Below are 117,729 nucleotides of genomic sequence, written 5' to 3' on the forward strand. Positions count from 1 at the left end.
AGGTGCATTGGTGATATAATAGTGTCAACCCTTTACCTTTGGTGGATAAGCTCACCACAGGTTTGGGTTGAAAATGTTGTGATCTGTTCATGTTATTGGAAATACTGAATATATTTGCTTATTTAACATATGTTTCCAACAACAGATTTCAGGGGGTTCATTTATGTTTACAGTATGGAGAGTTTCATACCAAATAACAATTCTGTAATGGGCCACTGTGTGGACAGTGCATCTTCTATACTGAAAGAAACAGTGGTTATACTGTAGAATGAATGCATAGTTTGCTTGCTGCCTTGGGATAACAGACAAAACATATATTATATAAATAGTCAGAATTGTTACTTTCTCGTGTGCAACAACTGTGTTGAATCTCTCTTAACTGTCCCCTTTTGTGCACGTGTGCATTTGTGCAGATAAATAACATTCTTGCTCAAACCCTTCAAGAAAAATAACATTGCAGTGAACTGTAAATGTTCTGTTACTCAAAGAGTTAAATCACTGTTGATTTTTCATTAATGTCTAATTTCTGAAACATCTCATACACAGTTTAATGCTAATAAAGTTTATGAATACATTTTCTAAAGCTTGCACCTTGACAATGCAGCCAGGTATACGTCTGCCTAATTATCATATGAACTAAACATGTTCCCTCCTTCTCCAGATGACAGAGATAAAGTATGAGAACAAGAGAAAACTCAGAACAAAAGAAACCAAAACTACAGTGTAAAAATGGAAATCATTGTCTCCTCTTGACAATCAGAGATAAGCTCTGCATAAAAAAAAAGCCCATGACAAAGCAAAGAACATTCATATCATTTACAATAAAAGAATATCTTAATTACAAAGAAAATAATTATGGCTTCCATTGGGGTGAATCAATTTTTTTCCCATTGCAATTATTCTGACAAAGCCTTATTGCCAAGTGGTAATTTAGTACAAATGCTAAATGACAGTTTGCGGCACTGTGTGAAATGGCCTTTATACAGCAAGCTCTATCCAGCTTGTATGTTCCACCTGCAAAGATCTTTGAGGTCTGGATAGAACGATTGCATTACAGTATTTAAGTGCATGCTACCAACGCCTGATAAATTCATTTACAGATTTATACAGATAAAGGCAGATGTAGAAAATCAGAACGTAATACTTAATACATTTTAAAAGCACCTTCGTTAGATTTTCTTTAACCATAAAGGTTTGTAGTGCAGCAATTCCGTTCCATTGTTCTGTTTTAGAGGTGTCTATACAGTACTTCTTCTGAATCCTATAAAATGATTATTACCACCTTTGCCTTAACTTAACTGCCTAGGAACAATTACAGAAGATCATTATTATAGCCTACAAAATGAATGAAGCACCTCTCCATTCCCACTCTTCATCCACACTCCCTTCTCTTTCCCTCATGATTATCTGGCTCATTAAAGGGGTGGTTCACCTTTAAGCTGACTTTTAATATGTTATAGAATTGCTCATTCTAAGCAACTTTTAAATTGGCCTTTGTTTATCTTTTATAGTTTTTAATTATGTTCCTTTTTCTGAATCTTTCCAGATTTCAAATGGGGATCATTGACCACATCTAAAAAACAAATGGTATGTAAGGCTACAAATTTATTGTATCAGAGCCTCACCTATTCATATCCCGGTCTCTTATTCAAATCAGTGCATGGTTTCTAGGGTAAATGTTGTAACTACAAACTGGAAAACTGCTGAATAAAAGGCTATATAACTCAAAAACCACAAATAATAAAAAATGAAAGTAGCTACATTATACTAAAAGTCAGATTAATGACTTAACCTAATTCCTATATCATCTTTCCATGGTGCCAGTTGCCTTTCTCTTGCTGCCCTTGTTTGTGAGCACTTGCTTCTTGCTGAAATACAGAAACAATATATTGGCTAGAAAAGGAGTTGGCACATATTCATGCAAATTTCCTCGAGATGATATAATGTGTTTCAGAGTTATTTCGTTGTGGACTGAAGCAGAACTTGTGCCATGGTTCCATCTACAATACACAAGGATCTATATAGTAAACTAAATGTGACTCAAGCGTCACACTTGAGACCCTATAGTGATGAAACACATATACGCTACTGACACGCCTTAGTGGAGCTCCAGTTGGTCTGTTCAATAGCCTGATAATATTTCCCTCCTAAAAGGACCATAAGAACAAAAGAGCCAGCATACCTTGCTTGGGACTTTTCCTACAAATGAGGGGCTACCGTTTACCTTATCTGACTTAGCTGTATGCTGTGAAACTCACCACCACCACAGGGCACAGGTTATGCCTACAGCTGGAAGGGGCTACACCTATTCCCAACCACACCTACTTCAGATCAGCCTTATTATATAGGGCTTAAGCCATACTCCAATACATGTAGTTTAGCTAAAATGACAAGATTTTAAACTTATTTCTCTAGCACTGATAGTTGGGTCAGGAACTGACAGGTTAGTGCCATATCTATCATAAAACTGGACATTTAATAGACCCAAGAAGAAACAGTGAGACATTATATACAGACAGTGCCCTGAATTATATACATGTTTTTCTCTACAGACATGAGAACAAAACTTAAGAAGATTCTGTTGCCTTCCAGGGATCTTTTAATTTAATCAATAAAACTGTTGTTGTGTTTGCTTTATGTGGAATGGAAAAATCCCTAAATATTCTTAGAGCTGTGTGACTGGCAATACCTATGCATGCTGGATGGGATAACCTTCTTGGAATCGATCTAGTGAGACTTAAGCATCTCATTTTTCTAGTGGTTTTCAAATATGTTACAAAAAAAAAAGAAAATGAAGTTGGCCCTTCCAGACAATCCAATTCACTCGTGAGCCCTCTGTAAATGTTTAGAGGATGGGGCTGACTAAATTAACCCACCCGACTAGCACATACAATTTGGCCTTGGATATTGTACATTTCTCTGGGGCTCAGATGGAAGCTGCCTGCACCACTAGTGACCTTTTGAAATTGCATTTGTTAGGAAATCAACTGTTTCTTGAAAGAGATCTGGATTTAAATTGGTAAACCGGTGTGACTGAATACAGCTCGTTTTCTGTCTCATGAGATGCAGCAGCAATTGTTTTTCCTGAATCACCTTGCAAGTAATCGGTTAATATATAACTTTTTTGCCCAGTATTCTTTTTTTTTAACCCTTTTTTTAAGTAAACATTATGCACACATGGAACATGAAATGTAGCAATAATTACTAATAGGTCACATACACTTTGCAGAATTAGCGACTATTCTTTATTAAATGGAAGGTTAATATGATAACTGATGCAATGGGTAGTGCACCACTTCAGTGATTATTAATGGTGATAGCCTGTAACATATTCATCCCACAGCAGACAAGGCATGTTATAACTAACTTGATGAACAGCTGTTTCTAGTGTACGGTACTTTGACTGGCAAGGCTGATTGAAGTAGTTAAGTTACATGAACTAACTTACCATTATCTGCTAGTGTTCCGCCCTCTGCCTGTTCAGGCATCAAGGCAAGTTATTCTATGGTAGCATCAGTGTAGTGAAGATCCACAGAACAGTAAGTACAGCATTTATTAAACAAAACTTTTGTTCTGTTTTAAGCCAACAGTTTATAAGTGCTTATTTCGATTTGACAAAATGGACTGTGTCTCACATACTGTACATGTACTGTAGTGCCTGTAATGTAATCTGTGTAGTGCCTGTAATGCGGAATGGTGTACACTTTCACAGTGTCAAATAGAATTCACGGCCTTAAACCTACTATGATTTTATTAACATGAGCAAATTGTCCTTAATAAAACTCCAAACACATACACCAACTTCAATATGTCTAGTTATTGTTGACAGATTTGTCACTAGAATTTAACTTCTATAAAATTTTGTGGGAATTGTGCCAGAAGTCTTCAGAAAAGAGGAATTATGGAGAATAATGTTAACAATTAATGTATACTTTTGTGCAAACAGATTTTCCTTTGGGCAAATTTAATATAGCTTTTGCAAACCCGAAAACTGTTTAACAACCACTTCTGGCATTGGAAGAAAGGTAACAAATTTTATAATTTGTACCAGTGTGTAGTTTATGTAATGAAACTTCTTACTGAAAAAGTTGTTATGTTTGCTCCAAAAGATAATGGCACCTTTAAGAACTCAATAAAAGTGTGCAATTAAAATTGTCAATGCTAGATCGATCTAATGAAAAATATTACACTGTGAAATGCAAATTTTTATTCTCATTTGTATAATTGTGCAATCAATTGTTTTTATCTTTGCAACTTTTATTGTATTGTCCCCTTAATGTTTAATTCTGCACTGGTATCATTGGCATTAGCTTCAGTGTAAGGAATAAACTTTACCCTGGTGGTCCAGTGGCTCTCCGTTGTGGTCTAGTGGGCGGCGGGGTCCCCCCGCCATGTATCCTTATGGTGCGCATGGCTGTGCGCTTCCGGGTTTATGCGAAAATACGAAATTCAAACTGTTTAAAGGGGCTTTGTAGTTAAACACATTGCCCATTGATAGGTTCAATTAGCTTGTTCCTGGGTGTGTTTCTTCGTGAATTCTATTGATCTTCTGTGTTTTGACCCTTGCCTGCCTGTTACTACTCTGTTCTCTCCTATCCTGACCATTTGCCTGTCCGCAAACTATTCTTCACTCTCAAATCCTGATTCCAGCCTGTTTGACTACTCTCGGCTTGTGCCGGCCCAGCCTGTCTGTTTCCAAGCAGTGTTCCTTCCAGTATCCTGGTGAGACGATCGTGCCCCTTTGCTCGTCCAGAACCGTTAGCTTTGCTCCTCTCTCAAATAAGACCTGGCGGCATCCAATTAGCCAAGGGCTCCTCCCGAGGTGAAAGGCGGCGATTATAGGCAGAAGTGAGAGCCAAGACCAGGGAGCTTAGCTTGGGTTCTGGATTAAGGGTGCCGTTCGTGACATTCAGTCTATTCCTTCAGTCTATTCAGTTATCCAGAAAGTTCCGAATTACGGAAAGGTTGTCTCCCATAGACTCCATTATAATCAAATAATCTAAATTTTTAAAAATGATCTCCTTCTTCTCTGTAATAATATAACAGTAGCTTGTACTTGATCCCAACTAAGATATAATTAATCCTTATTGGAAGCAAACCCAGGCTATTCAGTTTATTTAATGTTTACATGATTTTCTTGTAGACTTAAGGTGTGAAGATCCAAATTACGGAAAGACCCATATCCAGAAAGGCCCAGGTCCCGAGCACTCTGGATAATATGTCCCATACCTGTGTGTGTGTGTGTGTGTGTGTGTGTATGTATATATATATATATATATGTATATATATATATATATATGTATATATATATAGATATATATATATATAGATATATAATATATATATATATATATATATATAGATATATATATATCTATATATATATATCTATATATATATATCTATATATATATATATATATATATATATATATATATATATATATATATATATATAAACACACACACACATAAGGAAACAGAGCATCACACTTTCCTGTTTGTATTCCCTTGAAAAAGGTCAGACAGTGACCAAAACTTTGGGCTTGAAATAAACATTTTTTTTTTACTTGACTATTCACTATATTACTTGACTATTCACTATTTTCACTGACTATTCACTGGCACCCAGGCACCTGATTTCTAGTGGTGTGTGTTCCTTCCAGGAATATATATACATGCACTACACATACATGCAAGCATGCTTTCTCACTTTCAAACACAGATACAAGCAGATTCCGTTTCTCTCTCTCTCCCACACTCAAGCTCTTTCTGTCTCTCAAACACTTTCCATCACACACCATTATGTGACCGAGTTGTGAAAAAAATTTACAAAAATCAGGAAGGAGAGCCTGCTACGTTTACGTTACCAAGACAAAGACAGACAATCAGCAATGAATGTTTCTCTATGCCAGGCATGACAAACTTAAATAACATGACGGACTGGACTGCTTTTTATGATGAAGCTGTGTTACCACCGGGGAAAGGTGGCAACCCTTATGGGCATGGTGTATATTGGGTGTGGCTACAAATGGGCATGAAAAAAAATGTCTGCTGTGCTACGCGCCCCAGATGTTTTTGTCTCTCTTTCTGTTTTTATAATGTTGGGAGGTATGTAACCAGTAATGGCTACCTTCTGATTTATTTCTATAGGTGATTAGGCCTGTAGGGAACTATTCAAAAACAACCTAAAGGTCATGCTAATGCTGTTTCTACATCGATAAAGGATTGTGGGGTTTTGGCAATGGTAAATTGAATAGGGTTGTTAGCAGGAAGCCATATGGTTCAGTATTCTGTTCACTTTTATGCAATTTTTCATTATTTGACTTGGAAGGGGCACTGTAAGCAATACATCAGTGTTTGTCATTGACATGAAATGATGCAAGATAATCAGTTACATCTAGGATGAGATCTGAAATGTCTAGCAATCTGGGCAACTAATTGGCGGATGACATTGGATGCTGGTGTTTAACATTTTTTTTCCATTTGTTTATCAATGTATTATTAAAAGTTATTATGGAATTAATAACAGTAATCAGTTATGTTCATTTTATATTAGTTTTTATCAGTTAATTCACTAATACTCTACTGGACTCACTGATTTTTGCTGGTTGAGTTAAAAACTGTGACAGCTTACCCATTATACAATTCATGGTATTATTTTACATACTGCATCTCTGGAAGGTGATAGAAATTGACATCAATATTGACATGATTTGAAGGAACAATGGATGTTATGAAAGACAATAACGTATATGTGCATATAATTACAATTAATGGACCCTCCATTATTATTATTGCAGGACAATACCGGCTTATCAGAGCAAGAACATTTCGAGTGCTAGAGGACAGAACCATCTTTCTCTAACTGGGTATTGGAATCTCATAAGTTCACAAATCATAGACTGATAAAACACTGCACACTAATAAGCAAAACAATATTCCAGGGTGATATAGTGAAAACAAGTGTTGCTTTCACTTACATCACAAATTATTAAAGATACAGTAAAATACATAAATCAGATAGCAGATGCATTTGGACAAATAATAATCACCCCATACTGTAACTTTATCAAGGGGAATTCTAGTAGATTATGTATAGTAAAAAGATATGTACAATGTTATATATAAAACTCAGCAGGGAACTGAATTCGCAAATATACATAGTGACGTCACTTCCGTTGATATTACTTTTGCCGAATGTCACATCAGTGATTTGTCATGAAAGTTTATTGCACATGTTTTTTTTTTATCTCAAACACTAACTTATTTAAAGGGATTGTGTCATGATTTTTATGGTGCCGTATTTATTTCTAAATCACACAGTTTACACTGCAAATAATTCACCCTACAATGTGAAATTTAATTGCTGAACCGACAAGTGTATTTTTTTTGTATTGTAATATTGGTGTGTAGCCATCTCAGGTCACTTTGCTTGGTCATGTGAAAGGGGTCTCAGTGGGACATGGATTTTAACAATTGAGTGCTTTTCTCATATGTACCAGGAAGCTGTTATCTGGTTACCTTTCCATTGTTCTGCTGATGGGCTTCTGGGGGGGAGGAGGAGAGAGATATCACTACAACTTGCAGTGTAGTAGTAAAGAGTGACTGAAATTTATCAGAGCACAAGTTACATGACTTGGGACACCTGGGACACTGACAATATGTCTAGCCAGATTTCAAAAATAGATATTAGAAAAACAGTTTGCTCCTTTAAAAAACAGTTTACAGTGTAGATGTCTGCTGGAGCAGCACTATTAACAAGTGCGTTTTAAAAAACATGTTTTCCCATGGCAGCATCCCTTTAAGAAGAAAGCAAAAAAGTAGTTTTTTATTATTATATTTCTACTGACTTCTAGAGAAACTTGCTAGCTTTTTCTTGTTGTTTTGCTCTTTTTTCTTTGATAAATAAAGGTTTTTAAAAATATATATATATTTTATATATCAAAAAAAAATGCAGACTAGCATTTTAATGCATCGGCCCCATGCTGACTGCAAAATAAATAATGTATTCACACTAACTACCATCATCAAAATAATCACAATATAAAGGGCAAGTTCTCAATGATCATATATCACACATGGAATTATAATGAAATATTATTATATTTAATAGTGTGGTACCTCCCCAGCTAATAGTTATTTAACACAGTCATAAAAAGAAGTGGCTATATATAAATACAGTTAATTAAATCTTACCAAAAAAAACATCTCTACAGTGATAATCAATGCTAAAAATAATTGCTAAAATTCAAGTTGTTTATTACTTAATGTGACTTCTTTTGTCAGATATACTCAGGTGTATTGTATGCTAAACTCTGCATCAAGATGAACTAATTTAAAGTTTGTTTAGCATAGTCAGAAGCCAAGAAAAAATACATGAATATGCTAAAAACCAGATTAAAAAAAACAGGTTCCAGACCCTACTTGGAAGTCCACTATGGACACCAATTATTTTTGTGTAGCCATAAAAGTCAATTTTATCAAAAGTGTTGAGGATGAGGAGGTATATAAACCAATTGAGTGAAGAGACATATAAACCAATTGTTTACAATTACTGAACAACATTACTAATTCATGTACAGGTATGGGACCTGTTATCCAGAATGCTTGGGACCTGGCGGTTGCCAGTCTTTCTGTAATTTGGATCTCCATACATTGTCTACTAAAAAATCGTTTAAACATTAAATAAACCCAATAGGATTGTTTTGCCTCAAATAAGGATTCATTATATCTTAGTTTGGATCAAGTACAAGGAACTGTTATTATTACAGTGAAAAAGGAAATATGTTCTAAAATATTGAATTATTTGATTAAAATAAGGTCTATGGGAGATTAACTTCCCGTAATTCAGAGCTTTCTGGATAACGGGTTTCCGATAACAGATCCTATACCTGTATTGCTTATACATTCTGTCTATTGAAGGCATGGCTTTGTGATTAATTTACGATAAAGTGGCAAAAACTTTAAATTGGCTGTAGATGTGATTCGTGTACCCACTGGGATCATACACAACAGCAGCAAATAAAAATGATGTTTGCAGTGGAATCCCTCCCTGCCAAAAACAGCACTGGCTTCTTAATAAACGTGAAGGCAGTGGATAAAAGCTTACATCCTGCTTTTGATCTGGGAACAAGAGAGACTGTTTTTCTTATCCCCAGCAGATCAATACTAATCATGCAATATAACCAGAGCAGGGAGCTGTTAACAGCCAGGAAGTGTTGCTATATTCAATTCTATTTCTCCTTGATTGTGTTCTGTGTCAATATACTCTGCTGGCACTAAGCAGTTCACTGAGGCTGATTAAGTTTGTACATAGCTTCTATAAGATATTCGCCTTGTTACTGATCCTAGCTTGTTTTCACATAGAGCCTTAGCTCTCTAAATTCTAAGGGGATTGTCGTACAAAAAACATGTTAAAGGTCTGCTAATACGCCTAATGAGTTACTTGCTTTTTCATTGTATTGTTTTTTCTCTTCTTTCCTTGTACATTAACTTAGTATTTCCACCATAATATATTGCTTATTTGGAACAAGTAAAAAGCAATATGGCTCATTTAGTATTGTGGGATAAGGTACAGAGTAAAAATATAGAAGCAAAGTGTGCCCTTTTTTGCACTTTGCATCCCACCCATATGCAATTTTCACACTGAGAACCAAATTCAGCACAAAGGGGCAAATTTACTAAAGGCGAAGTGACTAACGTTAGCAAAATTCGCCAGCGTGACGTCCTTTTGTTACTTCGCTGATTTACTAACAGGCGCTGGCGTAACTTCACTAGCAAAGGAGATAGACTCAAGCGATACTTCCCAGGTGAAGTTTTGCTCTGGCGAAAGAGTGTTACTTCACAAATTCACTAAGATGCGCATTTTACTGAATGTTACCTATTCTGCCAGACTTGCCTTAACCAGCTCAGACCAGGAGAAGTGCAATGGAATGTATAGGGCTTCTTCAATTTTTAGTTGAAAAAAAAACACTGGCGTATTTTACTTTTTCCAGGGTGATAGGCTGCAAAAGTCTGTAAATTTTTTTTGGGTACCCGGGCTCCCCCATACATTTCCTACCATATGGCACATAAACTATACACTGGGCACATGTGTAGGTTGTAGTTGTTTCACTACAGAACACAGGCACCCCCTATATGAGGTCCCTTATCCAGAAACCCCTTATCCAGAAAATTCTGAATTATGGGAAGGCCATCTCCCATAGAGTGGACTGAAAGAAAATAATTCAATTTTTGGTAATGATTTCCTTTGTAATATGAAATCCGTATAGTACCTTGTACTTGATGGTAACTAATGTGCATGTATTGTGATTAGTGGGAAAACACTCCTACTGAGTTTATTTAATGTTTAAATGATTTTAGCAGACTAAGATCCCTTACCTGGAAAACTCCAGGTCCCAAGCATTCCGTATAATAGATCCTATACCTGTACAGGAAACCTCTGTACTTGCCTCCTTTCCATAGCAACCATTAAGTATAGGAATCCCTTTAGCCCAACACAATTGATCTCTAATTCTGGGATGCTATTCCCAGCTCAGACCTTTACCTTCAACTGTTTTCTTTCTGCTGGCTAGTGGAACAGCCTCTTATTTGCTGTTCTATAATTAATGTCCCTAGTGCATTTATACTGGTAGTATAAACTTTGTGCTCTGTACTCTGGAAGGCACCAAGTCTGAGAAGGAGAGGACTGTCCTATTTACATTATAGTTTAGCAAAAATGTCTCTTATCGGTTGCAGATGATTCACTGTTAGAATGACAGATGCCAGAACTTGCTATGACTGAAAAAGATGGATTGCTTTATAAAAAAGATGTGAGTCATCCGGTAGCAGAAGGGTGTCAGGTCTGGAACTAAGCTGACTGCCTAATATTTTCTTGCCACAAAGATCTGACTCCTTGAGAGATGCTTTCCTTGATGATGGTGTAAATGTGAAATGGAAACAATGAACTTGCTGTTTACATACTGTATATGACATATCATGTTCTGCATATGTTTCTATGTGCCATTAATACTAGCCAGTATACTGTAACTGCTAGGGGCCCATTCACTAAGCTCGAGTGAAGGATTCGAATGAAAAATACTTCGAATTTCGAAGTATTTTTTGGGTACTTCGACCATCGAATTGGTTAAATTCGTTTGAATTCGAACGAAATCGAACGAATCGAAGTAAAAATCGTTCGACTATTCGACCATTCGATAGTCGAAGTACTTTCCCTTTAAAAAAAACTTCGACCCCCTACTTCGGCAGGTAAAACCTACCGAAGTCAATGTTAGCCTATGGGGAAGGTCCCCATAGGCTTGCCTGTGATTTTTTGATCGAAGGATTTTCCTTCGATCGTTGGATTAAAATCCTTCGATCGATCGATTGCAGGATTAGCGCTAAATCCTTCGACTTCGATATTCGAAGTCGAAGGATTTCAATTCGAGGGTCGAATTTCAAAGTATTTTTAACTTCGAAATTCGACCCTTAATGAATCTGCCCCCTAGTGTTTGATAAAGGAGGCCTGCCATTCAAAGGAACATGCTTCAAAAGTTATTAAAAAATAAAACTCATTGGAGCTAATATTAATTGCGACACCACTTATTACCAATTTTCCATTCAATTGCAACAGAACAGTGCCAGAGCTGGTTTGTTCAAACGGTAACGCAATCTGGCTGGCGGTAAATCTGGCTACTTTATTTGTAGAGGATCATGTACAGAGGGGGTGGTTGTCAATGGTAAAATTTCTACATGGATTAAAGCTGGCCATAAATGTTGAGATTTTTAAAAGATCCGATCCTCATCGTGAGACCACGATTTTCTCGGAACGATCGTACGATCATACGAATTGACCATCAACTAAAAAGACCAATTTGCCAGGAAAACAAAGGGTAGATGCCTGCTTGGCCCTGCAAACATAGATATATTGCACTGGGGCCGACAAAGATTTTTAGACCTGGCCGATCAATTTCCTGACAGATGTCGGCCGAAAAATCGTAAGATGTACAATCGTTAGAATCCCACTAAATGCACGTTCATTTCGAAGGATTGGTCGGACTTCGCTAAAATCGGTCGTTCAGCAAGAAGAACTGTCGCATCTATGGGGAGCCAGATTGTGACATCCTTGCAGCAGGATTTTGACAAACTGGCAATCTGGGCAGCTAAGTGGCAGATGAGATTCAATGTTGGTAAATGTAAGGTCATGCACCTGGGATGTAAAACTATGCAAGCCACGTATACCCTTAATGGAAAAGGACCTTGAAATCCTTGTAGATAATAAACGTGGCTGTAGCAAGCAATGCCAGTCAGCAGCTTCAAGGGCAAACAAGGTTTTGAGATATATTAAAAGGGGCATAGATTGTCATTCTCCCACTTTACAGAGTACTGGTAAGGTCCCAAGAGCTGAAACGGGATAATATTAAATTAGAGAGAGACCAAAGAAGGGAAGCTAAGCTGGTAAACAGTATATAAAATCTAAGTTATGAAGAAAAACTGGTCAAGTTGGGGTTCTTTACACTAGAGAAGAAGCACTTAAGGGGGATATAACTATGTATAATAATACTCTTTAATGCTTTATTTACCAGTGGATCCTTCCAGTAGACACAAGTACATACATTGCAATTAGAATAAAGGGTGTTGCATCTTAATATTCAGAAAAATGTTTTTTTACAGTTAGAGCTGTAAAATTGTGGAATTCTCTCCCTATAAAACTGGTAGATAAATTAGCTAGCTTCAAGAAGGGGTTGGATTGCTTCTTAGCAAGTGAGCAAATACAGGGTTATTGAAAAGCTCAGTACAAAGTTGATCCAGGGACTGGTCCGATTGCCATCTTGGAGTCAGAATGGAATTTTTTCCCCCACTTAGGCAAACTGGAGAGGCTTTAAAAGTTTTTTTTGCCTTCCTCTGGACCAGTTGGCAGTAGGCAGGTTTTATAGAGACATTAAAGGTTGAACTTGATGGACAGGTGTCTTTTTTCGACCTAAGTTAAAATGTATGTTACCAATCAGTTCGATTTTTTTCTACGAATTTAGATCTGCACTTCTCAGGAATTAGGCTCAGGAATCACAGCTTACTCTTGCTGAGCTTGGTAAATTATAATATTAAAAACAGTAGGTAACTTGATTTAAATAAATATCACAGAATACATAAATTATCTAATCAGCACAATGTCCCTAAAAATAGCAAAGAATATAGTTCAACAGTATTCATATGTTTGTTAGGAGCAAATGCAGCCTTCAAATCTGAGATGGAGTGTATTCCAAAAAGCTCCGCTTGTTGACATGCCCATCGTTACAAACAATTTTTTATAGAGCACCAGCAATTTATACTGTGCTTTACAATGGTACTGCCAGTCAGGATGCATAGAACTAACAAACCAATATTATACTTAGGAGGAGATTTATTAACAATCGTGAATGTAATTTTGCAAAATCCCTGCAAATAAAAACACAATCATGGATGTGATTATATATCAATTTGTAAAACCTGAAAATTACATTTAATTTGCTTAAAAAATTGGTAAGATACCATAGCATTCACACAGAAGTGTATTTTCAACAGGGAATAAAATTGATAATGCAGTTTTTTTCCCCATGATTTTATGTCAGTCGTGATTTTTCAGCTTGCCTGAAAATTAATTTTAAAAAGTTGTTCAAGTTTTTTTTTACCACACTTAACAAGATTGTAATGAATCTGTCCCAGATTTTACTCAGAATAACAGAAAAAAACTGTTTTAGATAAATATGTGCCTTAATCTTTCCTTAATGTCTATGGTTTCTAATGATTTTTTTCCCATTCTGCAGCTCTAAGTTTGGAATTTAGTTTTGGCTGCTTGACATACTACTGAATTCCAACTGAAATCCAACTGTTCCACTGGATTTATAAAAAGTAAATAACTTTCTGGTCTGACTGTTCTACAATATCTAGGAGATTGTTCTTCAAAAGTTTTTGAAATAGGTTAAAAATATTACTTATAGTACAACTTGTTTATTAGATTATGAAGCCCATAAGGATACGAGAGAACTGGGCTCTGGAAAAGAAGTTGAGGTTTCAGATAAAACACTGTTCGCAGGTCCGAATTTGTGGAGAGGCCACCAAGGCCTAGGGTGGCAGGACTTTAGGGGGTGGCATGATGCCCAAACACACACACTGGGGATGCACAGGAGATACAATAGTTTTTTAAATTTCCCATGCACCAATCTTCATTGTTCCGGTCCTGATGATGAAAATTTGAGCAAATAAATCCGGCCTGACTGTTCGCAGGAGGCATTTCTCACAGATGCCAGAACCTTCTTGTTAATGAGCTAGAACTTTTCCTGAACATAATGAAGCTGAATTACTAATCTAAGTGCTAGATTGCTTAATATAGCAACCAATTTGTTTATGTATTCTGCAAATCAGAACATGAAAATTAATCCAGTTGGTTACCTCTGGCAACTGCACTTGTGCATGTGTTAGCAAGTAAATGTGCCCTATTGTTTCTCCTTAGAGGTAATGCAATATTTTTAACTAGGTAACGGGCAGCATACATGTCTAAAAGTTACATTAAACTGAGTGATGGATTGGAAAGATATTAAAATTAGCCAACTGCTTCACATTCAAGCACCTCATACATGGGTCCTAATGAGCATAATTTTGTACCCCTTTGCACTCAGGCTTTTGGGCCTGTGGCAGTAATATATGAGCTCAAAACTACCAACAACTACAACAACAACTACCAACAACAACATATGCCAGAATATAATATTAACCTCTAGCAAGACTGTCTATTCCTCATACAACAACTAACAGGAAGCCCAAGAACAGAATCACTGGGAGGTTGATGTGTGCAGGAAATTAATTACATTTGTATGCATTCTGTAAGCCAAACAGAAGCTGAAACACCCACATGAAATTCTGTGAGTAGAAACTCGTAAACATGTCTTTCTTCAGCCCTATCAGAGAAACCTACTACTGTTATTAGTCTGTCTCTGTTATTTACATTCCAATGAGCAGTTATTGTAAACATATGCAATGCTTTTCCAAACACAACAACAAAATGTACATTATTTATCATTTATGTTGCATTTAACGGCAAAAGAGATAAAGTGCTGAGCCCAATAAAAAGTGTCAGCACAAAATTATTCTTTATATAGCATGCAATATTCCTTATGCAAGAGCTTAACATATACCAGAAAGCAGAATCACATTTTAAGACAATCTACATAATGTATAAATGCATGTTTATATAATACATTGTTATGTTATAAAAAAAATGAAATGTCTCTTCTTTCTGTTTATGGCTACTCTGCATTATCACTTACCCCTACATCTCTATTTCTCTTGTCCTCTATTGCTCTTTTTTGACATAGTAAAAACTCACATATACAGTGTACCGTCACTTTTATTATCATCACATATTTATGAAGCACTAACATATTCTACAGAATATATATATATATATATATATATATAATGACTCCTTTCTACCCATAGATTTCTACAGATTCACAGTTGTCATGAAGTACGACTGTAGTACACTTTGATCGAACTTGATAACACTTAACTGAGTTGCACAGCCTTCAATGGATAATGTTGATTATGTACTTTGTTAATAGATATGGTGATCGGCCAAAAAATGGATTTCCACCCCTAGAGTTGATACATGTTTAAAAAAACTTATACTGTTGCTATTCAGCCTAGAGTGGATACATGTTTAAGTGACTCACACTGTGGCTATTCAGCTAACAAGTGTACAAGGCTGACAAGTCAAGTTTATTCAAAGATATATGATTGATTGAATTTCCCTGGTGATCAAATAACTTATGAACTGTTTTTCAGGTGTCTTTCTCTCTATACCCCAGAGGAAAAGGAAGGGTGGCGATTGAAGGTCGGCCGTAAGTAGTGGGACATACCTTTGTGCATAAGTTAGCAAATCTTGACTGCCCGACCCATGGAAAGGATGAGCCCGATGTGGTGATATGGTTAATACTCTGTAACATAATAACGCTCCTGTGTCCAAATCTAGCAATATAAACAACATAATTCTCTATTGGAGTTGAATGTCTGCTACGAGACTCCCCTCTGACTGACTGGTCGGCGTGAGCACCGGCGTCCTTTGGACTACCAGTGCCGCGCGCTGACTGCCTCGGCCAGGAGGAATAGGCCCTTTAAATAAATAAACACTGTTGAATGCTGGAGCGACGCTCAGGGAGGCAGATCCCTGGACACTTAGTGGGCAAGTCGATGTGACATATTGTCCTGAAATGAGGAAGAAACAGTAGACCATGGTGCCATTGGAAAAGCCTGATGTCAGCCTGAGGGATGTCAGCACGGTGCGCAGATTTGCGTGAACACGGGCGCTCACTGGGAGCCTGGGTCACACGCAGATTGGCTGTCAGGGAGCCGGGAGCTCCCTCCAGGGAGGTTGTCTGGATCAAGGAGGAAGCCCTCTTGAGGGAACAAGGTCGCGGTATCCAAAGGGTTAAACGGAGAATAGTCAGGATCAGGCAAGAGTTCACAGGCAGGCAGAATACAATCAAAGTCCAAAGTCCAGGCAAAGGGTCAGGATACAAAGCAGGAACAATATTAGGCAATAAGGCACACAGGAAACCCAGGATATGCTTCAGGAAAGTAATCCTATTCTTGGGCGCCATTCTGGCGTCTAGTTGGAGTTTTTATATTCAAATTTGGCGCCATTCTGACGTCATTGACGCTCTTGCGCCGACGTCGGCGCGCTGACGTCATCGCCCGGCGCCGCTACCCACGTGGCGGCCATGGGCGCCGCCATTTTGGGAGCGACGCCGGCGAAGATGGACGCGCCGCCCGGAGCTCCTGGGCCTGCTCCGGGCGGCGATCGTTACAGTACCCCCCCCCTCACGGGGGCCTCTGGACCACCAGGACTTGGCTTCTGGGGAAACTTGGAATGGAACTCCCTCACCAGACGAGGAGCGTGAACATCACGGTGTCCTTCCCAGGAGCATTCTTCAGGGCCAAAGCCCTTCCACTGAATGAGGTACTGAAGGGACCCTCTGGAGATTCTGGAGTCTAGGATTTTCTCCACCTCGTACTCGAGTTGACCCTCCACTGAGATGGCAGGAGGAGGAGACTGACCGCCAGAGAACCGGTTGGTGATGGCGGGTTTCACCAGAGACACGTGGAACACGTTGGGGATTCTCATCTCTGGTGGAAGCTGGAGTCTGACAGCCACAGGGTTGATTATCTCCAAGATGGGAAATGGTCCCACGAATTTTGGACCCAACTTGGGAGATGGTATCTTCAACCGGATATTCCTGGAAGAGAGCCAGACATTATCACCCACCTTGTAGAGAGGAGAGGATCTTCGACGACGATCCGCGAAAGTCTTATGAACAAGAGCACTCTTCTCTAGGTTCAACTTGGTCGCAGCCCAAATAGCAGACATATGGGCTGCGGAGTCGTCAGCAGCCGGGACGTCAGATAGCACAAAGTCTTGGGGAAAAGCTTGAGGATGCTGACCATACACCGACATGAACGGAGACCTTCCTGTAGAGGAATGACAAGCATTATTATGAGCGAATTCCGCCCATGGGAGGAGATCAGACCAGTCATCCTGGCAGAGGGATACGTGGTTCCTCAGGAACTGCTCCAGGGCTTGGTTGACACGTTCAGCTGCCCCATTCGTTTGCGGGTGGTATGCAGATGAAAACTGAAGAACAATTCCCAGGTCTTTGCATAAGGAACGCCAGAACTTGGCAGTAAACTGGGTGCCTCTATCGGAGACGATCTCCACCGGGAAACCATGCAGGCGGAAGATGTACTGGATAAAAAGCTGGGACAACTCCACCGCAGAGGGCAACTTCTTCAGAGGGATGAAATGGGCCATTTTGGAGAAGCGATCAATAACAACCCAGATCACAGTATTCCCACCGGAGGGAGGAAGTTCGACAATAAAGTCCATAGAGAGGTGCGTCCATGGACGAGAGGGTACCGGCAAAGGCTGTAACAACCCACTGGGGCGGGAATGGCTAGGCTTAGAAGTGGCGCAGACATTACAAGCAGCCACAAAGTCCTTTACATCCTTGCGGATATCAGGCCACCAGACTAGGCGCCTCAAGAGTTCAAGGGTCTTAGCCGAACCAGGATGTCCAGCTTGCCTGGAGCAGTGGGTTTGTTGCAGGATGGCCAGGCGAAGTTCTGGAGGGACGAAGGCCATGCCAATCGGAGTATCTTGAGGAGCCGAGGACTGCCCAGCCAGAATCTGGTCGGCAAATTGGGGATACAGAGAGGCAATGATCTTGACTGGTGGAATGATTGGTTCCTGTCTCTCAGGGTCACGGTCCACCGGAGTGAAGCTACGAGACAAGGCGTCGGCCTTCAGATTTTTGGAACCTGGGCGATAAGTCAAAACAAAGTTAAATCGGGAAAAGAAAAGGGCCCACCTGGCTTGTCTGGGATTTAGCCTCTTGAGGGACTGTATGAACTCCAGATTCTTGTGATCAGTGAAAATCTGGACAGGAATTTCAGAACCCTCCAGGAGGTGACGCCATTCTTCAAGGGCAAGCTTGACTGCCAAGAGTTCTCGATTCCCGACGTCATAGTTCTGCTCTGCGGATGAGAACTTCTTGGAGAAAAACGCACAGGGGTGCAATTTTCCATCAGAGGAATGTCTCTGAGACAGGATAGCTCCGGCTCCGACTTCAGAAGCATCAACTTCGATGCAGAAGGGTAGTGCAGGATTGGGATGTCGAAGAACCGGAGCGGACGTGAAGGCCTCTTTCAAGGACTGAAAGGCTTCTATAGCAGATGGAGGCCACAGGCTGGGTTTACCCCCTTTTCGGATGAGGGCCAGGATAGGTGCAATGCGGGAAGAGAACCCCCGGATGAACTGTCGATAATAATTAGCAAATCCGATGAATCTCTGGATTGCTTTGGTACTCAGTGGGAGAGGCCACTCCTGGATGGCCGACACTTTCACGGGGTCCATCTCAAATCCCTCTGGAGAGATAATGTATCCTAGGAAGGGGATCTTGGATACCTCGAAAACACACTTCTCCAACTTGGCGAAGAGAGAGTTCTTCCTCAGACGAGAGAGTACCTCCTTCACCTGGGAGCGATGACTTTCAAGGTCCTTGGAAAAGATCAGGATGTCGTCCAAGTATACGACTACGAACCTTCCTAGGAGATCTCGGAACACATCATTCACAAACTCCTGGAAGACGGCAGGGGCATTGCATAGGCCGAAGGGCATAACGAGATATTCATAGTGCCCATCCCGAGTGTTGAATGCCGTCTTCCATTCGTCACCCTCCCGGATGCGAATGAGGTTGTAGGCAAAATAAACTCCAACGAGAGATCTGCCCAGTGGACCAGTCTATGGTGGGGTTATGCAGACGTAACCATGGAAGACCCAATATCACTGGAGTAGAAGGACAGGGGATGATGAAGAATGAAAGTTTTTCTTGATGCAGCGCCCCAACTTGTACAGATAGTTCCGCCGTGAACTTTGTGACGAATTCAAACTCCAGGGGTTTGTCATCTATGGCAGTAATTCGCAGGGGAGAAGACAATGGAAGCAGAGGAATCTTCATGCGTTCGGCAAAAAAGGCATCCATGAAATTGCCATCCGCTCCGGAGTCGAGGAAGGCCCTTTCGAAGATAGACTTACTTGCCAGGTGAATCTGCAAAGGAAGGAGAAGCCTGCGTGAATTTTCTTGATACTTCTCCAGAGAACCTCGAGTGATGCCCCCTACATAAGAAACCTGAGACATACCTCGGGGTACAAAACTCTTGGCTTTGGCAGGACAGGCGTTGGCAAAATGGGAATGCCCACCACAGTATAAACAGAGACCTGCCATACGTCTTCGGAGTCTTTCCTGCTCGGAGAGGCGAGTCTTTCCTACTTGCATGGGTTCCTCCAAGGGAGACGTCGACACATGGGTCACAGGAACAGCGGGTGTTTGCAGAATCGGCCTTTGAAAGCGAGGGGCCAACATGGGAGAAAATCGTCTACTGCGCTCTCTCTCCACCTGGTGCTCTCTGAGACGAGTGTCCACCTTAATGGATAGAGCGATCAACCCTTCCAGGGTGTCAGGAGTCTCTCTGGAGACGAGATCATCTTTGATGCGGATGGATAGGCCTTGGTAGTATACAGCCTTGTAAGCGTCATCACACCAGGAAGTCTCCGCCATCAGTGTTCGGAAGTCTATAGCATACTCATTGACACTGCGGCTTCCTTGCCGGAGCTGCAAGAGACGGGCAGGGGCGTTCGTAACCCGACCTGGAGCATCAAAGACTATACGAAAAGCTTGGAGAAAGTCTTTAACATCGAAAGTCAGCGGGGAATTCTTCTCCCAAAGAGACGTTGCCCACTCCAGTGGCTTGCCTTCCAATCGAGACATCACATACCCCACCTTGGAACGCTCGCTTGGAAACTGTGTGGGTTGGAACTCAAATTGAATTTGGCATTGCGTGGCAAATCCCCTGCAGGCTTGTGGGTCCCCACTGAAACGAGGGGGAGGAGGAATGCGAGGCTCACCTGTCGGGTAGCTTGTGTTCGTGGGGGCTGCCGCCATGGGGGGATCCCCAGTAGGTGGAGCAGTGGAGGACGCAGAAGGCACTTGAGCCAGCAGGACATCGAGTGCTTGCCCAATGCGAACCTGCTGGTTTTCGTAGTCCTCCATGCGGGATGCCAGTCCGCGGAGCGCTCGTCCGACATGAGGTGTGGCTTCCTCAGAAGGATCCATGGCCCAAGAATAATGTCAGGGAGCCGGGAGCTCCCTCCAGGGAGGTTGTCTGGATCAAGGAGGAAGCCCTCTTGAGGGAACAAGGTCGCGGTATCCAAAGGGTTAAACGGAGAATAGTCAGGATCAGGCAAGAGTTCACAGGCAGGCAGAATACAATCAAAGTCCAAAGTCCAGGCAAAGGGTCAGGATACAAAGCAGGAACAATATTAGGCAATAAGGCACACAGGAAACCCAGGATATGCTTCAGGAAAGTAATCCTATTCTTGGGCGCCATTCTGGCGTCTAGTTGGAGTTTTTATATTCAAATTTGGCGCCATTCTGACGTCATTGACGCTCTTGCGCCGACGTCGGCGCGCTGACGTCATCGCCCGGCGCCGCTACCCACGTGGCGGCCATGGGCGCCGCCATTTTGGGAGCGACGCCGGCGAAGATGGACGCGCCGCCCGGAGCTCCTGGGCCTGCTCCGGGCGGCGATCGTTACATTGGCGCTCCTGAGAGGGATCGGTGCTTCAGAACCGCTGCAGAAGGACGAATACACAGAGGGCCATAATTGAAACGGATCGGCGCTCACGCACGCTGCAAACCTCGGTGATCTGGGATTAACCCGCTCTGAACACGGACTGATGGGCTTCGGATTCGGTGTACACACTACGGCAGTACAGAGCTTTCGGTTGCAAATTATCAGAGGTATGTGCACTACAGATACGGCGATAAGGCAAATGTAAGCGCGGTGACTAATTTCCTTGGGGTATGAGAATAATAGCACATCTAGTATGTGCTATGGTAAGTTTTCTTTAATTCACACTGATACACCGGATATGAGCACGATAGTTCATTCGTTGTCACTCTATATATACACTATAATTATGCTCCATATAAAGTTCCAGATGGGACTTGACTATGTATTTTATGCCTTGTTTTCTTACATCCCAGTCATTATAGGGTTTTACACGTTGTATGCACGTTCACCAATGGAAACACTATGGTGTGATGACGTCATTACCTCATGGTTGGCGCCATTTTAGTCTTTAAATATGTGTGTTGTGTGTAATCTTTTCACCTCCTGAAGACGGCTTAAGTTGGGATCCGAAACGTTGAAATAAAAAATTTCTTTGTTTTTCACACTTTATGGAAGTCCTGGCAGTGCGGTTTATTTGCCGATTTGATTATTCATAATTTAACCAGCACCCAGGCAGTGACCATTACTTGGGAGTGCTCCAGATTGGGATTGTGTGTGTATATATATATATATATATATATATATATATATATATATTATTTTTTAAATAGAATATTTTATTGTTCTCAGCCAAGAAAACGCCTTTCTTCATTTCAGTATGAGATCCAAATAACTAAAAGGGTAATGACACGGGAGAGTTCTGATCTAGATCTTTAATGCTTTACAAGTTAGGTAAATGTAATTCATGCAGAATCAAATGTTTGTGTGGAAAGTTGGAATGCCTCCCATGAGTAATGTCATCCCCTTTGAAGTTTAATATAGAAGCTCAGTCAACACTGCGAGGGCTTAGGCCGAGGTAGACTTTAAATATCAGTTGTGACTGCTAAATTATATGCTCATTTTTACTTTGATAATGTGAATATAAATCATATCAGTACAAAAATACAGCACAAATTATTTTTCCATCAGAAAAATTTAAAAGTAGGTCTAAAGAAGAGGGTATTGTAAGGCCAAAATGAAAACAATATTTTAGTTATTTTCAGAAAAAAATTAAGATGCATTTAACTTTTCCAAAAATAGGCTTAACACAGACACAACTTTTTATCTATCTATCTATCTATCTATCCATCTATCTATCTATCATCTATCTATCATCTATCTATCTATCTATCTATCTATCATCTATCTATCATCTATCTATCTATCTACCTACCTATCTATTTATCTATCATCTATCTATCTACCTACCTATCTGTCTATTTATCTACTGACCTACCCATCTATCTATCTATCTATCTATCTATCTATCTATCTATCTATCTATCTATCTATCTATCTATCTGTCTGTCTGTCTGTCTGTCTGTCTGTCTATTTATCTACCCATCTATCTATCTATCTATCTATCTATCTATCTATCTATCTATCTATCTAGTCATGCCAATATCTCTGTGGATAGATGCGTTTGACCAAGGTTACATGGTAAGTATTGTGTTTAGATACCAGCAAAGACTTGATAATAATATAGCTAATAATTTATTCAACAATAGTGCCTCCTTTTACAGGAAACCATGGGTTAAATGAGTATAAAGTTGGCCAAAGACAATGATTAGTGGAGAACAAACTAAACATTGCAGAAATATCATTTATAGTGATGCTAAGTAAATACATGTATGTTGATCCGTTAAGTATACATTGAAAGTTTGTGGAGTGTTCCCCTAATAGTTATGATAGGATATATTGATTTCTCAGGGAGAGTTAAAACTGGGACACAATATCATTTAAAAAACCATATCAGTGAAAAATTGATGCATGTGAGAGGTCCGTGGTCATTAGGAAATTGTAGAGGTTGCACATACTGTGCATAATCTGATTTTACAATTATTATTTTTACCATGTATTTATAAAGTGCCAAAATATTCAACAGTACAGTACAACAGATAAGTGTATACTGTACATTGGACATACACATTACATACAGGATTATAACCAGTAACAAATACAAGAGGTTAGGAGGGCCCTGCTCAATAGAGTTTGTTAATCTAAAAGGAGAAAGGGGTATGAGACCCAAGGTGTGTGCTGGGCAGGATCAGTGAGAAATGTTAAATTCAGCATTGCACTAAGCAGGTGGTATTAGCATATAAAGAGAATGTTAGGTGAGATGAGAGTACATTTCTCTGAAGAAATGTTTTTAAAGGCAGAGAGATTGGGAAAATTCAGATGGTAAATCGGAGGAAATTCCAGTGAAAGGTTTCAGCTCCAGCAATATGTGCAAATAAAGAAGTAGTGAGTGAGGTGTTGAGAATTGGATCTGTAGAAGAGTGTAATGAGGTGTATGAAGCTGGCAGCAGCATTAATTATAGATTGGAAAAGTGAATTTCTCTGGAGAAGAAGGCCAAGTAACAGAAAGTTACAATAGTCAATATGGGATATGATGAAAGAGTAAATCAGAATTCTGATGGCATCTTAGGTGATTAATGATCATATTTTAGAAACATCCCTTAGATGAAAGTGCCATCATCTTTTGTAAAAAGACATAAATATAAACAGGTATACAGCCTATTACCAAGAATTCTTTGGGCCTGGGGTTTTCCAAATCAAGGAACTTCCTACCTTAAATCTGATGAAAATCATTTAAACCCAACAGGAATTGGTCCAATTGGGTCACAAAGGACTTTTTTTTTATCTCTGTTGAAGCAAATTGGAGACAGCTTCAGTTGGCACTTTTCACCTTCCTCTGGAGCCGCTTAGAAATTAGGTAGGATTTACAAGGCCAAAAAAGTTGAACTTTTTTAAGGTTTCAAGAAAAATTATCCTGTTGTTTTATGATAGCGATCATTTTTACTTTATAAAGAGCTGTAAATACTTATGCAATACAAACTTTTCATCTAAGAAACATATTTATTTTGAATTGTATCTCCTGTTTACATCATTGCTGACCTTACATGTCTGGGCCTACTTATAGGCTGTTGTGTTTTTCCCTGCCCTTAAGTTATTCAAGCACTAACTGCATCTAAATATGGACTGAACTCTTTTAAATTACTTGCATGCTGGAAATTTACTGGAATAAGATGAAAATTGGAGTGCTGTATAATCTAACAAGTTATATTAAACAGTAGAGACTGTTATATGTCTACAGTTATTTTAAGACAAGTCATTAATCAGAGCCATGAACAGATAGAGCAGATATATAAAACATTTCTCCATAAACTGTAGGCTGTAAAACAAACTTTATGAAAGTAACGTGCACTTGAAATATCAAAATGATCAATATTTTCCTTTAATCCACAATGGTTGGATAAATGGATGTTTGGTATAGAGGGAGGCCCAAGGCCAAGGGTGGTATGGGGGGCGGCCCAAGGCCAAATTCTGCACACTGGGTTATGGGTTCTATATTTGACTGTTACGTTAATGTTCCACTAGGCAGGAAATCTGCTGAAATTATGTCACATTTGTGAAACATTTTACAGTAGCTCTGCAGTTTTTAAGTTCCAAAAATATAAAGAAATATGGTGAGATCTGAAACAGTTTGAAATAGTTGCATTCATTTGTTCTCAATTGAGTTTGCTATACATGAATTAATATGGGGCTCAGTACTGTTCTGGGAGAATACATTTTTAAAGGTGTTCTAGTAAACACTGTATTAATAATACCTAGCTTTAACAGAATGGAACCTTCTACTGACTATTAATTTCTAAAGCAATTTCAAGGGAAATCTACATAGGAAACTTCAAGGCTTTCTGCTGCCGCTTGCTCTTGATGTCTCCGAAATGAATATTTTATTTCTCTAAAGAAAGCTTTAAAAGAAAGCTGCAGGCCTGCTGTGATCGGAGTGCTGCCTATGCGAGAGAAAGACAACAACTATAGAAACAGTGTAATTGTTCTCTGCTTTGTTTGACATATTAGAGATAGACCATGAATAGCTGCTAAACTCCTTGACAGGTGTTTCAGGCACTATCACAGATCCAAGCAGACATGGAAGGAGACTGGAAAATCAATAAGGATTTAATCCTAATGCTGTCAAGCTCCTCATCGGATGCTTTATGCTGTAAAATATAAATATAATGTATAGGAAACATTTTGGTGGAATGAAAAAAAATGGGTGCTTCATGTAGGCACATGTTTATTGGCACATGGGCACATCATTATTTACAGCACAATAGGTTCAGCCTGGATCACTATCAAGGCAGATTTAAAGGCAATACGGTGAATTAATAGGTGCATGGAGACAATGAAAGAAGAATACAGCTAATTAACTTTTTGGGACATATTTATTAACTTTTGAGCCTAAAGGTCCAAGAGACTCAGGTCAACTTAAAGAAGTAACTTGTCTTTTCTAACACTAGATCTCCCAAACCTGACTCTATGAACTATGTAGTGTAGAATACACTGTAAACTTTTTTGTAAGCTTACAATTACAGCAATACAGCACATATAAGTTATATGGATATATTTGGAATAAGATGACAATGGTTACAGACGGTAGTGTGCAATGTGCATGAAGACAGTAATCGCCTTTTTTTTTTTTTTTTAATTTTCACAATGCCTTCTGGTGTTTTTGCAGTTACTTTCCCCCATAAATTCAATGCCAACTACATTAGTCAGTGCTGTATTTGTGCTGGATTTACCATAAAAGCGTATACTTTAATACCTCTTAGTGCTCTAAACTTGCTTACCAGGAAAAAGTAAATGATCCCTAATATTTCCTTATGCGGAGAGGTACAAAGCAAAAAGACTTTGGAGCTGTGAATCTTACCAACTGGAGTCTTTTTTTTTATTGTGCTCAAAATACAATCTGTAATCATTGCTGTCTAAACATTTCCTTAGCTAGGTTTTCAGTATTGATTTTTTTTTCTTGGACAAATAGTCCATCAGGGTCTCCTTTCTAATTTGTACTCTGTGAAGATCCATAGCTATATTTTAACGAACAATAAAAATGTTGGTTTGTTAATTGAAGTGCTAGCTTCTGTGTACTCATTTCTTACCAATGCTATCTTGCCCTGTACATTTATTTTCATTGTGTGTACCTAGATGTACTGTACCCTGTAGTAGCTACAGTAGTACACAAAGATTTGGTGCATATTATGTTAAGTCAGTTGGTTGGATATATTGTCTTATATTGTGTACGTATGATACATATGTCATTTGAGTTGTGTACTAAAATTACACTGTGCTTCACACAAAACAAACTGCCTTTTATGTTTGCTTCAGATATGTCTGCAGGTAGAGAAATTATTCAGTCTTTCATTCCAAATGGTCTGCAACATCTTTGACTGCTATCTATGTTTAAAAATAAATGTATATGCTAGTAGTGGCTTGCATCCATGGATCCCAGTCAAAAGGGCATGTTTATCAAAGTCAGAAAAGCAGTGTTGGACTGGGATGCCCCTAGAAGACCATAGGCCCAATCCCCATATTTTTCTCTTCTTCTCACCCAGCTTCCTTATTCTCCACCTATCTTCTGTTTACATACTATATTTTGAACTTCTCGCAATTCTTCTGTTTGTTCTCTTAAAGAAATGATTAGTGACCCAGATAAGTTAAAATGGCTGGGTGAGCAGGAGGACCTACTGCACCTGGGCCCACCAGGAGTTTTCCTACTACCCTGGTGGGCCAGTTCAACAATGAAAATAAAATACCTTTAAATTAGGAGATTAGAGTCAGTCTATAGTTTATTTTGTTGGAGTAGTTTTGGAGAATATTGTGGTTAATTTACTAAAGATAAGCCCTTTATAGAGTTGCTGTTGCTCCCCAAACCTAGGCCAGTCTTGAACACTCAATAATGGTGCTGATGAAGAGCATGGATTTGGCTCACTCATGCAGGAGTGTGGAAAAAAATGTGCTTTAAATATGTAATGTTTTGGGAATGAGGGATATCCTCCAAGTACATATAATTACCCTGAACCAGGATAGCTAAAACGTGAACTGGATTTATTTATGCTAGAGAAAGCTAGTATCTCCTGCATTCTTACTCAAGTCTACTGTCCCAGACCAGCTGACACACACTTGTCACACACTTGTTTCCTGCTCCCCTAGGATATAAATATTATCCCATCAAGAAGGCATTCTACAATGATATGTGCATAGTGATAGAGAGAGTCTATGACTGTAATCCACTCGTTTATTAAGAAAACAAGTACAGTACAAATATCTTACCCAACCACTGTGCCTTTTACCTTTATAGCTTTCAGCGGTGTGTGTGGTTGTGCTCTTATTCCTCTCTGATCAACATTTTCATATGCAGTGAAGGCCACTTTCGCCTCTTGGATGTCAGCAAAGCTATCAAAGAGAATGGAACCTTTAGAGACGGTGACTCTGCAGTAACTATAAAGTAATTTGTAATAACGCATTTTACCGAGTCTCTGTGTTTGTATTAAATACCACAGTAAAGCACTCCTCTGAAACCCATTTCTAAGGACTTTTCATGTCCATTCTTGCAGCCACAGCAGGTTGAAGAGAGGTTTCCTTACAATATGTATAATCAAGCATTAAAAGTTTCTTTCAAGCAGAGTTGTATGACACAGAAGTGCTGCTAAGCTTTTATCCTGTTGTGCTGCAATAATTCTATCATGGACGAATTAACCTAGGAGGAAAATTACGATTTATGGTGACATTTGAATAATGTCTTTAAAGTTGCTTTGACGTGAAGAGCTTGTATTTTGTTCCTTAAATGTTCGAAAAAAGGATAGCGGTTTGACTATATTTAAACGGGAACTAAATACACTAAGAGAAGTAGACTAGAAACGACAGTAGACTAGGAATACATTCCAGCTTGCTGTATCAGCCCATAGATACAGCACTCAGTGACAACCTCCCCAGTGGCTCCCCATATTTAATCTCTGCTCAAGCACAGCACAAGCTTTTCTTTTTTATCTATAAACTGTACCCCTAAATTTGCTCAAAAGTGGGTGAGGGGATCTAGGGCCTATACAGGGAAAGGGTCTGCCATTATTTGCCCAAGAGTACATTTTTTATTTAAAGTCTATTTCTGCTAGACCTTTATAAGGTTATTGATTGAGTTTCCAGAGCAATGCCTGCTTACTATTGACTTTTGTTTAGAAAAAGGTCTCCCATTTATCTGCTGACTAGAACAATGCCTGCTTAGCTGTGTCTTAGCTAAATAATATACTGAGTAGAACATGGGGTTACATCTGTCTTCATCTAGCAAATGGGATATTTGTTTTATGCCCATGGTATCATAGCTTGTGCAGGGTTTATAACCGAACGACTCTAAGGCAGAATATTGGTTGCACTAATTCCTATGCAGTCATGCAATATAGTCAGGGCCACTCCTGCATATATTGCATGGTGAGAACCTTGGGCAGTTACCTGGGCTGGCAAAAAGCCGCCTCTGGTAACTTTAGGAGCAAAATTTCCATTTAAATGGTGTGCAAAAAGTAAAGGGCATTCAGGACAAAGGGACACTTACATGCAAGGCAGGTTGCCAATTGCAAAAAAGTGGCAAAAGCCACTATGCACTTTGAACCTTGCCCTGTATCATAAAAAATGCTCCAGTATTAATAGAATCTGCACTCTATGTGTTTTCTATCTTGCTCTGCATTCAGATGCACAAGTACCCCTGTACTAAAGTCTAAGAACAGTGTTTCCTTGCACCCATTTGCTGTGGGCTCCACACATTGGATTTCCACTTTGGTGCTAAGCACAGAGCCCTTCCAGAAAAACGTGCATGTCCGTGTCCCAGACTTTCCCCTTAATTAGGCATACTCTTGCTTAAGCTGGCACTTCCACTATTGGTCTCCAATCCAGTTGAATCATACTTCCAATACCACAAAAGTTGGGAAAGTGCCCAGCAAGCAACAGATTGAAATTCAAAAAATAATTTTTTTCAAACTTACCTTAAATACAACAGCGAAGTGGTACTTCCAGTGAAATTTTTCAAACTTTCTTAACTGATCACTTTGAAAATGCATGAACTTTTTCTGGGACACTAACAAACTAACCATAATCAAGGAATCAAAACGTTGCTATTAACTGGTTCATAACGGATGAATTTATTATCTAGCAATGATGAACTTTCATATTAATTGACCTCCAACTAATCATGAACTTTTACATTAATTGATTAACAGTTCCAGTTTCTAACCCATTATCAATTTACGCACTTTATTAATAATGTTTAATCGTGTTATTAATTTAAATGTGATTTTTTTTTGTATTAAAGATAATTAATTTGCATATATTTATGGAGTTCCAACTTATTGAATCAGGTGGCTGCGAGGATAATTAAAATAAATTAATATTTAATGATAGACTAAATACCGAGTGCAAGTTTGGAGATACTTTTTCGCATTTTAGTTGTATAATAAACTAAGCTGCAGCCTTTCCACCCAGATGTATTTGGTGTTAGTGTTGATTTATTGGGGAAGAAGGGGATCCACAAGCAAAGTATATCACAAATGAATTAGTACAAGGCTTTTCCTTTTTTAGTTTAGCATCTGATGCACTGTATTCTGCTTATAAGTCAAAGTTCTGATGTTTGTTATATTGCAGTTCCTTCTTCAAATAGATATGTGTTTTATATAAATGTTGTTAATCACCTACCCCATGAAGAAAAATACCCAGCATTCCTTGCCAGCCAAAAAATCCCCCTTTCTGAAGGTTTAAATTTATTTCTGCATCGCCACAAAAATAGATCTGCTGCTACTGTACAACATACTATACTGTATGTATATATTGTATACTTCCCCGTTCCCCAAAAGGGTTGTGCTAGAGTTCGCTACTGTGGGCCGTGGGAACCAGGCAAGGGCATAACTATAAGTGATGCAGATCCTGTGTCTGTTTGGGGCCCAGTAAGGTCCTGCAGATAAAGCCATTTAGCTAAAGGTATTTAGGAATTAGGTATATAGGTATTATCCAGTACATGGCTTCTGAAGCAGCCCAGACTACAGGTGCATGGCTTCATATGATTTAATGCAATGCTAAATGACATAACCATGTTCCTGTTCAGAGAACATTTTGCTGTCATTCCAATTGATTATAAGCCATGTGTAGCCCATTTTGTGACCACTCCTCCTTATTACCATGCCTATTTTACAAAATTTGTCAGGTTATGTTTTAGTGCAATGTTTTATATGTTATAACAGTTTTGCTAATGAAGGGGAAAGCTGTTCTCCTGAGAGACTTGCTTATCTTAAATAGTTACAATTGTTTCTTTGCTTGTCTTAAATTGTTCCAAAAGTATCCGAGTGCAGCTGCTGGCTGTTCTGGGCTCTCTGCCAACTTTGGAAAGTTTTCCCAAATATCACTGCTTTGACATTTCTGTAGATCTAATGTTTCAGTGACACCACAAATAGCACTAATAGCACAGTGTGCCTCTGTTTATAAATCCCTGTACTAAGCAAAAGTTTAACAAAATCAGTCAGTTATGATTCTGCTATATGAGCTTATTATGTATGGAGAATAACAAAAAGCATGTGGTACTTTGCTGAACTTTTTTTTTTTAATAGATTTTAATATAGGGCAATCGTTTCTAGAGCTTAAAGTAACTATGAAATTTAACAGAAAGGTTATGGTGAGGTAGGGTAAAAGAAGACAAAAAAACCCTAATGTGCATACCATTGACTTATATTGTGTGCTGATAAGGGCCAACGTGTTTGCAAATTTGGGTTATGCAGTTCTGAATTCATGATGGTATGTGTGGTAATAAACCTCGTTCACCATAGCTCGTTGAAGAGATAAAATAAATGAACATGACAACATATAAAATTATATGTATAATAATATATATACAGGTATGAGACCTGTTATTCAGAATGCTTAGGGCCTTGGGTTTTCCCTGATAACAGATCTGTGTGGGTCTTCATACCTAAAGTCTACTAGAAAATCTTGTAAATATTAAATAAACCCAATAGGCTTTTGCTTCCAATAAGGAAATTTAGATTATTTGGATAAAATGGAGTCTATGGAAGATGGCCTTTACTTAATTCAGAGCTTTCTGGATAACAGTTTTCAGGTTAACAGATCCCATGACAATACATAAACACACAAGACAATATATAAAAGAAATTAACATGTCTTTGTCCACAATCACTATCCAGAGAAACACAATGCAGAATCAGACTGCAGCAAAATAGTATACAGCAAAAAGCAACAATTGAAAATATTAAGATAATTTGAGCCTACAAAACTTAAGTTATTTCTGAGTGAATTTGTTCTTTAAAGATGATACTGGTTCTATAACGGAGTCAAAAACATTGACAAAAAGTAATAAAATATATGTGAAATATTTGGGGATTAATTTATTTATATATATATATATATATATATATATATATATATATATATATATATATATATATATATATATATATATATATATATATATATATATATATATATATATATATATTGGATAAATGGTGCATTTTATTCAGGCAGGAGGTCAGTTCAAGCCATTTCATTTCAACTCTTAGCTTAGGAAAGATTAATATTTCTTCATAAAATTCCAAGTTAGTCTGTAACTCAAATATGTGGCCAGTACAAGAACATTTCCACTTGAAACCAACGAGCAGTCTGCAAAATCTATTCGGGTATTAAACAACCCAAGGTCGCAGTGAATTCTGAATCTGAACAGATCCAAATAGGAAAAGGAAGATTATGGAGACCTTATGGCAGGTATTTATTTGACATATACTGTATTTTAGCTGGTATTTTATATCACTTTCTGATATTTCCTATCAGTCTGTAAGTTAGGAGTCACATGCTTTCATCTAGTTTTAGATAAGTCCTGAATCAGGAATACCATGACTAATAATAGTGGCCAAGGTTGTTCAGTCCTATTCCACAAGTCCTGTTATAATTAGTTCTTTAGATGAACGTCATAGGCTGGTCATATCACAGACATTCATAATTTGACTAATTCCTTGCCACTAGCCTCCAGTGTCACTCCCGGGAACCTGTCACCCCAGTGCTGAGCCCACAACACACATGCCTAAGTGTTTTTCTCAGAGTGCAGGGAAGCATCAAAGATTCAACTTTTGTTGTATGTCCCAGTCCTTGACCAAGCTAAACAAAAATGATCATTAAGGTTTGGGGCGTTTCACTTCGCCCAAAAATTTGCGAAATTCGTGAAACGGCAAAAAATTGCCAAAACAGCACCGGCGTCCGTTTTTGACGACAGCGTCCATTTCTTTTTGACGGCGACGAATTTTCACGGCAGGTTCGTGAATTTATTTGCTGGCAGCGAATCTTGGGAATTCGCAGCGAATTCACGCCTGGCGATTAAATTCTCCCATCACTAATTATTAGTGTAAAAACTGCAAATAACTTGAAAACCAAAAAAAAGAAAGTTTTAAAGTATTCAGATGTGCAATCTTACATTGCATCACTCAAAAGTGGCATGCATGCTACCTTAAAGGAAATGTAAACCCTCCAAAAAAATGAATGTAAAAATGCACAGAGTGCTCTTCTAAGCACTTTTCCATTTAACAGATTTACAGGTGACGCTGTTTTTTCAATTTCACGTTTGTTTACATTAGCAGTGTAAAATTTGCTAATATCTTGAAATGTAAAAAAAAATTTAAATTGCAAATGTACATAGAAAAGCACTTACATTTTTTTGGAGAAGGTTTACATTTTCTTAAAGCAATGGGTAACAACGTCGGTATATTAAGCACCATAAAACAAAGACGTGTAGCCATTAATTTAGACACGATTAGGCAGAATTTCAAACTCACTAACATCTGAACTCTGAAGCTGATATCATTTTGGGTTATGCCTTTAGCTTTTCATTTCTCTGCTGTGGTATACGTGTGTGTGTGTATTTATATATATGCAGCTACTGCTATGTTTCATGATCCAGGACTCCAGATTCACAGGCAAGCATGACAAATGAGCCTTACAGTATAAGAAACACTGCACTTGAAACTGTCATCTTCCCCTGGCATTATGATCTCTCCCTGATGTAGGGAGAAGTGCAGTAGGACTCACCGGTATAGCTTATACCACACTCAGTGTTCTTGAGTCATTTTATTAATAATATATGCAACAATAATTTATAAACAATAATTTATCCTAGTAAATGAAAGTGTTTCCAAACATTGTCTATATAATAAATGGCCCTTGCACCCTTGAAGCATTTCACGTTGCACCTTGTTTTATACATTTTTTCCACCATAGTTACTTTGGTAATTCATCGTCTGTGAGAATCATTACCTTATTCATCATTGTGACTGTTTTCACTGCACACATTATTCATCTTTATCCTGATCCAAGTGATTATTTTATATCCTAAGCAATAATGTGAAGCATATTTCATCCATGTTCGATGTGCACTCACTAATACACTTTTCACAGCCTCTTTTGCTTTAAAGCACAACCATTGATGTAGATTGTGGAGTCAGCTAGTTCTGTAGTTCTGCTCCTGTACTGATACAACATTGTAAGTATGCTTGAGATTGGGAAGTCACAGAAACAAACACTAAATCACTCCTGGGTTCATCAGCAAAACCCTTGCAATAAAGAACCCTTTTTTAATTCTTGAAAAAAGGTTTACTGTGTACATTTTTGTATCACTACCCTTTTCGGGAGGATTTGTGTATATTCTTTTATGTTTATTATAAAGGGGTATTTTAAAAGACAAACTGACATAGCAGTAATGATCTCTGATAAGTACTTGTGCTGTCTCTTGTCCCCAACTCTCATGCACCATTCCTGAGAAACATTTGGGAGGTTCTAAAGAACTACCCCATCAATGATATACAGTAAAAGTCATAAAATGCCATACTATAAGTACAGTATATACTGTGCATGTTGATAGAGCATTCTCAACAAAACTGATGACACTATTTGCTGCAGAAATTGCAAGAGGAAGACCAGAACTTCAATAAGGAGAACTTTGCTATTTGAAAACTAGTGCAGGACTGTCAACCTGGAAACAAGGGCAGATAAGAATCTCCAACTGATATTTATAAGCTCAGCCAGCCATTGACTCCTATGCATTACATTATTTTAACACAAGAAATTCCTTGGACATGTGATACAGGTTAAATTACTACTACAGTAAAATGTTGGACACCAAAGCAGAGAACTGGGCATTTTAAAGTTCTCTAATTCTTGCCATGGAGCTTTCAGATACGTTTTTATACAGCTAATGATATGCATCTCTGCAGCAAATCTCAGGGAGGAAACAGGGCACGAATGAAGACATGCCACTGAATGATTTTTACCTCTGTTATGAAGAATAGTACTGTAAAATCAAATTCATGAATATTCACATATTATAATGTTTCAGCATAAGGCTATTAGGCAGTTTGATTTGATTTGATAAACATTAATGACAAAATTATTATTAACAGCTAATAATACCTACCGTATTTTATTCTAAAGAAGAAAGAGAAGATATGTATTGGCTGTCTAATTATTATCTCCCATGTCAGAAGAACCTCATTTGGCTTCATTATATATATATATATATATATATATATATATATATATATATATATATATATATATATATATTTATAAATTGTGAAAGGCCTAAATTGTGAAAGGCCTCTCAAGTAAAGGATCTGTTTTCCATTATATTTGGGACCTGTGTTTTTTGTAATTTGGGTCACCATCTGCTAAAAATCATTTTAACATGATATAAACTCAGTCGGATTGTTTTACCAAGATGGATTCATGTAGCTTTGTTCCCATCAAGGACAAGGTAGTCTTTTATTATTACAGAGAAATATGAAATCCTTTTTAAAAGTTAGAAATATTTGATTGAAATGAAGTCTATGGGAGATGGCCATCCTGCGGTTTGAAGCTTTCTGGATAATGGCTTTCTGGAAAAAAAAAGCATTAATTTTCCTGTCATGCCACAGATTCTCAGTTGCACTGAGGTCTGGACTTTCACTGGATTGTTCTAAATGATTCAGGTTCTTGGTTTTAGACCTCTCCTTTGTTTTTATACAAAGCACTGTATGTGTTTTGGATTTTCTTTTTTCAATGGATAGCTGTTTCTCACATACAAATGAAATTCATGCTCACTGGATTAAGTACCATTTCATCGTCACTGACACCATCACCATGCCTCCAAAAATGCACATAAATATCAAGCACTAAGGCAAAGGCTACATTTACATACGACATGAATAATTTATATATATATATATATATATATATATATATATATATATGTGTGTGTGTGACCTCAGATTACTATTATTTACTTAGCAGATGTTTAGATCATCCCAACTAATATAACATTAATCACCTCTTACCACTAACATAACAACCTTCAAAACCTTCATCTGTGATATCTATAAGTAAAAATTTTCAAGGAAAACGAACATTGATATACTGTAGAATCTTTTAAATAACCATTCCTAAATGTATGAGAACAACATGACAGTTTAGAGCAGTGATCCCCAAGCAGTAGCTCGTGAGCAACATGTTGCTCTTCAAACCCTTGGATGTTGCTCCCAGTGGCCTCCAAGCAGGTGCTTCTTTTTGAATCCATGGCTTAAAGGCAAGCTTTAGTTGCATGAAAAAACATGTATACTGCCAAACACAGCCTCCGTCTAGCTGCAAGGGGCTAAAAATACCCAATCGCAGCCTTATTTGGAAGCCCTTTTTGCATGCTTGTTTTGCTCTCCAATATTATTTTATACTTGAGTGTTGCTCATGGGTGAAAAAGGTTGGGGACCCCTGGTTTAGAGTATATGATTTCTATAGTGGTGTCCATGTTGTTTTTCAGAATTATTACCTAAATAATCCACTCTAAAACCTGTGACAGCCAAGTGCTAAAGAGCAGACTAATCCCACTAAAGCTTTTGTTCCCTGTATTTGTTTAATTAAAATAATTACTTAAAACACTGACACAGCTTTGTCCTACAAAACATTTTGGAATCACCCAGAGCAGCTGGATTATGTGCACGAACATCACCAACATACAATGACTCACAAAGGAGCACAGAATATTATTTCTAGAAGCACTTATGGTGGTATGTGAAGTGTTAAAATTTCCATTTCTCTCTCCCCACATTTGCTACGCATTTTGCTCTTCCTGTAAATTGAAAAGGTGATATTATAACTAGATACAGATGGGAAAATGTTCCCTCAGTATATTAATGTGGACTAAAGGCAATTGCCTAATCAGGTCTGTCAGAATCTATTCATATGAGCAGTTAGCAATCTATTAGAAGCCAACAGGGTTCTGCAGACCTTCACAAAGAAAAAGTAATTACTTTGACTTCACAAAGAACAGATTCTTTGTGGCATTATGTATTTACATCAACTTTATTGTCACTTCAATATACAATGTGTGTACCTGCATACCTAGCTACAGAAAACTACTAAAATAAAGCTAACACTCAATTAAAATAGGGATGAAAATATTATACAACAGATTCTCTCACACTGGTACGTTGAAAGATTAACATTAAAATGCTTAGGGGTAGATTTACTTACCTTCGACCATGGTCGGCAACTGATTAAGGGAATAATGAGTTTGTTTTAGTAAAAAATCTGCTTGTTTTTTTTTTAAATTCTATTTGGCGGCAAGCCAGAGCAATCGATTGGTGAAAAACCAGGATTTATGGTGATGAGCAAAATTTTTAGCCAAGTTTCACCGTAAAAATTATGCCTATAGATCACATGACAAAAAAAATTGTCGCTGTTAGACTTCAATGCGTTTCAGCGAAAGTAAGTAAATCTGCCTCTTATTGTTAGGCAGGATATTTCTTCTTTAGAACATCTAGTACTTGTGCCACAGACCCAAATTCTCTCTCTCAATTGACCAGCACTGAATGCAGATATATAACTCTATAAACAAACTAGTAAGTCTGGCTCAATATACAGTATGAAATAATAGTAGGTTAGGATACTCTGTGGTGGACAGTGACAGTGGTGAAGACCATGACCTCAGGGAGAGAACAATAAAGAAAGTAGAATAATGACTGATATGGAAAGGTACAGTGTTTATATCAGTTAGGTCTATAGGAAATTATAGATTCAGTATATTGGGTCCCAATGAGCTAAATATTTCACCAGTTTTCACTGCAAAAAAAATTCCCATAGACACAGAAAAATTGTCACACATCAAAAAAAATTGTTGTGGTTCAAAGAAAATTTGTCGCCCATTGACTTCAATGTATTTGGTGAATAATTCGCCAGCGTGAAGTCATTTCGGTACTTCAGTGATTTACTAACGGTCGCGTAACTTCGCTATTGAAGGAGATAGCCTCTAGTGGTACTTTACTCCCTTATGCCTGGCGAATGGATGTAACTACGTAAATTTGCCAAGATGCGGATTTTACTGAACGTTACCTCTTGCGCCAGACTTGCTTTCGCCAGATCAGACCAGGCAAAGTGCAATAGAGTAGATAGGGCTTCCTCAAAATTTAGTTGAAGAATTTTCTAAGTCCCAAAAAATGCTGGAGTCTTTTTCTTTTTTCAGGGTTATAGGCTACAAAAGAGCGTTAACATTTTTTGGGGTAACCCGCTTCCCCGTACATTTCCTAACATATGGCACATAAACTATACACTGGGCTCATGGGTAGGGCAATATAACAACTCTATTTTATTTTATTAAGGTTTCCAGCCTTGTGTAGTGTAATGTATTTGCTGCAACATATACATCCATTCAACTTTCACTTCCTGATGTATGCAAATTAGGCAACGCTAGCGCAACTTTGCTTTGCTTGGTGCAGTAACGCTAGCACAACTTCGCCAGTGTTCAGTGAATTAGCATTGTCCTGGCGAAACTAGGCCTGGCGAAGTGTTGTGCTTTGAGTGAAGCCGTCGCTGGCTATTTTCGGAGGTTAGAGAGAGAGAGAGAGAGAGAGAGAGAGAGAGAGAGAGAGAGAGAGAGAGAGAGAGAGGCTTTAACTTAGTGTAAACTGAATCCTAAAGAAGTAGGTGCCAGTACGTGTCTATTGCTAACACCTTCAGCACACAGGCAGCAGTGTAGCCCAATTGGCAGATCATTTCACTAATGTGCCCAAATATTACGGCTACGCGATTCCTGATTGTACTTTGCTGGCGGGCCGCATTATTATTAATTTCATGATGGAGGCTGAGGGCCGGTGTAAATTTGAAGACAGGCCGTATTTGGCCCCCGGCCTGCACTTTGGACATGCCTGTCCTATTGCATATGTCCCTGCTATCAGTGGTTTTTCCATAGCCTTTCAGCATAACCCCTCCACTTTTCCACCAATGTCATTCTATCCTTCATTCACACAGGTATTTTATATTACAATGACTACCAGTAATCCATGTGATTTAATACTGCTGACAGAGTGGCAATTGAAAAAAAATGTATTTCCTCTGGTAGTTACATTTTGAACTAGAGAAAACTGCTTATGAGATTCTTATATTGGCCACATATGCAACGGTTTATTTAGGCACGTTCCTCTCTAGATCAACAGCCAGAAATGACTTGTTATTACACTTAGGAGAAGATTTATCAAAGTGCTTAATTAAAGCTCACCACAGAAAAACTCACTAATTTTCTCATTTCAATCATATTTATTAATGGGTGAAAGGAGTTCACCATTTGATAAATATGCTTCTAAAAATCCTATAGAAATGGGCTGATTTTGCCCTTTAGTCAGGTAAAAGTGTATGTATGGCCAAGTCAGACAGTAACCTATAACTGTCACTACTAGAGTTGCCACCTGTCCGGTTTTGACCCGGACAGCCCAGTTTTTGGAGGGGATCAAAACTGCCTGCCCGGTTTTACAGGACTCCCACTGATTGACATGGTGATTGGCCAATCTCTTATTGCCACATCATAGCCCAGCTCCCAACATCACTAGTTCCACTCCTGGTGTCAGTAGTCCTGCCCTGTGATGTCGCCCTGTGATGTCACCTCACCACCCCCTTGTCCTCCAAGAGGAAAGGTGACTCACTTTAGCTTGTGGATTAAACATTGACTCCTTTTATAAAAGGCAAAAACTACTCATCCCATATAAGCATGACCCAAAATCCAAATAATAAATCAAGTTTTGTTTGCTGTATTATATGTGATACTGTTTTATATATATATATATATATGTTTATATATTCCTTTCAAACCCTATCACTCTTAATATCCCTCTCCTATAGTGTCAAACTTTATTCATTCATCTAGCTATATTTAATTAAAGTGTACTGCTTAAAACAATGCAACTAAAGAATATATATAAGAAATAAACTGTGGTAATTCACAGCAATTAGAAGCTGGCAAAGTCCTCCTAAGGGCACTGCTGATTGCAGCATAACATTACTAAGGTCTAAAGCAATGATAAGTAATCAGAGAAAATAAAGGCATTTATACTTTTATGAATGAATGTCTGGTTATGAGGCTGATACTTACTGCTGGCCCATTGCTAGCCCTTGATACCTGTAAACATTGCACCTGCAAAATTACTTCAACTGATTTTTATTCAAGCACTACAAAGCAATAGAGAACAGACAAAATAGAAGTGAAACAAAGGTTGGAAAGGATGGAAAGTATGTATTTTCATCTGAAGAGCAAGAGCAAGAGTGCAAGGACTACCGGGAAAAAGTTAAGTAAGTAAAGAATTCCCACAGACACAGCAACGATGGGAGGAGGCGAAGCGCTTAGAAAATCAATCTCTCTAGAAAAACAGATGCGAATGCAAATTGTAAGGATAATTAGTTCGATTATCTAACATCTGGTACAGCTGACAAACGCAGAACAACCAGGAGAGGGCAGAAGAGAATTTGGTAGATGTATAAGGAAATAAATTGCATTTTTGTAAACGAAAGAGCTAAAGTCTTCATAAACGTAGCAGCATATTAATCATAGACAATATATATGTTATATCCAGGCTCCTCTACCACACTGGGGTATTGTAAGAAATTACTAATTCTTTTTAGGAATGTGTTATATTGCATTGTTGCCAGTAAATACTGCATAGTTGCCAGTAACTTACTGTATAAAAATTTAACATTTAATAAAGATAATGCAAAAATGTAAGAAGTTAAGAAAAAGAGAAAAAACCTAGAGTAACAAGATGTATCCATTGTTTTTGAAACAACAACAATAATAAAAAAAGGTAAAAATCTTTGAGCCTCAATTATAAAACCACACGTGACTTTAGGAATAGGGATGTCGCGGACTGTTCTGCGGCGAACTTGTTCGCGCGAACATCGGCTGTTCGCGTCCGCCGCAAGTTCGCGAACGTCGCGCGACGTTCGCCAATAGGCGTTCGCGTCAAAATCGTTCGACCATTCGGTCGCTAAATTCGAACGATTTTCGTTCGATTCGAACGAAAATCGTTCGATCGAACGATAAAAATCCTTCGATCGTTCGATTCGAAAGATTTTCGGATGTTCGAAGTTCGCGAACTGTTCGCGAACTGTTCGCATTTTTTGCCGGTGTTCGCGAACGGCGTTCGCGAACACATTATCGGCGGTTCGCTACATCCCTATTTAGGAACTCACGTGTGGCTTTAGAAACCGAATGCTTGAGCCTGGAGGCTTCAGAAACTTCAATTATTTTGGATCTTTCTGGATAGTGGGTTTTCGAATATAATTCCACACTCATACTTATGTACTGTATTTGTAAAAAGTATACATATATTATTATTTTGTTGGTATACAGAGATGGACAGAATTTGAATAACTGTAATAATAATAATGTTGATGGGTGGATGTAAATTGGACATCCCTGCTTTATAACATGGGAAATTGGTTGATTTAACAATTTATATTGGCTATTTAAAAAGGATTTTGCAAATATTATTCTGAGCCATGTTGCTATCTTTTTCCATTGTTTATCCCTGGGTTGTTCTGTATCAGACATTTTGAAGCTTCTGCTCCCAAAGCTCTGGAGGCTTCAGAAACTTCAATTATTTTGGATCCTTCTGGATAGTGGGTTTTCGAATAATAATGCCCATACCTGTCAGAAATAGCTATAAAATAAGCTGGCATTTCCTTTCCAAAAATGTGATGCAGTCATGTTAACCCATGTTCTACCTCTTGCTATGACCCATAGTCAGAAAAGTAGAGTAGATGCCTCTAGGCATATTGACAAAATATTTGACCATATGTTCTAAAAAAATCATTGTGATACATTCAGTTTATATGTCTTCCATTATATAACTGAATGAATGATGTATAAATATACATATTTTACTTACAGTGTGAATTCAGGCAATAAATGCCTATATTCCCAATTATTTTAGTTGCATCCTATGTTTTTAAGGTCAGCAAAACATCAACTTGACACATAGACATTTCATTATTCTCATGTAGCCTTGTAAAGAATAGACTTCTCCTGGAAGGTCCTGGAAAGGAATACTGACAGTTAACAAAAAATTTGGTTAGTTTCAGAGCAGAAGAAAAACATGCTTGGTGGAAATGAGCGGTATCGGCTATTAAAAAGATTATGCACAAGGAATCATTAGTGGCATTTAACAAAAATAGTGTCAAGCTACTGTGCTATTATAATCATAAAAAGTGTTAGAAATCTTTACTGAACTAGATGGAGCAAAAGGCATTGGCTCTGAAGTCCATGATACATAGGAAATATATTTAATTAGGATTAAAAAGATTAAGATAAAAAATACATATAGTATATTTTCATTACAATTCATTAAAGTTTTTATATGAATATCAGGCAGACGTTTCTCAGAGTGATATCTCAGGGTCAAGCCTGCATTCATTCCTTCACTGCATTTGCTAGAATTATGTATTGCTAAAAAGCATTCCAAAGGTAATGACCAAATAGCATCCATTTCAGATCTATTTGAGATTATAGTACCAACAATGTTTTAATTTCCATTTCCGCAACTACTATAGGTTTTTGTCTCTTATAATTGCCTATAAATCTCCCTTAATGTTTACCATTTATAAAAAGCAAATATTTTTTTGCCATTATAATTCTTGGCCGTCTCATCCCGTTCTGCTAAATTTTCTCCATTGAGTATCTCACTGTGCCCCTATAAATCTCCTCTACATTAAGAAATAAGGCTTTAACATTAACTCTGTGGCAACATTATTGTCACTAGAAACCATCCTATGTAATAAGAATGCCAATAAATAAACCAAAAAAGAAAGTTATGCTCACACTAAAAATCTTTAAATTGCAATGGTGTAATGAGTTTTAAAGGAGACACAGAGGCATATTTATTATGCTGTGTAAAACTAAATTCGCTGAAAAAAAATATGTAGAAAGCTGTGTAAAATATTGTATGGTGTGTGTAATTTTATTCCATGTGAACGCTAGATTTGCCACCATTATTTTACATCGCTGCCGGTTTTTACACGGCGAAGCCTGGCTCTGTGTGGTGTATTATCCCATAGTTTTCTACACACCATAATAAATATGCCCCATATAGTATAACTAAAAACCTTTCCAATCTTGTAGGCAATAATGAATCATATATGGTCCCTGATCCTTTGGTATATCAAGATGGTTGAGTGCAAGGGAATTTGTTTTTTGTATCGGAACGCTAATACCTTCTTCTCTTAAAGATATGGCAACAGGGCTGGAACTAGGGGTAGGCAGAAGAGGCACATGCCTAGGGCACAACGATAAGGGGCACTTGGCAGGTACCTATTAAGCTTCTTCTGCCTACTCCTAGTACGTGTTCACTGCCCTCTCTACCTCTCCCCTCGTCCCCTCTCCTAGCCCCACTATCCCCTTCCCCTCCCCACCGTCCCCTTCCCTCCCTAGGGCACCCAGTCGGCTTAGCCAGGCCCTGTTTGGCAATCAACACTGCATTAGTTAGAAGTGAATTCCACACTCATACATATGTACTGTATTTGTAAAAAGTATACATCTATTATTATTTTGTTGGTATACAGAGATGGACATAATTTGAATAAATGTCATAATAGTAATGTTGAAGGGTGGATGTAAATTGGACAACCCTGCTTGATAATTTATATTGGCTAGTTAAAAAGGATTTTGCAAGTATTATTCTGAGTCATGTTGCTATCTTTTTCCATTGTTTTTCCTTGAGTTGTTCTGTATCAGACTTTTCATTTTGAAACTTCTGCTCCCAAAGCACTCTTAGAGGGATGATGGCGGCACCTCCTGGTCTTCTTTGCTTTTCTACAAGGCAGTGAAATAACTATATGTGTCTCTTCCAAGCATAAGAGAGAAAAAAACCTTTGTGGCAGCATTGCTACAATGTAAGTTATGTCTTGCAGAATTTTCCTTTATGTTGCATAGAAATGTTTTCCTTCCTTTCCATTAATTCCCAGTGAGCAGTGGGATGTCAGGCATATATTACAAATACACCACTCCAGTTGACTCTACCCACAGAGGAGATTACTACACCTACAACTTTACTGTGTGTCAGTACAAAGAAGATAATTCTCAGCTTATCAAAATAATGGTGCCTATAAAAGTGTCAAGATTTATTTGGAGGCTTAAACATTGATAATAAATCACTGTGGCTGAAAGGCGGATGATATTTAAAGTTTATTGCAAGCATTATTCAGTAATCTATATGTAAGAAGACTTCACATGCAGGCTTGGAATGGTAAGGATGTAATTATAGGATCATTATTCTGTATGGATTGGAATGGGAAAGATATCCATCAATTATCAATGAAAGTTATCTTGAGCCGAGACGTCAACCAAGTTGTATTACACAGCAGATGCATCTTAGCCAGTCTTCATTGCACCAAAGCCATGATGACTGATCTGTAGTGATGGACGAATTTAATCGGCAGGCGCGAATTCACTGTGAATTTGCCCGTTTCACTGCCAGCAAATAAATTCGAAACTGCAACGTTTTTTCAATGCCGGCATCCATTTTGACGCCGATGAATTGTCTCCGTCGCCAAAATTGCCGATTTGCAAATTTTTCGCCAGTTCACCAACTCGTGGTGAGGCTTAGGGGACAAATTCGCCTATCACCACTGATCTGACCACAAAAATACCCCAGTCCTTTTAAAGCCCCATCCTGACCACATTTTAATGCTGTTTAATTGAGGCAGATAACTAAAATTAAGGTAAAAAATTCTGACAGGGGTTGACCAGGCTATTGTGTCAGGGTGAGTTGAGCTGCTTAAGTTGTGGCAAAACAAAGTCCTATCATAAAGTGTTAAAAAAGTTCAGCTTAGCCGTTGTGTAGTTTTCTTTCATTAATAATTAAAAATTACATTCATTAATAAATATAAATTACAAGTATTTTGTAAAATTTTGTAATATGTCCAGAACCACGGATATGGGATCTTTCCATAATTTGGATCCCCATACCTTAAGTCTACTAAAAAAATAATTAAAACATTAAGATTATTCTGCCTCTGAAAATAATTAATTATATCTTAGTTGGGTACTGTTTTATTATTACAGAGAAAAAGGAAATCATTTTAAAAAATGTAATTATTTGATTACAATGAAGTCTGTGAGAGACAGCCTTCCCTTAACTCAAAGCTTTCTGGATAATGGGTTTTCAGATAACGGATACCATACCTGTAATACAAATGAGGGTTGTGTATTTGGGGGAAAACAAATGCAATTCTTGTAGATATTGGTTACCAACGTTGATTTTAATTTCCATGTGCATTGTTAAATGAGCGCATGTTGAAGAAACCCTACAATGAGGGCACTCGCTGTCACATTTAATTCTGGGAAATAATGCTGTATTCAGACTAAAAAACTTCTCAAATTTCTTTTAAAACAAAGGGGAGAGCAGATACTTGCAAACGCATGTTCAAGTTAATAAAAACTAACTCGAGGCTATAATAGGTGCAATTCTTGCTTAAGTTCTAGTAAATCAATGCAACGAACTAGTATTGGATTCGCATTTAGGGCTCTGCTGTTTAAAAGCTAAATCCTGTAGTAAACCTTTCACCTATTACATCTTAACTCCACTGATGTCTTACAGTAACTAGGTGGAATTGTATATGACATACTATATAGAGTTGAGAAAAATAGAGGAAGTGGTTAGACAACATTTCCCCTGTTGGTGTTCACAGATTGGTGTTGCAGAAATTATTTTTGACTGTGTATGAAATCATGTGCCAGACAGTTTTGCCTTTTGATGAAATCAGACTATGAAAATAGCTCAAGGAGATAAAATTGTAAAAGTTCAGTGAATGATTTATGTATTTTATAAATTGGCTGCTAAGATTCAGTACAAACATTTATCCTAGTGAATTATGAACTAACATTCAAATTGTCCTTCCTTATAAGAACCAGCTTCATAAATAAGCACATTTTAATTTACATTGGCAAAAAAAAAAAAAAATGTTTTTGAAGGGCCTTAAATGTGTTCTTGTGTGGCTTATTTATTACTAGTTACACCGTTTTGTAACTCTGCGATTAATATGAGTGGTAATTTGCCATATGCGTCATTTACAAAGTGCAGGGCAAATTACAAAGAAAAAAAGGTTTATTTTCACATTTTGGCCCTGTCCTGCACTTTGCAGAATAGCCAAAAGTCTTTGAACTCTAAAATGAAGTGAGAATATGAGAAGTGAGAATGAAGTGTCTTTATCATGAATATGTGTTTGGCAGTGGTATATTTATGAGAGGTGGGTGGTGAAAGCACACAGGCATATCCCTAGTGCTGTATTCAGGTCTGGTGCCACCGCCGGTACCGGACCTAAGTGCACCTCCAGCTTGGAAGTGAAGTGACTTCAAGTATGTCTGACACCACATCTACTGAAGATGCACCTTGTAACCTCACCCCCAGCTCTACCACCAGAAGTACAAATGAAGTCTCAGGTGGCGACTGGGGAGATTTTTTTTTCTTAGAAAAAAAATCTATTATATTGGAACCCGAGGGCCCCCTTAAAGCTGCTGCCCTAGACATGGACTCTCAGGTGCCGATATATAAATACAGCCCTGTGTATTCCTTTCCTCCACTCCCTACTCATCCTGTAACTTGTACATGATTCAAGTACACATGTTAGAGAGTGAGAACCGACGCAGTCTGCAATGGGGCCCTGTATGGCAGGTGGTAAGGACAGGTCTGCCTTTTGCCCACTAGCACTCTGACCTGCACCTTGCACTGAATTGAAAATCTGGAATGAGATGCGGAGTGCTGCACTGCTGCATCTGGGGTTCCAAACTAAATAAGCACAAAGGGGTGTAATTTTGTACCCTCTAATGCGTCTGCACTTGTAAAAGAGGCAGTAGTATATGAGGTCCAATATGTAAAATCTTGCATGTTCCTAAGGCTTCCTATGGCTGTTTTAGATACTTAAATAATTGTGTGTATGGGGCCAGGGCATATCCTATTTAAGTTTCCAAGACAGAGTTAGGGTGCAGCACATCCTCCATGAATTCTGAGACTGCCCAAAGAGAGATGAGGCACCAAAGAAGATGTTAAATGCCAATTAAAATTCCAATAAAAATCATGTCTACAACTTTGTATTAGGGTATGGGGATGCTTTGCTGATTACAGCAAGTAACACTGCCTAGTAAGTTACAGACCCTAGTTTTAGCAGCACTTGCACCCCGATTCTACATAAGCAGCTCTACTTAAATGTGTGTTTTGCGACCTGCATCCCAAGAAACGAAACCCAGGATATAAAGAAGATGGGCCATACAAATGGAACCTTGAAGGTAAGTCCTAAAAAGATGCAGTAAAGTGGACTGCTGTAATGGAGTATGCTTTGTTTCATATTATTCATTGTGGAGCTGTTTGTGGTGCTGAAACCAAAGTACAGTATTTTAGTTTCGTTAAACATTTGCATTTGTCCTGCATTTGCTCTTTATGTTATGTTCATTATACTAGTGTTTCTTGACTTTGTTTTTAATTGCTGTTTTCAATTGTGTACAAATGTGTATTGTAAAAATGTAAAACTTTGTACTCTAAATAGCAGTTTGTTATAATCTTGCAATGATTCTGCTGTATACAATGCCATGCAGTGGAGAAGGCTCTATGAAGAATCTGTTTAGAATATTTCAGCTACCACTGACCCCATATAAATCATGAGTGACACAGCAAAGCTGCTGCAAGATTGGTTTGCTATAGGTCGGTAGGGACAAGGGAAGATTTAATTGTATATACAATGATCGTCCATCATATATTACATCAGTGCTGCAGGTGTTTTCTTTTCATTCCTTAGTGAATTTACAGAGGTCTCTCCTGACCAGCAGTGGGGACATTCAAACCTCATAGTTTACTGTAAATACCCAGAACTAGCTAGTTGTGATTCCATGGACTGCCAACCTAAATCTTTAAATACAGATTATAAAGAAAAATATCAATACAGGGGTATGGTTGCTGCATTACCTGCATCTATAGTTGCCCATAGCTTTATCACTTCTCAGTGGGGTTTGAGCTGCTATAGGTAAATAAAATCTAGGGTGTGCCTCGAAATATCATGCTGACTCACAAATGAGGTTATATCTGTCAACAGAATCTTTAGGAGACGGAAAGTCTTCATGCACTTGGGGGTGGCAAATGTTTGGAGAAGGAAAGTCTTCATGCACTTGGGGGTGGCAAATGTTTGGAGAAGGAAAGTCTTCATGCACTTGGGGGTGCCAAATGTTAGGCACTACCATGTGATTGTATTGACTTACCTGAAACCACTGAGCAATCCTCTTCCATCTTCCTCTTTCTTCGTGCAGCTGTGCATGCGCCGTAGAACGAAACGTTTTAACAAAAAATTTGGCTATTTCGTTCAACTGCGCATGCGTTTGCCCTGGGAAATTTGAAGAAAGAAGAATTTGGAAGAGGATCGCTCCATGGTGCTCACTGGTATAACTCTGGGCCAGTGCAGTTTTCTGTTGATAGGAGCACTGGCCCGGGGTTTCAGGTAAGTCGATACAATCACTTAGGGGTGCCTAACATTTGGCACCCCCAAGTGCACAAAGACTTTCCTTCTCCTTTAACATATATAAGTATATAAGTATATGTTTGACTAAATAATGTTTTTAAAGTTAGAAACATCACATTTCTAACAATGCCCAGAATATTATTTCCATCCTACATCTAGCTGACGAGGCAGGCAGGGGCTTGGCAAACAGCCACACCCCCAGGGGCTTTATGAGGATAGTAAGTCAGAACATTTAAAGGAACAGTAACACCAAAAAAGAAAAGCATTTTAAAAGTAATTAAAATATATTGCACCATTGCCCTGCATTAATAACAGTTATGTGTTTGCTTTAGAAAGACAACTATAGTTTATATGATTAGGCTGCTGTGTAGTCATGGGGGAAGCTATTTAAGCTGAAAAAGGAGAAAAGGCACAGGTTACTTAGCACATAACAGATAAGCTCTCTGCTATGTAACCTGAGCCTTGAACGGCTGCCTCATGGCTAAATAGCAGCTTGTTTATATAAACTATCGTAGTCTTTTTAAAGCAAACACACCAACTGTACTAGTGCAGGGAAATAGTATATTATACTTTAATTACTTTAATACACTTAAATTTTTTAGTGTTACTGTCAAAGAAATTGGCCACTTTGGTGTGGAAGAAGAGCCTTCTTGTACTAGGTGAGAGAGAAAGACTAAATGATTCCCTCCCTACCCTCAGCGACTGCAGATTTCATTGTGAGGGAGCATAAAAAGAAACCGCAGACTAAATCCAATAATAATTATTTAATTACAGGAATAGACACAAATTATATTTATCAATGACATGCCACATTTATAAGGGCATCACCCCTGTTCTAGAATTTGGTATGTATACAGTGGTTGCTTTAACACATTATCAGAATAGGTTTAATAGAAATAATATTTTTACACAAATCTGGTCCGTTTCATTGAGAACATCATATTCCACGTGTTTGTCTGGCACGAGCACAGGACAGAGAAAGCAACAGTGAGTATCTCTTTATTCTCTCCCGGTCCCTGGGTAGAAGCCATGGCTATTTGTTTGGCAGGCAGCACACGACCAGCAGGAGGGATTGCATTAGATGGATGAACTCCGTGAAACAAGAAAATTGTCCCACTTACAAAACATAATGAATAGAAAAGTGATATGGTGGAAGCAATTAATCCTAATCACTTATAAGACAATGCAATTCAATTACTGCTTCTTTGAGGAGTTAAAATCCTCCAATTAATGGTAATAGGATTTTTTTTCTCTCACGATGGCAGATAGCACTGCATACATTCAGGCTTCCATGTGGTGATAAGAGAAAATACAGTCCTGTGCTTTACTCTCGGTCTCACCGGCTCTTTTCTGATGTTTATTTGCCATATAAACTGAGGGGTTTTTTTTATTTGTAAACTGCTTCAAGGAAAAGAGGCCCTAAGAAAAACATGTTTGTTTGACTACTTTTTTAAGATTTAAACTTAGGGGTGTTGTCCAGCATGGACATTGACAGAGGGACTCCTGAATTGACCCCTCACTTTCAGTCATCCCACAGAGCCCCATTGTTACATTACTTAATAAAATACCCGGAGACAGAAATGGGGTGAAATGGCCACAGCATTTATTCCCATTCACATAGGACCTTGCCAGTTTCAAATATTCTAAGCCAGAATTCCATAAGAGATTGTTACTATGCTCTGCCGTTCCTCACTGAAGACTTGTCATTATATCCACCACTGAGTATTAGGCTGCCTTTACCTACACAGAGGATGGCCCCCAAACCTTCTACCAGAAGGAGCTGCGTCTCCCACCATGAGAGAAGTTCATCAGCCCTGCTGCCGGTCTTGAATCGTCAGTGTCTCAATAATAGGAAGTCCAAGCAGAGTCACCTAGCACAAGCAGCAGTAGCGTCTGTATAAATCGACCCACCATTCAGTCACAGGAGAGAACCTCCTTTCTCCCTCTTCTAAAATTTCCTATGTAGTACTCTGGCAAGGTCCTTCCGCTGCTGTGATAAAACTTGAAATACATTATCATATACCCACTGTTTTGATCCAGAGGAAGGCAAAAAAAACCATCCTCAAGCCAGTGCCGATTATGCCTCAAGAGGTAAAAAAAAATTTCTTTCATTCCCTGGATCAAGCCTTTGACATTAATTTAATATGAATGATACCTTGCAGCCTCTCATGTTTTTACTGTATAACGGTAGTGAAACCACGATACAGCAGTGCATACAGGAAAACATCCACATTCAGTTATTAATAGATAATATGACAACAACAAAAAAACTCCTGACATTTCACAATATATGCAAAAAGGGTGGGTGGGTGGGATGTTTCTACCTGCTCAGAAGATAAGGAAGTGAACTGCTTCTTCCCCTGACATCACATCCCTCTCTTTCTCCTCCCCAGCTCAACTTTCCTCTGCCTTAACTCATTCCTTCAATTCTCACCCATTTACAGCTACATCTGATTCTGCCAATCTTTAAACATAACCCAGTGTAATCTCGCTGCTGGTCATTCGGATCCCTTGTCATGCAGCACATGCATTTATAGCTCCAGGGCTTTCCTCTTTACCGACAACAATGGGAAGTACCACATATTTCATAGTATTCTCTATTGTAGCAGCTATTGCCATGCCCTGTGTGCCATAACCATAACGAAAAATATTTTGTTACTATGCAGACTGGGAAAACTATTATTTCTGGCATGAGTATGTACATATGTGATGTTTTGCTTCATCATAAATTACTGAAACACATTAAAGTTGATCTGCGGTTTTTACATATTTTTCATGGTGAAACCTAGCAAACAATTCTGCCCATCCCTTATTATAATGTATTGCATTTAAATTCAAAATCAGATATCAGAAAAATTCTGTTGATTTTATATCTGTTTTTGCATTTAAAGTGGACACCATGTGGGTCACATTTTCAAATAATATAATTTGAAATATGATCCATATTGTACCTAATATCTATGTATAAAAGAAGGTTAATTTATTTTCCATTTAGGGGTCAAATCTTCTTAGTCAGAAAAAGTTTATAATCCTTTGTCCCACCCCAATAACCAAGAGGGCAATTTGTTGGGACTTCATGGTGTGTGTTTTCATGATTATGTGGAAAGGGCCTATGGGATAATCAGCCAGAAGCATCACTTTAATTAGGAGACTTTTTTTCAGTTATAAGGTATTTTCTGTGGTCCATGAGGAACATGAAATCTTTGGAGAGGGAATATGAGACAATGGACTGTACCATGAAAACAATATTTAGAGAAATCCATCTCATACACCTGAATGAGAGCAGCAAATCTTATGGGAATGAAATGTGATGAAATGAGATGTGATTTTACTGACGTAACTGTTATTTTTTGTAAGTTTTTTTTTTTTTTTGCAATGACTTTCCAATAAAAATTCCCAAACTGGCTGGCTGGCCCCTCAGTTGAGGCTTGCAGCTGTGGCAGTGTTGCTCAGCCGGAAGACCAGTTAGAGTGAGAATTGAGCGGAATGGCCATTTGAAGTCCTAGGTACACCTGAAAGTCAAACCTGACATGGAATGAATATGTATTTGTTGTTCTAGATGTTCTTCAAATTATGGGGCAGATTTACTAAGTGGTGAATTTTCGCCAATGTCCATTTCGCACCAATTGCAACACTTCGACAGGCGCAAATGTGCTCAGACTACGCCAATTCACTAATATGCTGAGTTTCGTCCTGTGCGAGCATTTCATAGCCAAGAAGCGCTGGCGTTTGTGCCTAGCAAAAATTCACTAGTGATCTTGTGCTTAGGTCAATTTGCATACAGTGGGTAATTTAAAATTGTACTAGTCACTAGGGTTAGCCACTTCGCTCTTTAGTAAATCTACCCCTATGAATTCATGACTGATACACCAACATTTTCCTAAATCCTTATTCATTTTATGAGCTAAGAAGGGGTCCTGTCTTAAAGTACACTACCTGCAAATGGGGCTTTAACTAGAAAGTTTGAAAATTTGATAGGGGATGCAGCATACCCCTCAAGGTAATATAGTGCCATACACACGTGTATACACATGCAAATATGCAGAAAATAATCTATACATACATTACATGCAACTGTATACAACTGTATTCAACTATACACAGAAATGTCGTCATCTTTTTAAAGTGTCACTTTACATGTATTAATTTAATTTAGTTGTTAATTCGCTGAGCATGTAATGCAATAATGTTATTTTAGCTTTGTTTTCCTTGGTCCTGTTAGTTATTAATTGCAGAATCATTTAGAGAAACCCTCTATTGTATGTAGTTGACAGTTGAATAGAACTCAAAAAGCTTAAAATAAACCATCCACTGACTTCTATAGAAGCTTGCTAAGTTTTAGCTATATATATATATATATCATTATATTTGGTCATCCTCAATAAATGTTATGGTTTTCAACTATGTATACTACAGGAACTACAGCTGTGGGTATGGAAGGAGGATGATGTCTGGTGGGTGTTGCTTGGGTAAGCTGAAATAATTGTTTTGTCCAGAAAACTTGTGTCCGGGTAATTTATGTAAATAGTTTTAAGCAGATAATTGTTGGTGTGTGGCAGTATTAGGGAAAGAGCACTATTAGGGTTGTATGCACTAGCAGAGATGTGACAATGAGAGTTTTGTTGTATGTATTTAAGGATGCTGGGCTTGTACATTTCTCCTGCCCTGTGATTTATTTCCTAGTTAACAGCTAAACATAGTCCTGTAGTCATGCAAGATACAGTAATTACTTTTATTTAGACAATTATACGTTTTTCTTTTAATAAATATCAGATAATTTTTCTGATGGACTATTGGCAAAATATTATTTTAGCATATTTAGTTAAAATGGGCACTATCATCAGAATGAAAACAATTTATTTCTACTTTCAGTATTAAAACAATATCATGGGTTGTGAATAAGCAGCAGTTTCTGTGTGTAGTTCTAAGCAGCCATGGGGCTTTATCCTTTCCCTTTTCCATAACAGCATCAATCCTGTTTCAGCTACCTCTTTATTACAGATAATAAATCCCTACAAAGTAACAAAAAGATCAATTATTTCTGTATATAAAAGACTCAAAGATGGCATACTACTGTTAGCGGAATGGGAATAATAGTACTATAAACAAGTCCTTCAAAGGGGTAGTTCACCTTTAAATTAACTTTGATGAGATTCTGAGACAGTTTGAGTTTAGTTGTCATTTTTTATTTTTCTGTATTTTTAATTTTTTTCAGCAGCTCTCCAATTTGAAATCTCAGCAGCTATCCGCCTGGGTCCAATTTACCCCAGCAAGCAGACAGTATTTTGAATGACAGACTAAAAGATGAAGAGCAGAAGGCCTGAATATGTTAAACAGTAACAATAACAATAAAACTAGCCTCACAGAGAAATAGTTTTTTTCAGTTGTCAAGGATAGGCACAACAACGAGAGAACATTTTAAATTGCAATTGGGATCTGTTATCCAATGCTCTGGACCTGGGGCTTTCTGGATAATGGATCTTTCTGTAATTTGGATCTTCATACCTTAAGTCTACTTGAAAATCAAGTATACTTTAAATAAACACAATAGGCTGTTTTTTCTTCCAATAGGGATTAATTATATCTTAGTTTGGATCATATACAAGATATTGTTTTATTACAGAGAAAAAGGAAATCATTTTTTAAAATTTGGATTATTTGGATAAAATGGAGTCTATTGGAGACTAGGGATGTAGCGAACTGCCGATTTGGTGTTCGCGAACGCCGTTCGCGAACACTGGCAAAAAATGCGAACGTTCGCGAACAGTTCGCGAACTTCGAACACCCGCTAAAATCGTTCGATCGAACGATCGAAGGATTTTAATCGTTCGATCGAAGGATTTTCATTCGAATCGAACGATCGAAGCCATTCGATCGAATGCTTTTCATTGGATCGAATGCTTACAATCGTTCGAACGAATGGAAATCGTTCGATTTTTAGCGGTCGAAGGAATTCGAATGGTCGAATGGTCGAACGATCGAACGCGAACTCAAACTGCGAACGTTCCCAAACGTTCGCGAACATTCGGCGGACACGAACGGTCGAAGTTCGCGCGAACTAGTTCGCGGGCGAACAGTTCGCTACATCCCTATTGGAGACTGACTGTAATTTGGAACGAGTTTCCAGATAACGGATCCTATACATGTATAACTATAAATACTAAACAATGGAGACCAACTGAAAAGTTGTACTTGACGCCAACTAAGATATAATTAATTCCTATTAGAGGCAAAACAAGTCTGTTGAGTGTATTTAATGTTTACATGATTTTCTATTAGACTTGTGATATAAAGATCTGAATTATGGAAAGATCCCTTATCCAGAAAACCCAAGGTCCCAAGCATTCTGGATAACAGGTCCCATACCTGTAATTCATAAAGCTGAACGATCCCTTTAATGCTCTCTGACTGGCATTCAAGATTTTACAACTGAATCAGACCGATGGTCTCAGAAGACTAATAACTGACATCAGAAAATCCCATGGTTTATATGTATGGTCAGGACCCAAAATAGGTCACGGCTCTTTAAGTTGGGTTGTTGTTATAATAGAGTAAAGTAATTACAACGAATGTGTTGGTTGCCTGGCTTATTGTGCTATAAGGTGATGGGACAAATTCTTATTTGATGTAAGCTCACTCCAAGGATACTCGAGGAGTCAGGTACACTGGCCTGAACCTTCAGCTATAGTATTCCTGTGGATACAGACACCCCAGAGATGCATTGGGTTAATTAACTCCTGCTATTCTGAGAAGTGAAACAAACAAAAAGGTGCTACACTGCATCCTACGGGAGGTGTAAATGCCCATGGTTAAGAGCCCTTGGGTATCTGCCATCTTCTAGGCATTTGCTCTTGCCTTTAGGCTATTATCACTTTTACTATAAGGTTTAAATAATAGTAACCCTTTACATGCAAGTCCTATTGAAAATATTCTCAAACCTGAACAATGTTATTTACCCTTTATATGAAGACAGGAGGCTGCAGAGTAGGGATTACTAATGTCTCTTTACTTATAATATCTCATATAATCCACACACTTTTTATCGGTAACTCACATCCAGGTGGTAAAACCTATTTGCAGTTGAGCTGCACTCCCTGTGTGATTTGCTAAACAAAGTGGCTTTGTGTACGAGCGCAGGATACGTTCTGGCGACGCTCACAAGCAAGTGGCGAGTAGCGGAAAAAACAAAACTGAGAAACACAGAGCAAGTGATGTGAGTCAATGGCATCCCATTAGCAGAGCAGTAATGTGGGATGTAATTAGGGAGCTTAATCTGGCTGATTGTGTTAGAGCCTGGCACCTGCAGCTGTGGGTATCTGGCACAGCCTGTCGAGCGGTAGCACTTTGGGGTATAATTACTGAACATTATCTTTATTCAGAGTTGGATTGTCCTTGGTATAATATCAGCTTTCATTATCAGACAGGACTACTGTGCAGTTCAAGGGCTTACAGCAGCTGCACAGAGAAGGGAACAAGGATCCTGTCCTTTTTAATTTGGTTGGATTTGGGAAAATATGCCTGATAATTTACTGATAAATGCTTATATCTATGCAGATATTTATTTAAAACTTCTTATAATGCTGCTTACTTTGCAGAGCACAATGCACTGAGAATGCCTGCTCCTTAGAGCTTGCAATCTATATGTCAGCTCTAAAATAATTCAATCCTGTTTTCTCTGCACAATATCTAGGAGAGGAGAATAGACAGTTAGAGGTTTATTGATATTTGTGAAATAATTTAGCAAGTGCACATTTTTTAAATGTCACACAGAAATCTTACACAAGGTCAGAAAAGCAGCTTGTAAAAGAATGTGACAAAGCTGCTTGTTTACTATTCAAAGCAATTTGAATATGGAGTTGCCTAGTAAAGTACACTGAGAATATTATATTTTATTACATTGTATAATAATTCGGGAAGAGAGTGGAGTATCGGTGCATGCGCAGTTGGATCAATCTTCCGGTTTGCGACAACTGCGCATGACAGAATTAGCCGAAGCACCGAAAGAAGACCTCGAGGTTACAGAAGAGAAGAAGATGGCGCCCGTGAACTCTGCTGCACAGAATCTGCACCAAGGGGTAAGTAAAGAGGTAGGGGCATTTACTGGGGGTAACACATAGCCTGGGGGGAGCAGGGAGGGGCTCTATGTAGAGTAGGGGGTAGGGGTTTTTATAATTAAGGGTTTGGTTCTCCTTTAATTGCAACAGTTCATCCTTCACTTAAGGTATTTGTCACAGCAAACGGTGGGCCTTTGTCAGTCTGCCAGGAAAAATATTGTGCCTGTAAGAGAGGAATATCTTGGTGGGATGGTTTAACTCCTAGGGTGCGTGAACATTATTGTTGATGGATTTTAGGTAAAATACTTATTAAGTGATAGCAGGCTCCAGGTATGGTGAAGTCTCTATAATAATTGGTTGTGGTGGTGTATCCTCTGAGCCAGAATTATTTGCGGCTACTGACAGAGGCTCAGATGATCTTAATGTTACGAATGTTTCACAATGTTTTAATGGTGCTGTTATAAAATGCTATAATGAGAATTTGGATATGTTGTATATTAATATGCTATTATGTTCTGGACTGCATTGTTGTATTGAAAGTACAAGCATTTTATTAAATATTAACTGCAGCATTAATAAAGATTGGGGAAATCGAATCTGTAAGGTAAAACTCTCAGTACCCCTAACATCAACTTGCTAATCTCCTAGCAACAGGCGAGCGTTTGCATGAGTTGTACTTCGAGTTTGTCGAGTTTAAAATGAACCTGAAGTTATTAAAGACATTACTGGGTAAATTGCAAAGTAAATAACAAATTGCTATGGGTTACTGCACTGGAACAGTAATGAAAGTAAGGAAATGTAGATATATTATGAAAAGAAAGTTTGTGTGTATACATGCGTCAATGGATTGTTTTATATTTTGTCTGTGTTCATCTCTATTGGATCCAAGCTGATTATAAAGAGTATAAGCCTGCTATTTCTAAGGATGATTGCATGGTTGATTAAGTGAAACCTCTCTCCATCAAGTGTTCTTGACACAGAACCTAGAACGCTGTGGGTTTTACATGCATTTTAGAGTGATTCATAATGACCCTTAAATACAGTAAATCACTTTAATATGAAAGATCAAAACAGCAGTTAAAAGGCAATGCTGTGAATAACAAATTCCATACTCTTGGTTAAAAAAATACATCAGCTCTAAAGATTAAATATGGATCCCATACAAACGGGTTAAGAAATATTGCTGTACATTCAGCTTGTTAATTATATATGAGAATTAGCTGTGTTAGGCTAAATAAGGCATTTTGAATGCTAAGGGGCAGATTCACTAATTGGTGAAAAGTCGCCATCGACTGATTCGCATCCATCGCCACACTTTGCCAGGCAAAAATTCACTCAGACAAAGCAAATTCACTAAAAGTTTCATTGTGGGGGGTGAACGATGGTGACTTTTCGCTAGCGTTACTTCGGCAATGTGAGCAATTCAAAGCGAAGATGCACCTGAGTTCATTTCTGCCTAGCGCAAATTCGCAAGAGGTCTTGCGCTCAGGTTAATTTGCATACGGCGAGAAATCTAAAGTTGAATGGACGTCTTTATATTAAATGTTGCAGCAAATACATGACATTTCCACTGTTAATTACACATGTTCAGGGAACCTTAATAAAGAAATTAGAGTTGCCCTACACATGAGCCCACTGTATAATTCATGTTCCATATGTTAAAAACTGTATGGGGGAAACCGGTTACCCAAAAAAATTGGGACTGTCCAAAGAAAAAGGAAAAGACGCCTGGTCTGAGGTGGCGACGGCAAGTGTGGTGAAAGAGGTAACGTTCAGTAAAATCTGCATTTTAGTGAATTTGAAGAGTAAAGTCCATTCGCAAATAGTCGCCTGGCGATAGAGTGTGCATGAGCGCTAGCGCCTATCTCTTACGCTAGAGAATTGGCACCTGTAAATCCGCAATGTCCCTGCGGGCGATAACGCTGGTGAACTGTCGCCAGCGTTTGCCACTTTTGCCCTTTAGTAAAGCTGTCCCCAAGAGTTACCCATCAGTGAACTTAATTATGCCTTTTTCATCCCACTACAGACTCTACAGAATCTAAGATATAGAAGTTAACTCAGAAAGGTACACACAGTTTATTGCTTAAAAGGGCAATATAAACCCTTGCTTAACAGAAATTGAATAAACAAAACTTATGCAAAATATATTTTTGTCTATTGTTTTAATTAAGATATATCTATGGTCTGTGGGTTTGTTTGCAGAAAACAATGCAAACAACCACATTGAAATAGCATTACATTTCTAACTAAATGGTTCTTCTTTGGTAGGAATAAAATGAAATTCATCAATTTACCTTTCCTGGCTAATCTCCTGAGCAATGAACTCCCCCTTACCTGTAAATCTGAGACAAGGGGACATACAGAGCTCATTATTCTCTCCTGATTGCAATGAGAGTATGGGGGAGGCAGTAAGCTTTTTTTATACAGCACATATTTTCAGTACAGGCTCTGTTTTTGAGCTTATGTTAAATATTGGTTTGTACTGCAGCTTTAAACTTGGTGTCAGTGAGCACATAAGGGTTAATATTTATGTATTCTTGTTTTAATTAAGACACTATATGAGTACCATGCTTCCTGTACTAGTACTACCAAATCAGTAACCTGGTTTGGGAACTTGGCACTTTATATTACAGAGCTTCACATCGAATGCTTCCCAACAGTAAAAATTAAAGGGTTTTTATTTGTTATATACTTTATTTGTAAAATATTTGGGCAATCAAGTAGGGAGTTAAATGTTTCAGAAAATACTTTGCAGATCCCTTCATGGTAACAAAGTACATAACATATGAGGGGATGAAATTGAATTTGCATTTATGAAACTACATAGGTAATATAATATTACAGTCCATTAAACTGACAGGAGTGCAATGTGTTGCTTTGCTCACACTGAACATCCCCTGCCTCCTACTCACAAAGACAGAATAAATGCATGTATAAAATTAATATTTAGCCTGAAATCTGTAAAAATAAAATGATTTTACGGTACTGCACAAATAAATGGTTTAAAAATAACTATTTAAATTGTAGTTATGGGATATATCATAACATCCATATGTGAATAATCTAGTTTTAATGAGCCTCGTTGCATTATCGCTAATTTCAATTTCATTTATTTAAGCCCCTTGGTGGATTCATTAATGACTTTTTTGCACCCCGTATCCGGCATAATATGTGATCCCTTGCAATGCACATCACAGTCATGAATGTTTGCATTGATTATTTTATTTTTAGTTTTTAGAATGCATTCAATAAACAGTGCTGGTTATTCTGGATGTATTTGAATTACAATGAATTAACATCACACTGCTACACATTTCTGTTCTTTTTATATCCAGCTTGAAAAAAGTGGGTTCGGGCAGCTGGACCTCAGAACAGTGGGTAAATAACAAGACAGTTGAATTCTTCTGTAGAATCTCCAGACTAAAGTAAACAGTGGACAGTCAGAGGATGCCTGGGCTATTTGTCTCTGCTATTTGGAATTTATTTTAGTAGTCTATGTGGATTTTGTATCTCCAAACTGTCTAAAATGGAAGAGGCTCTTGGTATCCAGGTCCCCTGCGTATTTCATCGATTCAGCAAAGAGTTTAACCACCTATAAAACATGAATATTCAATCATTGTTGTGGCAGGAGTACAAGGCAGTGCATGCTTTGAGCGAATATGGAAATAACGCTATGAGCAACATAAGTCTGATTTCAGTAAGTCATGGTGGAGTACTTTTTATTGAATAAATGTTCTCTTACTAGTGATTGACAATTCTAAGCTAATGCTTTCTTTTCAAAGCTGCCTCTTTGGGATAAGAATGATTTTCTATTTTCAAAAGAATGCGATAACAGGAAAATTATAGTTAAAACGCTCCTTCATGAAAAACAAATTAATGTATGGTTTTCCATGAATAAATATGTTGTTTTGTAAGGATTAAAAGTTTGTCCTACTGACATATTGTACTCTATTCTGTATTCTGTATTTTGACACCTGGGTCCCACCAACACAGCTCTCTCTCTCTTATTCACCCTATCGCTCTCTCTCTCTCTAGCCTTTGTGGCTCTCTTACCTGAAAGTTGGTGAGAAGTGCGATACCGCAATCCGCTGCAGTCCTCCGTATCAGAAAATTATCTTGCACATACTTGGTGTTGTTGTTTGGGAGGTTAATCACCATGTCAATGTTGCCTTCCTTGATCAACCTGTGAGAGTGACAGCAGCATCAATGCATCATTGAATGAGCTTTTCAGCATTAGGATCTGGAAATGAGAACTGCATATCCCAGAGGTGACCTTGTTCTCATGATAATTTTATTGGTTTAACAAATTTATATGCCAATTATTCTTTCTCTAAGGCACATTCTTAGAGCTGTATTTACCAATCTTACCAACAGACACAAGAAACCTTTTGCTTCTACTAGAACGGTTTTTAGTTAAAGAGTATAAATATATAGTATTCAGGCACTGATTTTCTAACAATGGAGATAAATATTACTGGTGATGCTGCTTATTGCAACATGCAATTTGAACAGTCACCTAACAATTAGAAAACAAAAGTATCTGACTGGTTGCTATGGGCAGCGTGACTATTAGTAAACAGTCCCTCATTTTTAAAAAATATTTGCTTGTATCATTACGAAGTGCTGCTATTCAAAGCTCTCTTGTCTACCTGTTCCTCTATGTGTGATTGGCCAGAAGTTACAGTAGTAGAATGCCATTACATCCAGGGAGCTTCTCTTGCACTTCACCACAGAGCACTAACATAATAACCTCTATATTTAATAAATTGCACAAAGTTTGCCCAGATGCCTTAACCTATAGCAACCAATAAGATTAATTATTTTGCTAATAAAGACTACCTGCTGTTTAGTTGGTATAGGCGACTAGACATTTAGCAAACTTTGCACATTTTATTAAATAAATCCATAATTAGAAGCAGTGGAGAGAAAGTAATGGTATTGTTGAGAGCTAAATCTATGATAAGGATGGAAGAGAACAAGGTCAGAAACAATGCACAGTTGCTTTTTTGATAAGATGATAAAACGTACTTGTAGATTGAAGGAGAGCTGCTACTCTTCCCTTCTTGGGTTGGCCAAGCAACATGTGTGGCTGGTACATCATTGGCGTTGAGCCAGTCTGCAGTGGCTTCTGTAGCATACAACTGTATGGGAGAAATGAAAACAAAATCCACTTTGGTAGGGTTTACTATAATAGTGGCAACACATCCTATAATCAGTATATGCAAAATAATTTTCAATCTAGATTACAACCCTCTAGGTTAGTGGTTAGTAGAGGAATGAGTAGATCAAACAGGTTCTTCACTACAAGAAAACCAGTCAGAGTCATTGTTCCTACTTTTAGATTCCACACTTTCTACCACAAAGCAAGAATAATCTTATTACAGGAATGGGACCTGTTATCCAGAATGCTCTAGAGCTGGGGATTTCCGGATAACTCATCTTTCCATAATTTGGATGTTCATACATTAAGGGGCACATTTACTTAGCTTGAGTGAATGAATAGAAGAAAAAATATTTTGAATTTCAAAGTTTTTTTGGCTACTTCGATCATCGAATTGGCTACTTCGACCTTCGACTACGACTTCAACTTCGAATCGAACGATTCGAACTAAAAATCGTTTGACTATTCGACCATTTGATAGTCGAAGTACTGTCTCCTTAAAAAAAACTTCAACCCCCTACTTCGCCAACAAAAACCTACCGAACATCAATGTTAGCCTATGGGGAAGGTCCCCATAGGCTTTCTAACAAATTTCTGATCAAAGGAAAATCGTTCGATCGATGGATTAAAATCATTTGAATCGTTCGATTCGAAGGATTTAAACGTTCGATCGAACGATTATTCCTTTGATCATTCGATCGAACGAATTGCGCTAAATCCTTGACTTTGATATTCGAAGTCGAAGGATTTAACTTCGCCAGTCGAATATCGAGGGTTAATTAACCCTCGATATTCGACCCTAAGTAAATGTGCCCCTAAATCTACTAGAAAATCATTTAAACATGAAATAAACCCAATAGGCTGGTTTTGCCTCCAATAAGGATACATTTTATCTTAGTTTGGATCTAGTACAAGCTACTGTTTTATCATTACAGATTTGGATAAAATAGAGTCTATGGGAGGCAGCTTTTCTGTACTTCAGAGCTTTTTGGATAACAGGTTTACGGATAATGGATCCCATCCCATAGTACTGTATATGACTACAATGAGGAGCAAAAAGAAGAAGTTTACAAAAAGATTTTATTTTTAAAAGAAATTCAGCTCCACAACAAAGCCTAAGCAAGTGGGTCATGAAGCTACAATAAAAAAATACTTAATTAATTATTTTTCTACCTTAAATCCCTCTTCTTTGAGTTGCTGGGCGGTGCCAAGAAAGTGGGGACGGAATGAGTGCTAGGAGACAAAACAAAATCATAATAACCATCATGGATACAGTACGTTAGTTAAACAAAATTTCTATAATGCATTTAACTTTCCAGTAAACTGCAGAAGTACTTTTTTGTCCTATTCCATCTTTATCTTCTCATGGTTTATTTAAGTCTGTAGTCAAAACTAGGAATTCAAAAGCATAATGACTTTAATTTGCCTGCTGAGACATATTTCACAGTTTTGTTTTGATGTGAAACTCATCACACCCATCTTGACTAGGGATGTAGCGAACGGATGAAAAAATGTTCGCGAACTTGCGTCAAAAATGCGAACGGTTCGCGAACGTTTTGAACCCCATAGACTTCAATGGGAAGGCAAATTTTAAAAGCTAGAAAAGACATTTCTGGCCAGAAAAATTATTTTAAAGTTGTTTAAAGGGTGCAACGACCTGGACAGTGGCATGCCAGAGGGGGATCAAGGGCAAAAATGTATCTGAAAAATACATTGTTGACACAGCGCTGCGTTTTGTGCTGTAAAGGGCAGAAATCACACTACGTCACTCAGGTGATGTTTCTGGACACGGAATGTGAAAAAGCTCACACAGCTAGGTGGCACTTGGTTAAAGACTGGGCAAACAATGCCTGCAAGGGCAACGTATACAGTAGTGGGTACGGAATATATTATTGCTGCTGTAAAAACATCACTCAGGTGATGTTTACGGACACGGAATTATTATTGTTATTTAGACAGAATGTGAAAAAGCTCACACAGCTAGGTGGCACTTGCATACCTCCCAACTGTCCCTCTTTTGACCACTCAACCCCCTGTCCCTCTTTTGTACTGGAAAGTCCCTCTTTTCTCTGAACTGAACAGCCAGAAAAAAAACAGTTTCTAACTTAATTAGCTTTTGGCAGAGAGCTCAGAACAGCTAACAGGTGCAAATAAGATACTTTGTAACAATTTTGACTCTGGTTGGTGCTGGTAGTGGTGAACTACTAGGAGGAGCAGCACACCAGTCCCACTCCCCAACACAGCTAGACTAATAGCACTGGGCTCTTACAGTAGCAAAGTAAAAAAAAACAAAAAAGAAAATAAAAGCAGTCCTTACAAGGACTATTGGGTTACAGGCAGCAGTCAGCAGATGAGAGATCAGCAGCAGGACAGCTGCCCACAGCAGCTACATACAGAGCACTGCAGTAGAAGGTAGATTACTAGCCAGCAAAGCTACCTAACCTAAAATGTCCCTCAAATCCCTGCAGAGTTCTGTCCCTACAATACAGAGCAGTATCAAGTAGATTACTAGCCAGCAAAGTTACTATCAACTGTCCCTCAAATCACTAAACAGCTCTCTCCCTACACTAGCTCTTCCAAGCACACACAGGCAGAATGAAAAAATGCTGCAGGGCTTCAGTTTATATATGGAAGGGGAGTGGTCCAGGGGGTGTGGGGGTGGTCCAGGAGGGAGAGCTTCCTGATTGGCTGCCATGTATCTGCTGCTCTGGGGTGAGAGGGCAAAAATAAGCGCCAGCTAAGGCGAACCCAAATTGGCGAACGTCGCGGGCGAACAGTCCGCGACATCCCTAATCTTGACAGATACATCAGATAATTCGGTCTCTAACCTGGATTCCAATAAGTATTCCCTTCTGAGGCAACTTGAAACCAGTTGAGATCATGGCCTTCAGGAATGCAGAGTAAATATTCTCACCAAAGCAGGCCACCTTAAAGAGATAGAACAAACCAGCGTTAAGACATTTCCACCTACATGCATTTAAGAATCCATTTCTTAATACTTGGAGCCGTAAGTTACAAAACATTTTAGTATTTTCAGATTTGGTTTCTGTTTGTTATTGAAAAATAACTTGAACTTTGGGTTACAATAAAGCTTGCAGTGCCTATAATTTGAGTCATTTTTAACATTGGGGTTTTAATAAGCATGTGCCCAATGCAGAATAATGGCAGGACTCGTTGTTTGGGTAAAATGACCTCTGTAGCTGTGCCTATAACTAATTTGTTGCTAAAATGTGAAAGTACACTGTGTAACTGTCTCCCAGGGTTGCAAAACCAATAAAAATGGATGTTTTTCCGAATAAAGCCAATGTCCCAAGGTCAGTAAATTTACAGATTTAGAGCAGGCATATTTTTATAAATGTCCTCAGCTTCCTGAAGTGCAGCATTTTCCCTTTATATACAATGTTGGTGGAAATGTGTTTAATAACAGGAACATATTTTTAGGAAAAGGATAGCTGTAGCACTTCCAGGAATAAATCCTCTTAGTAAGATAGTGATGCATGGCAGTAACTGTATTTTAGAAAAGGCATTGATGAGGTTTAGCTTTGGTAGAAACATGGACTAGAAAACAAACTATCAATCTGTGGATCTCCAGCTGTTGTTTGCAGTAAAAGATGACTACAGTGGCATCTCCTCTTCTGTCAAAGATGAAACTCAAAATAATAAACTCAGGGTGGTATTTCTTTGTAAAGAGCAAATTTCCTCTATGAAGTTTGAGGAATGCAAAAAAAAATAATTGGATTGATATATATGCAATGTGCCTCATATAACAGCGCAACAGCAACTGGCATCAACTGTGTGTTTACCAACCAATAAATTATTAAGCATTAAGTCAAGTGTAATTATTTATTACCTAGTGTTTACCCAGTAAATAAAGAGGAGGTTTATTAATTCTGAGTCTGAATTTACAGCATCATACCTACACAAACAAAAACATTTCTGTGTACCGTTGATACATTATTATTTTAACAAATTAATTAAGTTTTGATTATACTATGCTGAGCAAAGAGATCCTTGGTTTTTTAAAACATGAACTACCTCGCCAGTAGATGCCATTTCACATCGCAATACTGGATCAGCTCCTCGGAGGCGGGGCCAGGAGAACATAGGTGCCTATTAAACAAATAGTAATATGTTATTATTATAATAAAAAATAATTTAGTTATATTGTGCGCATTTTTTTTTCTCCATTACATTATAGTTCAAAATTACCTTAATCCCAACATAATCTGAAGGGATGATAGGTCTTTCCAGTGTTGGAAGAGCAGTTTCATCTATTTTTTCTCCTGTCATAACTTTTGTAGCCACATCTATGAAGTCGACTCCAAGAGTCTTGGACACAAAAGGAAAGGATCGGGAGGCTCTCAGATTGCATTCAATCACCTAAATGAGCAAAAAAGAAATGTCTATGCAACTGGAGTTTTTTTGTTTGAAGGTTTATTTCTCCAAAAACAAATGACACTATGCATGCACAAATACCAATATCAAACTAAAATAACCTCTTACGTTTTGAGCATAAATCTTTAAGGTCCGCTAAACTTAAGAATTCAGAATAATTTATAGTAAGCTACGTGATGAATGAAGAAGTTTCTGAATGGAGTTTCCTTTTGGCAGTATATTGTCTTCCCCATCTCCATGTGTGGTTTCAAAACAGTGTAACTAGAAATTATCAGACCCCTCAGCAAAATCTTTTTGGGCCTAAACTTTGAAATTTGTATTATAAATATCAGTACTCAACTGGGCCACCCAAGAGTTGTGGTATTTTGTAGGCATTACTGTTAATGCCAACATGTCTTGGTTAAATATACAGTCTTCAATTTCAGTCTACCTTATCACCTTTCTCAACCCTTAGGTATGTCTTTGGGTATACTGAAAGTGTGGGGTTATTTACTAAAACTCAATTTAATCTCTCTTTTTTTTTTTTATTAAGTCAAAGTCGACCAAACTCCCTTCCACAAATTACACTCTTTTATCAGTTATTGTTAGTCTGACATATTGGCACAGTTGGTATGATTCATTACTATATAAATCATGTTTGCACCCCATCTGGATATGAATTTGCAGCGGTAAAGGCTACATACGTGCAGGCTAGATATCAATAAGAAACACAACTAATAAATGGCACAAAGTTTGCCCAGGTGCAGTAACCCATAACAACTAATTAGGGGGGTAATCATTTTCTGATTTCTTTCTTTCTTTTTTTCTATTTATTTAAAAAAAACGTTCAACCAAACTATAATCCACAATTTGACCTTATTTATTATTAAAAAAGCTTGATTTAATCGGATCGGGAAAAAACTTGATAAAATTGAGCGAAAAACCAAATCGTATGATTTTTCAGATTTTTTTCCCAAATCACTAGATTTTTTGTATTTTTGCCTGAAAAGACCAAAATAGTTGGATTTTCAGGCTAATGCCAGCACAGACCAAAGAAACTTCCAAATAGGATAGGGACCTCTCCCATTGACTTATATAAAACCTCGGCAGGTCTGAGATGGCGGAATTTCAGATTCAGACTTTTTGCAGCCTTGGAGTACATAATAAATTTGGAAAAAAATTCCACTAAAAATTTAGATTTTATAGTAAAAAAAACCTTGAATTTTTCAAGTTTTTAGCATTCTGACTTTAATAAATAATCCCTTAGATGTTTGATTTAAAGAATAAGCAGTAATGGCTACCTGCTGATTGGTTCTATAGGTGATGATTAGACCTGTAGCAAATGTTGCACCTTTTTAGAAATGGGTGAAAACTTTTCATGGACATTTATAGATGCAAAGTATAAGAGAAATGTATTTCAAAGGTAAGTGCACCTACATAACTATAAGAGGAAAAAGTGGGGGTAAACGGTGCTAAAAAGAAGTCGTCTAAGGTTTATGTATAGGCAGCATATTCCCAGATAATTAAAGGGTCTTAAAATTGGTGTAAGAACACTTTTATATATATATATATATATATATATATATATATATATATATATATATATATATATATATATATATATATATATATATATATATACACAAAAATCGTAGGATGCCTCCTGCACTCACTTATCTGGGTTATTGCCCTGGTGCTAACAGAGTATATGTATAAAAGTAGAATAAAGGCTGTTGCACAACAGGGTCTTGCAAAAAAAATGATTATTTATTTATTTCACAAATCGACCCTCACTGGGGCCCCAGTGAGGGTCGATTTGTGAAATAAATAAATAATCATTTTTTTGCAAGACCCTGTTGTGCAACAGCCTTTATTCTACTTTTATTTATATATATATATATATATATATATATATATATATATATATATATATATATATATATATATATATATATATATATATATATATATATATTGTATTTTTTAAACAATCAAAATGAACTCCAAGTGAATACTCCGTCTTGCAAGGACATCTGGGTAGACGAACTGTATGAAAAGGCAATACTGCATAAAAATGCCTAATGCAAATGTTTGAGTTATTAAATCTGGTAAAGCAGCCTTTTTTGCTATGTGATATTTTTTTTAGCATTCCTATGCACACTTAATAAAACTGAGCCTTTGAATAAATAAATGTATGGTAAAACAACAACCTTTAGCTTTCTGATCTATGTCTAACACCAACACGGATCCTGACAGGTGAGATGTTCTCTTTGTGACAGCAGCCTGGTATTACTGTATTATACAGGCTGATAGTGGCTCTTTTCTTATCAATGCCTTGTCAAGCAGCTTACAGAAAATGATTGACATATCAATAGTGCAGTGATGGAGCGCAGAGAGCTTCTATTATTCAGGCGGCCCACATATAGCTGTCTGTGTTTCAGAAGTAGGAAGCAACATGGAAAAACTACAAGACATTAAATTGCTTTGTAAATTGAGATGATTCCATAAAGCTTCTGTGTATAAACTGAAAGTGTTTTACCCACCTGATTCAAGCAGCATCCATTGGTTTACTTAATAAGAAATTGTGAGCAGAAAGTGCACTATTTTGATTACAGGATATTTTAAAAGGGTTTCATTACCTTATATTTTTATATTTTTTTGCTGGATATCGCTTTTTATGCTACATTTAGAGCAGTGTTGCTAGTGTTTCTACTAATGTTGTATTATTGGGTTTGCAGAATGTGTTAGAAAAGCCTATGGCAGGCGGGTGAGAACATTGCTGCAGAATGACCTGCATTGTTTTCCCAGCAGTGCAAGAGAACAATCTCCTTATAAAGATATTGGAGTTCCACAACAAAAAGAACAAGTCTACTAACCTGACTCCAAAGGCTTCAAAATTTCCTCTTCAGATTTGCAATGAGGATCAAAAGCATTAATATTAAGAGTCCTTGAATAATAATGACTAGAGCTACATTTCAGCTGTAAATGTCTAAATTCTATATTAAACTCATATTTAAAGTGGACCTGTCACCTACGCATAAAAAGCTGTAGAACAAAAGTCATTTACAAATTAAACATGGAACCCAAATAGTTTTTTTCATTAAAGCATCCACACTGTTATAAAGGCATATTAATATCTGAGCTGTCAATCAAATATTAGCTGCCCCGCCTCTATGCCTGAGGCATATAGGTGGTGCAGTAAATTACTTTTACTTTCCATTCAGCACTTCCTAGATGTCACTGCTCTCCCCACATCCCCCCTTCCCTCCTCACACTCTATAATTGTGTAGGTCAATGTGTATGTGTAATTCCAAGACTGAAGGAAACAAAATTTAAATAATAAATGAAGTGTAAGTAAGTTTTATTTTTTTGAATTATAATTTCGAATTATTTCTTAGGGTGACAGGTCCCCTTTAAGTTGATTTTAACATGTTATAGAACAGGTATCCCAACCTTTTTTAACCGTGAGCCACATTCAAATTTAAAAAGAGTTGAGGAGCAACATAGGCATGAAAAACTCCATGGGGATTGCAAAATAAGGGCTGTGATTGGCTATTTGGTAGCTCCTATGTGGACTGGCAGTCTGCAGGATGCTTTCTTTGTTTGACAGTACACCTATTTTGATGCAACTAGGAATTGAAAAATAAACACCTGCTTTGAGACCACTGAGAGCAACATAACATCTAAGGGATTGGTGAGCAGCATGTTTTTCACAAGCCACTCATTGGGGATCACTGCCATAGAATTTCCAATTATGAGTAAGGAAATAAGGGTATAAGGAATGAAATATCGAGAGCATTCTAGTCCACCTCTACGATTTCTTGTTTCTAATTGATCCAAAAATGTTCTTGGCTAATTTATCTCCTTTTTGCTGAGGGTGTCACACCTGTGTGTGATCTTCTAGGGGAACGTGTTTGGCATGCTCAGTTAGATCTTGGTATGGTAAAGAATAGACACAGTAGGGCTAGGTCTGAAGCATGGAGTGGCTGGTATAGTAAGTGAATTCTTGGTTGATTAGATACCTTATCCCAACACTAGAAGTTTTAGCACACAAGAAATGAAAAGAACATATGAAAAGAAGTGCACATTTCATGGTATCTTCTAAAATTGAAAGGCATGCCAATTGCCAAGCGCTTACCAGTACATCATTTCCTCTGACAAGGAACTGCACATTGAATGGTCCAGATATAGCGAATGCATTTGCAATTTTCTTTGTAGCAATTTTCACCTGAAAATTTGAGAAAAGGACATTAAAGTTACAGTGCCCAATACTTTCTGAAGAAACTGGTTGTGATACTGTATCTTGTCTAGCTTTTTGCTATATATCTATGGCTTTAAAGGGGATCCAAAACCAAAAATTGTTGTTTTTCATAGAATAATTAAAGATAATCTAATCATTAACACATTTTCAATATTTGTTAAAAATATACAGTGTTTTTAATGTTGTTTATATATGTAATTGCTATTAAAAGTAATATCTATGTGGCTGATTTTAGTCTCTGCACTTCTTGTTTTGACTCCTGCAAAAATGTAGCAGAAGCCTGCTGATCAACTGATCTGGAGGAGAACTGAGTTTCAAGAATGAGTGCAGAGAACAAAAAGGGATAAATAATTACATTTACAAATAGTTTCAAACCTTTTGAAAATATTTAATAAACGTATATTGGAATGTTGCTTAGAATTACAGATTAGAATTAATTGAAATGAAGTCCTTTAATAGAGTTGTCCATTGAAAAGTAATTTTAAAACACTAGAATTAGTGAATATTTATAATAATGAATGTTTTTTCTCAGCCATCTCCTCTACTTTATAGATTATATAATGTAGCATTGCAGTAACTCAGATAATTATGTGATTATAACTGATTTTTAAACACTCTGGAGAAATGATTTCCTAGCTTTTCCTTATTTCCTATCTTATTTCCTGTTATTTCAACATACATCCATTCCCTAAAAATTCAAAGTATATAAAATGGAAGCATTGTCTTTGTTACACACCAGTTATGTGTGGCATTATCAGCTTTAATTTTGTTTAATTCCATCCCAGTTATGTGCAAAATATATTAATAGCAATTAATAGAAAATATCTATTCTTTTAGCACAAATTCATAAAACAACTGGCAGTCAGGAAAAAAGAGATAATAAAGTGCTATAAAAATAAATACAATAAAGAGTCACTTTAAACACTAAAACGCGTGCTTAAGTTTTACTCTTCGTTATCCATTATCTTGATTTTTATGGGACTGCATGAGCGATCTTTAACCTAATTGCCAAATGTATTTTTATGTATTTGTTTTATTATGTATTATATATATATATATATCTATATATATTATATATAGATATATATATATATATATATATATATATATATATATATATATATATATATATATATATATAACTATTTTATATTTGGTATATTATCGGGATGGATTTTTTTAAGGAGAAGTAAAGCTGAAAAAGTGCTTTAAAAAAATAAATAAAATTATTGGGAAAGGAAGTTCAGGGGATGTGTTACACACAAATTAAATGCACACTGGTGTCCTGCTGACCATACCAAGCACCCACCCACGTGCACACAGTTTAATAACTTGAAACCTTTGACTACTAGTTATGTGACCAGCAACTGTCAGCTGGTGTCTAAATAAAATAATACAAGGACACTATGAACCACTTGTTAAAAAACATGATATATATGTGCAAAATACCCCAAATAACTGCTTTGTCCAGAATGCTCAAAAAAAGGTTCAGATTCAAAAGGAGTGTCAGTCTGACAATTGTAATTAACACTGTTGGTTTTCTTCACCCCATTGCATATTGTGAGATTATCTGACAAGTGTCAAACAACAAAAAGTCATAGGTAAAGTACAGAACAGCCGCTTTTCTTCTTAATGAGCATTTAGCTGCTAATTTTTGCTACATATAATTAACTTATTATGGCTCCTGTTATTGTCCTGTTCAACAAGTACTGTACAAATTGGCTATTGCTGTCAGAACATAATTAGAAAATAGATCAATTTTTCGAGCTGTAATCCTAGTGACATAAGAAGTCCAATAGTGATTTAAAACAAGGCTGCATGAACTTTAAGAAGTTGTATGCAGACACTGTATTACTTTAATGGACCTAACAAATGGGCTTATGTTTGGTCTGTTCCATAGATATGGTCCGTTAGGTAAAGAACTTGCTGAGATAATCAGAATCCATGGTGCATAATCCATTCATTGACCTATCAAATGGGACAAGTAACATCTGGTTAAAGTGATACTTTTTAAAATATGAATGTACATTAAGGGGCCCATTTACTTAGCTCGAGTGAAGGAATAGAATAAAAAAAACTTTGAATTTCAAATGATTTTTTTGGCTACTTCGACCATCGAATTGGCTACTTCGACCTTCGACTACGACTCAAACTAATAATTGTTCGAATATTCGACCAGTCAATAATCAAAGTACTGTCTCTTTAAAAAAAAACTTCGACCCCCTACTTCGCCACCTAAAACCTACCGAGGTGCAATGTTAGCCTATGGGGAAGGTCCTCATAGGCTTTCTAATGTTTTTTTGATCGATGGATTAAAATCCTTCGAATTTTCGTTCGATCGTACTATTTGCGGTAAATCCTTCGACTTCGATATTCGAAGTCGAAGGATTTACATTCGGCAGTCAAATATCGAGGGTTAATTAACCCTCGATATTCGATCCTATGTAAATCTGCCCCTCAAAGTTACCTATAGGTCATGTTGATCGTTTTGTGCTGAGAGGTCTGTTTCTGTAAATAATTTTTACTTGATGTTCCTAAACCTGACTGTTTTGCCAACCTGACTGTCCCATCTCAGCCTCGCTCGTTTTCTCGTCCCTGTCTTCTATAGGAGATAGCCAGGGAGGAGAAATCGAGCGCCTCACGAAGGATCATCGCCGTGTTGCCTTTTCTGAAGAGGAGCACAAGCGGAGTATCGGTAAGTTATTTCTTAATAAAGACTTCGCGAATTTAAAGTTAAATGTGCTTGGTGTTTTTTGTTCGTTATGTAGAAAGAAATTTTTAGAAAATTTGCTGCACAAATATGGCAGACCCCTCTTAGACGAGCACGGGGAGTCAGGTAATGTAAAAGCTTAGGGCAAATACTTTATGGTAAGATTATAATCAGCAAACAAAGCCAATACTTTGATAGATGTAAAAATGTTTGGTGTCATTGTCTCTTTAAGGACAGAATTGTGCGGAAGAGGAGCACTACCTCCATTTGTCAAGGCTGGCCCTGCAATACACAGATACACATTTCCACACTTTGTGACGAAATAAATTAGTTTCCTTAATTAGTTGTGTGAATGTGGTTCATTGCCTTCTCCTGAACTAAATCATACCTTTTCTAGAGCCCCTTGACTAATGGTCTGTGTGGGAATCATGAGAGTGGCATCTCCAGAGTGAACACCAGCATCTTCCACATGTTCTGATACAGCATGACATATGACCTAAAGAGACACAATAAAAATATACATTAGCAAAAAATAAAAAAAATATATAGGAATAACCCCCTCTAACAGATACTATTTAAAAGTCAAACGATTGCTTAAATACTGGCAAGACTTGCATGTACAAGATGTGTCTGTATATTGTATGATAAGGTGTCAGAATAAGGACTTTCTTACTGGGTCTGCAGTATGTATTTATTATTTTTCACTGACAACATGGGTTTGGTCGTTTCAAATATGTATTCCAGAAGAAGCATTGTTGGTGGTGGGGAATAGGGCAGGGATGATGTGCATGTTGAGAGGTAGTTTAATATTACCCTTTGACATGCATGCTCCAAATTGCTTTTCTTTCTCAATAGTATACTTTCCTTTCAATTTGTAATAATGCAACGGTCCCGTAGACCAGCTTAAAGAGGCCAGATACTTGTACTGCATGATTATACAAAAGATGATATAGTGTACTGTGACTATACACAGAGGTCTGTATAGATTAGATGAAACTGCGCTCAGCCAATTCCAATCAGTAAATGAGTGCTTCTATCCTCTAGAAGTAGATGTACCGACCATCTGTTATATCTGTAATAAATTGTAGAAGAGGAGAGCACTACAGACGCAGATTAACTGCTAGTGGCTGATGTTTATTTTAAAGCTGCTGTACACGACATGTTTCGGGCTAACAATTGCCCTTTCTCAAGGGCCACTTGAGGGCACTTTAGAAAGGGCAATTGTTAGCCCGAAACATGTCGTGTACAGCAGCTTTAAAATAAACATCAGCCACTAGCAGTTAATCTGCGTCTGTAGTGCTCTCCTCTTCTACAATTTATTACAGATATACACAGAGGTCACCTGATTACTAAAATATTCAGCAAAACATGTAGCAAGTGAATTGACAAATTTTGTGCGCTTAATCACAGAGGATTTATGTCACACAGGGCAAATGCCCTGAAAATAACCACAACTGCATGCCTTTCACTTGAATAGAAGCAGTACTCATGAGAGCATTTTTTGACTAAAAACTATAGTACAGTAACAGTGGTGTTACATATTTCTGATTTCAAGTGAAAGGTTTTGCAGCAGTGGGGGTTTCAGACACTTCTTCACTGTGTATTATTTTTAGATGTCCTTGGTATCGTCAGTGGTCACAGGATAGACTAACTCTTATTAAAAGGGTCATATATTAAGGAGATTTATGTAATTTTTCGGGAATTTATTAAACCCAGAGGATGGAAAAGTCAGAATCTGAAAATCTGGCATCTCAGACCTTTCAAGGTTGCATAAAAGTCAATTGGAGAAGTCCCAATGCTTTTTTGATCTGCGCTGGGTTTCGTGCAACACCCCCAAAGTTTTCAGGTGAAAATTCCAAAAAATCATGAAAATCAGATTTTTTTTCTGCAAAGCAAATTTTTAGGAAAATGTAATAATAAATAAGCATAAAAAACCCGAGCAGATTTGATCGGAGTTTGTAACAGAAAATATTGAGATAAATTTGGACAATTCAGAAAATTTTGAATTTTTAGAGGAAAAAAAACTCTTTAGAACTTTATTTTGTTCCAAAGCTGCTAAAAATTCAAATATAAAAATATTCCAGCTAAAACCTGTCAATATCATGTTGACGTCAATGGCAGATGGTCCCTTCAACAATTGGAACAGTTTTTTACCTTCAGGATTCTCAACAGTTTCGGGTTATTCGCAACCTGATAAATTCGGGTTGTATCAGTGATAATTCGATAAAGTCAAGTTTTCTGAGAGTCAATTAAAAAAAGTTCCAACTTTTTCGTGAAGAATTATTGGTAATTTAAGCGGATTTGGATTTGGGAGTCTGGTCATTTTTTTTATTAGAGTGAGAAAAAGTGGAGTTTTAGAAAATACCCCCCTAAACGTGATGGACTGGCAAACTTTACAGCACCTATTTCTCTATGAATACAGTACTTTAATAAGCATGTAACTTACATGTCCCTCCTTAGCAACTGCATCCATCTCTACTTCACGTGCTCCTTGTATGAATTTGGTGATCACAACAGGATGTTCCTGCCCAAAGAAATGTTATTAAAACACTCTTCTATTAATAAATCAAAACAGTTTGTGAACTACAAGAAGAAAAGGCTTATATGTAAATTACTGAGACTTTAAAAGGACAAAGATGATTGCATTTATGGGACAAGGACCTACAACAAGTTAGAAAATAAAAGCATAATCTGGCTATTTTATAATTGTGAGTTCCTGTGTAAAACAAATTCAAACCCCCAAAAAAGGAAAAAGAAACCCGACTATAAAGAATCTCAGAATTTCATAACTTTCAAATTAGATTTTCAATGAGGAGTATTCTAGGATATGGTTGGGCTTTAGAAATAAAATAGCTACATTCCGTTGGAGACAGGTGTTTCAATACTGGCTCCTCTCAATAGTGATCTGTCATATTCCTGCAATCAGTAACACAACCATTTCCTTCTACAGACATTCTGGACTGTAAATATTCATCTTTCCTCTTCAGACCATTAAAAGGCAGCCAAGGCTTTTCATTCACTAGGAATCAATACCCCTCTAGATGTACTCTAAACAGAGTTTTTAAAATCTTGCAAATGCCAATACAAGGAGATAATGTGAAAACAGCTAATGCAAACAGAGAGCATGTCCCAGTACAAACGCAAACACTAATACTAAATGCTACTGCATGGGAAATGAACCTAAAATGTATTAGTGCATTCTCTGAATCCTTGTTTCTCAGTGCTAGTATCCATAATAATTAAGAAAGAACACCATGAAAAGATGCCCGCCACTGGATCCCTTTTGTATCTTATTGGACACTTACAAAATCTGTTAGAGATTAATGCCCAGGGCTTTATAATTATTGGGACATAGTCACTTTCAGGCTACTCTTTGTGGGAAATTCACTAACGGGCGAAAAATTTGCCAGCGACGACTTGGCCGACTTCATCACACTTCACCAGGCGCAACTTCGCACAGACAACGCTAATTCACTAAGTTGCAAAGTTTCGGCGCTGGCACCAAACGCTTGCGAAGTTGCGCTAGAGTTACTACGGCAGGCATAGCGAAGTTGAATATGTTGCAGCAAATACCTTACACTACACAAGCCCAGGGAACCTTAATAAAAGAAAATAGAGTTGTTATATTGCCCTACACATGTGCCCACAGTATAGTTTTTCAGCCTGTCACCCTGTAAAAAGGAAAAGACACCAGCTCTTTCAACTTTTTTTGTACCAAGTCCTATCTACTCTATTGCACTTCGCCTGGTCTGAGGTGGCGAAAGCAAGTCTGGCGATATAGGTAACGCTCAGTAAAAACAAAAATGTAGTGAATTTGCCTGGCGAAAATGTTGAGTGGTGTTAGAGTGCGAAGTTGCACTAGAGTCTATCTCCTTCGCTAGCGTAATTATGCCAGTAACTATTAGTAAATCGGCAAAGTGCCGAAATGGCATCACCCTGGCGAATTTTTGCCAGCGTTAGCCACTTCGCCCTTTAGTAAATTTGCCCCTTTGGGGTAGATTTATCAAAGAGTGAAGTTAGAGATCTCCACAGTCCACATAGTGAAATACCGACTCTCTTCATTCATTTCTATGGGATTTTTAAAGGCGTATTTATTAAAGGATGATAGTGAAAGTTGACCATTTGATAAATACGCCTTTAAAAATCCCATCGATTTTTATCACTCTTTGATAAATCTACCCCTTTAAATTGGATAACAAGGACAGTGTTGATCATTTCAACCTCCCTTGTTTTTAATAACTGATCTGCCTTTCAGCCTCTTGTTTTAAGAGACAAAATTCTGCTTTTTAAACAGTAAATTTTTCTCTTGTACTAGCTGTGGCCACTGTCAGAATGTAGAAAAGGTAATCATAGTGCAGATCGATCACATTCAGACACAATATGTCTGGTTTGCACTCATTAAGTTGCTATCAGACTGGCTTAGTTAGATCACAAATTAGCTTTAAATGTGAAATCCAAGTAGTATATTAAAAGCTAACATCTCCTTGTTTTAGGTTACACTAATAGGGTAGTGTTTGTCCACATGTGTGCATAACTCTTGTCTTGTAATCCCAATCACTTGCTTAAAACAATAACATGGGATTCTGGGGTTGCCATCTTTGTTCGTGTTAAAAACTGGATGTTGTCATCAAGGCAATGACATCAAGGGCAGGAATGTGATGTTGAGGGGGAAAGCATTGAGGTTGAGTGGGAAGAAGTCAAGGGGTGGGGCAGCAGCATGAACAGAATAAGATACAGAAACATGAATTGAGCAGATTAGGGAACCAGCATCAGATTTGTGTCTGGGTTTCAGATTTCTGAAATCCAAACAGGCAATATTGATCAAGGCATCTACAGGAAAAAACAGACTGTCCAGTTCAAAAGAGTCCAGGTGATCTGGCCTAAGATAACATGCTAGAGGTAAAGTTTACTTCTCATTAATGAAATGTTTCACAGTAACATAGTGAAAAGTGCAAAACTGCACTACACACAAAGGTACAGTATTTGTTTACACACATTCTCCCCTGTAGTTGTATCAAATTGTTTGTTGCTTCTGGTTTTCTGAGTTCAACCTAATAAATCACACTTTAATATCTTGAATATTGGTGCATTGTAACAATTTTATTTTATTTTAGTGTGTAAATAAGATTGCAGTCTCCAAATTGTGCTAACAATAGTGAATAATATAAATTATTATTATACTCTTGGGGACTTTCTCTAATACAGATGTAGATTCTTGTAAACCATCACAGATATATAGCCTTAATAATTCTGTAGTCTTAAATGTAGACTATTTTGCCAGCAGATGGCAACACAAAAAGCAGCTTTAACGTATATTCATAAATTGCTGAGAAAGATGGATTATATCTGGATTAAATCTGGATTATATTAAACCAAATGAATGTGGTTATTTTATTCTGTTTTTGGATTATATTGTGCGATTAAATCTTGAGTAGATATTATATTTGAGACAGGATGGCGATAACTCTGCATTTGATTTCTTTCTCTCTAATGCAATTAGCATGTGACTTGCCAGTCAGAGATTAAAAGGGATGTTTTAATAAATTTCTTTATTAAAACAATTCCCAGTAGAAAATCCATTGAGGTTTGAGCATATATTTTACATCAAATGGATTCACACAATAGTTAGTAGTATGAATTCACACCTGCTGCTATCTTATGAGAGTTCAGAGGACATTATTCATCTTACATTTATTCAGTGTATATTTCTATATTTAATATCACTAATGTTCTTTGTATATTTGTGCTGCTCTCTACCTTATTTTATGTCTTTTCATTCACACACTAGCACAAATATATGGTAGTGCTTCAGTACAGTAATTGCTGAAGAGTGTCTCATATTTTGTTATTACATGTGACACCTCCGGCCAGTCGTCTGTGCTGTTACAGTGACAAGGTCATTCAATGAGAATAGCATTTACCTGGGATACACGTGTGGCTTCAGCTAGGAAATTCTTCAGTTCTTCCTCTCCATGCACGACATTCATTGCTGAACCACTGGGAGTCAAAAACAGGAGTTATTTTTTCTGGCTGAAGATAACTCACAGATTACAGAGAGGAGGCTGCATTGTGGGTCTGAAACTTGAATTTGTGTGCAACTTCCATAGCACATGAAACCAAGATTATCTTATATAAATAAACAGCAGAGAGATACTGAGGGCTAACGTTTCACAAGAGCTGAAGAGCCACATGTTCCCTGTCTTTGCTGCACAATGCGTTAAACCTTCTTGCCAAACATGGAAATATTGAGAAATATTGAGAGCATATTATGATTATCTCCCTCTGACTCGCATGCACCAAGTCTCCCCTCCGACCTACAGTAAGGTGGGGACATGCCATTGGCTGTTGGACCAAACATAGGCTTGCCTTACCTTTGTTTTCATCAATGTTCCTATGGGGGAACTTTGGATGGGAAATGTACTGCAAAATTCTTGTTCTTCAGCATCTATACCAGTGATCCCCAATCAGTGAGTCATGAGCAGCATGTTGCTCTCCACTCCCATTGATGTTGTTCGCAGTGGCCTTAAGCTGGCCATAGACGCAAAGGTCCAATCGTACGAATCATCATACGATTGGACTTTCCCATCTCCCGACCTGCCACTAAACATTCCGATCAAATAAAGTACAAAAGAACAGATAAGCCGATGTTCTGCCCCTGACAGCAATCATGTGAAAGTTATGTCCGACCAAAGCTAGTGACAGTCTCCCTCTGAAAATCGTACGATCGGCAATACATGCAGAGATATTACCCGCAGCTGACAGAAATCTTTTAACCTGTCCGATCGACCAAACTACCGATCTCTGCCAGACGAAAAATGTTGGGACTCTCCACACACGGTCCGAAAATCGTACGAATCCTCGATTCGTACGATCAGATCTTTGCATCTATGGCCAGCTTAAGAGTAAGTGCCCATTTGAAATTCCTTGCTTAAATTCAAGCTTTGGCGGCATAAAGACACAGATTTACTCCAAAAGAGCCCCCTGTTGGCTAGTAGTCCACATGGGGCTACCATTATCACAGCCCTTATTTGGCATCCTCAATGATTTTTATCTTGCTTGTTCCAACAGTTTTTACATTTGAGTGTGGCTCACGGGAAAAACGGTTGGGGACCCCTGATATAGAATTGAGAACCTGGGATAAAGATTGTATCCCAACCCCCCACCCAATTTGTCTTTTAAACTATATGTCAATCAATCTTACAAGATGTGTTACCTTTGTCTTATTTGTACATTTAGTGAACACTGTAGCAGATCTTAATTGCTTTGTGTCAATGTTTGCCAGAGGTTTTGCCCACAATAGTGCAGATGTGGGCCTATGGCATTGATCCCTTTTGGTGCAGGGAGCTTCTGCATAACTGTCATCATGTTCAGCATTTGTCTATGTACTGTTTGGCTTATCTTATTTAATTAAAGTTGTCTGAGTGTTTGCTTGTGGGGTATTGGGCTGGAGGCCACAGCTTGGTATTATCTAGCTTGATTGGTGCTTGGCAACCAGGTCTCTGCAATTCCTTGCCAGTATTTTACCTCAGGACATATGAAGGGCGGAGCAAGCAGGGGTAACCAACTGTATTTGTGAACTGCAGGGCATCATCCTACAAAAGAAGACAATTTTTTTAAGGAACTCACATTACTCGTGCTGTAGCATAGAATATTAGGCAAAATATATGGCTCGGTAGCTTGTCCATTTATTGTAGTATCTTACCAGGGAGTTGACTGCCTTCCATGGTGCTTGGGGAATCTGCAGCTCATCCAATATAGCAGAAAATGTGGAGCGGTCCTCAGCTCTGTCAATCTGCTGTGGGCTGGTGCCCATGATTTTCACACCATTTTTGTAGAGAGGTACTGCCAAGTTATTGGGGATCTGCCCACCAACTGAGATAATGCAACCATCACATTGCTTAAAAGAAAGACAGGGCCAGTCAGAAACTTGTTCAGCGATAATATACTATTTTCTTCACATATATCGAGATAAAGACCTACATGCAATACAGAAACTACATATGCAACTACTATTTCAGGATTATAATTCACAAGATCCTAGATTTTATTCATTCTAGGAAAAGAATTCCCACAGCTAACACATTAAAGGCAGTGCTTACATTAACTGATGTGACAGATCCTCTCTCACCTCTTGCTGGAATACATCCAGGATCCTTTCCTGGGACAGCTCCTCAAAGTAAAGTCTGTCGCATTCATCAAAGTCTGTACTGACAGTCTCTGGGTTGCAGTTCACCACCACCGTCTTCTTGCCAAGCTGCCGCAGTGTGCGGATGCTGGAGACTGCACACCAGTCAAACTCTACACTGCTGCCTGTCATAGAAAAAGACAGGAGAAATGAGTGCATACAAAACCTATTAAGGGGTTATGTGTTGTGATTGGACACATCCCCTGCTAAATGTGCTCCCAGGGGAGAACTATACACTGAATGTTATAGGTATGTAACTGACACAGTTAAAGAACGAAGAAAGCTCTATTTATTGGGGGGTGCTCACATATTGGACAGTATGCATCAGTATTAAATGTATTACATTAAACTAACAGTCCAGTTAATAAATGCATATACACAAATGTCACCTTATGATGGAAATAACAGTCTGTACACATAGGGGCACATTTACTTAGCTCGAGTGAAGGAATAGAATTAAAAAATACTTCGAATTTCGAAATATTTTTCTGGCTACTTCGACCTTCGAATCGAAAAAAATCTTTTGACTATTCGACCATTCGATAGTTGAAGTACTGTCTCTTTAAAAAAAACTTCGACCACCTACTTCGCCACCTAAAACCTACTGAGCATCAATGTTAGCCAATGGGGAAGGTCCCCATAGGCTTTCTAGCCGATTTGGGATCGAAGGAAAATCGTTTGATCGATGGATTGCCCTTTAATGTCAGCCACTCTTTATTCATAACAAACATAAACCATAAGTAACTATACTGCATATTATTTCGCACAAATTCAAATTAATTTGTTTCTCTACTTTTCTAATTGTTTTTTTCAAAGTTGCCTCATTATAGGCCATTTAACACAAAACAAGATCTAGAAAAATGTGTTTTGATTACCCATATAGGTTATTTGAAGCCGGCTTTATATATTGAAATTTTTCCAGGTTATTTAGGGAAATAATTTTATCTGCATTCATTTTTCCCCTGACTGTCAAAGAAAGTTACAGAGCGTACCTATTACCACTTGCTATTTGAAAAAGTATAATTTGTATCTTTATAACAAGCAGAAAACACAGTGGGTGTCTGTTACTCGTTAAAAAGCTCATATAAAACTGCTTATTCAATAGGATCCTAGTAGCATTCATACACTAAGCATTCTGCTCAAGGGATTGGTATCATCAGTCCTCCAGGTGTTGCACTGCCACAGCTCCCAGCATTCCTGAGTATCTAAAATAGCAGAAAATGCAGGGAGTTGTCTTTCTATTACAAGAACAACAACGAGGATTGCCTATCCCGGTCTTTGATATATTAGCAAAGAAATTGTATATGCTATATACTCCATTGCTCACTTAGGACTTGCTCAGGTTTTATTTATACATAAGCCATGTCTACATAATATTATGACCTTAAAGCATCTTGCTGGGCAATGCCTATATCAAATATTCATGTTGTGAAGACAGGATGAATTATTTCATATAGCCTGTGTTCTATAAAGTTTAGCAGATTTATGTATATTTGTCTGATATTCATATAACACAGACCCAATTATTTTATATCACATCAACATATTCTTCAGCCATTTTCAGAAATTAGGCATCAGTCCTTGCACAAGTGGAGCCTGCAAACTAAGGGCCCTATCACAGACAAACTCCACGGTCAGTATTATTTGACTTCCCAGTAATTTTTTGAAGTTTGGGAGGAAACCTAGAGTACCCAGACAAACTCGCACAAGTACAGGGAGGACATGAAACCTCTTTGCAGACTTGAACTGGCTGGACTTATGCCTAGGAGCCCAACATTGCAAGTGCATTGAAATTTGATAAATATGTATTTACTTTAAGCCTGTCGCTCAAAAAATGTCCCTTATCATTAGAAAAATGTGTTCCAATTTCAACTGAGGATCTCAGGTTCCATGGTCCACATAAATATTTTCCTGGGCTAATAAGATACCCAGGCAGCCTGTGAATGGGCTCTGTAATGCTGACCATACATGTGCCTATATATGCTGCTGCTTCGGTCCCTGAATGAATCAGCACTTAACTGGTCTGTGTATGGGGCCCTCCTGACCACCTATTTTAAAATCAGCCAGATATCTATTGTCAATTTGAAAAAAAAACACATCAGACAAAGATAAACCCAGTGTGTTGATGAGGTCCTCTATTGATTGGCTTGCCTAGGCTTGATTTATGATGCAATTTATTCAATAATCAGATCAGTCCAATTTGGCTTTGTATGTGGGTGGCCAAATAAAGCAAAGGTCCACTCATTGGCAACTTAGCCAAACAAGTGTATCTTACCATGTTAGATTTGCTTTTTTTTATTGGTTGAATGAAAGCTTAAACTCTCTATGTAGCTGTTTTTGCACTTTTGTAGCTTAATAAAATGCCTATGAAAATGTTCTCATATTATATGACAATACCCAAACACACACAAACTTTTCACATGGTATAATATTATTTTTTAGTGAATGTGTATTCATATTTCTGATGTACATGACATGTGAGAACTACATTAACTTATAACACTAAATATGAAGTGTGACAAAGATATCATAATTAAAAGATTTATATCTGAAAGGTGTAAATTAGGATTTGAATAGTTCTGGGCTAGAACAGCACATCGCAGTGGTGAATGAGCTTGCCAGCAGTATATTGTGAGTTTTGCATGGGCTGGATTATGGACAAATGAGTTGGTGGGATGCCAACCTAAAGACTTGCAGCAATCAAGAAAATAATGAGTGAATGAATACAAATCGTAAATCAGAAAACAAGACATTTGAGATAAGACTTTAAGTGGAAGCTTTATCAGTTTAACAAGTAACAATGACATGCCTTACTCACAAGTGTTTTCTCCTTGCTCCATGTTGCCTTTGGGCTCATTAAAGTTTGTAAGTTTGTAACCAAAGAATACAATGGCAGGCACTCACAGATCCCACAAACAGGCTTGTAAAAGAACTGAGAACTTTATTTAGGCCATAAAGTAGATTAAAACATAGTCTTACGCATTTGTACAGCCTATGATTAAGCGCATACTGGCACGAAACGTGTATGGCTATGTGTTAATCTACTTTGTGGGCTAAATAAAGTTCTCAGTTCTTTTACAAGCCTGTTTGTGATCTGGGAGTGCCTTCCGTTTTCTTCTTTGATTTGATACCTCCACCTAGAGCTGTAGGTCTGGGGCATGAGCACCCAGGCCCCATGTATCACTGGTTAGATGATAGCCTTTTTAGGTTTTTACATTGGGATTTCTTCTTCAAGTGTAAAGTTTGTGCCTAGAAGACAGGCTTCCATTGTGAACCTTGTTTTAAGGCTATTATGAACTTCTACAACCCTTATTGTTAAACCCTTGAAAGAGCATATATCAATTTTAGGGTTTATTTCTTAACCTATGTTTTTCTAATTATTTATGATGTATCACTGTCCATCACTGAAATATGCAAGTAAAATCCATTAAAAAGTTAAATATGTTGTTAAATATGATGTATTTTAACTCAACTTTCTTATACTCCTTAATACATAGGCTCCATTAAAATTGTGTTCTGTGATTTCTGGATAATAAAAATACAATTTCCCAAGATCAATCAGAACTTGAATGCAGCTGATCCGTATTAATTTGTAACTACAGATCTGTTGACTACTGCTCAGTTTTTGTTTGCTTTGCAGCAAGGGGATCAGGCAGTAGTTTTGTTATAATAACCTTGTTTTGTAGATAAATGGGATCCATTTTATTAACTGAAATGTCTAAGAAGTGCTAAAGCAGCAGGCAAAAAAATAAAGCCAAAAGTACCTATATGATACGGGCCGCAGCCAAGAACCATCATTCCTTGATCATCAAACTTTATATCGTGCTCCTGAATGGGAAATAGGAAAATAGGAAAAGAATCAGCGATACTGAAGAAAAGCATAAAAGACTGTAGAGGAAGCTTCTTGATATATTTTGTAAGAATGCAGTTAAACTTTATTATTCCATTATCTATGTGAATGTTCAAAGCGAAATTGTCACAGTTACCGAGCAGCTTGACAATTAATCTCAATATTAGTGGAAGGAGAATGATTGAATTTTTATATTCCAAGACAAGAAAAATGATCATGCACATCATCTGAAAACTACATTGTTAGAAAGACACATTCCCAGCATCCTCAGCCGACACTTGCATGAGATGACTGGAGGCTTACAGAATAGTGTAATGTCCTTTTTCAACTGAACTGAAAATTAAAACTAACTTTTGACATGCTGCAGATGGGACTAATCAAAGCAGCTTTAAAAGTGATCTTCATAAGCACAGAACAAATCGCAGTGTGCAAAGTGTGATTTTGGATGCAATTCAAAATGCATCTTTTTTTCCCCACAATTCCAGTGTAATGACCTCCTAAAGGGTGGCAGTATCTCCAGAGTCCAGAGGTATTTATCTTTCTGTTTCAAACCATATTTTAAGGACCCCAGAACTGTTAGGGGGCCTGAGGGATAGGGGTCCAGTAAGGATCAGGAGAAGACATGGTTTGTGGATTAAACACATGCATAAGGAGGGATTTACAGATCTCACATCCAAGGGCAAGAGAAGGACTGAGTCTTTGTTTTTCTGCCGGGGTGGGGGTCTAAAGCCACAAAATTACACAATTTCATGTATTATTCTAACATTTCAAGCAGTGGGTGGTTGCTAGGCTAGGGTCAGTGAGCATAGGAACCAGATTGTAGATTACATCACAGACTAGAAAACTGTGGGAAAAAAGCTAAATAGTTTTAAAAACTTCAAAAATAAATAAATAAAAGAAAAACAGAAACATAATTTTATATAATAACACTAGTAACCTCACCTATAATACCTATACCTTAATACTTTACCTAAAATAATAGAAATACTAAGGAGTAATCTCTTTAGATAAAATATAGTACCTGTCCGTTGTATGTGAGGTAGAGGTAGTTTGTAATTGCAGGGTACTCAGCAGCCAAAGTGTCAATCTGCAAAAGAGGGAAATGAAAATAGAAGGTGAGAAAAGGTGAGAAATGAATTAACACAGCATGCCTATAATGATGGAGACACAACATGACCATAAGAACTTACCATCAAGTATAAACAGGTTTACAGATATCTAAGTGTAAGGTAAACAACCAAAAAAGGCTGCACATGTTTTGGAGGTACACATTTTTATCTGAAGGAAGGGAAACCCTAAAAGACTTGTATACCCTTTTCATCTTAAAATACAAATGACATATGGGACCTGTTTTCCAGAATGCTTGGGAACTGGGGTTTTCTAGGTAAGGGATTCTTCTGTAAATTGGATCTCCATACTTTGTATACTTTATTTTAAACATTAAATACACCCAGTAAGATTACTTTGTCTTCAATAAGGATTAATTATATCTTAGTTAGGATCAAGTACAAGATACTGTTTTATTATTACAGAGAAAAAGGATATAATTTTTAAAAAATGTATTAAAATGCAGTCTATGGGAGATGGCCCTCCTGTAATTAGGAGCAACAAACATTTAGAACAGACCTGCACTCACACAGACTGATGTAGCAGGGGGATTGACCCCTTTTATTGTGCCACCAGAAATTCAATGTTTCGGGGGGGAAACCCCTCCCTTCTGATGTTTAATTTCTGATGAAGGGAAATTTCTGGTGGCACAATAAAAGGGGTCAATCCCCGGACGGCATCATCCTGTGTGTGTGCGGATCTGTTCCAAACGATTGTTGTTGCTAGGGGACCTGGCCGGGCCAACGGAGGACCAGCACCACCATTGCAGTATAAGTGAATTAAAGGTGTGCGGTGGAATAATTACATTTACTCCTGTAATTAGGAACATTCTGGGTAAAGGGTTTTCGAATAACAGATCCTGTGCCATACTTTCCTCATTGTCTAGCTATATAAGAATATGTTGCTTAGGGGGAAAATGCAATCTATTTGTGATTTGTATTTGTCTACTCTGGTCTCCAGCATTTTGGGGCTACTGGGCAGGTGGCGGGCGCTTGTCTGCATTACCCTCAGGTTTCCTATTAGAAGCTGAAGAGCAGAAGAATCCAGTGCTGTATTTATTTTAATGGAGATCGCTTTAAATATGAAAAGCTTTCATTGTGTCTTGGAAGCTCTGTGTGCATACAAAGCTGCGGGGAATCGTTTTCCTTGCAAAGCCTTTGCCAGAATGCTACAGAAGTTTAACAATTAAGAATGTGCCGCAGGAGTGTATGCCCTAATAAATATTCTTTTTTTCCCTTGTTTATCAGTTTTATCAGTAATGAGGGTCTCCAGCAGAAGAATGGTAAAGCAATAAATGGCAAATCAGGGTATTCTACTAGCTCATGGCAAATGACAGGATGAAGCCTACAAACGTAACTGTGTTTAAGCAGTGCATACCAAGTAACTTCATTAAAACAGCAATGCTTCCGATGAATGCAAAATGACTATGGTAATGATGGGGCACTTAAAGTAAAGTATTAGCCCATAAAACAATGTTAGCACCTCGGGAGATAGCTGCAAGGCTAGTTTTTTAACACCAGATGCTGCATGTTTAAACCAGGTCAGCTCCTGATGTTTCATGATTACAGGTTTTTATATACTGTTTAATTGCCACTTCAGCTGAACGCCAGAGATTCAATGGTAACTTGAGAAGAGCAGAGCAGAAATTACTTTTGTGGGTGAAACAAGAAATGACGAAAATGGAAAATGAAATTGCTTGATAAAGAGCAGGGTTAAGCTGTAGGTTGGCTGTCGAAAATCAAGAACTAGAGGTGATTATCTCCTTATCCAATCAAAATGCTCAATATATCTTATTGTGTTGCACCCTAATTGCCTGGTACCTCTCCAAGAGGATTCTATGAGATCATAAATTCCTTCTTCCTTCATAAAATCCACATTTTAGGATTTCTAGGATAGGATACTGAATAATCCACTTTAATTTAATAGACAGATGAATAAAATAAAATATATATAGTGTCAAGGGCTGGTAATAAAGACATATTAGTTATCCTATTTATGTCTATATGTCTGTGTGTGAGTGATCACTGTTTGAACCAGAGCAGGAATAAACTGGCTAGAAAGTATCTTGAAATACAAAGACCTAGTTTAGTTTTGGAAAAACTTTCTAGTACCTGGGCTCTCTATGCACAGAGAGTGTAAAGATGGAGAAGAGAAAATTGAGGTTCAGGAATCAAATTATATAAATTATATTGAGATGTAACTACTAGCCTCTGACATGAGTTAATTAAAGAAAAGGGTATCCACTCAAAACAGAACAACAATGTGGTTTGTTCCACTTTCAGTTCAGATAACTGTAAGAAAGCATGGCTGCTCTCATCTCTTTTTGAAACATAAGAAAAAAGTCAAACTTCCTCATAAATTTCCAGTTCTCCCAACCATCTGCTTCAAAGTATGACCTTGCCTCCCAGCTCTTGTTTTATGCTGTAAAGTTCTCTGACCTGCATACAAGCTCAGCCAATGAAATTCAATAGCAAGGAAATTCCTTGCTATTATCCACTCGTGTTATTCTGTTACTCTTGTAAATAGGAGTGTCATGTGATTTGTATCCACTGGCTCAATAAACTACACTAGCGGGGGGGGGGGGGGTGCTAGATTTCAATGTTATTTTCTCCTTGCCTGGATAAATGTACTTCCTGGTATTCCTTCCAAAGAAAAGTTCCATAATTATAGCTGAGAAATAGTTTGATTTCTATTGTTTAAACCATAAAGACGTCTTAAAGGGGCTGTATACCCTCTTGGTCAACATGAATTCATTGAATAGGGCTTGTGCTGAAAATAATTTGTGCCTATTATTTAATTAAGACAAATATATAGTTTGTCTTATTTATTGAGCCAAACAGAGCAAACAAAGAAAATGGTTCTTATGAGGTAGTTATTACATTACCGGAGCACAGATTATCTGAAGGTCAAACAATCACATCAAGAGAGTAAAGGGATGGATTGTTTATACAAAGCTCATTATCTCTAATTAAACTCAGCTAATTACATGGAAGATATTAAGTATAAAACCAAAACAATTTTCCATTACTGCTTATAAGGCGAACTAATAAAATGTGGCTTTGATTCAGTTAAAAGAATAAGTAGAAGAGGATAAGCATATACAACATACATTATATATGTTTTGCTAATGTTGAAAAGTTTTGCACATACTGCATTAATTCTTTTTTCTGTTATGACATATCCAGTTTCAAAAAATATATTAATGGCTACTGTATTTAGCTTCCTTTGCAATGTTAGATTTATTACTGTAAAATAAAGGGCAAGGAAGGCAAGAAAATGGTGGCTTTTGGATAGAACCTATTACGACTGAGCCATACAGAAGAAGAGAATTTTAACTTCTGGAAAGACATTGAAGGAGACAAAACTAAATTACAGGAGCTTCACTTCATTAATTAAGGGCGATATAAAATGAGCCAGAGGCTGGAGCAAAATACACACATGTACAAACTATAAGTTCTGATAAAAATATAGTTGCCTCACCTGTTTCACCCATGGTGTGACATTTTTGTTCAGCCTCAGCTCTCTGGTTTGGGCCTCACTCAGTCCTAGGCATTTCCCAATGTACCGGTCAGAGAATCCAATCTGCTTAGCTCTTCTTAGTGTCTCTTCTGGGATAGATTCACTAATAGAGAAGACCAAAATATAAATAAAAAGCCGAAAAAATAAAATACTTATGGATAATTAGCCTTTATAATGACTTGTTTCATGGCCAAATGCCAAGCAAAGTGTGTTGGGAACTTCAGCTCCCAGGATCTTCCATAGTGGAAGTTTAAGTCCAACAATAGCAAAAGAAATGCTATAAACCTAGCTATTAGACATATATATATATATATATATATATATATATAAATATATATATATATATATATATATATGTGTTGTAAATGAGTGACTTGATATTACAATAAGGATAATTCATAGCTTTTTGCCATTTTTACGCAATATGTTGGCGCTATATAAATACATGTTAATAATAATAATAATAATCCCATGGTTGCTTGCTATTTGCTTAAGTTTTCACCCTTTTGCTCTGTGGAAGATCCTCCTTGCATGCTGTATTTAATAATAGATAATAAAAAAGACTGATGAATAAAACTCATTTTAATAAGTATATTTTCACTTGTCAGAAGTGGAGCTTTGGGAATCAGACAATTCTTTAGAAATATGGCTGAAGCATTTCAATCATTCTTATGGCTTCAGCCAACTGCCTTAGAACTCCTTTGATCACTTGCATCTGCCAAAAATCCGACCATCATGAAAGGTGTCACAGGCAAAGGTGCCAAGGTGGAACAGTAAGGGCCACATATAGTTCTTTCTGACTTTCACAACACGTAACAGTTGAGTACCGTTTCATGACCAGCATTAAATGCTCAGAGCCTTGACTCATCTATTATACATCTCATGAAGAAACCAGTTTCCCTGCAGATTTTCTACAAGCTTTGAATTGCAGGAAACGCAGACTTCAGAGTTATTGCGGTGATGCTAAGGATGCAAAGGCTGGGTTTATGGATTGCATAATGCATTTCAAAGCTACGTTTGGTAAACAGAACCATTCAGAACTGAGTCTACAACAAAGCCATTTGTTTCAGGAAAATATCCATGTGTGTAAGGGACCTGCACTCCCACTGTTCCCAGTGATATGTACCTACATGACTGAGAAGATATCATCACATTGTTCCTTCATATAATTCTTTCATTATATTACATAATATTTTATCAACATGTGATATCACATTATAATATAATGACACTGTCATACATCTGTATCATCAGTCAGCCAATATTAAATTACTGTTTAATTCATTGAGATATCCGTTTTGAAACTTGCCCACAAATGGTAATCTAGCAAATGCTTAACTGTCCATGGAAACCTTTCATTAAAAAAAGACTTTCAGGATCATAACATCACAGCCCTGGTCAGCCGAATGGCTCCAAGACTGGCATAGGAGTCTCTTGACTTCCCCAACCCTGGGAAGTATTGAGGACAATAAACAAAGATGTCTAAAGATTGGAAGAAAATCCACTAATGAACATAGAGGTCAGATGGGTACATGTTTAACTATAATTAATAATACCTTTGTTTTATTTGTCTGGAATTAAATGCCAATCATACAGCCCCTGCTCTCCAAGGCAAGTGATAGTAACTGAATAAAGAACCTAAAACAATTCAGCCTCAGAGTATTGTCATTGTAACCATCACTTGTTAAGGCTTTAGCAACAGTTTCAATTAAAAAAGAGACAGAGAAAAGAAAATGAACCTTATTTTCTATCAAAAAAGTAATGGCTTAAAGCATAAATTGCATATACCTAAAGACCACAGCCAAGTGGATTAAAGTTACTAGATGTACCCTTTCCAGAAATAAAATATGCAGTTAAATACCACGTTCATTATATGCTTAACAAGTGCCGTTTCCTAAAGTGTCAGACATGACGGGCTGATGCAGAAAATTTGATAAGAAACTAAATTTCTTTTGAGTATACATATTTAATCTATCCCTGATGCCTGAATCTTTAGCACCCTCTTGTGGTCATCAGAAAGGCAATGCAGAAAGAAATCATATTTAAACAAACCCCTTTTCATAGGCCATTTTGACCTGTGCTGTAAACTACTGTACATAAGTAATGGGATCTATACAAGCTGCTGAACATAATATACAGGCTGAACAACCAACTTACCCTCAGCTTTTATGCATACATAAAATATGCCATCCTATTTAACTGTCTTCTTATGAAGCGGTAGGGTGAGAAAATGCACAACTGGTGTGAAAGAAGGAAAGAATGTTGCACAAGGTATACCTAGTCAGAGGGAATTATTTATATTATATAATTATACCATAAATTATATAACTACCAGATGCCCAGAAAAAAAGTATACAGACCACTAAGGGGAAGATTTATCAAGGGTTGAATTTCAAAGAAATTCCAAATTCAAATTAAAAAAGACCAACCGAAATGTATTTAAAAAAAATCAATTGTGAATAGTGGGTGAATAGTCCGTATTCGTTCAAATTTGAATCGTAGAATCGAAGTAATAGAGCATTAAATCGAATTTGAATTTTCCAAAAAAACCTTCTATTTTTCAAAGTCCACCGATTGACTCCAAGTAGGTTCTAGGAGGTCCCCCATAGGCTAAAACAGTAATTCGGCAGATGGTGAATGGTCGTAAAGTAAGTAAATATTCTAATTTTCGAATTTCTTTCAAATTTGAATCAAATTTGGACTTTTCCCTAGTCGAAGTACACAAAAAATAGCTCAAAATTCTAATTTTTTTCATTTGAATTTTCACTTCGACCTTTGATAAATCTGCCCCTCAATGTATTGCAAAATGCAGGGGGTAAATGCATTACACTGCATTACATTAAAGGGATCAATTTCAAAAGGCACGGGCAGAGTTCAACGCCATGCTTTTTGCACACTTGTGCCATGCCCATCACTTGTCTGCCCTATTACACAATCTGGCATTAGGTACAGAGCTCAGACAGACCTCAGACACAGGTACTTTTTGAATGAGCACATACACATGGGGTTATATTTAATGATCCCTGTAATGCAGTAGCTGTGAATATGGCATTTCCTGAAAATGTATAGGTGCTTCCTTGCATTTTGTACTACATTCTGTGGTTGCATTATTTAATCTGGAAGTATATTAATTTTTTTTACGTCTTACCAGAATATTGAAGTTGACATAATAATGGCAAAAGCTTATTTTACTTATTTTAGGAAGTATCTATTGATGCTACCATGCTCACTCCTATCACTTTGTGAAGGAAATCGGAAGCTCGGTAATAAAAGCTTTTCTTTCAGGCCAGCCCGAAAATATAATTGCTTGTTGAGGAAATATTTGTCCTTGAACTATTACGACAGAACAACCTGTCAAGTTTGCTCTAGTGCCAGTGTACAAAACACAATGTATTGCTAATTGTGACAAATTAACATCAAATCGTTAGAAAAGCTCATGTACTGCACTGAATCTTAATGTGGGCATTACGCCACTATAGTATATTCCCCACTTTCACATTCCAGTATCACCTGCACAGTTTCTATTTAGGATGTAGCAAGTAGCATTTAAAATGTCAACAAATCAAATTAGTGGCAAATCATCATTTATTTTTAACAATATTATAGCAAACAGGGGACTTACAATAATTTAACAAATAGGGGTATCAAAACGATGCAGCTAAGGTATGCAACTAGCTTGCTAAAAGAGAATCTACTTTCAACGCACGTTCTAGCAATATTATGCTTTTTTGTAAATAGCAGAAAAATAGATGTGAGCAATGAAGGTGGAGAAAGCCCTGCTTATTATAGCAGCCAGGGATTTCCCTTTCTTCATTTGCTTTGTTCTGCTGGCCTACTTTTTTGTATTACACTTTAGAGGGGTGCCATAGAGCAGAAGGTTCGTCTGCCCCTGCCGGCTGAATGACGTACAAGTTAGTGGATGGCTGGGAGGCAAGAGTTTACTGTTAATTGGACATGTTTGTGTGTAACAGTAGGAAACAACTGCCCCAAACCTTCAGTAATTAGTAATAGTGAAACTAACACTCAAGGTCTTCCATGGAGCAGCTAACACATCTCTGAATGTAGCCTTATCCTGTAACACTAGGGTTTATAAGAAGAAGGCATCCCTCCTAATGCTGTCAAAATAAGCCTTTTTTTACATTTAGTAATTCTTAAAGTAATTTACTGGAAAAGCAGACATAGGAACGGGTGGCTGAGGTTTTGTAATATGGACAACGGATAAATTCCTCTCTACTGATTTACTGCAACAGCGCAAATAATTCACTTAACCTCATCAGTCGTTGTCAGACTGCAAGATTAATATTGGCCACACTTGGAAAGAAGTAAGCAGATAAGCAGGCTTTGTAGGCATCCAGTTTCCAGACCAAGTTCTCAGGATATCATTTTGATATGATTCGCTGCACGTAAGTGCCATCACATGACAAATATCCTGTGGCTAAAGCCCTGACTGCTTGCTCAGTAACTCTGCTTGCCCAATAAAGACTTTGCATACAATATTTTTTAACTTCTGTTTATAAAGCAGGCTTCGAGCTTTGTGATTCCCTGTGCAAATATGAATGTGTTCCTCTCTCCTTCCATTGAAAAAACAAGTTTAAATTCAGTGTAAAATGTACCATGCAGTTGTAGCAAGATTTAATGCCCAGGGTCACACACATTCACAGTGGGAAGGGCAGCATTCCAATTAGGTTGTTATTGCTGGTTACTGTATCATTTTTGTTTTTTTGAGTGTATTTTAAAGTGTTCTCAAGCATTCCCTGTGCATACTGAAGCTGTGCATGTGCACAGAACAGAAATCATTGTGCTGCATATGTGTTTGCCCAGTTCACTGCAGGGATTCCAGAGACAGAAACATTCTATTTTATTAGGGGCTACTAAAATGCTCACATTTTCATTAACTTTTAGGATACCTTAATACAACATATTTATCGGTATCCTCCCTGTTGTCTCACTTAACATTTTTCTCTCTTTCATAATTGCTTATATTTTGCCTCATATTCCTTGTATTTACACTGCTGCAGTTTCCGCTAATGAATAGTTTGGTGGGGGAAACAAGAGAAGGAAGGATTAAGCACTAAAAACAAATCATCCAAACAGAAGCAGCAGCACAAATACATACTGCAATTTATTCCATTTTCTGACTGTTGCCAGTAGGCAAAGAAAGGTTCATGACACTATATTAGGAGGTACAGAGAATATTACACTGGAATTAAGTGAAATAATTCTGTAGTAGACTTGGGAAGCGAACAGTTAAATCAGATTATGGAAAACTGATATGCGCATTCAAATTTGGTCTAAAAACGCCCATGAAAGATTCTGTGAAACCTACTCTATGGGGCAGATTTATCAAGGATCGAATTTCGAGGGTTAAAAAACCCTCGAATTTGACCCTCTAAGTAAAATCCTTTGAATTCGAATATCGAATTCGAAAGATTTTAGCGCAAAAGGTTCGATCGAACGATTTTATTTATAAAAATCAAACGATAAAATCCTTCAAAACGAAAGATTAAAACGATTTTAAGCGATCGATCGAATGATTTTTATTCGATAAAAAAAAACTTAGAAAAGTGCTCTGGAAGGTCCCCATAGGCTAACATTGCACTTCGGTAGCTTTAATGTGGCGAAGTATGAAGTCGAAGTTTTTTTGAAACAGAGACAGTACTTCGATTATCAAATGGTCGAATAGTCAAACGATTTTTACTTGGAATTGTTTGAATCATTCGATTCGTTCGAATTCGATCAAATTTGACCGATTTGATGGTCGAAGTACCCAAAAAAAATACTTCGAAATTCGAATATTTTTGCGTTCGAACTATTCACTTGAGCTTAGTATATCTGCCCCTATATGAAGGAAAAGACGCACTATAACTGCAAAAGTGAAAAGAGCAAATGAAAAATGCTGATTCCTGGAATAGTCGTATCTGAAATCAAATCAGAATTACTCTTTTCTATGCTGCCAATAGAGACGTCTTGATGAACTGGGTGGGACTACACAGTATGAGAGAAGAAACAACTGCAGTGCAGTGTACATAGTATTACCCAACACACTATGCACAGAAAACTACCTAATAGTTACTCAATAAGAACTGCCACAAAAATAAAATGTCACCTATATAATGTTAAATAGCAAAATTGGAAGTATTTTACAACCTTTCAGAGTATTCCTAAGAGGCCCGAGAGCCACCAACGCACAATAAGATCTGCATATTAATTCCTGTCAACGTGCTTCAATAAAGCACCATTTGGTGGCAGAGGTTATGAAATGTCTTATGCAGAAAGTGCCCTATGTCAAGCAACTGCCAGTGAGATTAAATTGTGCAGCAAGAAAATTGTCATAAATTATATTTGGAACAGCAGAAAGTTGCAACAAAGTAACTTCTGTTATTTACCCCTTACTTTATCTTTCTTTCCTCCTTCCCTCTTAATTTTATATCCAAGTCACTCCTAATTCATTGCCATGGTTTCTCATGGTTGCTATGGTCTTGGAAGGCTACAATCTTATGCTATCTTAAATAAATAGTAAAGTGCAGGAATACTATGTTCAGCCAAAAGGTAAAACAGTGGAACAATTACTTACCTCCTGGTAGATCTTAAGGTATTTTCCATGTTCAAGATGTCCTGCATTTTATACAGAAACCACTTATCAATGGAGGTAAGCTTGTGGATCTCATCAATATGGATTCCAGTCTCCAGACCCTAAAACAAATCAGAACATTGCAGCCACCAACTAAAAAAAGCTTGAGCAGAAAATTCATTTTTATCCACCATACTTACTGTATTTATATGTGTGCATGTGTTTCAGTTTATTAAACCAGTAATTACCTTTGCCATACTGTAGACACGCGTGCTGGTAGGTTCAGCCATTTCCTTCCTGAGGTTCACATCTGCAGCAAATGACTTGTTCATCGGAAGGTTTGCAGTGAATCCATCCACACTTGGATGACACATCCTAAGGGCTTTCTGGAAACTCTCCTCAAATGTGCGACCTATTGCCATGACCTGTGCAGACATAATCATATTTGGGGACACAATTTTCATGATATCACCCTGTGTGTTGTATACAGTATTTTTTTCTTTTCTGGTGTCCTGCATGCTCACCTCACCAACACTCTTCATGGAACTGCCAATTACTCCTGATGTCCCATGAAAACGGTCAAGATCCCACCGAGGGATTTTGGTTACCATATAATCCAGACTAGGCTCAAAGCAGGCCGTTGTCTTCCCTGACACGACATTCTTAATCTCAGGAAGTGGAATGCCCAAAGCAATTTTGGCAGCAATAAAGGCCAAGGGATACCTATCCGAAAGATATGTCAGTTACCCTCTTTGACCAACATCAGATTACAGTGCCCTGTGCAGCTTTTATTGGAAATAACTGAAATTTGCAAAAATAAAATGGGAAACCATACATTTAATGGCAACAAAAAGAAGAGTTTATTTCTAAAAATGTGCCTACCCAGTAGCCTTTGAAGCCAAAGCAGAACTACGGGAGAGTCTGGCATTGACCTCAATGATCACATACTCCAGTGACGTGGGATGCAGGGCAAACTGAATGTTGCACTCGCCAACAATTCCCAAATGTCGCACAACTTTGATGGCACAGGACCTGAGCATCTGGAACTCTTCATTGGAGAGTGTCTGACTTGGTGCCACAACGATAGAATCCCCTAATAGTCAAAATTCGTTAAATATTAATTAGCAACTTTGACAATACCACCTTGAGTTTATATAAAATATAAACATACAGTTTTGTCTAAGTTCATGAAAAGATTACCTGTGTGAACACCCATAGCATCCATATTCTCCATGTTGCAGACTGTGACACAATTATCTGCTGCATCTCTAACTACTTCATACTCGATTTCCTTCCAGCCCACCACAGACCTCTCAACTAGGATCTGGTTGGACATTACTAGAGCCTTGAAAAAAGGAAGGACAGAAAAGGGTTAGGATTTTAAGATGCAGGATAATGCATGACTAGTAGTGCTTCTCTAAATACTTCCTACTCTGTTTCCTTCCAGCTCACCACAGACCCCTCAACTAGGATGATGCCACTGATTTCTTTTGTATAGTGCGCAAACTACAGCAATAATAGCTATATCAATGCATTTTCTTCTCTGGCTGGCACACTATTCTCACCTTGTCCCAATTTTATAAATGAGTCCTCATGTCTTGTTTTATTTTTTTTATTGGTGCCATCCTGTCCTACCTTGTACCCCAGATTTCTCATAGTTTTAATTAAATCTAGATGCAAAACTTAATATAAAAAGCTACACTGACTTGATGAATTGTTGACTGTTTGCTATGGATTACTGAACTGAGGCCGACTTACACCCATTTCAATGAGGCCAAGGACAGCAAAAGTTTTTTTAGAATCTCTTTATCCATGTACTTGTGCACATGTCTCTCCATTAAACCTCACACCTCCCATTTCACAACATCATCTCCTATCTGCATTGACACTCTGTTCTCTTTTCCTCCTATATTCTCTTTTATCATTTATTTAAATTAATGACCTTTTTACATGTAGTTTTCTCTTCTTAATACTTTTTCTGCCTTCCTTATTTATTTTCTGCAAATACATTTCCGGATCTAATTTACCTTGCTCTTTTTTTCCACTTAAGCCTACCTTCCCATTTAGCATCTGCAGTCAGTAGCAAAGTATCTCATCCATTAAGTCAGTACATAGAGTACTCAAGATGTACTGTAGCTTCAAAATATTTGAATGGAACACTTGGCAGCTAATATCCGCAACCTTGAAGTGCCCACTCTTTTTTTTTTACCTTGGTTCCCAGGTCTATGAGTGTCTCTTTATCTGGACAAAGTCCTGACCCCAAGCCACCCAGAGCGTACGCAGAACGAATCATGACAGGATAGCCAATCTTATCAGCTGCATCCACAGCATCTTTTATCTGCAGAAAACCAAAAAATTAATTAAAATCATTTTCTGATGGTAACTAGACCGCTTAGTCATACATTATTTTTAGCAATGTGTTTCATAATACATTTATCTTTTCTGAACAAACTTTCACAGGTATGTAAACTTTCTTTAAACCCCAATTGTTCCCCAGGTGCAAGATAATTCCCCACTGAGAGTTCTCTGTATCACCGTTATAGCCAGTCTTTTTGGTAATATCTAATATCTAATATAGTGAAAATACTGGGCAATAGTTGCTTGGCAATACTGCAGTGTAATCAAGAATCTTAAAGGTAATTTCACTCGTGGATCCTTTTGCATTAAGTGTGCCTCTAAACCCTGGAGAAAAAAGTTGTATCAAGCAGTGTTGCTTTCAGAATGCAGCCATGATGCTTTATGACTACATTTCCCAGCATGCATTAACATCTTATTTGTCTCCTCATTCATATCCCTATATCTCTATATTACCGTTTCCACAGCAAAGCTAGGGGCTATTGGCTCATTAATTTCCATCAACTTGTCGGAAAAGAGCTGCCGATCTTCTGTGGCCATGATTGATTCCACTGATGTACCCAAAACTTTCACACCATATTCTTTCAGGACCCCACGTTTGAACAGATCCACACCTGCAGAATAATGTAATGTATCATTGTACACATATATACTCTTATGCATCGGAAGTATGTGGAAATGGGTTATTTCATAAAATGAACATATTTTGTCCCAGTCCAGTAACTTAAAGCAACTGATAAGCTTTTAAACTTTACTGGTATGTGCAACTACAGAAATGAAAATAAACATACAATGGGTTGCTACAGATTGCTGGTCAAGGCCAGAGTGATCCACCAGGAGGGTTTAGGTTGCCTATCTCTTTTATCTGTTCAAATTGCATTCAGTAAGGTTGTTTGCTCAGCTATGTGGTAGTAATAATAATAATAAAATTGGGGATCTTAATTATTAACCCTTAGAGGCATATTTTAAGGGGCATCACAGTTTACTAGAGGAGAAACTTGGTGGACTGTCTTTCATCATTTGAAAAATAGGCAGCTTATTAAGAGCTAGTTTTTTATGCATTAAAAACTCACCACATTTATCTGATGTTTGTAGAAACAACGAAATAGATTAATAATTAGCTTCGGCATGATTTAATTTCAATAAATATACCAATTAGTGAAGCTATAGATGTGGCTTGAGGCATTAGTCATCAAGCCTCAAAAAGCAGCAAGGCAATGCAATTAAGGAAGTCTGTGATTATGCTAGTGATTATTTTAGACTCCAGTTATGTAGTTAGTGATGTCAATGAACTGATCAGGGAACTGTACATTTAGGGAAGATGATCCTGCAGTTAATGTGGCAAGTGCAGTCAAAAAGGGGCTTTGGAATAGTTAAGAAAGTTAGTGATGCACTCAGGCAAGTTGTTAATCTTGTAATATTTATATTTAAATACGAATAGTCTTACCGCAGTTCAGTGCAGTTTGGCCACCCATTCCCAGAATGATGCCATCAGGACGTTCTGCTTTGATAACCTCAGTGACAAACTGTGGTGTGATGGGCAGGAAATACACAGTGTCGGCTTGTTTCAAACCCATTTCATTGGTCTGGACTGATGCGATATTGGGGTTCATGAGAACTGTTTTCACATTCTCTTCCTGTGAATTGTGGAAATCATGTTAGAAACACTACCAAATGAATGGTTCACTTTAAAGTGTCTCATAGAGGAAAAAAAAATGTTCTCCATTGAAAAATAATTCTTATTTTACTTTACCTTCATAGCTTTCACAGCCTGAGACCCAGAGTAATCAAACTCTCCCGCCTGTCCAATTGAGAGACCTCCAGAGCCCAAAATAAGGACTTTAGACACCTATACATTGAGGAGACAATCACAGCAATTAATAGGGAAGGTGACATTTCTTCAGAAATGGAATCAGTTACAGACAGCTATAAATGTGGATACTCGAGGTGTGATTTTCTATCTCATCTGCAGACTGTTGCAACTCACCTTTACAACTTTGGTAATCTACATAGCTTGTTCATCTTACCTCTATCCTTTTAGACAACAGTGCTGGTTTGGGCATTACTGATGCCAGTGTGGTGCTTTTACCCTTCTTTATCATTGACATGAAAACATCGAAAAGAAACTGTGATAAAAAAAAAAAAAAATCAATAATGGATTCCAAATAGTGATATGGTAAAATGACAAGAATAACTTTAATATTATTATGGATCAAAATATGAGTATAAAAGAAAAGGGGTACACTTTGCAAAAAATGGCTGCAGTTGGTACAATAGCTGCTGATGAATATAATTCTGCCCATGGCCCTAGGGCCTAATATTTTTGAGAGAAAGGAAGGGAGGAGTAACATTGATGTTCCCCTGCTCTCCTCTTTATGCATCCTTTAACATGTCATTCAGATGCAGATGGCAGCCAGACTGGGGAAAGAATGCGCGGGGTACTAAGGGATTCCATCTCTTTCCTTGGTCATTGTAAATGATCCCTCATATTTTGGTTGCTTTTATATATAAGTCTTAAGGGAGTCATTTAAAATGACCAGGGGAAGAAGCACGAGAGCACTAAGGGGTGCAAGAGTCCCCAAATAAAACAACTATGGTGTAAGGCAGAAGCCACAGCATTAGGTGCACAGGCCAGCCCTGTCCTTACTGGCCGCCATACTACAGGGTCCTGTTGCAAACTGCATCCTCTGCGGCTCCCTAGTTTGCATGTCTAATTGTTATGGGACAGATGGGGGTTGACAGGAGATGGCGTGGTCCCCACCTGCAGTCCTTCATGAATATAGTGCTACCGAGTGCAGGCAGTGGAAAACTTATTGTGGCAGCTGCAGTTCTCTGCATTTTGCACATTTCCTTATGTTAAGTAAATTATCCATTAAGTTAGCATATCCATTTTATCACTGCTCTCATCAATGCATAGGTCTCTGTCTGTGACATGCCATTGAATTCAGTGAATAAGGGTGGCTGTATGCCTGATCCACATATGCTAAATCTGCCTTTCAGCACGCTGGGATAAGTAATTATCTACTGCAGATGCCCATTTATTGTAAATACAAACTATAATCTATTATAGCAAGGTACAGTAGTGGTAGGCCAAATGAAACAACACCCCCCACAGTATCATATACCTAAAATAAATATTTTAGGCATTAGTCCACAAATATGGGTCTCCTGAGCAGCCTACTATGACTAATGGTTACTAATAAATTCAAGCACTACCTCTGTATCAGCTGGCCCAGGGCTTCCTTCAGGGTGAAACTGTGCTGTAAATATTGGCTTGGTCTCATGCATGATTCCCTATGGGGAAAATTGGTTAGGAGTTGAAAAATGCATTCTTATTATTTCAAAAATGTAGCCTATAAAGCCAAGCACCTACCTCATTGCTCTGATCATTGATGTTCACAAACAGTGGTTTCCAACCTTGTGGAAGTGAGTTACTATCAACCCCATATGCATGGTTTTGTGCAGTGATGAATGCCTGTCCATTCATTGTGTTCATTACAGGCTGATTCTGCCCCCTGCACCAATAAATGTATTGTTAGTTACATTAGCAGTGAATAATCTTAATCCCTAGACACAGTACTAATTCTAATTATCAGAACATTGTGTTTTAGATTAGTTTGGTCATTTCAACATTTTGGGCTTACTATTTTTGGTCACAGTGTACCTGTTGGCCATGGGAAGCCTGTAGGTTCGGGCTCCAGCTGCTAAAGCCGCAATCTCATTTCCCATACTGACACCAAACACGGGCTCAGGACGGTCACTGTTAAAAACCTAGACATTAAGGGAACAGGTCAGTATACACAATTTTGCCTGTGCCAAATATGCTTTCTGGGTGCCAAAATTACCTTTCTGAGATTCTGAATTAATGGTTGTGCCAGCTCTGGATTCCCAGGTCCATTAGTTAGAAAAAGACCATCATATTCCATCTTGGAGAAGTCATGATTCCAGGGAACTAGGTTGACTTCTGCTCCTCTCTGCAAAACAAAGGGAGTTGAAAAATAATAAAAGTATTGCAATAGTTTTAAACTATCCTATTGCAATTATATAGCAAGTCTTAGCATCCCTATACAAGAAAGTGACTGTATACCTTTTCCTACTAAGGGATAGCTTAACTATTCCTAAAGTCAACCTTCTAAGGTATAGTCTGGAATTTGGTATTTGTAAATCCAATAGGAATTAAGAAGGTTTTTATTTTCTTTATTATTTCCTAATGTTATCCATCTGAAGTTGAGATCTTTGAAAGATCACCACCAAAAAAACTCATACGTTCATGCAACGGAATTAAACCACACCAATTTGTCTTGTATGTAAAATAATATATGAATTTTTCATGCCAAAAATTTGCCTGAAGTTGACTTACTTACACATCTTTATAAAAATGGTGATTATCTATTTGTAAAGAATTAGTTTTAATTAACTCATTTGTAAAGACGTCAACAATGTTTCAAGCTTCAGCTATAAAATCTACAAATATAGACTTTTACTTTCCAGAGGCCAGCACACACACTTACCTGTACCAGCTGACGAATGGTATTATGCTTCACACCACAGTCCACTGCCACAATTTTGACTGGGTTTCCTTTACCATACACTTTGATTTCCTAAATTTCAAACAAGAAAATATGTTTTAAAGCCTGGTCTTATCCATTTTTGCTTTCCTAATGTCACTATAGTATAAAGGGATACGAGTAATAAAATACCCATTTTTATTGTTACCTTAATTCTAATTTGGACTTTTTAAAGCAAAGCTTGTGCCCCAACCACTGAGCCAGAAGCACTTGGCCTATGGATCAGTGGTTTTATTTAATTTAAAGAAGGCTTCGTTTAATTTTTATTAATATCTTGAGATCATATGCTTGTGTGCACAGGGCCCTCTGTAAATTATTGTAAGACCCCTGTTTGTTATAAATTAATGTAAAGTGCTGTGTAACTTGCTGGCACTATCTAATAAATGATGGTGTATTTTATTGACCAGTGCTACAAAGTATGCATTCAGATCATTGCTGCCATGGTAAATAGAGTGAAGGGGTCATCTTACTATAAATTATAATAAAAAATAATATGAGCCCAAAAAAGGAGATTTAGTAACTGTTTACAAACAATTACAGTTGGTCGATATATTCTTAACTTTATTGTCCTGAAAGGCCAAGAGAAAGGGAGAATGTAAATAAAGAGAAAATCATCAGCTGGATGATCAGCATCCAGTTAGTGCTTAGGGTTTAACAAAGGAACTTTGTTGGGCCCTATTTTATCCACACTATGTGATATATGATGAGCACTAAAGAGTTAAGAGTTGTTTACGTTTGCTCTGGAAGATAGTTTCTTCTAGTTTCTCCACTGCCAAATGTGGCAGAAAATATTCCAAGCAAATCTCTTTTATACATAAGGCTTCTGGAAAAATGTCATGCTCTACAGCAGTGCCTAAGCCGAGTTACAGCACAGATTTATCTATATATTCTGTTTGTGGAAGATAAGGACCTGCACAAATCTCCCCTACCTAAACAATATTTGTGGAACTTTTTAAAGGAGAGAATGTGTGGACCACTGATCCCATTGAACAGACTTCATCAAGTAACCAACTGGACTGTGGCCTGGGTTGATAATGCAGATAAGTTCATAATGGACCTTCATGTATACTGAGAAGTAACTGAAACAGCAACTTAATGGAAGTGTAAATCCTTACATAAATTAATGAAAAATATCTCAAAATGCTCATCACAGCATTTATACACTTTACATTATTTTTTATTATTTTTCTACAGACATAAGAAGTTTGTTATACTGCTAATATGTCAAAATGAAAGCATCACCTCCTTTATATGACACCCCCTCTATAGTTCAATTCACCCCAACCACTGAGGTCAGCATACTCTGTTCCCAAAGGTAGAAATATAATATAGCTAGAATGTATCATATTATCAAGCTGCACGTATAATACAGACTAGAAAAACCATTTTCTTTCAGAACAAATATTTTTTAACCTAATTTTATTGGTGTGAGCACAGCGTTAATGAATGAGGCAGAAGCAGCTGGTAAGAAATCAATTTTTGGATCTTGCTGAAATTAAATGTGCCTCATGCTGGTTTATATTAAGTGTCTGTTTGTCAGTAAAGCAGACAGATTACTGTGTTTGCTAATTGCTACTATTGCTAGATTTCATTATTGTCAGTTTTTATTTTACTGGATAGCTTTTTAAGTCTTTTGTAAGACACTATTAAATATAAATATTTCTCTTTTTGTCATCGGTGCCTGACTTGTGTTTGATCTTTATGATGCACCGAACAAGAACTACTTGTATCCAGTGTCAGACTGGCTCCAGGGATATCAGGAAAACTCCCGGTGGGTCGAAGTGTATGTGGGCTCTCATGCTTCTAACCATTTGGCCTATTTCATGTTCAGTACCTATTTCTTTATGGGGACAAAGAGGCTAAATAGAGCATAGTATGCTAAGAAAAGAGACTAGAAGAGTAATGAGTGAGTATGTAGTGTAAGCAGGTTTTTTGGTGGTCCCCTGGCATCCCAATCTAACACTGCTTGTATTTCTTCCTCATTAAATCATGATCTGTATGGAACTTATTTACTACTTTACGTCCAAGTCTGTATCTTATTATATCTGGGTTAAGAAAATACACTGTGCCCTAACATTTTCCTTGTAAAGTAATCTTTAAGCATCTCTGCACAGGCTATGAGAAAACTTGGCTGGGGCTTGATCCAGCCAATTTCATTCCCTTGGAGATAATGTAACCATGATTTTAGCTGGTCACTACCCAGAGATGTCCAATGACTCCTCTCACTCCCTACACCATGTCCCTGCCAGGAGGGTGATAAGAAAGGCTGTGGAAAGCCAGGCTTCAGCCATCATTGGTTAACGAGACAATATATTTAATATATTATATATATTTATAAATATAGCAATAGAAAAATAAAAACAGAAACTAAAACACATATATTTGAGTATAAATATGAGTTATTTAACACATTTTTGACAGATTCATTGGAGAGGGACTCTGAACCATTCTGTATATTGTTCCTTTTTACTGATACTCTAGTAATAGTTACAGATCTACAGGCAGCACAGCTTGTGCTGAGTAAGCATACTTAGATTCCTCCTCATACCTTGCCCAAGGTTAGAAGGAGAAACTTTTTAAGAGCCATTTATTTATGACCACCATTGCAGTGTGCCAAGTGTGATCTTAGAAGCAATTGTTATACCCAGCATTCACCATAATTCCAGCATAATTGTGGCTGCATTTGGTGTTGTGTCTGAATGTGGTTCCATTCGGTGCATTAGATGTGCGCCAAAAAAATAACATGCAGGTTAAGCAAGGCAATTCCAACTACCTATTTTGCAAACACACACATCTGTAATGGTTTGACACATCAGGTGCAACTCCCTTGGCCACAATTATACTGGAATAACAGGGGGGAAATACTGCATTATGGGTGAATACATGGCAATTTGCAGTCTAAATTGCACTTTGTGATCACAAATGATGTTTAATAGCTCATGTTGGAGTCTCAATTTTGTAAGCACTAGTGCAGTGTGCAAATGCAACTTGCTGGGTGTCAGAGAGATTACATTTTAATGTCTATTGTGAATCTAAAGACTACTGGTGTGTACTCCTTGCAAGATCTTGAACTTATGTGTATTTTTTCAACCCCTTAAATGCACACCTCCTCAGATAAACTCACTGCTGGCCTGCAAGGAGAGCTCATATCTTGTTTTTAACCTACAGATAAATGTGGCCATTTATTGATAACCTCATACATCTGCAGTTTTGTTTGATAGATGTGAGCAAACCCCATAAATGTGAAATTTGACTTATCACCAGGCAAGGCTGGCAATGAAGGACTGAATGTATGGCATAGCAGAAGAATCTTTACATTTTCATTTTCATTTTCTCGGCTGAATATATGCCATGGGCTGAGTTTAGGCCCATCTTGAAAGACTATGAAAAGAATAAAAATGTTTCTGCAACAATGGTGCTTTAGCCTGGAGCTGAATCTAACAGAAAAATAATGTCACTTACCTTAGTTGACACTTCGGCAATTAAATTCCTTTTGTTTGGATCTACCAATTCAACAGGCTGCCCCTCAAACTCAATTTTACCCAATACAGTGCCCTGAAAGGAGAATTTTTTTTTTTGTCACTTTTTTGTTTATTTTAAACCAAATAAGAGATAGATAAGATAAGATCCAACAGAGTACAGATATTCTGCATGCCCACTCATGTACCAGAAGAGTATGCTACAACATGCTCAAAGTAATAGCAAAATATTATAACTATTGTAAAATGCCTCAAGCAATTCTAGAATACAAACAAACCCAGTATTTTCTGGGTAACTAGGTGCAAACCCACCCAACTGCACCCCGGTCTCATTAGATACCCATTGGTGGCCATAGAAAATCTATTGGCTGGGGGAAGATTTAATATCATAGTAAGTGCATTGTGAATGAAGGAATCAATCAGAACACACTTTTCTAATTTAAAGGGGTGGTTCCCCTTTACATTAACTTTTAGCATGTTATCGAATGGCCAGTTCTAAGCAACTGACCCAATCTAAAAACAAATGCTCTGTAAGGGAAGCTGACTGACAGCGCATCATTTGCAGGTTTGCAGCAACAACATGTAGAATGTATTGTTCGTATTTTAGGCATATTCACGTTCAACCCCTTCTTTGTACAATTGATGGCAAGTCTGGCCCACAAAATTATAGAACAGTAAAATTAAATTATATACCTTCCTGAATTACTGCTTCCAGCGGGGGGGGGGGGGCAGTTTCCAAACCTCTGGCCTATGCTGTAACATATCTAACATGTCTAATTTCTAGATTACATTAATATATGTTGTGGTGAAATATCACACATTTGTATAGTGGTTTAGGAATGCATTCTCTATACTGAATAAACTACTTTAGTGATCTTCAACTAATGGTTATGGATTCTTGCCAGGAGCATCTGTCCCTGTTTCTCTCACCTTGTCTCGGATTTTCTTGGCCAGCATTCTAGTGTCAATTCCACAGAGGGCAGGCACCTGTAGGAGAGAGCAGTTAAAGAAGGGACTGTGTAATGCAATACAAATAAATCTCCAGTGGGGAGTGAAAGCGTTATATGAAGTGAAAGTGTTATATGCAGTACTAGATAACATCCACTAGGTGGGAGGATAACTCAATGCTATATATTGTTTCTCTATGCTGAATGCACAAATTATGTGTATACTACTGTTTCCCAGTAAATAACTTGCACAAACGGATTCGAAAAGGCTAAATTAGAAATGTGTTTGCTGTCTTTATTTTCATATACATATCATATAGTAAATCAAATACAAATAGATCCCATCTTACGACAGATTTGTGCTTTGTAATAAACACATGCTATTTTACAACAAATACTTTAACAGTTGTTTATAGAACATAAAGCAGCAATAATTCTGTACCTTTTCTTCATGTAGCCACTCTGACAATGACTTCACGGCTCTCCAGTGACTGTATTGATTAGTGTAATCCAAAACCAGCAACCCTGATACCTGCAGGGACACAGGAGGTGGCTAAAAACAGCATTCTGGATACACAAGAAAATTATACACCAGACTGGCCATATAGATGCCCCAAAGGCTTTGGTGGAAATGAAATCTCCGTAAATTAATTTGAAATCAGTAAGTTACTTTAGCAGTAAAATATAGGGTGTTTTTGTATACAAGGGCATGCTGTATTATTATAGGGATATTGTAGTACTGAAAACAATGCATAATATTGTACATAACACTAAAAAAGCTTTTCATTTATAAAGAGGGAGTAATTAGGTTGTGGTAGAATCATTTGGGTAAGTAGGGGTGAGTGACCTTTCATTGCCTGGTACAGTTTTGCTGTGAATATTCTGAGCTGAGAATGTTACAGTAATATGCATTCTGTTTCACCATAAAAAAGCTCATAGCCTTATTATCCACCTCTTGCCTTGCATATCAAACAAGGGATCAGATACTTCCTCCTGTCTATCAATAGAGCTGTCCAAGCTTGGGTTTGGAAGACATTAGCAACATTAATTTTTCTGCTTACTTTTCAGCAAAGCCTGCCAGTGATAGTGAGTGAGAAGGGCCTCTCTAAAGACTCTGAGTAAATGTTTATTTACATCCAGATCTAATTATACCAGGTACACTCAATATCCACATTTTGTGTAACATTGTTATAAGTCAATGTGTCCTTACCATATGTTTAAAGGAGAATTAAATTCATCTTTTTAACATAGGACCACTGCACAGACTCCATCTACAGCCACACCTAGCAGACTCCCCCAAATGGCCCAGTTGCCTTGTACCCAACAGTTAGGAAAGGAAGAGCTGGACAGAGGGGTTAGCAATCACAATGTCTGGCAATGTCAATTCCTTTTTCAAGTTCTCTAGCAGTGATCTTCAACGAGAACCACACACACTGGGAACTAGGAATTGAACACATACTCCTGTTTGGCAACCAAACACATGGACAAGAGGCAACCTGGCAAGATGGGACAATGTGATAATACTACTGAATAACTCTTTTTCTAGATAACTACATGGGAGTGGGGAGTCTGGTTAGTGAGGTTGGTGTGTGGGCCAATGCAGGAGCCCTATGCTTACAAGAGGTTTAGTCGCTTGTTACTCCCCTGGATGCTAGTGAGCATGAGCATTTTGGCACTAATGTGGAATATAGTGGTAATAATGATCCAGTGGCAAAGACACATATTGGGATACAGCATGAGGGCTTAAAGGGGATGTAAAGGCAAAAAAATTAAATCCTATTTTTACTTTCTTTAATGAAAAAGAAGCCTATCTCCAATATACCTTAATTAAAAAATGTGTACCGTTTTTATAAGAAACCTGACTGTATGCAGTGAAATTCACCCCTCATTTTATTTGCTCTGGCAGCTGCAGTTAGGAAACTTACTGTTGTGCAGGGAAACGATCTTACTTTCAAATGACAGGGGGGAGCCAGCCACCTTACTTCCCAGAACTCAAGCAGATTTGTTTGTTTCCCTGTAACAACTGTGTAGATGTGTATCCAGAGACCCAGTGCAGTCTGTATATTCTGATTATTAATCAGTCTTGCGGCTTCTGGCAGATATTATTCGACTTGTGCTGTTTTGATCATTTATGACGATCCCTAAGCTTAACCTCCCAACTGAAGCCCAGACCACACTGAGCATGTGCGTAGTCTTGGTATTGCAAAGATGTTTAACAAAGTTACAAGATGACAGCCCCCTGCGCCAATTTTAAAAATATAAATCATTTGTTTAATTGGGCTTCTGGTGCAGTAAGTTCATGTTTATATTTAGTATACAAAATACAGCATTTCTAACATTATTCTATTTTAGACTTTAGTTGCCCTTTAAGTAAGTCTGGGGGACCAGAAGAGCTGAAACAGGAGCAGCTGGATGTTGTGCAACATGTTCAAACTCAGTAAGAGTTAGCAAAAGGAATAACGCCAATCTGGGGTGACCCCTTCAATAGTCTCTAATGGCTTATCCAAGTTAGAAGCTTTCCCTATCTACTGAAGTGATACATATTTCATGTCATTAAACACTCCAAAAATTACTAAGCAAAGTTACATGTCATTTTGCCACTTATCAGGGTGTAGAAAGAAACATTGGTAGGCATCCGATTTTTGTAGCACGGCTATCTTACCTGGATATGCTCTGACTCTAGAAACTTCATGAGACCATGCGAATCCAGCGCTGTGGTGTCTGGTGCGCCTCCATTTCCAATGATAGGGTTGGTAAGCGTGAGAATCTGCCCACGGTAGCCAGGGTCTGTTATGGCTTCCACATACCTGGGATCAGAATAATTAGATTTTCCATCATACATTACATACAGTATGTAACAAGGGCTGCCTATCATGGACATTATAACCATTTATAATGGATTAACATATTCTGCTGTGTTGTACATAAGGGTACACAGAAAATTACATTTAGAAAGACCAGTACAGTAGGCTTAATACAGGTAATTCTCTGATGTGGCATTGGCACAAACTCACGTACAAGCCAGCCAGCAGGAGGGAACAGAGATGTTAGAAGGCCTTGTAACTACCAGGACAATAAGACATATTTAATATTGTATAATAAGTACACAGGGTCACACATGTTGCAATTGAATTGCACTCTACAGGAACAGTTGTTTCTCATGTTAGTTCTACATATACTGTATGCTTGGAAAATTGTAAGGGTCAATATGGTGAAAAGGGGTAGTGGAAGATCAGGAATAGGGCCACAAAGGCCAAGGGAAGCTAGGTGCCATGTAAGTGGTGATTCGGTGGATCAAGGATGAAGTAGCAGGGGCACACCTGAGTGGGCTAGTAGGTGAAAAGATGGGGGGATTACAATTGTTACTGGCCTGATAACGTCAGATAATTATTTTCTGTACTTTTAAAACAGAGCATCATTGGAAGACTTTCTTCTATATTTTCTGAAATTTTGTCCAGACTGTCAGGCCAGTAAGCAGAACTGACCAGCAGATGGTGCTGTTGTTATAACGTCATTCTGTTTTGAGAGTTTACACTTTCTTTAAAGACAAGGCACCATCTGCAAGCAGTTAGTAAAAATTTCATTAAAGGAAAGGAAAGCACTGCATCCATGCATTGCTTAATATTCAACATTATTTATTGATAAAGAAAGGGATTCTGTCACAGGAAAACATGCTTTTTTTAAAAACACGTTAGTTAATAGTGCTGCTCCAGCAGAATCCTACACTGAAACCCATTCATCAAAAGACCAAAAAGATTTTTTTGTATTTAATTTTGAAATCTAACATGTAGTTAGTTGCAGTCATGTGACTTGTGGTCTGATAAACTTCAGTCACTCTTTACTGCTCCACTGTAAGTTGGAGTGATATCACCCCCCCCCTCGCAGGCGATCAACAGAACAATGGGATGGTAACAAGAAAACATCTTCCAGACACCTGCATTGCTAAAAATGCTCCCATACCCCTAGTGGTAGATTTAAGAACAACAATCAATAGTAAACTCCAAGTTCCACTGTGACTCATCCAGAAAACAATAGCTCATCTGAAAGCAGTTGCATTGAGAAGTGCTGGCTGTTTCTGAAAGCACAGGATCATGCAAAATGACCTAAGATGGCTGCCTACACACCAATATTACAGCTAAAAAAATTACATTTGTAGTATCAGGAATAACATTTTATACCTTATAGTGAATTATTTGTATTGTAAACAGTGTCATTTATAAATAAAACTGCACCATAAAAATCACGATAGAATCATTTTTAATCAGTTCCTTACCCTGCTAGGCCAGTATTGAAAATGACTTCTCCAGCTACAGATGTTGGGTGACCAAAGGAATATCCTTTGAGCTTGGTCCCATCCTCCAGTACTAGGTTTGCAGTGTGTGCCTGTATTAACACATAATTCAGAGTCACAACATTTGTTCTAAAAAAGATGTATAAATATTAATGGCAGAGTTTTTACCAATGCTACTCAGTAGAACAAAAGGCCTGTGTGCTGTAGCCATGGGAGTGTCAGTGTCTGCAGCCAGTTTAGGCAACAAATCCAGTACCATCCATTCCTGTGTTTAGAATAAGCACTTGGAGCAAGTTGAGGTCTGAAACACGTCAGGCTGTGTGTCCTGGCCTTATGATATTTGTAAAATGATTTGAATCAATTTGGAATGAGAGTGAAGTTTTACGCATTTTGGATGTGCAGCACGTTCTATTATGTGTGGTCTTTAGTAAATAACCACTGTAGATGCATGACAGTTTATATTTTTTTGCCAAACTCAGATACAGAAGAGAGACGCAGCATTTCACCCAAATGTGCATTTTCTACTGTAAAAATAGCTTGAACACATTTGGTTCAGAACATGTTTAGAAACCTAGAGAATAAAAATGCACTGGGAACTTAAAAAAAAAAGATTCTGTGCTTTTTTTTTTAGTGTGGCTCTTGAAGGATGAAGAAGTTATCCATGTGTATGAGACCTTAGAGTTACAGTTTGATAACCTCATTCTGTGTGTGCTGCACACAAGCACATAAAAAAGAAATAGTGGTGCCAGAATAAGATTTCAATATAGATGCAAGGAATATATTGATGTAACCAATGTTATAAGGCACATAAACCAGCTCGGTTCTGGGTAACAGTATCTGAGAAGCAAATGCCTTATTGTGTGAGCTATGCAATAAACTAATATCAGCTTCTATAAATCAGTAGAACCTAATTAAATCTCAACCTATCTATATCAGAAAATGTATGCCTAATGTGGTACCTGGGTCTATGGATTCCAGACATTCCATTAACCAGTATCATTTATATGCTTCTTCTGACTGTGGTTCTTCGTTATGCTAATTAATAGGTCAGGCTAGGACATCTGACTTTAGGACAAATGCTCCTGTTCCAGGATGAATGGAAAATAATATAGGACCTATATACTATACAGAAATTTCCCTTGAATTAAATCAGTGAGAAGTGAGAAAAGCAAAAGGACTAAAGAATAAAGGTTTAACTAACAATCATCAATAATATTTTCCAGTTCAAGATATGACCTGGGCACAACAACAGTATTGTATTATACCATCATATGACACTCATACTCATACTGTGCATTATTTGGCCTCTCTGCTGTACTCATTTTTATTATTTGCGGTTTTTGAGTTATTTAGCTTTTTATTCAGCAGCTCTCCAGTTTGCATTTTTCAGCAATTTGGCTGCTAGGGTCCAAATTACCCTAGCAACCATGCATTGATTTGAAAAAGAGACTGAAATAGTAGAGGGCCTGAATAGAAAGATGAGTAATAAAAAGTAGCATTAACAATACATGTGCTGCCTTACAGAGCATTTGTTTTTTAGATGGGGTCAGTGACCCCCATTTGAAAGCTGTATAGAGTCAGAAGAAAAAGGCAAATAATTAAAAAAAAAAAATAACGAAGACAACTGAAAGGTTGTTTAGAATTGGACATTCTGCAACATACTAAAAGTTATGTGCAATGAAACATATCCACAGTTTTTCTAAATCCTGCCCAGAGTTGGCACCTAAATATTGTTGTTCTGAAACCTCTCCAGTGATCTAAGGGACATTTACTTTCACAATATTACTCCTAGTCTTTAAAGAACACAATGTCCAGCCAATTTATCCAGTCAATGAAACAGGTTGTTAGGCGTTACTTGTGGCATCTCACTACAGAATATTTTAAGAGAAAATCCAATTATTTAAAGAAAAAATGTAACTTCTATTTATTATACAGTCAATTATTAAAGTCTAGAATAAAATAATTGGAAGATGAACTCTACTTTTGCATACCTGCTTGCATCTTATCAAAAACTAAATTTACCATATTCACAATTGAAGATTATTTGGGATTTACAGACAAATCCCGAGTTTAGCGGATTAGCACTGCCAAAAATTTAAAGATCATCATCATCATCATCATTTATTTATATAGCGCTGTCAAGATACGCAGTGCTTTACTGCAGTTATAGCAAACAGGGAATAAATGGTGGATAACAGACAAGGATTACAGAGTACAATAGGGTTTACAAACTAAAAGTTAGGGTACAATTGAGACATTAGGATTGTATAAACACTTTGTCATTTTTGATACAGCAATGATTAGTTAAGGTACATCGAATAGGCCTCTTTAAACAGATGGGTCTTTAAGGAGCGCTTGAAAGTTTGGAAAGAAGGAGAAAGTCTGACAGCTTGTGGCAAAGAGTTCCAGAGAAAAGCAGAAGCCCGAGAGAAGTCTTGTAGACGAGAATGGGCAGAAGTGACCAGAGGAGAAGTGAGGCGAAGATCAGAAGCAGAGCGTAGGTTTCGTGAAGGAGTGTATTTGGAGATTAGAGATGAAATATAGGGAGGGGTTTCATTATTAAGGGCCTTGAATGTGAGTGTAAGTAATTTGAATTTGATTCTCGAAGAGATTGGGAGCCAGTGAAGGGACATACATATGGGAGCAGCTGATGTTGAGCGGCGAGCTAGATGAATGAGTCTAGCGGCCGCGTTTAGAATAGATTGGAGTTGTGAAAGGTGACTTGTTGGAATACCTGTGAGGAGTAAGTTGCAGTAATCAAGGCGGGAGATGATGAGAGACTGAATCAGTGTTTTAGTTGATTCTGAACTGAGATAGGGTCGTATTCGAGCAATGTTGCGCAGTTGAATACGGCAAGATTTTGCAAGTGTTTGAATGTGTGGTGAAAAAGACAGATGAGAGTCTAAGATGACTCATAGGCAGCGTGCCTGTGTGGTGGAATGAAAGGTGGTGTTGTTTACGGTGAGTGATATCTGAGGGACAGGGGAAGATCTTGGAGGAAATATGATGAGTTCTGTTTTAGAAAGGTTCAGTTTCAGGTGGCGCTGTAACATCCAGGAGGAGACAGCAGAGAGACAGTCTGTGACTTGGGAAAGGACAGAATTAGAAAGATCAGGAGTAGACAAGTAGAGTTGGGTGTCATCAGCATAAAGGTGATACTGAAGTCCAAATGACTGAATGAGTTTTCCTAGTGAAGTTGTATAGAGCGAGAACAGCAGGTGGCCAAGAACAGAGCCTTGAGGAACTCCAACAGAGAGTGGGAAAGTAGTAGAAGTAGAGTTAGAGAAGGAAACTTTAAAGGAACGGTCAGACAGATAAGATGTAAACCATGAAAGAGCAGTGTCCCGAATGCCAGCTGAGTGTAGAATGTCAAGGAGGAGTGTGTGGTCAACTGTGTCAAAGGCTGCAGAGAGATCTAGAAGGATTAGAATGGAATAATGACCTTTAGACTTTGCCAATAGAAGATCATTGGTTACTTTGGTGAGTGCAGTTTCAGTCGAGTGTGATGGGCGGAAGCCAGATTGCAATGGGTCGAGAAGGGAGTTGTGAGTGAGATGCTGGATCAGGCGTTTGTAAACAAGCCTTTCTAGTAATTTGGATGCGAATGGAAGAAGGGAGACCGGTCGATAGTTAGTGGGAGAGCTGGGATCAAGGGAAGGTTTTTTGAGGATAGGAGTGATTAGTGCTTGTTTGTATAATGATGGAAAGGTACCAGTAGAGAGTGAAAGATTGAATAGGTGGGTAAGTGCAGGAGAGAGTGTATCAGAGATTGGGTGGAGAAGGCGAGAGGGTATGGGGTCAAGGGAGCAGGTGGTGGGTTTTGAGCTGGCTAGAAGTTTGATAACTTCATCTAGAGTTGCAGGGGTGAAGGAGTGCAAAGTAGATGTGAGTGGACTGCACGTTGGTCTGAGATTGTTGTCGGACGGTATGCTCAGCCTAATGAGATCGATTTTTTCATTAAAGAAATGAGCAAGGTCTTGGGCGGTAACATTAATAGGTGGAGGAGGTGGAGGGGGGCATAGGAGTGAGTTAAATGTGGCAAACAGCTGCTGTGGTTTGGAGGACATAGTAGATATTAGATAAGAGAAGTATTGTTCTTTGGCTAATGATAGAGCTCGGTTATAGCAGGAGAGCATGAATTTGAAGTGGATGAAGTCAGGATCAGTTCGTGACTTTCTCCACCATCGCTCAGCTGATCTACTACATCTTCTGAGGTACCGTGTTACACTAGTGTGCCAGGGTTGGGGTTTAGCTGGCCGGCTGTGACGGGTGGTAGAAGGTGCAAGGGAGTCAAGTGCTGTTGAAAGGGCATTGTTGTAGAGAGAAGCTGAATTTAAAGATAACGAGATGACCTGTAAAACCTTCTGCATCATTGTATTCTCAAAATTCACAAGGTCTTGGGGAAAAATTCTGAAAACTGGACTGCACATTCTAAGAGATTGCACATCTAATTAGTTATACTTATTTACAGAGAGCATTTTAATTACATGAACAAGCAGCCAGCAATGCGAGATAAATATTATTAGAGGGAATCATACACAAATGCTAGAAGTATTTCTCCCAGGGTACAATAAGAACTACTTAATTAGCTTTATGTATCCAAATTTGTGAGGTTTGCATCAGTCCAAAATGCACAAAAAAACATAGGTTACTATGAAAAATAAAACATTATTTTTTTCCCTGTATTGTATGGGGCAAGTAGGTTTTTATGCTTACATGGGAAAATATAAAAAAGTGACATTAAAGGGACGGTTCATCTTTAAGTTCATTTTAGTTAATTTTCATTTGGCCTTCATTTTTTCTTTTTCATAGTTTTTGAATTATTTGCCTTCTTCTGACCCCATCTCAAAAAAACAAATGTCTGTAAGGCTACACATTAATTGCTATTTCTACGTTTTAATACTTATCTATCTAGACCCTCTCCTATTCATACTCATACTTCATACTTGTTCACATCAATGTCTGGTTGCTAGGGTAATTTGGACCCTAGCAACCAGATTGCTGAAACTGCAAACTGGAGAGCTGCTGAATAAAAAGTTAAATAACTCAAAAATCACAAATAATAAAAATTGCAATTGCAATTTTTTTTTCAGAATATCACTTTCTCCGTCGTACTTAAAGTCAGTTTAAAAGTGAACAACCCCTTTAAACTTTCATGCAATCTTTTATTGCAGTTTAGAATTCAAAATCCCACAAAAAAGAGAGTCTATTTGCATTTCTGCCTCTATACCTGTCTTTGCCCCCTCTCTTTTAGAAATCAGTGCTCTTAATACATTGTGCATTATAATGAGGAGAATTGATTATAAAATACCTTAACACTCATGAACCGAATTCCAGCTTTGGAAAAGCTCCATTGGCGATAGGCAGGTGCACTGAAGGCTTTGGCAGCCTTAAATACTGTCAAAATCCTGGTCATCCTGAGGACTTTCTAGAGCCCTTCTGCTCTTTCTGTTTAGCAATGGTAAAAAAGTGTGTCTCTCAGACTGACTGGCAGGGAAAAGGCCTCATTCTGGACAGCTTTAACTGTTATATGTACATACTGGGCCAATGAACTGACCAAGAGCAGGCTCCACCTTCCTTTTTGTACATTTTATTTTCACAATGCAATGTGACTTTGTTGCAACACTAAATAAACATTAGCACTTTAGAGAAGTTCAGATACATATTACAACAGTAGAAATTATCATTTTGTTTTTTATAGCAGTTTTATATTGCATGTGTCATTCGTTTGCCTTGTTAATCTACATTAAGGCGGTTATCTACTAAAACCCGAATTTATCTCATGTTGTATTTAAAAAAAAACACCACCAAACTCCCATGCCTGATTTAAAAAAATTTATATATCTTGATTTAATCGGATTGTGGGAAAAACTTGATCAAATTGAGCGAAAACCCGAATTGCTTGAAATTTTTGCCTGAGAACCCTGAAAAACTCTGATTTTCAAGCTAAACCCAGCACAGACTACAAAAACGTCAAATTGAGATAGATGCCTTTCCCACTCTTTATTAAAATCCAAATATTACAATTTCAAAAAAATTCTATATTTTTTCCCCTAGAAAACTCAAATTGTTAGAGGAAAAATAACTCAAATTTTTCGAGATTTATTACAGTATACCCTGATACTGCAAAGAAGCCAGAATCCATAAATCAGCCATCTCAGACCTGTTGAGGTCCTGTATAAGTCAATAGGAGAGGCACCTATCTCAATTTGAAGTTTCATGCGCTGGGTCT

General features: G+C 37.7%; 1 protein-coding gene across 1 annotated transcript; it reads right to left on the reverse strand.

Moving 5' to 3' along the window:
* Positions 1-59,355: 59,355 nt before the first annotated feature.
* Positions 59,356-116,913, reverse strand: cps1.L (carbamoyl-phosphate synthase 1 L homeolog). Its single transcript, NM_001095640.1, is given in 38 exon segments — positions 59,356-59,711; positions 60,173-60,302; positions 61,148-61,260; positions 62,454-62,513; positions 64,109-64,207; positions 65,316-65,390; positions 65,490-65,660; positions 69,793-69,882; positions 73,014-73,121; positions 75,072-75,149; positions 78,547-78,622; positions 80,150-80,217; positions 80,328-80,522; positions 80,754-80,935; positions 84,575-84,638; positions 85,682-85,747; positions 89,248-89,389; positions 95,861-95,979; positions 96,106-96,282; positions 96,382-96,580; positions 96,740-96,950; positions 97,058-97,202; positions 98,067-98,195; positions 98,669-98,826; positions 99,660-99,849; positions 99,966-100,061; positions 100,240-100,338; positions 101,429-101,506; positions 101,586-101,727; positions 101,877-101,983; positions 102,058-102,186; positions 102,724-102,813; positions 106,243-106,335; positions 107,190-107,246; positions 107,649-107,738; positions 109,869-110,013; positions 111,480-111,589; positions 116,809-116,913. Coding segments are annotated over 38 exon segments (4,485 nt in total). The 3' UTR covers positions 59,356-59,612.
* Positions 116,914-117,729: the final 816 nt, after the last annotated feature.

Source organism: Xenopus laevis, chromosome 9_10L (assembly GCF_017654675.1).
Source record: "Xenopus laevis strain J_2021 chromosome 9_10L, Xenopus_laevis_v10.1, whole genome shotgun sequence".
NCBI classification, from domain to species: domain Eukaryota; kingdom Metazoa; phylum Chordata; class Amphibia; order Anura; family Pipidae; genus Xenopus; species Xenopus laevis.